Source organism: Apus apus, chromosome 19 (assembly GCF_020740795.1).
Source record: "Apus apus isolate bApuApu2 chromosome 19, bApuApu2.pri.cur, whole genome shotgun sequence".
Classification (NCBI taxonomy): Eukaryota; Metazoa; Chordata; class Aves; order Apodiformes; family Apodidae; genus Apus; species Apus apus.
In genome coordinates, this window is record NC_067300.1 from 11,507,705 (window position 1) to 11,651,883 (window position 144,179).

General features: G+C 45.7%; 1 protein-coding gene across 1 annotated transcript; it reads left to right on the plus strand.

The window, feature by feature from the left end:
- Window positions 1–25,135: 25,135 nt before the first annotated feature.
- Window positions 25,136–113,554, plus strand: LMX1B (LIM homeobox transcription factor 1 beta). The gene is made up of 8 exons (XM_051636901.1): window positions 25,136–25,624; window positions 25,962–26,148; window positions 105,029–105,261; window positions 108,761–108,939; window positions 109,898–109,975; window positions 110,380–110,446; window positions 111,237–111,398; window positions 112,425–113,554. The coding sequence occupies exons 1-8, from the start codon at window positions 25,486–25,488 to the stop codon at window positions 112,580–112,582; spliced, it is 1,203 nt and encodes a 400-aa protein (XP_051492861.1). The 5' UTR covers window positions 25,136–25,485; the 3' UTR covers window positions 112,583–113,554.
- The last annotated feature ends 30,625 nt before the right edge of the window (window positions 113,555–144,179 follow it).

Consider the following 144,179-nt stretch of genomic DNA (forward strand, 5'->3'; position numbering starts at 1 on the left):
CTAAAGTGTATGTTGTCTCTATATAATGGGCATGAAACAAAGGCATCCTAGAGATTCTTCCATCGATTCTTGCTAGAAAGGAGATGATGCTAGGCCTGCTGCACCACAGCAGAACATACACGTGTATATTTTCTAGACCAAAGTCCAAAACATCACCTGCTCCTGCATCAATTAGTTAATTAGATTTCATTACATACTGGCACAAGTTGTTCGATCTTTTCATATCCACAAACCAAACAATCAGGAAAGCATGTGGGCAGAGCAGCTCATCCCCTGGCATGCAAACTATGCATGTGGGGGAAGATGCAGAGGAAAAGGAAAAATGTTGGAATTTCCAGTGAGTGTGAGTCATGCTGCCCAGAGCACTCTTGCAGGATGGATGGTCTAATGAGGCACAGAGCAGGCAAGTTCAGCTTCTGGGGCTCACCCAGTCACCCTGTCCTCTTACCCGAACTTGGCTGCACATCAGCATTTGAGGCTGCATCATCAGGGTGCCCAAGGCAAAAAAAAATTGGGAGCTTTGCTCCTCTTATTTCCTGTTGTTCCCTGGGACTGTGCATTTCCTCTCTCCCCAGCTCCAAGGTCAGGTCATCTCGAGATCTGGGGTGGCTGAAGGACACAGTTCAGTCAGGTTGGGGCAGCATCATCAAACTCATTGAAGATGCTAACCTCTCTGCAGTTTGGCAAGACAAACTGTAGGCAAAGAAAGACAAACTTTCAAGCCTCAGAAGAAAATCACATTGGAAGCCTGAGAGCATCCTGCAGGCATGTGCATGGCAGGAGGCTGTGGGAGGGACCCCCATGGTCTCCAGCTATCCTGGGCAGGGTGGAAGGCAGCAGAGGAGCAGCCCAAAGCTTTTGCTGTCCCAGCTACCAGTTATCCCCTCAGCAATTTTCTTGATCCCTGTTGCTGCCTGCTGTACTGAGCAGCTTTTTCCTACAACGTAATTGTCTTCATCCTTCCTCCCGAGCCCTGAGCTTCAGGAACAGAGGAACAGTTTGAATTCAGCCAGGAGTTAATAGATACTCAAGCATCTCTTGCTGTTGACATGTTTCCAACCTGGAATAATTAGGAAGTATCAAGCATCTTGGAAAGCAGTTGACTCCCATTAGATTTCCAGCCTGATCTCTGAGCCAAAGGAATCAGATAAGATGTGGTGATGTTGGGGAATGCTTTATACAAGCCAGACCTGCCCTTCTTGTGTGCTGCACACATGAATGCATTACAAGCACTGATCTTTCAGTACACATCTCAATAAGTAGCCTCCGATGTATAAAGTAATTAAATCCCCTTCATCCCTGTTCAGTCTTTCCTGTGTTTCTCTTCTTTGTGCTAGTACCTCTCTACCTGAGCTGTCCATGTGCTGCAGCAGGCTGTGGCAGGCTGCTAAGTTGTTGCTGAGGTCATTTGCCAGATTCTGGATAACCTGGTGTCCAGCACACACCACATTCTCAGCTGCAAGGAGACCCTTGCTTGGTTCTGGTTAGATAGTGAGACCTGTTACACAGTCAGTACAAAGCTGGACACTCTGCAGGGTGGAAATGGGTTGTGCCTGAAGCTCCCTGAGCTTGGAACAGTCTCCTTTTCCTCCCTTGTGTCCATGCAGCCCAAGACACCCAAGTGCAGAGGCAGGTTCATCTCTCCTCCATCAGCTGCAGTGTAACCACCATGGTGTTCATACCTTTCAGGTCATGACAAGAAATACAAGTGTTTTGAGGTTTCTCTCTGTGTCACATACATAGGATATGCGTCGTGTAATTGTCCCCATGGTGCAAGTATTCAAGAGGAAATAAATAGTTTTAAAGGTGCATAATGTCTGGGAAGCATGCACTGTGCTGTGATCTCTGGGGAGCAGGTTGATTTCCTGAATGCAGTTTGAACCTACCACTTCTGACAGATCTCAGTGTTTCTCCAAGCCATTTGCCCATCAGTTACAGAACCCACTTCAAGCCTGAAATAAGGTTACCAATGTTTTCTAGTATTTTTTTATTAACCACCTCCACCATATTGTAATTTAAAGCACCTGTCCATTTAAATTTTCCTTCTGACCTACTAAATAACCCTGCATGATACATACAATGAAACTAATGGCTTTTGGATGATGTTGTTGAAAACTAGCTTATGAAAAGTGAGTTGAATGAACCACACTGCAGGAAATCCTTTTCATACCCCCTGGAAAACTGAGCTGGAACACCTTTCTGGTTCAACATACAGGGCTGAATTCTTAAAGAGTTATCACTCACTTTGCACTTGAAAAATGAGGACTGTTGTGTGATTTCTTAGCATTGTTGGTGTCACTGTGCAGCCCTTCCTGTGGCATTTTGTGAGAAATGCCAGAGGCTTTGCATGCCCAGGTGCACAGTAAAACCAAGTACACTTGCCTACTGAAGACAGAACCGTGCAAAGAGACTATCTGCTGCCTTCTGCTTCCTTTACTCTTATTCTTAGAAAAATAGAAATATCTGGGTTTTTTTCAAGGAGTAATAAGTGGATTTTCTTCTAGCTGCAGCAAAAACACTTCTGTGCTTTTACTCCAGTTACTGCTTTAGTATCTGTGAATCCATGAGCACAAGCTTGGCGAGGTCACAGAAGGGTGCTGGCAGTGCAGGGCACCAGGCAGAACGGGACAGTGCTGTGGTGCTCCAGGTGTTTTCAAAGGGGCTTTCCTGATGCTGGGAGTGCCAAACCGTGCGGGAGGTAGAATGACAGAGTGGTGCAGGAGCCTCCTCGGCGGGGCTGTGCAGAGGGGGGCCTTGGGCTTGGCAGGGGGGTCAGGCCCGGTTCCCGCAGCAGGCAGGGTGCTGGTGCCAGCAATGGGAGCCCTTCAGTTTGCCAAGGACTCTGCTGGATGGGGCCGGCACATCAGCCCTGGCCGGGAGAAACGGGGTGTTGCAGGCTGGTCCTCTTTCGGGTGTCACTGCGCGGGGACAGGAGCTGGGAACTGCTGGGGGTCTCAGGTGCTCGCGCCGCGATGGCTCCTCCCGGAGCCGCGGTTGGGGCCCGGTTCCCAGGGCCAGCATTCCTCCCCAGCTGCAGGCAGAGGGGCAGCTCCTCGCTCTCAGACGTATCGTGCAAATAAACTGTTACCGACGCGAGCTTTTGGCTGCGGTCCCGCAGCTGCCTCCCGGCTCTCCCGCAGCTTCCCCGCGGCAGCGGTCACCGCTCCGAGCTTGTGAAGCGCGGCGGGAGCTGCGGGGGGAGCCCGGTGCTGCCACCGCACAGGGCTGGGGAAAGCCCTGGCTCTTGACAACGGGAGGCAAGAACAAGTACTAGTGCGGAAAGGGACTTGTTTCCAGAGCGCTCTCCCTTCATTTTGTCATTGGACATTGCACTGGTGGTGGAGCCTTCAGAAATAAGTAATGCCAGAAGTGGGGTTTTCACTGAATATTTTTTAAACTAATTTCATTATGGAAAGTGTCAGTTCCAATTAGATTTTTATTATTTCCTTTAGAAAAAAAAGTCCTAAAACTTGTGATATGTTGAATCTTGATTAAAAATATCTTTTTAATTCATTATTTAGTTTAAGAAAAAATAATGGGTGTGTGCTGAAATTACCCTAACAAAGATCTTATTTTTGAATTGAAAAAAAAAAAAAGTGTTTTGACTGCATTCTCGCTGATTCTAAGTGCTATGCAGGACACATGCTGTAAAACAGCCTAGAATAGATTGAGACTTTACAGGTGGGTCACACAGATCAAGTGTCATCAGGTGTCATACACCTTTAGAGAAACTCAAAGGGTTTTTTCTTTTTCATTTGTTCATGCTTTTCACAGGGGAAATTTGACACAGGAAAAGTAGAGATTTGCCTTGTTCTGATGCTGAGGGTTTTCACTAGGGCAGAGAACCACACTGTGTGCATCTCACTGACTTGGCCACACCACTTTTCATCTCATTTTCTTACTGGGCTGCTGGTCTGTGCCCAGCAGCGCCACATGGAGCAGGAGCGAGCGGGGCATCGCTCTGGGAGCCAGGGGGTGCCAGTGTCCGGTTTCTCTGGCAAGTCTGTGCCGTGGACCTGCAGACACAGCAGCTGGGTAGCATGTCCCCACTGCCCACAAGTGAGCTCTGTCATCACTTCATCTAGGCAGACACCAGGTAGCATCTGCTACCACTGGGTTAGCACTCTGTGAGCTCAGGGATGGTCCCTGGCAGAGTGTCAGAGCCTGATGCTGCTAGAGAAAGTCTGTGACAGCTGGGACAGAGGGACTACAGTCATTGGAGTAGAGGGAGGCCCTGGAGTCTGGGGTTTGGTTATGTATGTAGAAGCTATTCTTAGTAACCGTGTAGGATAACACTATCCATAGTTAGTTACAGATTGAGGTTCTGTGGTGCTCTGTGGTATTGTCTGTGGATCATTAGTGACATCGACTTTTGCATTAAATGCAGCATGAAATACATGTAAATAAGCCACACGTTAAGCTGTCCATACACAGTACAGGAGAACAGCTAGAAAAAGGGCCTGAAGGAAAAACAATTAACATGAAAGCAGAGACTAGCCAGAAGAGACACCTAAAAGAAAATCTTGCTCTCAAAGAGAGCTGATGGGGCCATAAGGAACACCCATAAGGAGCAGGTTCCTGGCCTGTGGTCCCAACAGAAACCTGCTTGAGTTCAGCACTGTTCTGTGTGCAGACGATGCCTGGTAGACGCCCACATCCAGAATTGAGGTCACAAAAAGGGAGTTTGTTTTTTTGCAGAAATGCACCTCTCTTGATGGCTGGTCAGGCATCGTTAGCTACATCCTGGCAAGAGCTTGCCACAGGCCTCTGAGATTTGTCATAGTGAGTAAGAAAAAGATAGTTCAAGAGTTAGGTAATGATGTGCGCTGAGAATTGGAGACTGCAGAGATAAAAGGCAACTAGTAGCAAAGCAAAAAGACTGACACCACTTAAAAGGGCAGGAGAAGTAAAATGGCTAGACACATCATAGCCTTAATAGGAAACACATGAGAGATGTTGATCAGAGAATGCTGGCAAACAGATGAGGTCTCTGAAAAAAGAAAAAAAAAAAAGGAGGAAACAGAAAACAAGATGGAAAGATAAAATTTCAAAGCAAGCCCTAAATGGGTAGCAGTTCCAGCTAATAGGAAGACCCGTAGTGATTTTGCCAAGTAGTACACAGAGAAGCTGATGATCATTAACATCTTGATAAATTTATTGTCAGACAATTGGACCCTGTCAATTTCAATTCCTTCCAAGGCACTAGATGGGGTTTGGAACATGAGAAAAAGTAAGTTAATCCCTAAAACAACCAATCCTCCTTGCTTACATCTTCACATATAAAATATTCAGGAGTTAACAGTACGACAGGCACAAGAGCAGCCAGGGTCAAGCCTGTAGCCTCATCTCTTTCCCTCGTCCTCCCGGCATCTCCTGCGTCTCCCTCAGCAGTGCCCTCTGCCTCCTGGCACAGATGGGGAGCAACAGAGCAAGTCCCTGCTCTGCCCCACAGCTTCTTACCTACTGCACAGTGTCTAGGAAAAGCTCTGTTCAACACCCACCCTGTGAAAATGGAGAGAGGGAGGCTGCAGCAGCAGGTTCAGAGCAGTGAGCTGGAGGAGCATCCATAGGCCGCAGTGCTGCTGCAAAGAATTGCCTGCAGGGCCTGGGGAAAGATTCATGCTGGGGAGACACTGGATCTGTGTGTGTGCTGCTGCTGGCAGGGGCTTGTGCAGGGCAAAAGCTACATCTTTGCAAACGCAGCTCAGCAGGGAGGAGAGCCTCTCTCCTCCCAAGGAGCCCTATGGAGAGAAGAAAAATTGAATCTCAAACAGTCCTGTCTGCTCCTGCCACCACCTGGAGAGCCACTCCTGCATTTCCCGCATCACTTTTGGAAGGATTTGCAGGCTCTAAAACCATACTGAAGTTGTTCATGGGGTGGGGAGTCACTAACTTGTGACTCGCTGCCAGTGAGGCAGACAGCACAGAAATGTCCCTGTGAACGGAGGGTCCATGGGCTGCACAGGGGGCACAGCTGCAGCCCCGCGCTCCGCACCCAGGGGACGTGGCACCAAAGCAGCTCTCCAGGGAGGATTCACTCATTTGCTCTATGGAGCTTGGTATACCTTGATTTTTTTTTTTTAAAGTTAATTATTCATGCTTCACACCATGTTCTGCAGCGAGGCTCTGCCACATTCTTAAACTAAAAATAATCTTCTTACATTTTTAATCAGGCTTTGTTATGAATGGCAGATGCTTGAAACTGAAGTGAAAATCATCATCAGTTGTATTTATTGGCTAAATTCCTGCTACACTCAAAGCTTGAGAAAAATCAAACACATTTGACAGCTGGTAGAATGAAAGGAAAGGATAAATCTTACCCTGAAAACATAGACCATATTAACCATAAGCTGTTAAAGAAGCATCAGCCTTCACCCAGAATTCCATTATGGGGCCCTTGAGTGGCTGTGCCATTACCAGGGGAAGGGGAGGTTTGCTCATTGCCAGGTGCGCCGTGGTCCTTGTCAGCTCCGTCCGGGTGCTACGGTGGGAGCACGGCGGGGCGGGCAGGGGTCTGTGCCCCCCGGCAGAGCTGCCACTGGGCACTCAGGACTTGCGGTCTCACCTGAGCGAGGCCGGCGGCCTTGCAATGCTGGAGAGGCGGAGAGCCCTTGAGCTTCTCCTTAGTTTCTCATCTTGCAACAAGCTACGCTTGCTTACTGTAGATAAGTGCCTAAGGAACGTAACCACTTGGTGGCTTCAGGACCAGAGGTGTGTTGTGGGGCCCAGCCCAGCTGCACAGGTGCTGCCGGGTGCGGAGCGGGGGCAGCCGGGGCTGTGCGGGACGGGGGTGAGGGCAGGCGGGGCCGGGCAGTGCTGCGGGGCGGGGGGACATTCCGACCCCTGCGGCCCTTCAGTAAACAAGGGATGGTCGATATCTCTTCTATCAGGGCAGCAAGATGATTTCCCAGTAATTTAAGTAGAGAAAGATAAAGTTTCAGCTAGCTTGTTAACCTGATTGGTGAGCACCAATCAAGTGTCACATTTCACCCCCAAATAATTGGGGAATTATGATTTGCATTCACTCCTGCCTCATCTGAAGGTCTGAGGTCTGCTGGGTGTCCTACAGCATTTGAACAGCTGCTTTCAGGTACTGGTGACATGTTGTGTCCTTCAGAGTTGCTTGGGTCACTTACACCATCATGAGCAGACTTGGCAAGACGGCCCCTCCCTCCCACCTAGAGAGTCAGGATAGCCTCTGTGTTTGTTTCGTATCACAAGTAGCTATGTGACTGTATAAAACATTTGCTAACTTTCTGTTGATACATATTTTATGGGCTTGTATTGCTTGAGGACTGTCTGTCTGTGAAATACATTCCTAAGGAGAACACTGAATAAAAAAATGTCTGAAATAGCAGTGCATGGGTTACAGGAAAATCCCATTTTACTACCAGAGGTTTACAGATTATTATTTGGGTCTGTTTTCACTTGATTTCACACTATGCAGATTTATTAAGTTACAATTAAATATTGGGGTAAAATAAGTGCAAGTGATGCACTGTATTTATAACACAAGCTCTGTATCTATACAATTAGTATGTTGCATTTTAAGTATTATATTTATCTTTCTACTTAATGTAATCAAACCCTAATTCCAGCAACTTTCACAAATATCTGTCTACAAAAGGCAATAGAAGTGGCTGACCTTATCTAATTCGAGCATGAACTACAACTTTACACTAATAAGAAACAACCACAGCTTTTTGAAGTAGAAAATACTTGATTTACCCAAGTATTAGCACTTCTGAGCTTCAGATAGGATTAGAAGATGGAATGCCACTAAAAACCTAGGAAGGTAAGTAACCAAAGGGCATTTTTTGTGTTTCAAGCACACAAGAGGCCTCATGCCCTGAGATACACACATGCTGTGGTCCCTGTTCCTGGGACCTCATGGCAAGGATGGGCTTTGGTCTTTGATTTCCCATCAGCATCATCAGTCACAGACTGCTTCCCTTGGCCCAGCCTCCTCCCCATATCCCTCCTGTGCCTCCCCCAGCCCTGGCTCACTGCCCCATGGTGATATCTGAGCTCCTTTGCCTGAGTCCTTCACCCACCGAATCTCCAGCAGGAGCTGCAAGCAGATGTTCTCCGACACTGTGGTACATCAGCTTGGCCTCTGCTGCCATCAGCCCCTTCTAGTGCCAGCTAGGAAAATCCCCTCCTTCCCGATGGTCTCAGGAGCCCTTTGCAGGAAGCACATTCAGCAAAGCAGGGGGGAGAGTTGGTCCAGCACCTTACAGTTCTGATATTTAAGTTTGTGTTAGCAAAGGAAATTGGTCTTTGTGCCCCTGCCATGACCTGGAGCACTAAGCCCAGCAGCATCCTTCTTCCCAAACTTGCTTTCCTCTGGCTTAGGTCCTTTGCATCTTTGTCTTATGCATTCTCCCACCAAATTAATTTTGATCCCCCGTTTCCTTCCCTCCACACTTGCATGGAGCAGAGGGAGTGACCCCTCTTCTGCATCAACTTTCCAGCCTGCTCTATCAGCTCTGTGTCCACAGGGAGGGATGAGGCTCCTAGACCAGGGATGCGGTGAGTTGTGAAGCTGTGACAGGGACGCCTTGTCAGCTCCTCACTTCAAACCCCTAGAAGTTATCCGAAAACTCTGGCAGCTTTCTGAAGCCAGCAGTTTTCCCACATCTTTTTCTTCTATATATGTATTTCTCATGTTACTCAGTTTGCTTCTCAGTCATATTTAAGTCTCTGCAGCTACTAATAGTTTTGCTGGGGTTTCCTGCTTGGATGACACTCTCTTATTTGTGAGAGGCAGCACAGAAATAATTTTAAAGCCTTCATTTTAACTGTGCTTTTGCTTTTGCTCCCTTTGGGAGTCACACAAGTTGGATTGACCGTAATTAAACATCAGTATGGGCTAAGGTAGACTTCCTCTTCATCCTGTAACTGCTCCTCAGAGGTAGTAAGTTCATGCCTGATCCTGACAGGGATGTCTCTGCTGCTGCTTCCCCTCCAGACCCATGTAGCTGGAAAAGGCAGCGGAAGCTCTTTCTGGGCAGCACGCAAAGAAAATGCTGCCCTGGTTGCTCCTGAAAGCTTTGACTGGAGACTGGCTTTTGCCAGATGAAGGGAGATTAGACCAGAGGACAGAAAAACAACATTTTCAATCTTGAAAGCACATTTTGCCAGTTATGAAACGTATTAAAGCCACTAGCTAGAAGTGTAGCAGGGTGGATTTGCAGTGGGCACTGCCAGTGGGGCAGGCAGGGACACGAGGCTGTTCTGGCTCCATGTGGGCTGGGTGGGCGTGAGGCAGTTACCTCTCCCTCCCAGGCTCCTTTTGTTTGCAGTGGTGCTTTGCACAGAGCTATAGTGTAGACAATGTGTAAACTGTTGGGAAAGAAGAAAATGATTTGGGGTTGAGCGCTTTGTCTGAACTTTGTCCTTTTCTCAAGCAAAAGAAAATATTATTTCACCCTTTAAAGAGCCACACATAATAAGAGGCAAAATGTCAAGACCAATGTTGATATAAACCCCCAAGGAAAACAAACATCTATGTGGCTTCTCTAAAAGGTCTCACTTCCTCACCCCTCTCCCCTAGTTTAAACAGATTTAGTAACTGAGGAGGGAGGAGGGAGAGAGGGAGAGGGGGCTTCTCTGGTTGCTGCTGACGGTCCTCTTCATGGACCCAGCTCTACAGCATCCTGGGTGTCAGGGTTCAGCCCTGCATGCAGCACCTGGCAAGGTGGTCATGTCTTTTCCCTTGAGCCCTGCAGTGCCCTGGTGCTACTGGGGGCCTAGTTGTACATTGCATTTGTTCTATTGCTGGGGACAGGTTCAAGCTGTTCCAAAGCCATTCAGCAGTTAGCCTGAAATATGAAATTCCCAAGGACAATGCTGTTACCAGAAAGCACAGACACAGTAATTCCCACCCACAGCAGCAATAACTGTCACATGGTGCCACACAAAGTACAGAAATTAATAATTAAAAACCTTGAACAGGCCTTGGAAGAGCTGTGTTATTATGTGCATCAGAAACTGGATAAATCACAAGCAATTCAGAAGTATATTCCCAGGTTCACTCATAACCATCATGGTATTTGGAGTCCCCTTGGGAGCAATAAATGACAGAGAGTCCATATTATAAAAATAAACATGAACTTAAGTGGCAAAGATTCATTTAAACTGAAAGGGAAAAGACTTCACTACTTACACTATCAGTTTAACATAAGTAGAGCAAGTTTTACGTTGGAATGTGGGCCCAGTGCTAGGAGGAGGAGAGCACAGTGGGGGGAAATCACTGGCAATGTCTGCATCTCCTTGAAGCTATTTGCCCCTATAACCAGTATGGTTTTTTTCTAACTAAATTCTACAAAATAAGAGCCCTCAAAGTGCTGTTCCAAAGTGAAAAAGCAAAATGTAGCTGTTTGTGATCCCAACACTTTTATTCAACTTTGTCTTAAATGAGTGACTATGACCCCTCTATATATAACACTGGGAGATTATGATAAGTTTCATGGAATTCAGTGTTGCCTCTAAAGCCCCAGCCTCAGGAGCCCTTGGGCTATATGGGACTCCCAGCACTTACTTTAAAATGCAAGATTCCAGTCCTTGTGCTCACAGTTAAGAGACCAGGAGGCAAACTCTACCATTATTTATTGATCTTAATGGTTTTAAGCCACCTGAGTAGATTTTTAGGAGCCTTATTTTGCAGCTTTTTTCTGAATAAGGGTTTAACATTTTGCCCCCAAAAAAGCTTGTTAAGTTTAAATGACAACAGCTTTTCCTGTCTTTTTTTTTTCTTCTTCTTCCCCTGTCCTTTCTGTTCCTTTGGTAAAACCAAGCTTAGAACACCCTGCAGCACAGACCAACAAAATAACGATAATCACCAGGCCAAGTGGGAAATGCTGTCACCCATCTGATGGCAGGGGGGAGGCACAGCTTGGCTGGCTGGTTAGAATCTTGGCAAACTGGAGAAGGGACTTGGAAGAGCCAAGAGGCAGAGGGAATGCCAGTGCTTGTAAGCAGACCTGCCTCACAGCCTGGGAAAACTACCCAGAGGCTTGAGCTAACAAGCCTTTCCCTGACAAAGCACCTGGTGATTGCAGCCCACCCCATCCAGTGGGAACTCTGCCTGGGTGAGGGCTACCAAGTTTGGGCTCATAATGCACCCATCACCATTTCTGCCCACAAACGCCGCCTTTCCTCAGATCTTAACTGCATCTTGCCTCTGATGTTGGCTCCTCCTTACAGGCTCCATTTCAATTAGCTCCCCAAATAAATACAGTTCTGTTGTGTGGTCTCATGGTGGGTTATTGAACTGGCTCCAAAATACTTTTCACTAAGAAGCAGCAAACTTTCCTCTGGGTTATCGTACCCAGTAATTCACTTCACACTTCTGATGTAAAAACCCCGCAGGGTAAGCATACACAAGCACTTGTCTTTTGCTTGATAGCAGTTTTTTTCTAATCGCTTGAAGAATTAACCTTAAAATTATTATTGATGGAAGACCAGGCATGTCTGGTATGTGCAGCACAGCTCTGCAGCTACGTGCAATCTGCTGTAATATCAGTAGATGGAGCTAAGTGAGAAAAGAAAGATTTGAGTGTTTGAGTGTTTCTCCCACGGTGCAGGTTTAGCTCTTGATTTGACCCGATTAGGATAAAACTTCTCATTTAGTTTCTGATGTTTTGAAAGTAAAATAGGAACTAGTTATGTTTAGGTCTGCTAGCATGATACCCAGTGGAAAACTGGGTTTTCTCCAAGTAAAGACTTGGAGACAGGTTAACCTAAAGGATGAAGTGTACTGAGGAAGGAAAGGGTAGTTGTATTTTTCTGGGGAGAGATGAGGAGAGTAACCTGAGAGGGTGGCAGTAGGATTCTGAGCACTGAAATATTCATTCCTCCTCAGTGAGCCCTGGAAAGTTATTCAGCTGGGCATTAATTATCCATAGCATCTTGGAGACCATGCTCTTGCTGTGACAAGCCTGGGAGCAGTCAGCGAGCAGACTGTGGCAGTGGTGCCATCACCACTGCCCAGTGGGCACTGCTAGCTGTACCCACCCCAGGGCTCAGGGCTGGGGAAAGCCCAGCTGAGAGCTCAGCAGAACCAACAGGAGCATTGCCCCACCTTGTGCCAGGGGCCTTGTCTTGGCCCCAGGAACACAGGATGGGAGAGCAGAGGAGAGCAGCAGCACCCTCAGACCTCTGAGCAACTCACGGCAGTTGGTTCCAGATGTTGGTACTGGAGCTGCAATGGTAAAGAACAAAAGACATAGCATTAAACCCTCCCTACAATTCAGAGAAACTGAGAATATTCCTTTGTTTAGTGTCTTTTAATTATTTTTACCTCTTGCTGAATGTTGCTCTATGTAGATGCTGCTTATTTTGGAAGTTGCTGCATTCTAGTGGTCAGCAAACATATCTCAGCATGGTTGCAAGTTCTCTTGAATGTCATGTGTTGAAAGATGACAGAGAAAGTCAAGGTCTGGTTTAGTATGGTTACTTCTGTTTCTGCATTTGTTTTAGTTTCAACATCCAAAGTTTAAAACTTTACCAGGAATATTTTGCATGTAAAGAATAAGAAAAGAAAAACACCTTAATGTTATTCCAAACTTTCTCTGCTACTCCTTATCTTCCTCCCTTCCTGAGTCTGTGTCGGGAGTGACCAGGCCAGCGTGGCTCTGCAGGATGAAGTCTGAGGGCAGAGGCTGGCAGGCACGTCTCAGTTCTCATGCAACACGCTCTGTGCCTTTAGTGTGTGATCAATGGTACCAACAAATCTGAAAGGCATGGATCAGGTGTTTTAAAGAGACACAGAGTGCACAATCTACACAGCTAAATTAGTTATTAAAGCAGCATTTGGGTGGATATGCTGGGCCCTTTGCTGCAGGCGTTCTGCAGGGCAGCAGCAGGGAGCAGGGGCTGTGGGGAGCTGGCCCTGTCTTACTCCTCCAGGTGCGCTGGAGACCGTTGCAGAGTCAGAAATTAATAAGTAAGATCTTTTCATGCAAACAGCTAAAAATTCTGAAAATACTCAGTTTCTCTGAATGTTTTCAGAAGGTGAATAGAAATAGTAGAAGAGTGGTTTTAAAAAGCGCCGTAGAACTCCAGTCTTCTTTACAGTACATTACTACAAACAAATTATGCCTGTAGTGCTCAAATCTGTCAGTCAATGCAACTGGCAAACGGATGCTTTACAGTTGTAATTATCCAAATGTTCCACACTTAGCATATAAATATTAAATCCGCTTAAATAATGTTGTCAGGACTATTTGATTTCAACTGCATTGTATTGTTGTTAAATGAAAAACCCACTATATTTAAATTTATTCCCTTTGCAGTTCCATTGTTCAGCTTTATTTTGATTTCTTTTAAAAGAAAAAGAGAAAAGCACATTCATCCTATACAGTAAGATACAGCCAAAATAAATGCACATCAAATAAGTTTATTTAAACAGACATGCTCATAAAATGTTAACAAGACACCAAATAATTACAGGAAAAGGATAAAGTCCAACTCTGTATGGAGTCCAAAGGTCTGAGTTGTAGTTAAGACAGAGATAAAATAAAAAATGCATTGACAGTAGAGCACCAAGCCTTCTATCATCAGCGATGCATCCATTTTTTCAGGGCCAATAAACTTTAATGTGCTAGTGGAGTTGTATCCAAATCACATAAAGTGTCCTGCCATAAAACATGTAGAGTAGACTAAAATAGGGTTTACAGTTCAAAATATTATCCTATCACATAATTTTTCTCCACTTCCATTTTGACACGGGCTAAGTTGCTTACTGTGTTATGGTGCTTTAAATGTTACTGGTTCTGCTACAGAGGAAAAACACATCCTTACTACTTGCAAACGAATTATCCTAGTTTACCTAAACCAGGTTATGCTGATCACTTTAGGGCCCCCACAGGATTTCTCAGCAGGAAGGTGATGGGCCCTTTGCTATCTCCATCTGCCGTGGGAGGGTCTCAGTTACATGGGATGCTATCCCCAGCCCATGTAGGGAGAGAGCTGAGGTCTTGAGGAGTGGGTTTCTGCAGGATTATGCTGCTAGTGATGCCTTTCATCCCTGCACCTTGATACTGCTGGTTAGCAGTGCCATTTGTTCTGCTCCTCTCTTGTGCGTAGGGTACCCTAACATTAGTTTGGTGGAAGCTTAAGGGCCAAAGAGCTTCTTTGCATTTAAGGTCTCAGCTCTAAATAAATCGGTTTTTTTCTCTTTATTGCTATTTCCTGCTTATGGAAAGGGTTAAAACACTCTCTGAGTAGAGTCTCCTTCAGCTGTCCTCTCTGTGATATGCCTGGCAGAGCAGTGTCTAAGGAGAGGTGCTGGTGACCCCTGCTTGAGGATGAATGGGCATGTGAGGTTCCCAAGGCCAGAGTGTCCCTGCCAAAGCCGGGAGTGCTCTGGCAGCGCAGGCAGGGGCTGCCCTGTGGGTGCATGTGTCCCCAGAGGTTCTGGCTCCATATCAGGGTGTCTGACTCCTCTCTCCCTTTCTACTCAATCTGTATGGATGCTCAGTGGAGAGGAGTTTGGCTTTTCCCTGGGTTCAGGCACCTTCCAAGCAGTACTTTACCTCTGATGTTAAGAAAGCTATTTCTTCTGGCCACAACTAAAAACTTACAGATGTGACCAGAAGGTACCTTCTGCTTTAGCCACTAGGAATAAAAATAAAGGATGGTTTAAGATGCCATGCTTTTAAACTGCTTGTATGATATTTTTAATGCTAAATGGTAGATTTTTGACACCTTTGCTTAGTGATGCTGTAATCAGATGCCCTTCGTTGTTTGTTTTATCATTATTATTTAAATAAAGGACACACTCATCTTGTCTCTGCCTGCTGGAGACCTGCAGGTCTGAGCTGTGTCCTGCTAGAGAAATCCAGTTACCATTTTAATTTTCATTCCAAAATACAGATCTGACAGATATTCTTTGCACAGAATAGTGTCTGTAAATATTCTAGGTGTATTGGGGTTGTAAGATGGTGACCAGGATGTATATGTTGGCAGATGCTCTTTTTTAAGTATTTCACTGTAGTGAAACCAAGGCTGAAATCCAGCCTGTTTGGTTGTTTGTTTTTTGTTTGTTTTTTTTTTTTTTAAGATACCTATATGATTCTGTATCGTTTTAGAATATAAAAACAAGTTTTAAATTGTTTTCCCTGGGCACTGACAGGATTAGAACAGCAGTTTCAGAGGTGAAAGGCCTGTAATTAATATGGCATACCAATCAAATCCCATCAGTGAAACACATTTTGTTAATATTTGGTTTTTTACTATTAAACCATGTTATAAACATTTTAGCAGTTCACATCTGTCTCTCATAGAACAATTGTAATTGAAATTAAAATGCTTTTTTTCCAAGGTAATTATATTTTAGAAGCACACATTCTTGCTGGTGGACACATGAAGTTTTCAGCTGCATATCTCAGAGCACTGAAAACTCAGTTTAGCCACCAATAACAACAGTTTTGTATGTCTGTCACCTGCCAAAGGGAAACAAAATGTTACCCTGAAAATTCCTCTTCATCTTTACTGTTTTCTGCCTTTCATACATCCTGCCATCTGCCTCTTCCCTGCCTTTTCAGGCAGTTTCAGCCCATCTTTGCCCTGCCCAGTCCCTGATTCGGACTGACCTATCCATGCCCGTGGCAGACAGGATCATCTTCCCTTCCAGGAGCAGTGGGGTCCCAGGGTCAGCATATCTGTCCTCAGGTGATGGATCCAGAGATCTTTGGAACTAACAACAGTTTCTTCAGCAAGCAGTGGCTACTCTGGCAACAGAGATGCTTTAGGATTTCACAACAAAATATTAACACAGGACACAAAACATTTTTTTTGGCTAATTGAGCTTGAGAGTTCGAAGTCTTACAGGCTTCCCAACAGTCTTTCCCCATTTTAACAGCAGCGTTTTAATATCTTATCAATTTCTTCATATACCTTATTTTAATATATTTTACTAATTAACCACACCTTTTCTTAGCATCTATGATTGCAGCTACTTCTTCTCACACAAAACCAAGGAAAATAATCTCTAAAATAATATATATCTATCAGAAACAAAATTAGAAATATGGTGTACCATGTATGATGATAGCTTGAAAACAGCTAAGTGAGGTTTCCTGCTTTCCTTGTGCTCTGTTGTGAAATTCCTCCATGTGATAAAGGGACTCTGAACGTCTATGACCCCCTACTTCTATCACTTCACCAATTTCCACAGCCGAGGAGAGCAGGACGTGGGAGCCCCTTTAACGTGCCGTATTGGCCTCCTGAGTAATCTTATAACCTGTCATATAAAAACCGGTATAACAACACATCAACATACTCCGTCTTTCCCCGCTTTTATGAGCAATAGGGTTATTCCTTGATACCAGTAAAAATTAAGACCCAGGCGCTCGGGTGCTGTCGGTGTTTCAGAATCTGAGGTGTCCACTCCCGCAGATCCCGACTCTGCGGGCAGGAGCAGCCCGGGGGTCCGCACAGTCGGCCGGGGCTGCCAGGGGTCCCACACGGCCGGGAAGCGGCTCGGAGCCCGCAGACGGAGTGGGGAGAGGCCGACCCCCTCTTGCTTTTATTATTTCCCCTCTCTGAGCCGTGCTGAAGCGAAATGGGGGTCCTGAGTGGGGGCTGCGAGGGGGTGGGGGAGTGTGGCGGCGCTTGCCTGCGGTGGAGCTGGGCTTTCCCCCGGTGGAACAGCTCGGCTGCTCCAGTCCCTCCGCTGCGGCCAAAACCAGGACTGGAAATGTGGTTATCGATTAGTTTATATGACGGGCTTTTGGAGACTGTGTGGGTTTTTTGTTTGTTTGTGTCTTAAATCGGGCTTAAACAGTGCTACGGCTTGAACGGGAGTCGCGTCGAACTCTCGCTCCGTGTAGAACTGGCTGAACAAATCAGAATTTCTCCAATTAAGTTCGCTGCTTCAAAAGTATAAGACCATCAAGTGGGGGGCGGGTGAGTGGGATGGCAGGCTATCCCCCAAGCTTTCAGGTGACCGAGACTACAACCGAATGCATTCACGTCTGCAGGGATCCCATTGAAAACCAGACTTTGAAGTTCTCCGTCCACTGCTCCAATTACCTGCTTTATAGTCCCTTTCCACCCGGGTTCAAAGGGTTCCTCCAAATCTGGGGTAACTGCGCATGTTTCGATAAACGTTTATCGGATAACCAAACCGTTCTTGGGGAACATCTTTCCCCGTGTGTTAATCAAATATTGAACTACAGAAATATCCAGGGATATCTCTACCGGAAGAGCACACCCGAGGCTTGGGCTAGAAGCGGGCGACTCAGCTCCATTCCCCTCTGACTGATCTCCGATTTCCACGCGCGGAGGCACAAGATACCAAAACGTGCAACGGAGGCAAAACCGGACACCGCAACTCCAGCGAAAATGGTGCAGATCCCTCATTCTGACCAAAAAAAAAAAAAAAAAAAAAAAAAAGCTAAAATAATTAGGGGAGCAAATCTGTAGCGCGCGGAGGAGTGTCAAATGGGCTCATCTGTCATTGTCTAAATGAGGCTGAGGGTGAAAGTGTTTATTGTTGGTGATAACCTTTGAGCCCCGGGATCAGATTATTTCTTTAGGAAAACACCGTTAGAAGGGATTCTTCAACTCAATGCTAGAGCTGAGTTTATATAAACTTGCGTTCCGAGACAACTAGAAATAGTAAGCTTTGTGCTTATAAATATCGGGAGAAACATCCCCGCGTTCCCGCGCGCCTGCCGGTGTCCCGGCCGGGCCGCAGAGCGGGTGCGGCGGGCAAAGCCCCCGGTGCTGGCGCTCGGAGCCCTCCTGCCTCCCAGACCTCCCCGGGCCGCTCCAGGTCTCGTCTTGCCGGCACCCAGCGTGCCAGAGAGAAACGCAGACATGCCAGAGAAAGAGAGAGGACAAGAAGATGCTGCCAGAAAAGGCTGCAGCTTCGTGTGCATCTTCAGAGCGATCAGTTGGCACCAGGTGAGAACATGTCATGCTAGGGAATTACATCACGCACCCACTCTGCATTGACAAGCTGCCAGGCGTGTGTGTCCGGGAGCTGCAAAGCAGCAGCCTGTAAGCAGGATGGATCTGAGCCGAGCGAGGCAGGAGCGGCTCAGGGGCCGGGGGTTCTTGGTGGAGTGGGAGCCCGCCCAGACTCCCTCTTTTCGATATTCTCAGGGATTCTTTGGCGTTACTCCGCTTTCTGTGCGTCACGCACGCCTCGGCGTTTTGCCTCCCTCTCGTTATACCGCGTGTGCTCAGAGTTGCGAAGCAAATACTTCCACCCCTGCATTCTTTAATGACAGTGCAATAATCACTAATACAAACCAGAAAGGAGCGCTCCGCTCTTCCAGGCAGTGCTCAGATCAGCGAGGTTAGCAAATTATTTATTTGTGCGGTTTCTGCGATTTCCCCATTTTACGTGATCGTTTTCTGTTTACAAAGGCAGTTCGGGAGAGCCACAGCAGAAAAATCCCTTCAGATAATGTAACGCGACTACCTATCGGCTGCATTTTCTGCTATTAATGTATTTACATTAAAAAGCGATAGCGTCTCGCAGTCAAACCCCTCTGTTCCTTCTCGACAAACTCATTGTTTTTCGTGTCTCCCCTCAAGAAGCACCGGGCAGAGCAGCCGCGCCGGGGTGAGCGGGGCTCCTTTCTCCCCGCACCCTACGGGAACGAGCTCCAGCTGCGGGGGCGACCGGGGCTCCAGGGGCTGTAGGACCGCTTTGCCCTGGGGAGAGGGCTCCGCGCCGGCATCCCTCGCCCGCCGGGCCCCTCGGACTGGGCGCTTGCCCCCCTCGGCCTCCTGCCAGGACGGGACCAGCTGCGGCCCGGGCTCCCGTAGGAGAGGATGCCCCGGGGGGTCGAAGGGACCGGCCCGTCTCCCCGGGAGGGGGGGCCAGACAGGGCTCGCCGGCGGACCGGTGTCTGCGCGGTCCCCGCCAGTACTGGCTGCTTTCCACGGGCTGGGCCGTGACCCTGCCTCGTCCACGCAGTCGCACCGGCCCGCGGGACTCCGGGCGACTGGGAACGGTCTGCTGGGGAGAAGCATGACGCTCCGGGGGCCTCGGGGGCCGGCTCCGGAGCCACGCTGTCCGCGCGCTCCCCTCGCAAAGGGGAACGAAGCGCGGAGAGAGTCAAGGAAGGGCCGCGGGCACGGACGGGGACACTTGCGCCGCCGGCCGGGGCGGCCCCGGGAGCGCAGGATGGCGGAACCGCGAGGGGCCGAGGGGGCCGGTTTCGAGGGGCCCCGGCGATGTGGGGGAGGAAGGAGAGCGGCTTGGGGCGGCCGCCGTCTGCGCGCCTGTAGGCAAGGCGGAGGAAAGCGTTAATGGTAACGGAGAAGCTGTCCATCCCCAGGAGCAAACGATTTTTCGTTGTTGGATTTTGTTGTTTTCAGGTTTTTTTCTGAAAAACGATTTTTATTTAGTTTCCTCGATTAAATATATAGAAATGATCCTGCAGAGCGCCGGAAAAGCAGAGGAGAGGCTAGCTGACTCCTCTCCGACGGGAACGCGCTCCCGGCCCGGCGAGCGGCCCCGCCGCCCCCGGCAGCCGCACGAGAGCTCTCGCCGCCGCCCCGGCCCGAAGGCTGCAGCTCCGCTCGGCCCGGGCAGCTCTCCCGCACCGGGAGCCGGGGCTACTGCCGGGGGCGGTGGGATCCGCGAGTATCGGGTAGGACCGTGCTGTGCCGCGTCTCTCCCGCCGGTCCCCCCTGCCCGAAGAAAAAGGCCGAGGGCCCGGCCTAGGCCAGCCCAGAGGTCGGCGCTGGCCCGGTGTCCCCGCCCGGGCCGCCGCACGCACCTGCCAGTTCGCGGGAGAAAAAGCGGAAGGTTCGGGGTCGCCTCGTCCCTTCCCGTCCCTCTGATGCACCGCCCTGCTCACGCCTGTGCGGGATAGTCGGCTCTCCACGCGGGTCTCTGCGGTAGCGCGTCCCGCAGGCAGCGTCAGCCCCGGGACGAGCAGTGATGGGGCGCCGTCCGCGCCCCCGGGGCACCTGCCGTGTCACGGCGCGGGAGAGGCCACCGAGGCGAGCACGGCTTCGCCGCGCCGGCCCAGGCCGCTTCCCGGGAGCTGTGAGGCCCCACTAGGGAGGGGGTCCCGCAGGGACCGAGCAGGGGCGGGGGGGGGGGGGCGCGGCGCGGCGACCCCGCTGATGAAAGGCCGTGCTCGCAGGCGCTCTCCGCGCCGGCAGGTCCCCCTTGTCCCCCCCGCGGGTGCACATGTCAGAGTTCACAGACCTGGCTGCTGCCTTTACAACACTGAGCTGTAAAAGAGCGGATATTAAACCCGTATAATGGATCCAACTCCAAGGAGAGGTTAAATTTCCCAGTGAAACGAAGGTATTTGTCCTGAACTGGGTATAAGACCCCCCCAGCCCCTCGGGCTGGGAGACCCGCGGAGCCGTCAGAGTCTGACGGTAAACTCTGCCCCCCAGCCCTGCACCTGGGACCAGCTGCCGCGGGGACACATGTGTGCGCCACGCCGCTACCAGCGGGGCTCGGCCTGCCCCGGCCGCCCCGTCGAGTCCCGGCAGCGCCTGCCGCGCAGGGAACCCCAAGAGGGCGACTTAGCCTGGTGGGGCGGCGACCTGGTCGGGAACGAGAGGGCTCCGTTTTGGTCCCATCTGGACTCGGAGCCCGGAGTCTCGACACCGGCGGCCGCCACTGCTGTCCCGGGGCCGGGCGCGATGGCCGTTCCGCAGCGCGGCTGCGGCTGCTCTTTGCTCGGGACTGCGCTGGTAGCGCGGGCCGGGCTCGGGCTGAGCCAGGCGGCCAGGCAGCGGCAGAAGGGGCGGCCGGTATCGCAGCCAGCGCAGCCCACCCCGCGAGTACGGCTCTTTCGCGTTGTGCCCGGCGTCGGGAGAGCTGGTGGCCAGCGGCGAGAGGGAGGACAACGCGGAGCCGCGCCTGTCGCTGCGGGAGGGACCGGGCGGCCGAGCGGCCCCGATGGGACCTTGGTGCCGAGGCCCGTTCCGAGGGTCCCTCGTGGGGGTAAGGGGTTCGAGACCCCCAGTCGCTGAGGCCGCACGGTGAGGTGATCTGGCGGCAAATGGGGACGCGGAGCCCAGTCTGTCTGCCGCGCTGCCCTCAAAAATCTACTTAAGAAAGATGAAGGCGCATGCAAATGTGTGGCGCCTCCTTGCTTGTGCCTTTAATCATAGTAAATTGACTCTAGTTCCTCCAGGCCCCCCGAAAATGCACACAGCGCGCACCGCACCACAGCAGAGCTGGAACTCCCAGCGCGCCGCGCACTCACACGCGCACCCGCCGCCTTCCCCGGGGCTTTCTGGCTGCTCGGAGCGGCTCCGGCGCTCCGTGTGATCCAGCTTTCTCAGCAATTTTCTTACCCAAAAGCTGCCGTGAAGGGAACAGCGCGTCGAGATAGCATCAGGCTGCCTGTATCAAAGAGACCCTGCTTAATTAAAATACCCGCTCGGTGTTCGCCGCCTTCCGCGCGGCGCGGCTTCAGACCACGGTCTGCCGGTCCGCTCCCCCCAGGACGGCGCGGGGGTTCCCCGGCTCCCTGGGCGGGGGTCGGGCCCTTTGAAGGGCCGGGCTGGCACCGAGCGCCGCGGGCCCGGGGCGCAGACCCCGCCGGCTCCAGCCCACCCAGCACCGGCCGCGCCCCGCTTGGCACCGCCGCGGCCCCTGGCCCAGCCCCGGTCGGCCCGGTCCCCTGCTCCAGGCGGTTGCCGGGAGAGAACGGACCCTCCCCGGCCAGGGCGCAGCCAGTCCGGCGGACAGGCCGGTCCCCGGGGGGGCGATGCGAGGCGTGGGGAGGCTCCGCGTGGTTCACGGCAAGCGTGCGTTTGCGCTACTGAGCCACAGCCCGGTAATTTATTGTTATTGTTAATAGTAACTACACTTTGCAGCTCGCTTACATTTATTCTTCCGACGGAGGGAGAGCGGGCTGAATCAGTCATCGCCGAGCGCACCCGGTGGCGGCTCTTCCCGTGTAGGGGCCGCTCTGCCGAGGCTCCCGGCCGGCGAAGCCGGACGTTGTGGTTGCCCCGCGGCCGTCGGCGGGGAGGCACCTCGGGCGCCGCCAGGGGCTCGGGCTGCTGAGCCCTTCTGCGCAGCGCCCGGAACGACGGGGGAGATCCGCGGGTCGCCGACAGGGAGATTGCCCGAGGGGCACCGGTGGCCGCACCCGCGACAAGCTCAGCCGCGGTCCGCCGTGCAGCCGGGCCGATGCCCCCGCGCTTCCGGGGCAGCGATCCTTCGGCGTCGGCCGCTGTCGGGAGGTAAAGGCCGGGGCTTCGCAAGGCAGCGAGGCGCAGAGTCCAGCTGTGTGGGGAGAAATACAGGACACAGTGAGTCGGTACCCCCGAGGGTGCCCCGCCGCCGGGCTGCCGCAGACGGAGCTGGCGGCCGAGCAAGGCGAGGCGGGAAGTCGGTCCGCCCCTTCTAGGAACGGGCATCGCTGCCGACACCGGCGGGGCAGCACCGGGACGGCCAGTCCCGCCCGCCCCGAGCCGCTGCGCCGGCCGCTCGGCCCCGCGAACGCTTCTCTCTCCCCGGCTGACCCCGGCCCCGCCGCTGTGCCGCCGCGCGCCGGCAGGGGGCAGGCTGCGCCCAGCGCCCCGAGCGCCGGGTCGGGGTCAACCCAGCCGGGGGATTCGGCGGAGACGGACCCGGCCGGGCCCTGCGCGCTGCCGTTGCCGCCTTCCCCGGCCGGGGGGCACTCCCGCGCCCGCGGGTCTGGCAGCGCATCCCGTGGGGTCTCTACGGCTGCACCGCCCGCTGCGCACCAGCGCAGCACCCTGCGGAGCACCCCCCTAGGGCAGCCCCCGGGTCCACGCCCGCTGCAGACGGGGAGAGCGGGCGGTGCACGTCGATACGGCAGGGAGCCCGCCCGCCGGCAGCTGGGACGCAGAGAGCTCGGCTCGGGCGAGGGGATCCTCCGCTCTTGCTGCTGGGCGGCCCGGGGCCCCCGCACCAACAGCGAGCGGGTCGGTTCTGCCGTGCACACATCTGCGGACCCGGGCGGGGGGGTCTCGCCGCTCAGCCCCCGCAGCGCTCCCCGGAGCGCCTGGTGCACGTGGACTCTGCATTGAGCAGGACCGACGGACTAGAAGGGACCGGGCTCCTCGTCCCGACGGAGCGGCCCCGCCGCGGGAAGTGTCTGGGCGAGCCCAGCCGCGGAGGCTCCGCCGGCGGGCTCAGCCTCTGTTATTTATTCCGGTGCTTCATTCTTCCCTGCCTTGTTTAGGAAATGCAGAATTTGGACTGGCTGCATTTCTTGCTTAACTCTCGAAATTAAAACAAAACACCTCAAAACAAAAAGATTTGACTTGCAAATAAATAGAGTATTAGAACCAAGCCACGGGGAGGTGGGGTTGTGTTAGTCTTGGTTTGGTTCTATTTCTGTGATGGTTTTGTGCGTGGGTGTTTTAATTGTATTTTGTTTTTCGTTAAAAGCACTATATAAACCGAATATAACACCTCATCGAATTGTTCTCGGGGTAAGAGGCAGGGATAACAATTATCCAGTGCAGTGTTCGTACACACACACGGCAAGAAGCAACAAATCTTTGGTGTGATATTTGTGAGTAAAAAGCCCATGAACAAAGACTGAATTATTGCTGCGGGTGCGAGACTGGGAGGGTTCCCGTTCCGCTCTCGACTGTCCCACAGCGCAGCCTTGCTTCTTTTCCCTTCTTTTTTTCAATGCGAAGTTACAAAAACTGCTGCGGGAAAAGGGGCTCTAATTTTCCTCGCAATTGTAGAAGATAATTTGACGGAAGTGCTGTGTGATGGGGAACACTAAATCCTTATGCAAAAATAGGAAAGGAACATAAAAAATTAATGTGAGCGAGAAGCTTTTTCTTCACTGATTGAACTCTGAAATCGAAGCAGCTTTTATCTTGATCTCAAAATTAAATAATCATATATTATTTTTTCAGCATTAGCTATAAAGGTTTTCAGATTTGTACTGTCCAGAACAAAAACCAAATAAGCTCTATTACTGAAAACCCTTCCCAAAATATTTAACTAAAACATAATAACGAATTTCTTTCAGAGATGTTTCTATACGAAAACAGCATAAAAGGGCGGCTTTAGCTTAAGACCCAGAAAAAGAAGCATTAAGTAATTCAAGTTAACACTTGTCCTGCTTATTAAATATCAATATTTTCGGAGCATTGCAAAATAAACTCCCTTCGGCAGGGTCACAGCATATCACGGGTCACATTAAAAATCTCCGCACAGAATCCTTTCCGGATTTTTATTTCCTCAGATTTAGATTTTTAACGGTATCGGCAGAAAAACAAAAACGAAAGGAAAGCTCGAGATGTGGAAATTCAGGCGCTCTCCCTCTAGCACTGGGAGAGTGGTGGGTATCGCTTTTCTTATTTGTTTTGTTTCCTAAGACGGAATAAAAGAACGCAGCGTGTTCGAATGTGGCTGTTTCTGCACACGCACATTGTGTGCAAATACACGCACCGCGCACACCCGCGGCATCTCTCCGCGTTCCAACGCTTTAGCGATCAAACGCCCTAAAGGGCGGCACGGCCGAAGCTGCGAGGAGCGCGCGTGGGGCCGCTGCCGATCGCCCCTGGGCAGCCGCCGCGGGAAGGTCCCGCAGCCCCTAGGCAGCCGCTCAGCCTGGTCGCGGGGTCGCCGGACGCGCCCGCCGCTGCCCCGCCGAGCCCGCGGCCGCGCTGTCCCCGGGCAGCCCCCCCGTGACGGTGCGGAGCCGCCCGGCACGAAGGGCAGACGCGGCGCGACCCTGGCGCCCCGTCCCGCGTCCCCGCCGGCCGCCCCGAGGGCCGGTCTCTCCACCACCTGCCCGCGGCCCGGGAGGGACGCGCGCTGCTACCTACCCCGGGGCAGGGCCGGAGCCGGGAGCCGCCGTCGGACCGAGCGCGGAGCGGCCGCGGCCCTGCTCGCCGCGATCCTCGGCGGCCGCACTCGCTGTCCCTCGGCCCCGACCCGCAGTGCCGCTCGGCCGCCCCGGGATGCGCGAAGCCCGCCCGCCCCGGGCGCCGCAGCACTTCGGGGGCCGCGGGGGCCCGGCGGGGCCGGGGCACTATTTGACGTCGAGGAGACGGATCACCGCGGCGCAGCGATACGGCGCGCACCAATGGAGTTCAAATGTCAGCAAGTTTGAGGAGGGGTGAGGCGCCGGGGGGTGTGTTCCTCCGCCGCGGCCCCTGCTCTAAACGGCGCGGCTGCTCGGGCCGCCGCATGGCACATGGGCTGCGGAGCGCTGGGGAAGCCCCGCCGCCCCTCCCGGCCCCGCTCCGCCCGGCCCGGCCCCGGGAGGGCCCTCTGCGGAGGGCGTGGGGCTCCGGCGCTGCCGGCGAGCAGGTGACACCGCGGGTTGCCTTGCGCGGCATGTGCGCGCCCGCGTAGCGCGGACTGCCCCCATGGGCAGCGGCGCCAGCTCGTTCCTCTGCCCCCCGACTCTGGAAGCCCAGGCAGGAAACGCTCCTCATGTCTCCCAGATAAAAATAAAAGCGTCTCCCTCCTCCCGGCCGCGGAGCGTCCCCGCGCTCGGCCAGACGCGGGGCTGAACCGGCCCCGCCGCCCGCCCCATGGATATCGCAACAGGTCCCGAGTCCTTGGAAAGGTGCTTTACGCGGGGCCAGTCGGACTGCTCAAAGATGCTGGACGGTATTAAAATGGAAGACCACCCTCTGCGCTCGGGTCCGGCCACGCTAGGAGTGCTGCTGGGTGAGTTGCCGTTCGCTTCTCGGCTGCCCCAAGAGCCGGCCCCGCGCTCCGCTCGGTGCCCGGGGCTGCGGTCGATGCCCCGGGCTGCCCTCGGCGGGGCCGGGCCGGGCTGCGGCCGCCTTATCCCGCTCTGCCGGCGGGCGCCGAACTTTTCACAGAAGTTTGCGGGGTACGGGCTCCGTGGGACCGCCGAGCTCGCTGTCGCCGAGTTGCGGGACCAGGAGGGGGACTGCGTTGCCCGCCGACTGTCGCGGGGCTGGGAGCGGGGCTGGGGTCGAGTCGGGCCGGGGAAGCGGGACCGGGGCAGGCGCCTCACGCCGCTGTCTGCCGTTCGCAGGGTCGGACTGCCAGCACCAGGCTGTCTGCGAGGGCTGCCAGCGGCCCATCTCGGACCGGTTTCTGATGCGGGTGAACGAGTCCTCCTGGCACGAGGAATGCCTGCAGTGTGCGGCGTGTCAGCAAGCCCTCACCACCAGCTGCTACTTCCGGGACCGAAAGCTCTACTGCAAGCAGGACTACCAACAGTAAGAGCACAGAGCCCGGCGGAGCGGGGAGGCGCCGCGCCGGGGCCCGCGGCTGCATGGGGGGCGGCCCGGCCAGCGGGGTCCCCGCGGCGCGCTGGGGACGGGCGACCGCGGGCGAGACCGGAGAAGTTTTGAGCCGCAGCGCTGGTCCCGAGCAGGGACCTGCACCCGCCCGGGGCTCCGCAGCACTCGGGCCCGCCGCGGCCCAGGACCCTGCGGCGCCGTCGGAGCGGGCAGCGGCGGGGCGGCCCGTTGTGCCCGGCCCTGGCCCGCTCAGCTCGGCCCGCCGGGGCTGTCGCGGCCCGGGCAGCGCCGCGCTCGGAGCCGCCCCGCAGGGCCCTTCTGCCAGGGGTGAACCCTGTCCCGTCGCTGCCCCCAGCCCGGGAGCCCCGGGGAGCGACCCGCGGAGCGGCGCTGCCCGTGCCGCTGTGCGGCGACGGGGCCGGCGGTCGGAGCTCTCCTGCCGAAGCGGGGCTGCCGTCGGGTGCGGAGGATGCGCGGGCGGCCGCGGCGATGCCCGCGGGGCCCAGCCACACGGACTGGCGCCGGCCGAGCCTCCGCGGCCGGAGGAGGCCGGAGGAGCCCGGCGCTGGCTCCATCCCGTCCGTCCCGGGCGCTGCCCGCGCTTTATGTTATTTCGGCTTCATCCCCAAAGTCGGGCTTTGTCGGGAGTGACCCCCCACCGCGCCGCGTCCCTGCGCGGAGACGGAGCCCCTGCCCCGCGCCGGGTTTGTCCTCCCCTGCAGAAACCTACTTCATGCTTGTCACCGAAATTGAGGATCCCTTTTGTGCCGGGAGGGGGGGCGAACATGGGCACTTCAATCACTAGGACATAATATGGCTCTGCTAGAAGTCTGGCAACAAACAAAGAACAACAACTATTGGTTTGCATCAACTTTTGTCAGGCATTCAGCAGGCTTCCAAAAAGGCCTGAAGTGGCTTAGTGGCAACAATGTGCATTTCATAGCTACAGCATGAAAATCCATCTCCATGGAAACTGGTAGTAAATGCTAACATGACATGCTGAGTATAAATATTGTTAGGGTTATAACTCTTGTATAAATGGCCCAGATAAATGTCCCCCTGTTTAGGAATTACAACAAAACGTGTTATTTCATACTGCAGCCCTCACCAGCACGCTACCAGAGAGTCTGCCACGGGCTCGGGAGCTTCACATGAAAATAACCCGGAGCTGCCTCCGCTGGGATCCTGCCCGCGGGGCCGGGGCTGCAGCCGGAGCTGCATTTTCTCATACCCCGTGTAGGGAGCATGTCCCCGGTCTTTGTCTTTTACTGCTAAGTGAAATAAAACACTCCGTGGAAGCTTTAGTTGTAGATCAATGAAACTTCTGCCTCTGTAGGTAGTACTACCACAGATATTTTTATTACTTAGGAAAGAACTTAGTGTAGTCTTTAGGCTACCTGTAAAAGCATTATTTGGCAATGTAAGTATTTACTTTAATTACAAGCAAATGTATCCTCTAAGTCCCAACTTTAGTTTCTGTAAAATAAAGGATAACACTTCATGACTTAAAAAGTGAGATTGTAGACTATTGCTTTGTTAAAAACAAAAATACTTTTTTGACTGAGAATAGAAATGTCACCGGTTCAAAAATTTCTGTTTTATCAAAGGTGTCCAATTGTATAGGGGGGAAGTGGAGTAACCAGGCTGACGAGCAATAAAAAGATATCAACATGTTATCCTTTGTTGAATTCCAGCACCTAGTGTGACATTACATGGTGCCCTGCTGTGTGTGCCCCTAAGGACTGACAGCAGCAGCAGCCCTGGGACGGGGGGGACGACACGGTAAATCAAAATTTGTTTTCTCTGAAATTTTATTAGCCCCAAAGAGCAAACATGTGAAACTGTGCTGACATTGTGTGCTTTCACTGTCTTGCTGCCTTTTAGGCTTCTTGGAGAAAGACTATTTCATGATAGCTACAGGATAAAAATAGTTGTGCGTACATGCAAGCAATTCTCATGGGCTGTGTGATGCAGATGATCAGTTTTATCAGTAAGAGTGTGGAGGGAGGAGAGAAGCCACGAGCAAGTTGTGCAAGTCACCTCCAGAGTGCTGGTACAGCCGTCGTCCTGTGCTGTAACATCCTGGGATGTGAAATGCCTACGTGCTAAGGGAGCTCTGGAGCAATGAGATGGAACCATATTGGTACAGAGAGAGACCAGGATCAGTAAAATCAGATGCTTTTTATCCTGAGTCCCGCTTACAGATCTCTGGGGGGGAAATAAATAAATAAATAAAAAGATTACTTAAATATCTTAGTTACTGAAATTTGCTTTAAATAGATTTTTCTGTACATAGTAATGTAATTTAAAGGTCAGATTTCTCCAGAACTCCCAGGACTATAATCAAGTGCTGTGTGTATATCTTTGGAACACTGGTGTCTCGTCTTTCTAATGAAAGCAAGCTTCTGATGGGTCAGATATCAGACCTTAAACCTTTCACTGGGTCAGGAATGATTATTGCCCATCCTTGGATGAGGGCATTTCACATTAGGGGGAAGGGTGAAAACATTTTTTTCTTTTTTTTAAATAAAAATGTTAACTGTTTGAAGCTACCCCTATGCTTGGAATGTAGGAATAAATCCTGGGGGAGATGGATTAGTGGCCCAAGCACAGTGTGAAGTAGTCAGAGGTGCCTGATAAGTGTAATTTATCAAAAAAATATCATCAGTGCATCAGTGGGATTAGCATCTAAGCTGTACATGTATTTTGGACTCTTTTTATAAAGGCGATTTAACAAATTTTTGCACAAGTACATCTTGATCTTTGATTTAATGCTTTTACTTACTTTGCTGAAATGTAAGATTTTGAGGATCACAGGTACATTGGATTGCAAGGTTTTTAAGAGGAAACAATTAATAGTACAGTAGCACCAGGGACGCTGGCTCTCACAAGCCCAAGTCAAACAGAATCTCTTTTATTTTAATGAGAGCTTTGCTCAGATTGCAGGATTGTTACACATTTTGAGCCTTACACTTAATTATTCTTTTTCTTTAAAGTAAGTTTTCTTTCTGACAAACAGAAGCCTTCAGAATCAATGTTTATCAAAAATAGGAGGTTTGCGGTAGTTACATCCCGGTTCTTTGCTTAAATATATTTATTTATGTACCCCTCATAACAGTGCTTCCTGTTACAAAACATTAATAATTATAAACATTACATTTCATTCCCATTTGTTTGGGTTTTTTTGTTTTGTTATTGTGCTTTTCTGGATTGTTTTTATCTCACTACTCAGTGTTATGTAACAATTTGCCCTAGTTATTGCTGATATTAAAAATTCTGTGCTATGTTTCAGGTTACATATTTAATAGAAAGATTTCTAGAAAGATCTCTATTCCTATTCTAGCTTTGAAAATAAAGGCTGTAAAAGAGGTCATTTATTCAAGGTATAGGACAGCAGCAAGCACACTTGCTATTTCGTAATTTTTAATTCGTGTAAGTTTTGCTTAGGAGGGAAGAGAGAAATATTTACCTTTTTGTTACAGTCTTCAAAATCTGTCAGGCATTGTTTTAGCATTGCTACTGGATGCTGCTGAAAAAGACTTAGTGTCTATTTCTGGTATGTCTTTATATTGTTGTTCGTTTCGGAGTCCTTTCTTGTTGGTGACTGGGCTTATTTTTTACATACAATCAGCACGGGGCAGCAAGTACCTCGCAGGAAGGAAGGAAAATGCTGCACGGCCTCGTTGCTGCGCTCCCCCGATCTGGGAAATTCTTTCACAGGAGTGTAATTCTGAGCTGACGTTTCCCAGTGCAGTTGCATTTTATATTCAAAATAAGACAAAAGCTTCCTATTAGTAAGTGTCTCTTATTGTTGTGAATGTTATTTTTCTTGCAGTGCAGGCTGTGCTGTGGTGAGCAGAGGCTGTGCCTGTGGGCAGGACAGAGCTCCCAGGCTCTGCTGCATGCAGGGTGGGCAAGAACTGGTTGCTAACAGGAAAATTTTAAACTTATTTTCAGTTTTGCCTTTTTTTTTTTTTTTTCCTTTTAATTTTTTTTCTTTTTCACTGAGAAGCACCCACCATGTCATTAGATTCATGAGTGCAGTCTTGCATGGTCTGAGCTGGGTAAATGGTGTGGAGCAGTGGTGTCCCCTCCCTGGCGCGGGCCCCTCGCATGGGGCTGGCACTGGCCCTTGTGCCTGTGCCACTAGGGAACTGCAGAATACCTGATTGACGCTTAAGAGATGAGGAGTAGCCCAAGCACATGCCCAGGACATGGAGTCATGATTAAAGTTACGTCATTCCCTAAAAATGCTTTCAAAAATCACTGAAATACTCTGGCATTTTGCTGCAAATCCAACAGGCCCAGCGCTGCTGGCCACACCGGCCCGATTAAACGTTTTCCGCAGGATCAGCCTTTCGTAGCACCTCAAAGCAGCTCCCAAAGCAGCAGTGCTGAGGAAATGGGGCTGCTATTCCTGCTGGTGACATCAGCAGGGCTGCGGGATGGGGCAGTGCCCCCGGGATGGGGCAGAGCCCCCAAGGTCCCCTCATGCCAGCAGGAACAGTCTCGGCAGCGCTGGGGGCGGCTGCAGGCAGAGCATGGCCAGGGCTGCCCAGGAGTTAGGCTGAGAAATGCTCGCGGGGGTCTGGGCTGGGAGGGTTTGGGGAGACATTTTGATTTTCTGCTACAGTCACGGTAACCTTATCGAGCAGAATAATTGCAGTGGTGATCTGTGATTTGCACTAATCCACGGTAGAAAGTGATAGGATCTTCTTGCAATGTAGGCGATATTCAATTAGGTTAATAAGAAGATAATTTATAATACTTGACTGCTCACCTAAGAAAAAATACCTAATAAATATGAAATACACTGCAAAAATTTCTTTACTGAAATATGGAACAAGCAGGAACATTTTGTATTCTGTTTAGAAATCATGTCTTATTTTTTGGCCTAAAATTTTGAGCCACTTCAGAGGCTTATATCACACTTTTTCAACTATCAATAATATATTTTGATAAAATAGCTGGATTAGAGTGTCTCTTCCTAGGCTAATTATGTCGTTAGTGTATTTCATGGTAAATATATACCCCTCTCACTTGCTTCTGCCGTGGAGCAACCTATAAAGCACGGTGTGTCTTAAAATGCTCATTACTCTGGTGCACTTGAAAGGTGGATGCATATTTAGTAACAAGTATAGGCCGATTAATTTAGTCACATATTTGGGAAACAAAAGGAATATACGCTTCATAACTGCTGCGACTTTTATTTTTCATTGCAGACCAAGTTTGAATTTATACTAAATCTGCTACTTCTTGTTGTAACAGGAATTTATTTAATTTTATTTAATGTCTCCTTCTCTTGGAATGAGGAGTGTAGCAGATACAGTAGATGATGGGCTGAGATGCTGAGCTCCCGGCACACGGGGTGCGTGGGGCAGCCGGAGGTTCCCGTGCTGAGGGTCGGGGCCCTCCCGGGGTGCGGTGAAGCCCTCCTGGAAGCCCCACGCTGGGGCGCAGGGGCTGTGCTCGGGGCACCCCCTATCCACTGCTGACCTCCTCAGTGGGGCACCTGGGAGGAAGGAGAGGGACTAGTAAAATACTTCATTTTCCTTATCATTGCTTGGCCAAGAGCAGGCGAGTATATTTTCTGTCTGTTTGCTTTGCACGGTGCTCCTTGCACTGGTTGGTTTTTCTGGCACTGTAGGGACAACATGGTCTGTAAATACGACAGTAATATGTCATGATAATATTAGAAGGGGATTTTCTGCTGCTTGGGCTGGCTTGGACCATACCTCAAGTTGCATAAAATTCAAATTCACAAAAAGGCTGTGAATTTTAAACCACAGTGAGGTGGAAAAAGACCGTTACAGTAACCTCTGCAAAGAGTGTTCTAGGCCAAACAACATACTTGCAGAAAAAAACAGAAATAAATGCTTCTCTTTGCCTACAATTTTTTTGCCCATATGATATGTCATGTTATTGCTCAAGTGAGGTAAGAAAGCAAGCAAGTAAATAAATAGAACTGTGAAGTGAATTGTACAGTAATCCCCAGTAAAGGTAAACAAACCCGGGTATTGCTCTTGGATGGTTCAGTGTGGTAGAAAGGTTTTTTTGGCATGATTTGGGGATGATTGCATTACTCAAGAGGCAAAGATTGACTCATAATGAAATGACAGTTTCTTGTTCATTACAAAATATAAAAACTCTGCATTTGTTCTGAAACAAAGAATAAGGTTGGTTTTAAGTAACAAAGTGAAGTGAACCTTGGCAGCTAAGTCTCTAGCAGCCAAATAATGAAATTAGAGGAGAGACTTTGGATTTAGATGGGTGCAACTAAGAACAGAAATTTTCCTTTCTTTTAGTGAATTGCAATAAATCTATCAAGTGGGCAGGGAACGATTTTGAATATACACTCAGCAGACTGTGTAATTGTGTTATGCTGTATCTAATGCTGTGAATTAAATTTTATTTTTGTTTGATAAAAGAGTATTGCAGGTTTTTTTTTAGAAAGCAGAAGTGTTTTCTGAGTTAAGGTATTTTAAAAAATGTGTCAGGAGATAAGATTATTTTGCAGCAGTGAGAGCTTTAACAGCACTGGTAACATATGGAAGGAGGCACCGCTTTTCTGCATTAGTAACTAAGTGAAAAAAAAGTGAAAAACCTACTCTCTAATTTAAAATAAATGTAGAAAGTGAAGCTAGACTTCTGAGTTCACAAATAGACAGAATAAGAGAGCAAAAAATTACACTTGGAAGGTAAAATGAACTGACTTTTGGTTTTAAATGTAATGCTCTTTGGTGTTTATAACTGCATTCTATGTAGATCTAAATCTTGCACGCCTGGTTCAGGCAAATTATCCACTGTTTCTTGAAGCCACTTAAAGGCAACATAAAATTGAAGCAGATCTTTGACTTTTTTTTTTTTTTTTTCTTTTTGTAAATTCTAACCTTACATTTCCTTTATGTTCCTGGACTTGCTTTGGCTAGACTGATATTCCCCAAATGAAAGGTTGTCTCACTTTTATTTGACTTTTTTGGTATGTCTGCAGTTGCTCTGAGAGTATCTTGATGAAATTGCCCAAAGGCTGTAGCCGAGGCAGCCCTGGGTGCTGGGGGAGGCAGGAACAGGTTGTGCTTTGGGGGGAGGAGGGGATGAGGGCTTGTGTGCCCTGCACCTGAACCAGCCCTCTCACAACAGCCATTTGGTGAAATAGGCTCTGGCTGTTCCTGAAAAGATGACTGATAACAAGTATTCTCTCCTCTCATATGACCATCACATACACAGAACATCTGTGTTGCCGTTCCCTTTAGTGGATGCCAAAGATCCCTGACAAGTAGAAGGCACCGCGTGTGGCATATGATGCAGTTTTAATGCAGATTATGTAGAAGCAAAACCCTTAAAACAAAGTATCTCATATGCAACATTAAGTGTCCACTGTCTCGAGAAAGTAAACTGTTCAGGTCAGTATCACCAGGGGAACCCTGGATCTCTTACACCAGCTTTTCCAGCCCAGGATGAAATCTGTCCACCCGGCTCCCCCCGCGTGCCTCGCACCGCGGCGCCCCGGCAGAGCTGGGGTTTTTCACTCACCTTCAGAAATATTTGCCTGTGGGCAACTGAACGAGTAAACATTTGGGAGATTGTATTACAGTCAAGGAATCATTAATATGATTAATCCTAGTTTCTTATTTTGAAAATTCTAGAGATCTTCTTTATAGATACAGCAGAATTGATATGGCGGAAATTTATTAAATGCCCTTAAAATCAGCATAAACAATTACTAACTTATTTCTTGGGATTTTTATATGGGTTTATGGTCTGGTGCTCCTGTAACAAGCTAACATATTTACGGAGAACAATTTTTGTGGAGGTCATTTGCTTTGCTTCCAAAACATATTTTTTTTAATATGCACAAAATCTTCCTTTTAAAATATTGACTTGAACTTGTGAACATGCAATTCCTTTGACTTCAGTGAGAGCCATACTTGCTCATCAAAGGATAGGATTTGGCTCTTGATTTTACTGCAATCAGTGTATTATTTAACATTTACAAGAGTGCATGTGCACTCTCCCAGTTAGAACTAATGGAATTTATGTGCACATGCTGAGGCCCAAATCCTCCTGGTAGTTGTTAGGAAGTTTACTTTCATGTGTTTGTTGCTTTGTGTAACCTGAATCACCATTCACTGATTAAAACAAAAACAAAAACACAAACAAACAAACAAACAAAACAACAAAAAAATCCAACCAAAACAAAAAAATACAACAAAGAAAGAATAAGAGTCTACATCAGTGACAGTTTTTTGCAGTTGCTACCTGTATTATAGGTTATTATTATGATAAGAAGCAAACAAATTTGAAGTTGTAGAAGAAATGATTAATAGTGTTTTCAAGCGTTTCTGATTGCAGCCAGGGGTTACTCGTCGTTCTGTCAGACCAACAGAAACACCATTGCTTCTGACAGCAGTTCCTCCTCACAGACTGAGCCCCGTGTGCTCCTGGTGTGTCGGTGAGGGGCTCATCACAGTGCGTGGTGGGGATGGTGGGACGGGGGATGCTGGTGGCAGGGCTGGGCCTGCTTCTGCCACAGCAGAACTGGGGACACTGGGAGCTCTGCGGGACTGGACCCTTGGGCTGCAGCATCATACCTGCCAGAGCTCATTAGTAAGAAGGGTTACAGTTCTCATTAACATCCACTCCACAAACAGTTGATTTCAACCTGTGGGATCCTATCCCTTGACACAATCAGCTTGCCTACAGCGAGCATTTTTCTGTCACCTGATAGAGCTGTTCCTCCAGCTTCCCCATGGAAGCCGCTTCTCTGGTTTCTCATTTTCTCTCTTACATCACAACTTCAATCCAGTTTTATGAGGGGGGATGCGGGTGTGTTTGCTGAGGTTTCTTTTGATAATGCGTGTGAAATGAGACGAGTATTTAATTCTGTATCATACAGAGAGGTTTATTAGGACATCACAATAAAGCACTGTAGGAAACAGTGAAACTAACACAAAAAATGAAAACTAAAACACTTGAATGACTGCGGAAGAGCTGAGCTCCCTTAGGTTGAGGGAAACTTTGGTACAATAAGGTCCAGCTGTATGTGACAGTGTGGTAGCCCCAGTACTATTCATAAATATTGAGGATCTTCTGCAGACATCTCTTCGTAGTTGATCTGGGCTAAGCTACCTCCAGTGCAGCAGCTCTTCAGCTGTTTACTGTGTTGGTGCTCTGCGGGTGCTGCTCACGAGCTCCTGCGGGTCAAAGCCATGGGCTGGCTCTTCCTGGCAGTGGGGGGTGACGGGAGCTGGTGTGGGGGCCGAGCTGGGGTTCCCTGTGTGTATGGCTAGGGTCACACAGGTTGCCCCTTGCGGGGGGGTCTGTCTGAGCAGCTGAGGTTGGCACTTCGGACTTCAGGAGTGAAGGAGCCGGCTCTCCCTCCTCGTCCCCTGCCCCTCTATTAATAATAGTGGTTTGCAGACTGAATGTCCACACTGTGAAGGTCTGTATGTACATGCCGGTGTGAGTCAGTACCTGTCTGTTGTATTTTAGAGAGCAATCTTCAGATCAGCAGTGGGTGCCCGCGGAGGCCGCAGCACATTCCTCCTGCAGCCGTCAGCAGTGCCAGGATCACTCCCAGCACAGAGGGGCTGACACTGCCAGTTCACGAGCCCAACAGGGGCCTGAGCTGGCAAATCCCTGCTCCCAGGGCTCCCGTGAGTAATGCCGTTGAAGCTGATTTCCCTGGCGTGCAGTGGCTTGCAGTGCCATGCAAGGTCAGTGTGCTTACCTGACAGCAAGTGTCTAGAGAGCGCTCGGGGGAGCTGCTCACTGGAGTTGTTGGGGATGAGGCTCTTTGCAGACAGTGGAGCATTTGGAGTTGTCTTTGCATTTGGGTTTGGTATGGGTTTCATCTGATGACAAGCTGAGTTTCATGTGTGACCCTGTGGGTCAGTTTCCACTCTCACTAGAGTTGATGAGGAAGGTGTGGTGGAGCCCTGCATGAACATCAGTACCAACAGCTGGGCTTCAGAACCCTCTTTCCTTCATTAAGCATTTTGACAAAGCCACACGTGTGCTTCTTACTATGCTGATGGTTTTGTGGTCCTCTGTGAGCCACTTGGCTTCTCTGTGCTCATGATTGCACTGGGGAAATGCAAGTATTGCATCCCTTGACACAATCAGCTTGCCTGTAATGTCTAATCTAAATCTACCCTGCTCTAGTTTTATACCATTGCCTCTCATCCTATGGCTATAAGCCCTTCTCAAAAGCCCGTCCCCAGCTTTCCTGTAGGCCCCCTTCAGATGCTGGAAGGCCACTGTAAGGTCTCCCCAGAGCCTTCTCTCCAGGCTGAACAATCCCAGCTCTCTCAGCCTGCCTTTGTAGGAGAGGTGCTTCAGCCTCTGACTGCCTGGGGTTGGGTGAGGCAGCACCAGTCGCCTGGATTTTCACAGCCTATTTCTCTTTGATGGTCTAGGGAGGAAGAGCTCCCGTATTCTGGGCTTTGCTTTGCCCCAGGAGGGATGCCTTTCTTGTCAGTCAAACATGCTGAACCTCTGCAAGATGTAGATACTTTCTCAGTTTTAGTTATTTGTACACATGTGAGAAGTTATTTACTTCATTACTTCATTTTCCAACATTTTCCCAAGCTGGAAGGAAGCTCTCCACACCTTTTCCCATGCAAGCCGTGAGCAGGTGACAGTAGAATGCTATGGCCTTGTGCTGTTTGTGCTTATTGTAGCACTTGCACGAGCACTGCTGCTCCCAGCAGGTACTGCAGTGTTCTGTGTCAGCCTGTTTGTGTGTGTGGAATGAAAAGAAATACTCAGGTTTTTTACAGATGAGACACAGCGATGGGAGTACTTGTAGTAGTATAAAAGAGAGGTTATTGTTAAGAGCAATTTATGAAATGTTGCAAAAGAACAAACAGAGTAAAACTATTCGAGGGAATAAATGTAACATGAAATGTTGCAATGATACTATCTCTACTTGGTATCGTTGGTTTAACCTGCCAGGCTTGGTGGTTGGAGCTGCAACAAACAAGTGATTCAGCTGATGGGAGCAGAAAGCATTACAGCTGGCAGCTACTTTGTTAATGGAAGAACAGGCAGAATCCCACTGTTGGGAATCCCTGCTCCCCACTGCTCCCTGCTTGCTCCTGGCTGTCACAGCCCTGGCAGCAGCTGCCATCAGAGAGCATGTCATGGAGGAGACTGAGTTTGTATTTCAGTGGCAGCTTTCCATCATGTCCTGTGCTGGGTGCTTTGGGGGCACCTGTGTCTTTGTGGGATCCCAGGACTCGTGGGTGGGTGTCCTGAGACAGAGGGAGCAGGTGGTGCTCTGGGGTACAGAGACAGCTCTGGTAGCTTGGTCCTCAGGCTTGAGCTGCCTCAGCCTGGCTACCCATGCCTGGGCCAGTTCCCCAGCATGGTTTTGTGGGTGTGGAATAAATTAGTCTTGATGGCGCCTGCATTAATTTTATGTGGGAGAATCCCCAGAGATTCCAGGGCAATTACAGGGAGAGCAGCCTTGCCCAGCATGGCGTCAGCCCCATCCAGGCGCTACTCCCCACGGAGGAGGTGGGAGGACTCAGCAAAGCAGCACTGGTACTCCAGCTTTGCCCACTCCCTGTGGCCACCCCCACCGCACCCCCCACAGCATCTCCTGCTGCATCCCTTCCCACATCCCTCCCCACGTCCCTCACCCATCCCTCCCATGGTCCATGGTCCCACAAGCGGCCGTGTTCCCCGGCTGGCCCTGGGTGGTGGGACTGAGCACTGGGCAGTAGCAGGGCTTGCTGTGCTGATCCATCTCTTGCGGAAATGTTGGAACACAAGTCCAAGGCAAGCAAGCGGTCTTCATTTCATACATGTCCTATGAATATTGGTTGTCTAGCATAATTGAAGCCTGTTCCATTTGTGGCTTTTTTCTTACTTAAAAATTCAGCTCATATTTTGGCAGGGGTTTGTCTGAGCATGTAGCGGATACATTCAATGACAAGAGCTATAACATTCAATTTGTTGGATGCCACAATTAAACCTCAGCTTTTTCACCCAGCCATCTGAAAGCCAATTGCAAGTTGTCACTCAAGCAAGAATACATACAAGCAAGGGCAGTGCATAGCCCCGGATCCTAACAGTGTGATTTTCATCACCTTACCAATCTTTGGGGAGTCTTCAGCTTCCATCTGGAAGTACCTTCAACCCTTTCCAGCTACGGATCTTGAAATAGCTAGAACAGAGAGAAAACCAAAATTACATGGAGTTTATTGCCATTTCAGAAGGAAAAAAGTGTTTGAAAAAGTTTATTCAGGAAGCCAGGGGAAGTTAAGTGGGAGACATTTGCCATTTCATCAGTCTGTTGGTGATAGCCATTCATGTCATAAATGGCTTGTGTCATTTGATGCCAAAAATAACACAATTTTCCTCCCCAAAGGCCTATAGGGTTTTTTTTGCAATAAATGTTTATTTGTTAATAATATACTTTAAACAGCCCAGTCTTGACCTCAAGTCTCCAAAAGAATCCATCTTCTCTCTGAAAAATCCTACAAAGTTTGTGTAATTTTTTCTGGGAAGGTGTAATTGATGGCGCAGTGAAGGGTAGTGTGTTTGCTTTAACTACTGCAGCTGCGTGGATTAACTGTTTATAAGGGCCTACTGTGCTTTGAATGGCTACTTTCTTAGATTTCAAGCTTTAGTTGACAGCACTTCCTAATGGTTTCTTGGATTTGCTTAAGTTCGATCAGTAAAAATAAATTGCTGCCCTTAGCTCACCCATTGTTCTTTCCTCAGTGCTGCTTTGAAAGCTGCTAAATGTTCATGTGTAGGAGTTGGGCTCCACTGATGAGCCTGCGTGGCATGGCCATGCACGTGGGAATGGCCAGGACAACCGCCTTAAGGAGCTGAGGGGAGGGCTGATCTTGTTCTACACCTCGTGTTGAATTGAGAAAAAAAAAGTAAGATAAATTTGGGTGCATAGCAAATAACTTGTATGCAAATATTTTTGACAGGCTTTCTCAGTTTAGTAATTGGAGTCTCTAAAGACTGACACAGAACTGGCAGGTATGAAATATGTGTGATTAAATATTTGAAAACATAATAAAGGATTTTGTAAATACACATAATATAGAAACTGTTGTTTTGAAAGAAAATAATAAGTCAGGTTATTAATTTATAATATGTTGCACTGTTTTGAAATTGCCTTCCCAAAAGCTGGAGTTAGATTTCCACTGGTAAGGTGTTTGTGGAATGCCAGTGACATGTGATCAGCAGCCCAGTAATGTAAGGACTGTCTTTTCACTGAATCACCAACTATACTGATCTAACCAATCTTAAGTCATGTTCTTCAGCTGCTTTTGTTCTGCTATCAACCCTCTGATCCACCTCTTGTATGATTTTTCATGCATACTTTCACTAAAAAAGCAAAGTATTAAGACATTTGTCAGAAGTTTTTTGTTAGTCCTTAAATGGAAATGTGGTTTTCTTGTAGAACTCTAGAGGAGTTATTTTCTTTAAGATCATCTGAGTTTCAGGAGAGAATTACGTGTTTAATTTCTCATAGCATTTCAGCTTAAAGTGCTAGTTTGCTCTCAGTCAGACAGGCACTTGGATAAAGTAAGGAACAGTGTGTGTTAAATGAATGGAATTCATTTTTTCTTTAAACATTTCACATTCACAAGTTATTTGGATAATAGGCACACTCAGGTATTTTGCGTAAAACTTATTTTAGTGGGACTGCATGTCATTAAATGGCACTAGTAATTTACCAAGAATATGTTTGTAGTTTATTAATTGTGACAATTATATGATGCTTTAAAAATACATTTTTTGAGAAGTGTGGCTTCGAGCTTGGGCTGTCATTCTGCATTAACAAAGTGGTTCATTTTACTCCGTCTCTTCAGTAGCTATTTGCAGGGTAAAATTCCATGCACAACTAGTGGAGGAACTGGGGGCTGTAGGGTGACTAAACTGTGTGGCAAGTGCTCATTTGCTGTGACTCCTCTCTTGTGCTGGCAAAGGTTTGGCTAATCTGTGTGCCAGTGTGGGTGACAACTTCCCCTCCCTGTCCGTCTGGCGGCTGCGCGTGGTGCCGGCGGTGGCTCAGAGTGGTGGCTGGTGGCTTGGGAAGGCAGGGGACCATGGGTGGGAACATTCCATGTTTGCTGGGGCCATGCCTAAGGGTCAGGGCAAATGCACCGTGTAGGCTGCTTGCCTCGTGTCCAGGGACTGCGGAGCTGCAGCCACCTCCTCTGCACCAGGGCCTGGGGGTTCTGGTGGGACAGGGTCCTCTGTCCTGCCCTCCCCAGAGGGCAGCGCTGCGCCAACCTCTCCTGTGCCGCTCAAGCCTTGCTCTGGGCACAGAGAGCTCTGTGCTGCTGGGGCTCCTCCACTCACAGTGGCCTGGGTGGCACAGGCTGCATCCTGACCTGCTCCTGCAGGTCCCTGTTGCTGCAGTGGGCAAGAGGGGGGGATGCTGAGCCTCCCGACTTGTCCCTCTGGGCTCTGATGGTTTCTCCTGATTCATTCCTGGCCGTGTATGGTGATTCATGCCATCAGCATCAGATGCCTGTTGTGTGAAACTTAAAAGAAATTATCTGAAATTGGCTGAAAGTGAAACAGTCACATTGCTAAGGTTAACTGGGATTTGCTTCTGTAAGAGGATATCAAAAGTCTCCCTTTGTTGCACAGAGCCTGAGCTTTACCATTTTTTTATTCTTTTTGTCAGCTTACTTTGGAATTAAAGCAACTGATATAACATTTAACTTCATCCTTTTGCATGAGCACTCCTGTTAATTAATTCAGTACCTCTTTTGACCTTCTGTTTAAAACATCACAACTGATGGTGTTTCCGCACAGTGCCCTCCTTCAGCATCCTTAGCTGTTCCTGCATTATGAGCATGGCTGTAGTGTAGCTGGTTTGCATCTGTGCGCTGTTATATTCTTGTAATAGCTAACATTAACAAAGTCAAATGGACAAATGAACAAGAGAAAGAGAAGAAAAGCAAAGGAGCAATTAAATGTAACTTTTCATCATGAAAAGGATTTCACTGGTTTATCTTCTAATAAGATTATGTCACCAACACAAGTACCTAGGAGCCCTTGATTGACAGCCTCCTGTACTTTTATCAGGCAGTGTGACACTAAACCTCAGGGCCTTTGTCTGATAGAGTGAGCTCACGGAAACTTGCCGTCCTAATCCCCTTATTCATGTCAAGCACAGAAAAGAAGTCCTGATCAGATGGCACCTTACAACAGTGTCACCTCCACCCCCTCGTTGCTGGATGGACATGGGCCATCTCCTGCTTTGTTGGCTGGCTGTGCTGCCAGAGCAGAGCTGCTGCTGTGCATTCCCAGCCCCGTCCCAAGCCCTGGGAGCTGGGGCTGTCCCGGGGCTTCCACTGCCCTGTGTGACGTGCACTTGCTGTCCCGCTGCCACCCAGGGGGAGCTGTGCACGTGGGGCAGAAAAATCCCAGGGAGATGGTGATGGTAGGAGGGTTCACAGGCTAACTTTATTGTGTGGATTTTCCTTTTATTTTTCTAAAGAAAGTAAGGCCTTCAAAGGAAATATTTCCTTTTGCGTCATGTATGTAAGACCACACAGTGAAATATATCACTGAGCTTCTTCAGACTTTCCATCCAGAAAAAGGAGTAAGTGGAACTAAAAAAACCTGTCTCCTCAGAAGCACAAAATGCAAAATACTGTTGTTGCTCAGTGGCAATTGTTATTGGGTGTAATACTTCTTGGAGTTCAGAGCTAAGTTTTAGGTCCTCCTCAAAGTGTGGGTACCTACAGAATTCACTCCTAAGTGTTGCAGAAGTCAGCAATTCATCCAAGTGGCTGGTATTATAAGTTTCATATCTCCAGCCCTTTCTTAGTTGTAGGAATTCCTTTGTGCGTATCCCTGCGGTAACCTATTTCAACCAAAGGTTCCCTGTGGTGCTTTATTTACTTGTCCAACTGTTTGGAAGTCTGTTAGTCTAAAGATCAGATGCTCTGAAACAAATCTTATTACTTTAACCAGCTCTGCAAATTCTTCTTTCTCCATTTTTATTGACTTCTCTTCAGCTAGAACTAATACACATGCAGCAGGTGGGCAAGTATGTCTCTCAAAGTTTAGCCTCTCAGATTTAACATGAGAAACAATAAATCTTTTTGTTTTCCTTGGAAAATGTGGGAAACCACAGGTATTTGAAGAGTTGCCTTCTCGGTGCATTTGTGAAATTTATACTGGTTTCTGTAATTTTTGAAACAGAAGTCTAGGAAATTTTTAAAGAATGCTGCATTCTGAGGGATAGACTTCTTTCTCTTGTGTGAAGTATTTTTTCAAGTTGTAATCTAAAGCAAGGGAATGGGAAATTTTAAAGACTTATTTCTTTCATGCAGCCTGGCACTACTGGTAGAGATACTGCGTAAAACTTCCTTCAGCTCATCTGCTCCAAGCCGGTTCAGTCAGCACTACTCACCAGTCCTCGTTTCAGAAGGCGTGTCCAGCTCCTCTATATTTTTCATCTCTATGCACATTTTTAAAGTAATTTGAGATGTTAAAAGTCAGTGCTAATTAAACATTTTAAGAAATTATCTTTCAGGAATTCCCCTTTCTCCTCCCTGTCCCCCCGCCCAGTCTCCTGGCAACCTGGTGCTCCCCAGTTTGAGCACCCGTCTCATCTTTGGGAGATGCTTGTGTCTCTTGTGGCACTTTCCTCCAGCAGATCTCAAAGTCCTTTGCAAAGTGACCTGCCAGGGTTTCTGCAGGTCAGGGCCTGTCCCCGGTGTGCTCATCCCTGGGACACACCAGTTCTTCCCATGTCTTCTGAGGAGCAAGCTGCACCAGGATTCAGGATGGGTAAGTTCTGTCTGGGATGTGCAGTTTGCTGCTGCTTTGCCTGGATTTGTTTTTCCAGCATGAGCAGCAGTGGCTGGTAGCCATGGCAAGGTAGCAGCTTTCCTCTACCAGAACATGTTTGCTTTAAGCACACAGCTCAGGATCAGTTGTCAGGTGTCAGTTTGGCAGCAGTCTCTGCAGCAAGGACAGGGCTGGAGGTAGAGAGCTGAACACAGCGTTCAATACCCAGCTCCTCACTGAGGCTGCTGAAGTAGTCTATAAAATGTCTGTAAACTTTTAAGGTCAATTCACTAGTAGGTGAATTGTGACAGACAGCGTGACGTGAGGTTGTGCTCGGGGAAGGCAGGAGCAGGAGTGTTGCGATGAATGTGCAGAAGGAGGCTCTGTGTATTTCAGGAGAAGTGCACTTGGGGATCCCACTAATCTCATGGGTTTAACGTTGTGAAACCTGGGGGCTCTGCCCCCCTGGGCTGGTGGGTCTGAGGCAATAGGTGGCGAGTGGTGGTGTCTCTGCAGGGTCCCCTCAGTGACAACCAATGGGTCTGTTTTCAGAAGGACGTAGGCAATGCAGCACGTTCTGCATCTCCCAGAGGCAACCAAACCCTGTCACACAGCATGCCCCAAAGCTGTGCACAACAGCTCCTCTTGACACGTCCTGCCCTTCTCTGAGCAAGAGGGTCAGCAAACGGGAAACAACCTTCCACCCACGGTGAGACTGGGTTGCTGTTTCTGTGTTAGTAGAGCTCAATACTAAAGCATTCTCATTGAAAGAAAAATAACTTTTGTTTGTACCAAAAAAAAAAAAAAGAAAGAAAAAACAAAAAAGAAAAAACCTTTGGGGATTGAATTTCAGAGCCTCCCTGCCTTCCTCTCAGCCCCCTCCCAAGGCTGGAATGATTTGTGTGCAAGGGCCTATGACCCAGGGAGGCATTGAACAGTGAAGAAGGGAAACATTTGGAGTTCAGAGGGACAGTGGGTCTTGATGACCAGCGAAAGACAATGCAGATGTTTCAGATCATGTGGTCTGTGGTGATGACGAGAAAATGCCCCCAACAGCCTCTGGGCTGAGTTCTTCTTTGCAGCCCTTTTTTCTGTTCCTTGTTGTAGTGATGCTGTATCTCACAGGATTAAGTTTTTAGGATCTGGCATGGAACAATCTCTGTGCTTATTGTATTTGGTAGCTCTGAAAATTAGGGTGGGATTTGAATTTCTCCCAGGGGAGTCTGTTCCAAGCTCTGCCCTGTGAGTGTTGGCGGTGGCATGAGTACCAGACCGGCAGTGGCCCGTGGCAGGGGCTGTCTGCAGAGGAGCAGAGCCAGAGGAGCAATACTTACTGGACAAGAGTCCAACAATAACTACATGTCCCATTGCCTTGTCTGATATAAACAGAGATTTCCTGGAAAGAGGACAGATTCTGGGACAAGGAAAGAAAAATATTGGCAGAGAGGAGAAGGAGGAGACATTGTTCAGGATGGTAATTCAGCAGTATGTCTGCAGGGTGCTGGTGGCAGTGGCAAGGCTCTGCCTGGTACCTGCCTATCTCCTGGGCATCTCAGTGCCATGAACCCTGTGGATGGGAGCTCTGAGACCCAGCCCCAGCGCATGGGTTTAAACCCACATTGCAGCCAGGACAAGGCATCTCTCAGCACCAAGGCTGCTGGGCCAGAGTCGTATGGGTTTCACACCCTCCAGCATTATGTGCATAATGTACAGACAAGCAGCAGGAGAACAGCATGGGCTGTGGAGCCCAAGTTGGGGAAACAGCCCCCGATTGTATCTGGTTTAAAGCTTTAACACAGGAACAGCAGCCAGCAGTCCTGCTGTGCCTGGGCACACGCAGGTCTCCCTCAGCAAACCCTCTCCATGCCCAGGCCCCTGTGCAGGGCTCTGCTCCCTGGCCGTGCAGGGCTGAAGGATGGCTCCTGGCCCTGGTCCCCTGGCCCATGGCCTCAGTCCCAGGCAGGAGGATGCCCAGGAGGTACCCTGCTGGGGGACTGCCTGAGGCTGTGGGGAAAAGGCCCCATCCCAGCATCAGGGCTGGGCTCAGGCTTGCTGCAGCCCCTGCTGCACGAGCAAACCCCCAAATTGCAGGTCAGCAGGGAGGAGAATGGAGACAGATTTTAAAATGCTGTTTGCTTAAAAAAAAAATTTGTTGGCTTAAGGAAGTGCAGAGGCCATGCAAGGTCTTCCGTGCATCTCGCTGGGAGGAGGAAGGCTCCCCACATCTACTGCAGGATTGGGTGAAGAAGGGGCTCCTCAGTGTTGGCTGGAGATGCATCACTTTTTCTGATCCTGATCTGAACTTGATCCTGCCCAGGCAGAGGCGGCAGCAGTGGGTTTGCATCATGGCACCTCTGTGAGGGGGACGCTGGCTGGAGCCATTCTGTGGATGCTGCCAAGCTGGAGCCTGGCAGAAGAGTGAGAATTTCCTAACTGTGACAAACGCCTGCCTGAAAAAAATGTGTCTTTATTTACCAGGGGTGTGTTCAATTAGCCAGTGTCTTGAAAAAGTTGTCTCGTCCCTCTGACAGTCCCCCCTGCAATTTGAACCATCTCTTCTCAGAAAATTGCTAGAAAATGTTTTGCTTTAAAAATATTTAGGAACCCCATATTTCTGGTGCCCCACTTTGCAGCCCAGGTTTTCCTTCTGCTGCTGCTGCATGCTGACATGGGAACTTCCCTTCTTGGCTGCTCACTCTACTCAGAGAGCCTCATGCCTGAAGCCTTTCATTGCCTTTTATATCTGCTGGTAAGTTACTGTTTTCTTGTCAGGTATAGCTAAAAAAAAAAATGGAAACCAGAACACAGCCCCAGATAACCTCTATCATGAGGGGTTATAATTAAGAAACTGCTTGCCTGATCTGTCCTGATTTTGGAAAAAAGTGACTACCACCTCAGCAATATTTCTCACCAGTGAGGACACAACTCTGGCTTTTGATTTTGGCATTCGGAGTTGGGCTAATAATGGAAACTGGGCATGGCCTTTATTATGATTATGGTTGAAAGAGCATTATTAAGGGCACAGCTGAAGTTTTGTAAGCATATGCTGGAACATACACTTAAAATATTGAAAGTTTTCAATAACAATTGTGTTTAGAAAGAAATACTCTTGGTTTTCCTTTTCTGGACTGTTCTGTGTGAAGCCAAATGATCACTGCTCCAAGGATGCTGCCTTTCTGCAGTACTAAGTTTGGGGTTTTAGACAGAAGAGAAGCAAACTGCCTACTTTAAAATGGTGCTGAGCTAGCAACAATGCTTCAGAGTCCAAAACAGCTTCACGAAGTACCATCTCTGGTAATCAGCTGATTTTTTTAGGTCATATGTAAATTAAGAGCACATCTGCTTTCCATATGTCCCACATACACAGCTTACATATGTTTTTGGATGTATTATCTTAATAATATTTATTGGCCAAAGCAAAAAAAAAATGAAGTTTTTAATATTTTTGGATTCATAATATTATAAAACCAACAACTATAAAGCAAATGAATCATGTACTACACTCCAGTTACAGTGTACAATTACAATGTGTATTTAAGGGCTATATTTCTTAGCTGGAACAAAATGTATAGGCAACAATGCTATCTCTCCTGTATTTTTGTCTAACAGAGATCTAAAGAAAAATTAATTACACTTCTTTGACTGATTGTTACTCTGCTGAAGTATGGTTCTAATCCTTATTAACATTCTCTAAAGTCATGCATGAAATATGACTTTTGCACCACACTCTGTGGCATATGTTTTCTCTTTCCAGTATATTTTTCAAACTATCTTCAACCCTCACTGCTGTTCATTATTTTAAGATAGGTTTTAAGTTTGCCACAGTCTCAAAACTGATCCAGTACAGAGCGTTGCAAGGGAAAAAAATGACACATCATTCTGCTCATGAACACAAATTGCTTCTGATTATTTAGCTTTGAATGTTCTTCTCATACTGTTTTTATTAAAAGCCTCAGTATATTTACTCTTGATAGTGTCTTCAATTAAGTTAAAAAGAGTCCCTTTTCTATAGCAGTATGTAAAGAAAATAGTTGTTATAACCGCAGAATTACCGAAAAAACCTGGTTCTAGTAAAGTACTACTTCAGTTCAACAACCACAGCACGAAGTTTGCTGTTTTCTTGTAAACTTTCCAACCATTAGATAAACAGTGTCTGTATCTTCACAGAGAAAGAAGCACCCTCTCTTTGTTTAAGGACAGTTGTTTCCCTGCAGCCCTCTGGAAAATATGTCCTCCATTAATCCGTTTATCAATATGGAAAACTAACTCACTTGGATCTAGAATTACTCTTTGACCAGTGGTGAGTAGGTCCTCGCTCCTGGACCAATTTTGGTAACAAATTGCTGAAGGGCGTAGGCAGAGGGCTCTGGTTCTGTTCATTTCCCTCCTTGTGAGCGCAGTTAATTTAAGCTGTGACAAGGGGAAGGAAAGTTGTTACAAGTGGGATCCTGTGACTTCAGCACACATTGCACACAGCCAGGAATGTTTTCCTTTTCCTTTTATAAAGTAGTGATTTAAGAAAACGGTCTAAGTTTAGCTGTTTCTGGAGCTTCTCCTCTACTGGCTTCACAATAACTGATTTTTCTTTTGAAAACATTGTCTTTTAGTGCTGTGATGTCACAGCCTAATACTGTACAAAGGCGTGACTGGACTAAACATGTCAGGAACATGTCAGTAACTTTCCATAAATTATTCAGCCTCTTTGGGAAAACCCCTAATTATGTGTTAACTCATTTTCTACTTCAGAGAAGTTTTGTCTTGAACTTCAGAGTCCAATTGCTGGGGAGCTTTTATTTATTTATTTATTTATTTATTTAAAATTATATTTTTGGGTTACTGTATTTCTGCTTAAAATTCTTTGTGTGTGAGGTCTGACAAAGAACTGCAAGGGTCTGTCAGAAATGGGGTGGCAAAAATCAAAGAATGGACTAGAGCAAGGGAGTTGACTTTTAACTCCTTTAGAAGAGCCCTGGAAGCGCAGGATGTGAAGGTCTCTGCAGAGCCGCGCTCCTTCCTGCGCCAAGAGCCACGCCGTGCCTCCCAAACGAGGCTGTAAAGCTGCTCGTGCTTTGAAGGCAATGGGGTATGGAGGGAAGGACTGTTTGAAACATGTCACTTTGAACTGTGCTGGAGGGTCCCCAGGAGCTGGCCACCGCCGTCCGCCCTGTTCCCTCAGAGGTCTGGTTCCAGGCTGCGAGCCCTGGAGCCAGCCCCATCGTCTGGCCAGGTGGCCCCACTGTGAGATGTCAGGCTGATAAGTGAAAGTAGAGAGTTTCGAGTGAAGATCAAGAGTTTACTGCTTGAACTGCATCTCTTGCTATGTGTAACAGTTCAAGATGGTAACCAAAGGGTTTTCCTGCCTGCAGAGACAGATGCTGCCTTTTCAAAATGTTGCTTTACATTTGAAGCCTCAGCATATGCTGTAATAAAGGCCATCCTGAAACTTCAATGAGTTGCATCATGAGGAAATTCGGAGAGGAAGGAGCTTTAGGTGGATCTACAGAATCTTTTATGAACTAATACTCTATACAAAAAAAAGGGACTATCAAATAAGGGTCAGTCATGGCTTGGGATTGGGGGTGTTCTGTCTTTCAGCTACACTGGCATTCCTGCCAACATGCCCGGGTAGGGAAACTGCTGGGACATTGCTAAGACACCCACGTTTCAGTGCTGTGGAGGAAAAAAACCCACCAAAATCTTGATCCTACCTTTCCTACCTAAGATGCATCATTCCTATCAGATGATGTGCAGAAGTTATGGAGGTACAGGGAAATGCCACATTTGGCCATTTGCTGTACCAAGAAGTGGGAAATACTCTTCCCCTGGGTGCAAGTCTGTGTTGTGCATCTTTATGGATGTTGGTGTTACAGGGACCCAGCAGACAGGTGTGAGCTCTGCTGCCGTGCCTCAGCTTCACTGCAGTTTTCTCTGTCTTTCTCCTATCTTTGCTCTTCCAGACAAGTCAAAGACTTGCAGCAGAGGCATGGATGTTATCCTGGCTCCCTCCCTGAGGGGTGTTAGGGCAGAGCTCACTGTGTCTTCTGAGCAGGGAAGGGTGAGGAACATTTCCCTTGAATTTTTATTTTAAATCTGTTGTTTTCAAGATGCTTTTGCATAACCTTTCTGAAACAGCCTGGCAATTAAGTTTTACTTGTAGACATGTTTGTGAAAAACAAAACAAACTCTTGTTTATCCTTCCAAATAAATCTCACAATGTGCATATAGAAGTGCTGTGGTGGTTGGGAACTAAAGTTGTCCACAGCAATGCATGGATGCAGTGTGCTGGGACTTCTGGTGGATAATAAACAGTGCAAATGCTGGGGTTAGAGTACAGAAAATGTGCAGAGAAAGACACAGAGTAATTCTGTTAAGGACGGAAGGGTACAAAGGGGGATGTTTACTCTGATTACCCATAATGAATAAATAGAGAACTTTCTGACCTGCAGAAGGGGTTTAATTGACAGATATGCTCTTTGGTTTTAGTGATCTGCTCTGCAACAATTTTGAGTGGAGGAAAGCCTGTGAATTTCTGTTTGGTTTTATACTGACAGTAGGGAGCAGTGCTAAGCTGGCTGCCAGCTAGACTCGCATGGGCTGGAATGAATTCATGCTTAAAAACGCAAGAATTTTTAAAAGAAAATATTTTGTGCCTGGTATTTGAGTTCAGTTTTTGTTATGCTGGGATTTTGTAGAGGTTAGATTTGTAATTTCACATTTTTACAGCCCAGTTTTTTTCTCACAGCAGTGTAAATCTACAATACTTTCACTGAAGCAGGGCAAAGCCAGTGTGAAGTTTATGTAACTTTATCTCACTCAGACCTGCCAGCAAAGGGCTGTCACAGGAGTGTGAACTCTCAAGCCCCCAATAAAGCTGCTGTTATTAAGTATAAATACAGAGTAACTTTTAATAGCTATAATTAACATGTGTGGTTGTTTTATATTAACAGAAACTGGTTTTGTGTTTCCATTTTGAAGGCAAAGGATTTACTTGATTCACTTGGAGAACATAAAAAGTGTGAGTGTCTGTGAAGGCAGGAGCAGGGCAGATGCTCAGATGATGATGAGACAAGGCACACGGGCGCTGATGCCACACGACCTCGTCCAGCCTCAGCGGGTTTGTGACTCAGGGACTTCCAGGGCAGGGAGCAAATCTTTAGAGACTTGAGTCTGAACTGTTTCAATATTTAAATATTTATTCTAAAGATTAGGTTCAAATGCCTTTTTCCATCTTATTCTCGTGAAGAATGTGCATGCAGGCAATAGTCAGGGTGGGTCTATTACTGATATAAATAATGTAAAGAAACTGAGCTGGCATCCCAGATGTTGTTCTGTTGCTCCAGCACAGGACTGAGGGGATGGGGCAGCTTGGGTGGTGGCACAGCCCTCGCCAGCCCACGTCGGGGTGATGGGGCTTGTCCTTGTCACCCTGCCCACTGCTGCAGCAGAGCAGCTACAGCCCAGCCTCTGCCCAAGGTGGAGAGCCTGGCTGCAGTGAACACCGAGCCAAAGGTGTCAGGAGGGTCTCAGAGGCAGTGTGTCCAGCAGCGTGTCCTATGGGACCTGCAAGATGAGGGGCTGCTCCCCTGGCCTGGCCCACCTGGTCTGTGATGTAACTGTTGGTGGTTGGTGCGAAGGCAGTGTCACCTTGGCAGAGGAAGCGTTGATGTGCTGCGTGTTGTGAGATGGCACATGCACACAGTCTTGCGCTTGGGAACAGATGCCCACAGTGGAGAAGGAATAGTAGCAAGGTGTAGAGCTCTTCAGGAGGGCTGAGGGCATGAGGTTGCAAGGAGTGACTGGGCAGGCTGCCCCTGTGTGATCTGGGGGGGACTCTCCACTTGCCTCTGGGACTGCTCCCAGATGTGGGTCTTGTGGATGCTTCAGTCCCAGGGAAAACAACTGCTGTGCACGTGTGAACCTGCCAGGCTGATCCCTGCACGATACTGAGCACGAAGGCATTCCTGAGGCTTCCTTGGGACAGGCTGAGTGTCAACCAGCATCTGTCAGCACTTCCCAAGCTGTTTTACCCCCTGTCCCACTTCCAGGTGAACTTGACTCTTACACCCCCACTTTTCTCAGCCTGGGCACAGTGCCGTGCTGACTGGGCTGTTCAGCTCCAGGAGCGAATCCAAAGCCCCCAAGCATTCCTGCATCCTTTCAGGAGGGAGTGCCCACAGTTTGAAAGTATTGGCATGTGTGGATGATACTGGTGCCGTGGCCTGCAGAGCTCCTGGAAGGTGTTAATCCTGCTGGTGCTGGTGCATCACCAACAGCCTGTTGGGAGAGGTGCTGGTGAGGTGAGCAGGGGATGTCCCCCAGCCTCATTGTCTGAATGTGTGTGCTGGTGTCAGTGGGAGCAGCAGGCAGGACCCTGGCTGGGGACACTGGGGCTGTATCAGTGCAGCTCTACTGCTGCACCCCATGACACCCCTGCTGCTCTCTCTCTGACTCTGGCCCCAGCACTTGCTGCTGCAGTGGCTGTGGCTCAGGGCATTTGGAGCTCTAAGGTGCATAGTTCTCTCACCCTTGTGATGTTTACAGTTAAGTGTCTCAGCCTTTGAGGTCTGCAGACCCAAATGTGTTCTAGCTGTGTGTAAGCACTACGACTGACACCTGTCACCTGCTGTTGGCTCCCCCATGTCCTTCCCACAAGCAGAGGTAGGGCTGCTCTGTGTCCTCTTCTGATGAGGTTCTCAGTGGCCACACATTGAAAAGAGGCAAAACTGGGGAAAGGTGTGTAATGAGAAAACGAGGGTTCAGCTGGTTCTTTTTGCTACAGGAGGTCATGAGGTTGGTTCACTGAGAAAGTTATTTCTTCTTCCCTCTCTCTTGGTCATTGACATCATCACTGTCTATCCATGTGTGACATGACCTGGCTATTGGCTGACTGTGAACTGTCAGCATCTGAGAACTGGGCTCCTCTGGATGAACATGCACTAAGTTTCTAACTTAACTAGCCTATTTTTTTTCAAGCCATCACTTGTACTCTATATACAGAAGCAACTAATGTTTGCGTGTAACACATACAAAAAATGTCAGAGAAGGAGCTTATCTTTGCAGGGACTTTCAGCAAGAGATTCAGTATCATTACTGCATTTTGGAATCATCCTGGAGAAAAAGATCTAACCCATTGTATTCCTCCTCCCTGAGACTCTGCTCCTTTTCTCCCAGGTGAGGGCTGTAGCTTCCAGGTGAGGGTTGTAGCCCCTCGTTATTAGCTTCACATGCTGCTGCTCACCAGGAGTTTGAAAAGGGTTGACTTGGGCTCTGGGGTGTTTCCTGGTTGATGTGCTGGGCTTCAGGACTAGGGTGGCTGGAGGCACAAGAGTAGGGCTGCTCTTCAGGGTGCCCTAGCCTTCTGGGTAAATGAGTATGCTCAACTGTAAAAGTGTAGAGAAGTTATTTTTGTGATCAAGTTGCACACATTTCTTAGAGCCTGTGGGCTAGGAGTTGTTTGGCTGCTGTGGTAATGAGGTGGATCACCTGTCCAGACAGCAAGAGGCAGAGAGCGTCCTCCACGCTGCTGCAGGGGCAGGGGTGGGTTCCACAGCAGCACTGAGGATACAAGCAGGACCAGAGGAGGAGAAGAGCCACAGGAAGGAGCTGAACTTCAGCCTGCGTGTGGTGAAACCTCCCAGGAGAATGAGTCTGCAGCATTTGCTACAGTTGCAGAGAAGGTACCTGTGAATTTCTTGCTGAATCCTTTAGTCTCTGGTGGTCTGTAAATAAGCATAAAATGCATGTTAGTTTTGGCTCAGGTTTCTATTCTCAGATGAATGAATTTGAATGAACTTGTCTTATCTGTGGAATCTCTCTTGGAACTGATGTTTGCAGAGAAGATAAATGTGCTGCTGCCTGCCTGCTTGTCCTGACTTAATCTCTGATGCAGTGAGCAGTGTCCTAGGGGAATTAGGGGAGCTAGAAGTGAGCCTGGGGTGTCAGGCTGCCAGGCCCTGGTGATGCGACCTGTATCAGCTTTTCCATCAATGATAAGGCTGTGAATTGCATGTTAGCTGGAGAGCGTCATGGTTGCAATGTTTTCCAACATGTTTTTTGATAGGAGGCATTATGCTTTGGTGTCTTGTTATCACAGCATCCAAGTGAAGATGTGTACTGGAAAAAATAATTCTCCATTTGGGTGTAGGGCAGGCCAGGGTCCTTGGCTAGTGCAGCACACGCTACTAGGGAAGGCTGCCTTTAGATGGTGATGGTTTTCAGGTTAGTTTTAGCAAATGTTAAACCAGCTTGAGGTTGACTGGACTCTCTTTCCAATTTCCTGCACAAATGTCTGTTTCCAAGAGCTTCTGAAAATCCAAAGAGTGCCTGCTGTACACTCCCAATGTCAGTAAGTTACATTTGTAAAATGTAAACCACAAAGAACCTATTGGAACTTTCTCATAATAGGAGTCCTTAATGCATGGATTCAAACTTTGTTAGTATCAGTGTCATTAGAAGGATACAACACAAGCAACATAATTTCAGAATTTCATTGTCCTATAAATTAAATTGCTTAAACATATTTTAGACTAAGGATTCATTCAAGGTGGAAATAAAATGAACTGAAGATGACGGAGGGGTGAGCAATGAGCAGTCCCTATAGGCCAAATCTCAGTAGGAGAAAACACTTAAAGTTTCTTTAGTGCTGGCAGGTTCAAAAGTCAGGGCTGGTTTCAATTAGCCTGGGAGAGTCTCAGTGATAAACAATTCCTGTGGTCTTGAAGCAAAGGGGCTAGCTGCATGCAGCCATTCTAACTACTTGAGCTGGCCCTATTCCCTCTGCTTTGGGAGTAACTGTCTCTTTGAATGAAGTATTTGTCATCGTTTGTATACGAATTCTTCTGAGTTTTTGAGAGCAAGGAAAATACAAAGTTTTCTGGTTAAGGCATTTTTGGTCTGAAAATCCCCCAGGGTATCAGCTTAAAATATGCATGACGATTGTGCGATTTATTTTCTTTAAGGGGCTGGAAAATGTGAGTGTGTGCAGATGTGTTTGTGTGCACATGTGTGCAAGGCCGTGCGATCGCCCTGCAGGACAGGCCCGTGGGAATGCTGGGCAGCAAAGACCCGCGGGTGGGCAGGGCTGCAGGCAGCTGGGTCCTGCCCCCTCTGGAAACCCTGATTGCTTCTGCCATAGGATTGCAAGGGAGGGGACAGGAATTTCAGGTCATTCCAGCTGTGTGTGTGGCATAGGAGCCTGTTCAAGGCTCCTGGAGCATCTCCACGTTCTGTGGTTTTGCGGCCCGACAAAGCCCATTGTTGCAGGCCTGGCGGAGGCTGCGGCTGCGATGCCGCGTCGCGCTGCTGCTCACGGTTCCAGTGCTGGGAAAACACTTCCATGTCTTGTACATTATGTAGGGGTAAAGTGAGAAGCTGGAATTGGAAATGCTATATCTCTTATTCAAAAAGGTCATATCCTTGGTGCATGGTGCTACCTAGGCAGTAGTGAGGGGATAGTTCATCTGATCCCTGCCTTGACCCTCACTCAGAACTCACACCAGTCACTTCTTTCCAGGCCTATCAAGCCTGTGGTGACTGGATGTGCCTTTGCCTCTGTAATTTATTTTTCAGGTGACCAGAACAGCTTTCTTGAAAAGTAAAACTAAAATCATCAACAATATTTCTGTGTTCAAATACTAAAGTCCAGAAAATAACACAAACAATAGCCTGTAGTATCTTGATGGATTTTTTTTTTAATGTGTTTTGGAGATAGCTGTTATTCTTGTAGGCTTGGAAAGTCTGAAGTCACAAGAAATACTGCTACTTCATGATCTTGAACTCCTATCTTTAAACTTAATTACTGTTAAAAATTTATAGTAACATACTTAGGGATAGGTTGGAGGATTAGGTATAATAATTATAGACAACCATATGCTCTTACTCTGTAAAACTTTTATTTCTAGCCAAGATGCTAAGAAGCATAAGCTTGCCTTTTCCATTTGAAAAGGAGGTGCTAGTGTTTTCCCATAATATGGCCGGTACAGTAGAACCTATTCAGATGGATCTTGGTGAAAGAAAGAAATTTTTTACAAGTATGGTTCCTGTGCAACAAAACAAACTGCACAGGATAGTTCAATAAGCCCCCTTAAATCATGCACAGTACAAATCCTTTAGAGCAGGAGGATCTATTTTTATCATGAGAGTTTCCATAGCAAAAGCTGATTTAACTCCTTAGGGTAAAGTTCATGACAGTGCATGTCTCTGTGAAAGATCAAACTCCCTCAAACACATGGATGAGGGATCTTGCATTTGGAGTGCAGAGCAGATGTCCATACACAAACATCCAGACATGCACTGAGAAACTTCTTTGTGGCTGTGACAATTCCTGCCCCAGCAGTGGCGGAGGGCAGGGAGCTGTGCTGAGCAAATGCTCTGGTAGTTCAGCTGCCACCAAAAAAACCTTTAAACCTTTCCACTCTGCTTTTCAGAGCAGAAGGCCTTGCATGAGACAGCTTAGAAACTTTGTTCTTTGGGGGTGAAACGACTCCAGTGTCACAGCTGAGCAGTGTCTCTGAGCCGTGTCAGGATGGCTGCGTCACCAGAGAACAGGAAGGTCTGTCCCTGCTGGGGCCAGGAGGGGTGTGGGGTCTCCCGTGTGCACTGCCTGGCTCCCTGGGGGAGCTTGGGCTGCCCCAACTTTTTCTAGAACAGCCTTTGCCTGTTCAGGAGAATATATCCATGGCCACAGGACCCAGTTCTGCTCTCAGCCAGACATGTCCAGCCTCTGTGCCCAGCAGCACGTGCACTTTCTGCTTTGCAGGAATTTGCACTGTGAGAAGGGTCTCTCCTAGAGGAGGACGTGGCCTGTCTCCATGGCAATGGAGGTGATGTTACAGGTACAACGCCATGTTTTCACAGTGGCAGCAGGTGGGTTGGGGGAAAACAAGCTCCTCGTGGTTAACTGAAGAGAGTTGTTGCAGCAAGCAGCTGTAAAGAGTGGTTTAGTGTAGGACTTCTGTGCCATCCCCAACAAATGATGGATGTGTTGAACTGGGACTTGTGATACCTGAGTCTTGTTGCCGAATCCATCACAGACTAGGGCTGTGTGCAAGGGAGTGGCAGGATTATTTGGCTGGCAGGTATGATTTACAGGGTGCAAACTGAAGCAATTAGGTTCACAGGGATGTAAATCAGTCAGGATTTGTCCTTCTCTGATCCGTGGCTGGCTCTCCTCGCTGGGTGTGGCCAGAGGTTGCTGCTGCCCCTGGGCCTTGGTGCCCCTGGCTCAGCTGAGGGGGGGGTCTGGTTGAGCAACCCCTTGTGCTAGCAGTGACTGATTTGGCAAGGGTCTGCCAGTTTTTGAGAGATTCTGGAGCTAATTTTCTTCCAGCAGAGCCAGGAGAAGCCTCAGTGGCTACCACAGTAAAAGGGACATGTCAAGGTGAGCTGTGGCACTGCCACAACATCAGAGTTACTGAAAGATGATTGGTAAAAGAATCTGACCCAGAAATTCTTGTTTCAGGTGTTAGATTCTTTTCTTCATAGTTTTAACACACGTGCTGCCAATGCACAACAAAAATAGATATTTGCATTTAAAATATTTGCTTGAACTCCAAAACTTGAAAAAAAAGAAAAACACTGGGTAGCTTTGTAAACAAATTCAAAGTTTCTTATTGGATAAATACTATAGCAATATAAAAGTTAAAAGATAATACCTCCAGACTGCTTCTTGCATCTCTCATTAAAGTAGGGTTTGGTTCTAAACCTTTTTGGATTGACCTGCTAGTGAATATTATCTTTAGTCTGACGAAATTCTCTGGGGAGTTCTGGAGCTGACTTCCATGATCTGCAATCAAGCAGGATTTCCCCTGAATTGTAGGTTGTAATAGTCAGCGTGGACTACATTCATTTAAAAATACACAGAATTAATTCAAACATCAAAATCGACTCATCGTGTGTAGATAAGAATTCAAAGCAATATGCAAGCTCTGCTATTAAAATGGCTCGGGGTGTCAGTGTTGAGTTGTTGAGAGTGTATAAATCATATGTATGTGTGATTCTCGGGCTAGTACCTGGGGATTTGCTTGATATGATTATACACACTGCTCTGCTCACTTACTTCATTTCATGTCTGCCTCAGGAGCGACCTCAGGAGGCGTTTACGTTGATTATTTCCCTCACAACAGCCAACACAGTTCAAATAAAGCAGACTATGCATAATTAAAGGCATCATTGCTTTCTCACTCAAAATAGTAATGGGGCAGTGGATCTAATTTCCTACTTAACACAGGCTGTGCTTATTAACTATTCCTATGATTATTGTTTACTAAACTCATTTTAATAATGGCCTGTTGTATGTGGGTTTTTTTCTTCTTGAAGACCCAAGCTGTTCTGCACATCCTGTAAGAGTACAACAGGGCAAACAGCTGCTCTAGAAAGGGCTTGTGCCCAGCACTGCAAAAGATGGGACATCCAACTGGAGCTGGGTGAGCCCTCAGCTGCAGACTCACACTGCAGGCTAGGGTTGATGCTGTGCTGCAAAATATGCACCAATAAAAACTGTTGTGTGTAGAGGAGTCAAAAAGATGGGGGAGGAATAAGGAAAAAAACAAAGTAGTTGCTATGTTAGAGTCATGCAGGGTGGCCCTGCTGCACCTGGCCCTTCAGGAAGCCAGCTGGGCCACTGGCTCTGGCACAGCTGGGCTGGGGGCTGTTCTGTGGGGCCATCAGCACCCCGAAGAGCTGTTCAGGGCTGTAGGAGCTCCCTGGGTGCTGTGCTGGGGGCACTGCACTGTCAGCACAGCCAGCACCATCCCTGTGAGCCTGCTCATGTGGTGGACAGCTGTGGTTTCCTGACAATGTGGTGGTTAGTGTAGAAGACGCCCACTTTCAAAGCCAGCCTTGTATCTGCTTTTCCTGTGGGAGAAGTTTTTAGCACTGCCCCTAGACTCTGGCTTGCATGCTTCAGAGGGCTGTTATGTTCTTATTTCATTAGCATAATAAAATCTGCACCTCCCAGTTAATTCCCCTGAGAATTGAAGCAAAAAAAAAAAAAAGGCAGCTCTTACACAGACAGCACTTGTGCCACTGAAAGAGAAAGCTGGCTGCTGAGGGCACCAAGAGCAGCTGATCCAGCCTGATGTTGGGCAGAAGCATGTTTGCTCTGAGCCTTGATGCAGACACTGTGCCCTTGCAGCAGGAAATATGCAGGGCTCCTGTTCAGGCGAGACCTGCATGTGGTGTCAGGCCCTAAATTATCAGCTCTTGAGAAATAAATTTAGAAAGTTAAGACATTTTGTAAACTTGTTTTATCATCTGGAGGAATTGCTAACCCAGGAATCCTTTGTGAAACTAAAAATCTGGGCAAGTCCTTGAGGCGTTTGCCTGGCTCCAGTGCTGCTCTGGTGGGATTTGTCACCTGCACTGAGGCGTTCAGTCCTCAGCCCGTGTAAGGGCAGAGCAGGAATTGGGTCTGAGCTCCTCTGGTCAAGTGGAACACTTTGTATAAATAGACAAAAAATAAAAAGCCCCATATCAGTTAGCCTCATATTCTTAACTTGAGCAAACTGAGTTAAAACAAAAGCTAGTGATTGTTAGAAATAACTGAACAAACTTCTGTGAAACAAGTCACAAACTCATTTCACTCATTTAACATGGGATGTTAAATATCTGACAAACTTCTGGTTAGCTTTAGCAAAGACCAATGACAAGTGGGTTATTGCCATTGTAAATTGTATCTAACAGTTTAATAGTTGTAATACCTGGTATGTTCTTTTTAATAATATGTGTCTGGAGTGTTGCAGAACAGAGAAAGCATCTGGATCTATGGCAGCTGAGGTAGAAAGTTGTTTTTCTGTTTACAATATGACCCTCTGCTCATAATAATGTTCTTTAAGTGTTCTTTAAGAACTTTATTAAAGTTCTTTAAGTGTCTTGTGAGTGCATAGACTGTATGTTTAGTGTGTGAGAAAGGTCTATTTTTGTGTATGAAAGTTCCAATCTTAAAAAAATCCAGTAGAATCTTAAATGAGAAAACAAATGCAGTAACCAAACCTGTGCTGTTTCCTGTGGAAAAGCTGTCAGCTGGCAGGATGGCTCTGAGGGCTGTCACAGCCTCGCCAACTGGGCTGGCTGGAGCCTTTCTGTGCCACAAGTGCCCTACAGAGAGGGCTACAGTGACTTTAACTTTACCACACTGTGCATATATGCCTACTTGGGCTCTCAATTCAGTGGTTTGTGTGTGAATGTATCTGCATGTGTGTAGGTGAGTGGAAAGGGATGGTAGGTGTGGCCATATCATTCCAGAATTCTGTTTGAAGACTCAGACTGATTACTTCTTTTACAGGCAAGATATGTTAGCTTTAGCTGATAGATCATGGGGAGGTGGTAAACGGGACTTTGCAGAGCTCTTTGTCCTGGTTCTGCTGTTTCTCTGTGTGAGGTCACTTTTGGAATAGGTGGAAGGAATTACACTTTTCTTCATCTGGAGAGCAAAATATATAGGTTTTAAAGGGAAGGCTGGTGCTTTTAGGCACAGCTTGAGCATGCCAGGGTGGACCTGCAGGACATGTCAGAAAAGGCACATGAGATCACAAAGAATCAGCTAAAAATGAGCTATCAATGAAATAAACTTAAAACTTGCTGAATAGCCGCAGTGTGCTCTGCCTCAGGTGTGGTTTCAGTTCAGCAGTCCTGAGCCAGCAGCACACAGCTTTCCTGTAGCAGACCCTGCCCTTGGGGGCTCAGCAGTCCCTGCCGATGGCCCCGGGCAGGTGTCCCAGACTGAGTCCCTGTGTGCCCCTTGCCTCAGGGCACCCCTTAGGACACAGCACTTTCTGCTCCCTCTCTGGGGTGGAGAGAGGACAACTTGCTGCAGACCTTCCCTTTGTAAATCCCTTGGCTTGTCATGAATCCCGCTTCTACCCAGCCCATACATGATGCAGAGCTGAGAGCAAAAACATTAAAACAAAGTAAACTAATTTTTGTGTTGGGAATGCTTTGCTCCCACCTCCTCCCCTTCCTGTCCAGGTCTTCAGAAGTATCCTGTTGCAAAATGCAGGGCTCTGTTAGGATCAGGAGGACCAAACCTGTTCTCTGTTGCCCATTCAAGAAGGTAGCTTAGTGGAGGGTCCTGGGAAGGGATTTAGGGCTGGCTGAGGAGCATGTCCAGGGTACACCCTGATATGGGAGAAGTCATGGGTGCTGCATAGGCTGCAGTGCCCAGGCAGCCAGCAGAGCCTGAGGGACTGGTACAGTCTGGGACAAAGAAAGTCAGAGCTGAGAAACCATCTTCATCCCTGTGAAACTCTATCAGAGGCTTCAAGCAGTTCTCCTGTAAATGAGATATTTGGGGAGTAGACGTAGCCATGGGTGTTTCAGTGAAAACTGGAAATGTCAGGGGATTTATCAAAGCAAGTGGCCTCCTCTAGCCAAACTTTACCCCAGCTAGCTGCCAGGGCTCAGTCTTGCCAGATTTCTTCCTCTTGCTTCAGAAGGGAACAAGCTAGAGATATTTTTAATCACAAACAAATGTTTGAGAAATTTATGGGCTGGGGGAGAAAAGCCCCTGTGTCATCTCTGTCTGGACAGGCAGGAGGGAGCTAGTGAGCCCCAGTTCCAGACTGGGATAAATTCTTCCATTATTATACGTGATTCCACTGGACAATTATCCTCCAGTAAAGGGCCTGGAGAGGCAGTTACACAAATGCTGACACCTGCATTACTGATTTAATGCAATAATTCAAGAAAACACTTCGTGGTTGGAAGGTAGAAGAGGTCTGTGGCTGTCACCCCCAGGTCCCTTCACAGGATGGAGCCACACCAGCTGATGTCGGCAGGGTACACAACTGGTGCAGGTGCTGCTGGCCAGTGGTGCTTCAGCTCAGTGGGATTGTCCACAGCTATTTTGGGCTGGTTTTGTGTGTCCTCTACTCAGGAAAAGCTGATGTACCTTTTGAAGTGGTTTACAGCAGTTCTACATGCTTGGGCTGCTGTGGGATGTTGTTCTCTAGGTGGCTGGCTGATTGTGGCAGACTTTGTCAATATGGAGTATTTCTTGCAACCCAGTGGAAGTGCTACTTTGTTTTACTGGTCATCAGATGTGTGCACCTCACAGCTGAGGTGCAGAGAAACCTTGGCTGACTTCTTAAAAGCGCGTTTATTGGACAAAGTTTAAGACGTGTCCTGTCAATCCTTGCACTTTCACTACGCAGTTGACCAGAGTATGATGTTTGCCTAAAATTTTAGGACAAACAGTATCAGCAGTATCTACCTTAGGGAACTGCTCATATAGAGATGTAGTTATTGAGTCTGTGATCTGCTCAGACCTGAGATTATTCCTGGGATCAAACAAGTGGAATTGACTCATAATAATAAAGGTCCCAGCAGGCCTAAATAGAAATTGGTTTTCTCAGATTCTTGATTTGTGTTGATGTTAAATACAATCACTGACACATTTGTGTCTGCAGATGTTGACACAGTGCTGTGTGCTTCACAGTGCTTCACAGTGGTGAAGACCTAGAGAGTGAGCAGTCCGCTGCTCTGCTTGCAGCCACGCTGCTTTGTGCTATCCTAGTTCTCCAGCTCACAAAAGAAAAAATAACTGAGATTTGTCTTGTCTTGGGCTGACAGTATAGCCAAGTGATTGCCAGTCCAATTTGGCAGTTTTTAATCATTTTATCTCTGTTCTCTTCTCTCTGGGGAGACAGTCAGTGTTTAGCAGTCTGCTCAGAAAGACCTTGGGGCTAGTTTCAGCGGCAGTGGCTCAGAGCTCCGATTATTAGCTCTGCTCTTAGGAGCACACTGCGATCTTTCCCAAGGGAGTGGTGTGAAAAATTAACACAGGCTTAGAGCAGCAGTGCAGCAGCAAGCTATGTAACTGTAATTACTCCATTGATATTCCTCACACAATAACACTGTCATCAGTCATTTACATAAACTTTTTCTCCATGAAGAGGGAATGGCTGCTTATAACCCTATTGGGTGCTTCCAGAGCATGCATTATACATTTTATTTGTTCTAATTTCAGACTCGAGGCCTGTAGGAACAGAGGGAGGAAATGTGCAGTCCTTTTCGTTGTTTTTTCTGTTGCAGCAGTAAGTGTGCACTCCGCACACACAAGCGTGCAAGCAGGCAAAAATGTATCTCCATGAGATAGTGGGAACCATTTCCAGGATTTGAGATGTCCACATAATTTTAAGAAATGTGCCAGTGTATTTTAAATATTTTAGGCAATTTGGTACCCAAACTCTGTCCCAAGTCCCAGTCTCTGACTGTTTTGGTTAGGCCACATTAACAAGAAGCAAGTACTGTCCTGCTTGCAGAGCTCCTTGGTACATACTGGCTTTTCTTAGATTTCTTGTTCTTCTACAAGCACGTGGCATGGCTCTGTGCCCTCTGCCTGTATCAGGCTCTCCTGTGGCTCCATTCATGTCACCATGACCACAAGGAATGGCTGCTTAAGCTACAGACCTCCTCTTCCTGGCAGCAGCTACTGCAAGAGAGTAACTAGAAATAAGTGGTTAATAAAATTCAATATTAGCACCGTGTCTTCTGCCAGGGACACTCATTCCCTTTGTGTCCCTTTTACAGGGTAAAAGCCAGAGCTCCATAAAGCAAAGGGACTTTACTGTCTGCCCAGCTGGGAGCTGTGTGAGCAGCTTCCTGGTGGCTGCTAGGGCACGGGCTGAGGAGGGGGCTCCTCTCCTTCCTCAGGGTGTGTGGGGTGACAGCATCACCCACCCTGGAGGAGGGTGAGGGAGGGGGAGGCTCTTGGGGCTCAGCTCCTCAGGAGAGCACCCACTTGGGGACAAGTTGTCTGTGTCCTCATCGGAGGAGCCTTAAACTTTGGTAGATATTACACTTCCTCTAATTAAAGTCTTTGAAGCCAGATATTCCTGGGGCCAAGGCTAATAATGTATTCAGAAGAATAATAACCCTGTCTGAGCTGCAGCGTGTTTATTGATGTGCCAGTACCTGCCGGCGCTGCCGTGTCCTGCAGTGTCCCGGGTCACTGTCACAGGCAGAGCCCTCAGCACTGCAGCAGGACACATCTAGTGGGGAAAAAGGCGCATGATAGTAAAATTTCAGTTGCTGAATATTTAATGAAGCCTGCAGTGTTTATTTGGTTAGCCTGTCGATTTTTATCGTTCTGTCAATAGCTTCTCATATGTGGCATGGTGATGATCTTTAGCAGCCTGTCCCCTGGGAGCCAAAGCACTAAATGCAATTATGGATTTTATACTGCAATGTGTTTGATATTTCCACTGATCTAATTTGCAGTCTGGTAGTTTATTGTTTGGCATTTTAATGGCGTTCAAATGCTATGGAAAATTTGATTTCTCTTTATAATTCAGCCTAACATCATTAATGCTGGTAGCCGAATGGCATGGATTTTAGAGGGCTAAATATATAGGAAAATAATTTTTTAAATATGGACCAAAACAATCAGAGTTTTAACTAAAAGGAAAACCATGTTCTATTTTTTTCACATTTTCTCTGTGTCACTTTTCATTAAACATTAAGATTACTTTGAGGAAATGGTGAAACAAATGCTAGACATTGCCAAACGAAATACAAATGCAATATGGCTTCTGTTGGAGGCTTCACTGTAGAGCTCAAAGATCCTCAGGAGTCTTTTGAGAGAGAAACAGAATGAGAACAATCCATTAAAAATTCTTATCGGGGTGTTTCTTCTGTTCCAGAGCACTTTTGCTTGATAATTAATCCTCCATCTATTTTTTTTTTCCTCTGATGTAGCTGGCAGAAGCCCTGAGCCAACCACTTCCTCAGATGCATCTATTTCACTAAAAACAAAACCCCAAGATCAAAACCAACAACAACAACAAAACCCCATCCCCAAGCCACAGATTAGTAGAAGACCTTGAATCTTGGATTGGGGCTGTTGGCACAAAGAAGGGGCACACAGAACTGCATGGGGTAGGTGGCTTGGGGGAGTTAATAGTGGTGTTATTTTACACATCTACAACACTTTTATTGTGCAGTAACTCATGAGTTATGGGTCCTCTGCAATTGCAAAATAAATCCTTTAATTAACCACCTAGTCAGAAACAATTTAACCTCCTCAGTGTATCTCATAAACTACATTAGCCCCAGATTTATTTAGAATAGTGTTGTGCAAGCATGATCTATTTACATTAAGTGTGTGCTCTTTGTTGTGTTGACTATACTGGGGCAAGGAAACACAGGTCTATTTCATATGGTTTCATCCATGGCTTTGAATGATTTTACCGAGTGTTTCTCAAATGGAAGCAAATGCATTTCTCTACTGAGAGTTACATGAAAGCAAGCAGGATGGTAACTATTTCATGCCTTGCTGCTTGTTAAGGACTATTTCACAGCAGCAGTGTTGGAGAGGAGCCTTTCTCTCCTTGTACGTTTGGTGGAATCAAACTGCATGGCATGTTGACGAGCAAGGATTCTTTCTCAAACGCTGAACAGTTTGTTTCTGTCTTTCAGCAGAGGTGTGAACACAAGGCCAGTCGGTGTAATAAATCTTACAGGCTGCCAGAAATAGAACATGCCTTGTGGTTTATGAGTTTAGGAACATTAAAGAGTTTCAAGAGAGTTCCTCTTTTAATGTAACCAAGTAGAAAAGCCGACAAAAATAAGAAGTCATAAAGGAAGCTGAACAAGGTGCCAAGAGCACTAATGAATGGTTACAGAACAATCAGCTTTGTGTTTCACAAGATGTTTCAGCAGTTATGTTGGGCTGATGGACCAGTTTGCTTTTTGAATGAGATTTGCACCTGCCCACAGATTGTCAGTGCCTCTTTGCAGGGTGGTGGTGGGGATGCTCCTGGCAGCAGCAAACACTGATTACATTTGGAACTTCTCAATTCTTTCTCTCAGATAAATTTTTCTTAAAAAAAAAAAAAGTTTTTCTCTGAACTTAAGAACAACAGCAATCATGTAGAGGAGAAACTGTTAACTGTCCCATTGCCTTCCATGGGGCAAAAGGTATTCTCAGGGTCCTCTTTTAGTCCTATTCTGATACCCAGCACAGCTGGGTCACAGCAAATAGGGTGTTTGGTTTGCTAGTGCCACCAGGGGTTGTTATGGAGGTCACCTGGAGCCAGAAAAATCCTCTGAAAAACTGCATTTCAGGAAGATTGGTCAGGGATCAGACAGGATTTGGTAATTGGCAGTGATTATTCTCTGGGTATCTTGGCCTTCAGCAGAGCAGTGGTAGGAGCTCAGCAGGGTGCTGGGGATGGGGGGCTGCTGGGGAAACTTGTGTCCTGGTTAGTTATTTCTCTGTTGGTTTCTGGTGCCTGTCATCCAAAGTGACCCTTATTTTGAGAGCTGCCAGCCTGACCCTCATGCAGCAAGAATCACGGGCTCAACTGGGAGCCCATCTTGTGGAGGGAGGGGAGAGCTGGAGGTGACACACCAGGTGGTCACAGCCCCGCTGCTATGGAAAAACAAAGCATTTGAAGAACACTTGGCAATACACAGACTGTGCAGTGGCAATAGGAAAATTTCCCTGGAAATAGACCAGAACATCACACAACTGTTACCTCCAGCAAGTAAAAAACTTCCTGGATTATTTTAGCTCTGGCTTGTGATGTTTTCAGATGATGTTTTTGTTTGTAGGAATGAAAGCTAACAGTCTTATCACAAAATTGTTGAGAAACCTAGTTAGCAGGAATTAAAAAAATAAAAGCCACCAAGTTGTGGAGTGTGGCAGGCTAATGACATAAGGCCTGGCCCTCCAAGTCATCTGTTAGCAGATGATGGATGAATGTGCACCTCACTCTGTGCCACTAGCCTTCCTCCTTTCTTGAATATCTGTCAAGATGTTAAGTGGACGACTGCAATCAGCAGTGAAATAAGACCTGTGTAATCTGATGTTCCACTTAGAAAAGAAAACAAAATTCCTACCACCTAATACGAGACTACACCAGTCAACACAGAAAGGCCTTTCAAGCAGGCTAGGTATCTGATAAAATCTTTACACCTCATTATCATTTGTAATTTAGAGATATGGGTACAGCTGTATCTACAAACAGTGCATGATGACATTTCCAGGGTTATTTATCTGTGGCTCTTTGCAGTGAACAGCTCTTCATATGGGTACTGTTATATTACTTTTAATGCGTTATTTTATTCAAACTTTACTTCCCTGAGAAGGCTGCCTGTAAAAAATGTCCCTTCACTAAAATTTATGTTAAGATTAACACAAAAAGCAGCCTTCTAGTTCTCTGCAGTGGAAGTTTGGTTTTGGTTAATTTAGTGAAGTTTTCTGGATGGTGACAAGAAATAGAGAACTTGCTGTCTTCAGGTGCAGAGAAGTTCTGCATCTTAGTGAGAAAATAAATATGAATGTTAACTGAAGTGCAGTGTGGGTAAATATCTAGGACAGGATAGCCTAGAAACAACATCAAGCTTTGGTGCTGTTTAATCCAAACCTTACTAGTTGCTTTCACCCACGTAGTTTGGATTACAGAGGATATTAGCAGATGCAATTGAATGCATGGCAGTTTGCTATGAGAAGGCAATCAGCTGTGTAAGCACCTTTGCTTCTGCAGTGTTAGAACAGAGGTTTGCAGGATGGTTGTTGGGGCTGGAGAAAGTGCACCTAGAGGATTAACTCCACACTTCAGCAGAAGACACTCTGAAGCTGAAATGTTTGAATAGTTTGGTCCTGACCAAAACATACTCTTGATGACTTGATGGTGCCAGACCAGCTTTTATGTTTGGTTGCTCCTGTGCCGGCTTTGTGGGATACTGTGGAGGGACTATGGATCCAGACCTCCAGGTGATTCCTGTCTCCATGGCTCCCCATCAATTGCAGGGGTAGCATCAGAATACACATTGTCCACAAAATTAGATACTTGTGTACTAAGGAGCATCTCAGTGTGGGCACCAGGCGAGGGAAAGTCCTGGACACCCTGGCAGTGTCCATGTCTTTGAGGTTCATTAAGTGGCTCCCAAACAGCTGCCAAGTTGGCTGTGGCCCTTGTGTGCTCAGCAAAGAGATCTTTCTCTCTTGCTGTAAATCCAGAGGGACGTATCCTGCAGTTACCAGGCAGGTTCCCCTGTAGCTGAAGTCAGACCGAGTTTGGCTGCAACAGAGGGCACAGATGCCCCAGCAGCTTGTGCAGAGGGTGCTGAGCACTAGGGTATGGGGATGTGTTTTGAAAAACCACATGTAGTTTGATGTATGAAGTTTAATATAATGTTGAGAAACACTCCAGTGACAAAAATATAACCATAATTTCTAATAATAATAAAATTTTAAGTGGGACAGACCTCCCTGTCTGAGATGAGAACTCTCCTTTTTTCAAGCTGTCTTTACAGCATCTTGTTCCTCTACTCTCCCCCTGTGAGCTGACTGATCTTAGGATTATAGTTGTAAATAAAAAGGGGAGATTGCAGAACATTTTATGCAGTTTTTCCTTGCCAAAAACATTGATTCCAACCTGACTCAAGTGCAAGAAATCAAGCAGCAATAAAAATTATGATGACTGTTGTTACTGTTAGCAGTGTTATGTGATTCAAAAAGGTAAGATCTTAAGGAATAAAGACCCCAATAGCCATGCAGTGTTTCTCATTTCCTTTCAAGCTGCAGATCCTCCCAAAATGTCCATGTCCTCTCTGGAGAGGCTCAGCCAGGTGCAGTCCCCGAGCACTGACCTTGACCCTTCGTGATACACTTCAGTGGAGTCCTGGCCTGTCGTGCATTTTGCCTTATCACTTGTGCTCTGAGTGCTGTGTTTTTAAAAAGCCATGACTGAGCTGCTCCAGTTTGTTTCTTGAAAGCCAAGAGTGCTGCTTATGGTGTAAAATAGGGTTAGAGGATCTGTAACTTTCTTTTTCCCACAAAAATTAGTATGGTTGTCTTAAGACATTTGTTGTACAGCTCTTCCCTGTGGACATGCCAATAACTTGCTGTCTTCCTTGTATAACTGGAAGAGACAAGTAGAGCTCTAAATGTAACTGAAAATAGTGATTGAAATATGTGTTGCATTTGTTATATAAAGAGTTCTTGACCCCATAGTTATTTAAGCAGTTCTAATTATTATTTTTATTATTTTTGGACAGTTTCACCAATAAAAAGAATAGGAGAGAAGACTGTTGAAAGAGAACAAGTAAGAAGGAAAAGGATGGAGGGTTGGAGCAAGGAGAGGGTACAGGTTAGAGAGGTGTAGGTAGGTACTTAATGTAGATGTAAACTGGGCACTGATGCTGTAACTCACTGAGGGGCTGGGACTGACGGGGCTGCAGTCCTGGGAAGGAAGACTAGTTCTGTTGCACTGGAAAGCTTATGGTGGGTCACTACTGTTTTGATACTGGTCTCCCTGCCCAGCCTGACGTTTAAAGTCTCAAATTCTTCAGCTTTCTGGGCTGAATGAGGCCTGTGCACCATTTCAGGCAACACACTACAATGTACCATGAAGCTGCTTAATGCTGTAGAAAATTGCTAATGCAACAAGACAGAACCCCTTGAAAAATCAGCTAACACATCATTGTGCCTTCCTGGGTCTGTTCTGACCCTGTTCACAAGAGCTTCACTTCCCACAGAGCAGCTGGAGCTCAGAGGCTCTGCTGGGATGTTGCTTGTGGCTGCCCCTCGGCACTGCCTGCCTTGGCAGCAGGAGGGAATGCTAAAATGCTTCTCTTAGTCACTCAATAAAATGATTGCAACTCTCCAGCAAAGATCAGGCTAGGGCCCTGGTCAGGAGAACCAAGAGAAAAAAGACTGAGGGATCTTCATTGTCCCTGTTGTCCACATTGCCTGCTCTTCTGCAGGGGCTGTTGGTGAGGGAGGGTCACCAGCAGAGCCTGCTGTCAGCCTGTTCTCCTGCAGGAGGGACTTGGTCTTTCAGTCGGTGCTGAGGGGGTCACCTGAGCTGCAGCTGGAGCAGAAACACTTTATTTACCTCATGGCAGATGATGCAGTTTCATGTTGGGTTGGCAATAACCCTGGGCCCTGCAGCATCGTGCCAACTGGGGCACAGGCTCCTTGTCCTTGAGTGGCAAGGTGTATGTCAGGTAGCAAAAGGAAAGCCAGTTTCTGTCACTTCTCCTGTTATTTGTATTGTGGCAATTTCTGAGGGACCTGTCTAGATCCTGGTTAGGTGCTGTCCTGATAAGAGCTTTGACACAGAGCCTTAAACACCTAATGGCTCCAAGTCTCTCTGCTTTTGTAAAATTCAGGCAAAAAATGTGTCCCTGGTTTAGCAATGAGAAGATGGTAGAATGCACATCACATCAGGCCATGAAAATTAGATTAATGAAGGTTACTGAGTAAAGGAACTATATATGTAAATGCAAAAAAAAACCCCACCAGATAGAAGCCACAAAAGCACAGTCAGTATGTGCACAAATATGTTCCCAGCAAATTACAGAATTTAATACTTTTTGGAAGAATAGAAGTTCATTGAGACAGGTCAGCATTTCTGTGGGTGACAGCAAAGTTAGAGCAGCAGAAACACCAGCTGTGGTGCTTCCATATGTGTTTTTTATCTATCTGATAAACTACCTGAGCAGGAATATCTGGGTGACGGACAACCCAGAGAAACAGAGGAGAGGAGGTAAGATGCATGGCTGCAGCTCCATTGCTGCCCTGGCTACAGAAGGAACATAAAAATACTCACGCCATTGTGACATGAGATGCATTTCTAGAGAAGTGTGGAGGGGCTCCACATCATTGAAAGTCAGGCAACATAAAAGGTGCTTGGGCCTTTCTGAAAGGAGGGGGGAGCTTGTGGTTGTGTTGATAGACTTAAGCCCCTTCCAGCCTCTCTGCAGCTGGGTAAATCTCCCTAGGATTGGGCTGGCTAACAGAAATATTGGCATTCCTCAGTGCTGGGTGAGTGAGTACAACTGATTCATTTCTTTGCTCTGCAGAGTAATTCTAAGCAGCTTCTTTTAAACTGAAAGGATCAAAGTCCCCAAATGAGAATGTGGTGAACTTGATACTTCTCCACAAGCCCAATAGGCATGGACAATATACATTCTGTAACCAAAACCTTTTGGGGTTTGTGTAATACAATACCCTTTCTGTAACCCCCACCCTTTCCTCCATCCTTGTGACCCTGCTGCAGCTAAGGGACTGGACAGTAGAAAAACATGTCAAGCATGAAAAGCAGCAACTTGAGGGCAAACATGACCCCTCCACTGCTAGTTACTGAACTTCTGAAAGTACGTCAAGCAAGCAGAATCAGCTAAAAAGGGAGGCCGGGGACACCTCATGTTGTGCAAGATGGGAGGTTAGGTCTTTGCTCTTTAGAACTAAAGTGTTTTGTTTTAATCATGGGGAGATCTGCTGGCTTGGCACTGTGTGAAATAGATTTAGAAATCCTGAGGAAGGAGGAATTTCTCAAAACAGTAAGGAAAACAAAAGTCAGCAACAGGGAAAAATTGGCCAGCATTTTTACAACAGGAAATGTGGAGGATACTGAAAAGAGAAAATTAATGACACTAGGAGTATGATCCTGTTAGCTGTTATTGTTGACATCTCATCATTTCCAGACTAAAATGCCAGCTAAGGCCATGTTTCACTTGACACTAACTTAGGTCATCTTTGCCTTGCCCAGAGAAAAAGAAACATCAAGCAAGAGATCGAAACTCTAATAAAAATGGAGCACATCATGAGAAACTCTTTGCTCTTGGAATCAGAGCAGCAACCACAACATGGCTGCTGCAAAGACTCTGTTGATTGCAGCAAATATTTTGCTGCATTTTATTTTCTGAGTTAGAATAAATGTTTCGTTTTGAGCAGTAGAAAATGCTAGCTATACCTATTTTAAACACAAGTGTAATGTTTTATAGCCCATAGAGGGATAATTACAAAGTACAAAATCACAGATTTTATAGCAGATTTTCCCAGGAGTGCAGTTAGGAAAACGGTATGTGTCATGTAGCCAATTTAGATAATGATTCTGATAAAGATAAACTGAATTGTTTATAATAAGTAATTGGGTCTACAAAGGCCCAAATGACACAGATGAGTACACAAGCTGAGAGGCGCAGGAACCATAGCCCTGGATCTGCTGCATTAGCTCCTGCTTCCCATCCCTCCTGCCAGATTTTGTTGTGCTTGGATCTGATGCTGGGGCCAATCTTTGTAATGCACATAACTTTCTCAGAAATAGCAAAGATTCAAAACAGTTTTCAGTTGGAGATTCCAAGGTGGTGGCTCTTGTGTCTGTGCTGGGAGGAGCTGTGCTTAGGGGAGGCAAAGCAGCCGATTCCTGCTTGGCAGTTGAACTGGGAGAGACCCCCGAAAACCTGAAAATGGGAAAGAAAAGGCCTAGCTTCCTTGCTTCTAAAGAAGTCTCAGGGCTTGGTCAGAGCTGAACCATGAAGAATACTGGCCTGGTAAATATACAGCAGCACTTTACCACAGGCAGGAGATTACTTGTTGAGTAGATTATCTCTCCTGAGATAACACAAAATCCTTCAGACTCGAGTGGAGCATCTTGCCTAGCCTATTAGTAGATGACAAGATGCAGTTTGGGCCCAGTAAGCCTCTATCAATCACAAGATGAAGTAAAGCCCTAATTAACATTTAATTGCTGCCTTCAGCTTGAGCTGCCCTTCTTCACAGCTTTCTGCATCCATTTGAGATTAGGTTGCGCTGAAATGAGAACTGTAAAGGGCCTGGCAAAGGTGTGAAATTCCCTGGGTAACTGAATTAATGGCAGAGTGTTCCTGCTGCTGGGGGGGTTCTGCTCTCCGAAGACAGAATGAGTGAGGGCAAAGGGACATAATGGGGAATTGGCAGCGATAGCTCTCAGCCAGTTGTTCACGAAAAGAATGACACAGAACAGGCTGCTTTGGCCAAACTGGAGGGAAATAAAGGAAATACCACTCACACACATTTGATTTCATGCTAATTTTGTGGAATTATGTCATGAACTATTTTGCTGAATAAAAGAGTAGTATGTCCATGTAGGCCTGTGCAGTTGAGTATGAGCTGCAGAATATGAGCATTGGTAACTGTAGTTTCTTTTCTATGTTATTTCTCTAGGGCATTTTGAAATTGATCAACATACAGGTTTGGGGTATTCAGGATTTGGTTTGGTTTAATTTTTAAGTGTTGTTGATCTGTTTTCATATGCTCTGTATGGCAGGTGTGTTTTCTAAGTAAATTGGAGAAGCAGAACAGTGTTTCTCATGATGAAACTCTCACAGCAGCCCTGACACAGACATTAATCATTAAGACACTTGTCTACACTATGTAACTTTGCAACATCAAATCCAGTTTCAAACATAATTACAGGCCGTTAGTGCCTGACACATGGAATTTAATAACAGAGTAAATATTGTGGTAATCTTTGGAAATGCATAAATAAATAGATAAATACAAAAAATAGAGTTGTCTGGCTTTAAAAATGAACTCTTAAAACTGGTATTGCCTGAGAAGCAGGCATAGTTGGAACTGGTCACTTAGCCTCTGTAGATGAAAGACTATGAATCCATTATTTTACTAGTCTGCTTGGCAAGCAAGCACTGCTCTTCCTGAGCAGGTATTGCACAGTACGTTTGCAGTGTCCTGTAACAAGGTGAGCTGTACAAACTTAGTATCTGGGAGCATAGGGCCAGCCCTTCCATGGTGCTTGGATTCCAGGAGGTAAATATTGGGAAGTCTTATGAGTATTTACAGAAAATTAGCATTAATAGCTTGATAGAGTTTTAAGGCATACATCTTTTCATTTAAAATAAAAAAAAAAACCAAATCCTGAGTATGCCCAACAATGTAGCTGGAATTCCTTTGTCCTGACACTTCTTCATTTTAATTTGTTTAAAACACTTTGTAGTGACAGTGCTCAGTGCTTTGTACACACATTCATTTATCCACTTAATGTCAAGGAGTCCTCCTTGTCGCTGCCTCAAGACTCCACTACTCTGACTTGCACAGTTTACAAGCCTCTCCTTGGTGATCACAGAACAGTGGCTGGTGGAGATTTGTCACTTCAGTTGGATGTGCTTGGTGATGAGCAGATGTCTTTAAAGCAGCAGTGTCTGGGCTGGAGGCTGGTGGTTGGGTGGTCTGGGGCAGAGCTGTACCCCATGGGCTCTGGAGGGTGGTGTGGCAGTGAGCTGGGAAACAGCTGAGCATCCTCTGAGAGCATCCTTCTCATGCACTCACTTCAGCAAGCAGATACTCCTTTCTCTCCAGGAGTGCAGAGGGTTGGGCTGCTGTGCCGGGGGCTGGACTTGTGTGGGAGCACCTTCCCTCCAGAGCCTGCAGTGCCCAGAACACCAGCATCTGGCTCAGCTGAAGACTCTCTGGGGTTTTCCTGATGCTGTTTGACTTTCTGGAAGTTACCTTCCACCCTGGTTTCATTAGCTTTGCCCCTTTCAGAGTTCATTGCCAATGTGCCCTGGCCAGTGTGCCTGGCGGGCTGTGAGGGGAAGGGTGCTTGTTTGCAGGGACTGGGGCTCTGTAATTACCTGTGGATAGGGAGAGAGCTACAAGTTATAAAAAAGGTTTTTGTCCTTTTTAGACTGAGCTGTTTACTAGACTTGGGAGTTGTGTAAATTTCAGGTAGACAAACTAGATTAATATTTTAGGAATATTTAGGAAAATTTTAGGACTTTAGGTAAAAAAAGGGATTAATTCTAGCTTTAGCTGCACATTTCGAACTTACATAATATATTGTGGTTTGGTATGAATATAAACCATGTGGCATAGATCCTCACTATTAATTCAGAAGACATCGGTCTTTTAAATGCCCATTTTATTTTAATAACCAACATTCCTTAAAAGATTATACCATAGATTTAAAAATTAATCATAAAGGGGGAGTAAGAGACAAGTTGTGAAAGAAGGTGATTTCACATGCTGGTTTGCTGATGCTTCAGGGCTTCATCTGGTGGTTGTCAGCCCTCCAGCAGCCTGGGCACTGGGAGGTGCAGGGCTGTGCTGAGCACCCAGGTGCTGAACTGCAGCTCAGGGACTGGCACAAAGGGACTTTGGAGTCTCTCTGAGTTTAAAACGATGGGTCTGTGTCTAGTGTGAAAGCCAAAGAATAACAAACATTACGAGCTAATTGACTGATGGGCTAGATTTTGTACTCATTTTCACTTTGGTTCTGGTGGGGAAAATAGCACTTAAGTGTAAGAGCAAAATGTGATTAGAAATGTAGCTTTGTTTTGCAACTACTATGATGTAAAACAGAAAATGGGGGTTTTATCTGTCTAGCTATCTGTCTATTGCTCCATCCATTCAGATTTTTTAGTATTGCTTATTTCTCAAGAATTCTAATGGAAATTTTTCTTAACTCAATTTTTTGTTTCATCAAAAGTAATTTATTTCACTTGGAGCCTGATTTGCTTACATCATCATCAACAACTTCTCATACTTTTCCTAAATAATATAACTAGACCATAATGGTGAATAAGGAGTTTACATTCCCAACGGAAAGAATACATCTGTGGAGATGAGTTTCATTAAACTGTTAACTGAAACAGTGACTTCTAAAATTGATTCCATCTTTAGTCAGTATAGTCAGTGCTCTCCTGAAAACTGTATTTATGAAGCATTATTTAAGATAAGCAAAAAACATAAAATGAGGCCTCCTCACCCTCTGTTTTTTGTCTCTGGGTCAACATCTCAACCTCTTGATTAGATTTGGAACCTACTAATTAGATATAATTCATTACCTGCAAAAATGAGATCAGAAATCAAGAGCCGCTTTTCAAAATAAGGCGATCTTTCCCCTCATCCATCATGGCTATAAGTAACCAATTTAAAGTCAGACAAATGCATAACCAGCATTATTACCTTGTCATAACTAGTTAGGGAGAAAGACCTGGAATAAGCTGGCATTATAAATGGTTTTTATCACATTATTTTGCAGTTATTTGTCAGCCACTTTTTGCTTAAGATAAATGTAGAACAATAATCAGATTCTAAAACTGAACCATGGATGAGACTTTGTTAATTGCAAAACCAATTCTACCAACAGAACTGTCTGTACTGGGGCACAGTTTGTAAATTTCCTTATGGAGAAATTGTACTTAGCATTTCTCTGTTAGGACTTGAAGGTCTAATAAGCTGAAAAATAAGAAAGGGGGTCCCCTCCTTCCGAAGGCTCTCGGCAGTCAGTGGCACTGCTCCTGTCCCTGTAGGGCCACTGAGCCAAGTGACCGGGAGGAGTTCTTCAGCTCTTGGTTGCTCTTGATGTCTACTGATCATAACCCACTCCATCGTGTAGGGAGAGGAGGCTGGAGAGATGCTCCTGCTGTGAGTGGCTTCTCAGGAAGTGCAGACAGGTTCCCAGGGCTGGAGTCTTGGTAATCACAAATGTCAGTGCTGTGCTTTCTCTAATAGAAAGAAGAATATGATTAAATCCTAATTGCTGCAAGATTTTTTTTACAACAGCTTCAGAGAGTGACCAATGTCTGCAGCTCTCACCACAGTGCATTTCTGGAGGACCACGTTCCCATCCTCCCTGGAGAGGAGGCAGGGGAGGGTGTGAGCCCCAGGAGCACACTGGGAGCTGCAGTGCCACCCTCTCCCAAGCAGCTGTGATTTCTCCTATAACTTGAGTTAATCAGGATTTAAATTTGTGTTTTAAAGAGGCTTACTGAAGGGAACATAAGGGTGAGGTTCTAACAGTATAAAGCCCAAACAACTTTCTCAACTGTACTTGCACTTAGACAAGGAGTGACTTCAAATTTAAACAGGATGAGGCCATGAATTATTCAAATCTTTTAAAGACCATTGAAAACCACTCTTAAAATTTGGAGATTTCAAATGTAGAGGAAGCTTTCTTCAAGTGTGAGGCCAGAAGACCCAAAGCATTGGGTTGTCTTTCCATGGGGTGAGATGGTGAGCTCGGGAGGGGGGAGCTTCATGAAGGACTAGTGTTTTCCTTGTTAGGGTACAGTTGCCTTCACACATCTTTTCGTCTGACAATACTCTGGGTTTTATTTAAATGTAAAAGGTGAAAGTTTTAAAAGCAAGAGAATTACTACAGTGTGGTTGTGGTGAAGGAGAACACCTTATTCTGGTGTGTAAGGATGCAGTTTTTCAACTGTGGTGAATGCAACAGAAGGCACAAAGTCAGCTAAATCCAGGTTTTTAATTGCACTTCTTTCCCCCCATGCCCATAGGCAGGTAAGGACAATAGCTTGATTTTGATCTCAACTGCAGCACAAATAAGATTTCAGCTGAAGATATTTACTAAATTATTGACCTTATTTAGTATTTTCACTGAAAAACAACTTTGTGATTTATGTGCCATTAGCAGAGTGCCATGTAGTAGGTGCATCTTACTACAGGAAAAAAATACTTAAGGAATATTTACTGTTTGGGGTTCCTTTTGATTTTCATAAAGCCACGTCTACCTGAGAGTGTTAATATAATTGCAACTTAAAGGAAAATGCAGCAGGAATAGCAACACTTGCAAATTACACTCAAAGCTTAATCCATCACTAGGCAAGGAAGAGAGGGTTTATTTCCAATTTTTTTAATTTCCATGAAAATTGTCTGCCTTCTGTCAGCCTGTGAGTAACAGCACACTAGACAGATTCATTGAATTTGCTGTAGAGGTGACTGTCAACATTCAGCCTTCCATCCTGCCCCAGCCTTGAGGAACACAACAAAAGCAGAGGTGATTCCAGTTGGATCCTGCTCTCTGTAGCCTGTCCCTGGCTCCTGCCTGCAGCGCTGCTCAGCGTGCATTTGTTTCCAAATAAATACATTCTGAAAGGCAAAGAAATAGTTCCACCTGATTTTTGCATTCCAGGTTCACTGTAAAGGGTTGATCAAACGGCAGGATTAAGACAAGTTTCCTTTTTTTTTCTGGTTAATGCAGTTTAGGTGGTGGTAGCATGAAAAGACTTGACAAACTGTTAACATTAATGTACTGAGCATAATGAACACCACCCATTCAGCACATGGTGCTTGTCTGCTTATTGGGGAATTTAACTCACTTTAATTGCAGTGTTACTTATGTGATGGAGATGCAGCCTCAGAGGGATCATTTGAGGACGAATAATGTATTTGTCTAAAATTAAAAAAAAAGACAAACACCCAAACCAAACAGCTAGCAGATATTACAATTGCCTGTAATAAATTATAGCTTAATAATTATTATCTAGATAGTACTTGGCTTAAGGTTAAAAAAGAGGCACTTCTGGAAAATAGGATCAAAGCTTGCCTGGAGCACAGCCGTGGGGATTGTCTTTTGCAAGTGACTCTGGTGGCGAGGCATTGGCTGGAGCACCTGGGAATAAACGGAGTCTGCTGGGAGGAGAAAGTGTCTACCCTCGGGGCATGTCAGTGGAAATAGAAGGTGACAATGAGCCCGAGGCCTGCTTGGCCATATCACATGGGTCTCCTGATTCTATTGAAGGGATCGCACAGCAACCTGCCCTCTGAGCAAATCTGACACCTGGGAGGTTTTCTGTGCAAGTGGGAGGTGCGGGACCTTTAGCCTCTAGCACAGAGCTGGTGCCGTAGGCGGTGGGACGCTGGTGGTGTTAGAACCTCCTTATGTCTGTCATTTGTACCCTGAACATTGAATATCTTCCTCATTATTCATCCTACCACACTAGAAACAGCTGGTCTTCAAGGGAAATTACCTAATGAATCAACAATAAGGCTATTGTGTGGGCGTGACATTTCTGATAATAAATTATTGCTTTCAGGAGGCTGACCACACTTGTCAGGGTTTTGTGAGTTACAAATTCAGCTGCCTTGTCTGGCGCTGTTTTACATAACTGACAGTGTAAAACCTTGGCGTCTGACTGTTAGTTATTTCCTCAACTTCCAGATCTGTATCATAACATTTCTTTCTTAATTTGTTCAGAATAATCTTTGGGCATTTCCTACCTGTAGTTTGAAATTATATTAGTTTTGAATTTTTTATCTTTATTGTGTCATGTCTGTCTTAAAATTAAATACGAATTTGAGTATTTTTTTACCAGAAATGTGAACAGGCTATAAATGTAAGGATAATTTTTTTTTATTATTTCACTTAGATAAATTATGTGTTTGCATATTTCCTGTATGCTTACATTTGAGGGAGTAGTTTTCCAGAAACACATGGCATGGAGAAATATCTAAATATTCCCTTCCTAGCTAGGATTTAATTAGGAATTAGAGTGCTTAGCTCAAATTAAATATGCTTCAAGTATTATTATTTTAAAGCATGCTGCTTTTTTTTCACTTGTGTTATTTGCCTTTTACTTTGTGTATACAGACATGTGACTAGTTAGTAAAAACAAGTCTTTGCTGCCTCTTAGCTAACTGTAAATGATACTGAAGTTCAGTGAGTATCTGCAACAAATCGTATGCTTTATCTCTGTGGAATTCTGTGGAACCAGTTCTTTAGCTTTTAATACTGTAAGTCTTTTCATAAGTAGCCAACAAGCAGAAAAGGACAGCACTTTTGTTTTTTGCCAGATTTCTTGGGGGCGAAATGCATACTTGCAAACACGACTGAAGCAGGCTAAGGTAAGTCAAGCTGGAAAGGAAGTCGGTATTCTTATGCAAGTAGTTGTGGAAGTTAAAATGGGATCTAAGGCAGAGAATACGTGTTCTAGCAGGTACACTGGCTTTCAGGCACTCCCAGTAACTATTGTTATACTCATTTCTTTGCACAGGTAGTTGGTATCTAATGTCTGGACAGTGCTGCTGCTTCTGCTTTGTACAGAATATGTTCTGCATTTCACTCAGTAGGGCATCTGAAGGTGTGTTCTATAAGGCTCGCTCTCACTCAAGCACTGGTAATTTTTTTTAAAGTAACAATTCAGATTTTCAGCAGGAAGGAAACTTACAAAAACCTAGTGTGTCTAGGAGGTATCTTCTGACGCTTCTGAGAGCTAGGAAACCAGCTTTCCTCAGTTTTACCAGAGTGCTCTGAACTGGCCTCATGTCCGCATGGTACCAGGATCCCTCCAGGGTTTTCAAGGAAGGCCAGTTGTAAATGGAGCAAACTGAATAATTATTGCCCCCAACTTCCTTAACCCAAAAGGTCCTCAGAGAACTTATGAAGTAAAACATCCTCCAGGAGCATCACACAATTTTGGACACACTTCAAAGAGGTGCCTGGAGGCAGGATCCTCTGCCAGAGCACTGCATGGGTCCCCTGCTGACCCTGCTGCTGCGGGCTCTGCAGTCTGCCTTCTCAAGTCTTCCAAAATTTCTGTTCCTTTCATGTGTTGTGCCCCACGTGAGGCTCCCCTGGATGCCCTGAGCACTGGACATCAGGGCAAACACAGGTAGCCTTGCCAGCAGCCATGCCGTCCTCATGGGGGAGTCCAAACCAGTGGAAAATCAGCAGCCTCTGCCTTTTTCTGCTCCTTGTTTTCTAGCCTGCCCCAGCCTTGGCCAGGGACCTGCTGCCATGGCCTGCAGGTGGCTCCTGGGCCATGGCCCTTGCCTGGGGCAGCTGGTGGCAGGGTGGGTGGTGGCAGTGCTGGTCTGTCCCCAATGCCAGCAGTTTGCAAGCAGGCTGCCCAGTCATAAACCCCTGCTCAGTCCTGCCAGGCTGCTTGGCAGGCAACAGCCAAATGGGCAGAGAAACCTGAGAGATACTGCCACCTTTAAACACAGTATCCTAGTATCTTGGCATCAGTTAATTAATTGTGTGTTTTAAGTGTGCTGATGGTGATGAGTTAGCAGTAGACTAACTGGTTAAGTGTGGATGTGTTCTGTTTATAGAACAGTAGCTGTAACCGGGGCTGGGTGTGCTGGGCAGTTGAAGGCCTGGGCAGGAACAGCTCTGCAGCCTGAGCTGGCTGTCCCACTGCTCTTGGAGGGGGCTTTGTGCTGCCTTTCCCACCTCTTCCCTCCTGCCCTGGAGGAGGACTTGTCTCCTGTCCCTTCTGGGGGTGTTGCAGCTGCTCATGGGCCCCAGGGGCAGGTGTGTGTGTAACCCCCAGGGGCTGCACAGCCCCCAGTGTCTGCAGCCAGCACCGGAGCTCAGCGCCCTGTGCAGGGCACCAGGAGCAGCTCCAATGTGCTGCAAACACCTGCTTTGGTCTGGCTGAATCATCACTAACTGATCAGGGCCCAGTGTTTCAGTGAGCACCATTCAGTAAAGATGAAGAGATAAGGTGACTGAAAAAATACGTGGAAAAATAATTGTTTAAACATGTAGCAAAAGACTGATCCTGTACAATTTTAGGGTTGGATCATGTTAAACCCAGAAAATCTAGCTGGATGACAGTAATAATCAGGGTCCTCTGGAACCTTGAAATTTTTATCCAAATTAATGTAATTTCCGGGGGTCTGTTATTGAAAGCAAGTGCCTACTGTGCTCTTTACTTTTTCAGATAATGGAAATTCAGCTGAAACAAACAAAGGTGTAGAATTGGTGTCCCTCTGTCATTTAGCTTTCCCTACCAGTCTTCTGATAAAGACATGTTGTATTCAGCAGCATACAGACTTAACAGCAAATCTGTCTACAAAATCTGGCCTTGCAGCGTAAGGCCTGTTGAGTTTCCATGGCAATGGCAACAAATTCCTCCCCAGCTCTTCAAAGTGAAAGACATATTTGTTTTGCTTGTGCAACTTTGTAGCACAAAAGCTCTCTCTCTTTTTCCGCGTAACACCTGCTAATCTGCACTTGGTCCCTTTGAAGCCTCCTGCTGATCAGAAATTCAAATACATTTTTGCATGCTAATCTGAGTGGTAATCTAGAGTTTGTGTCTTTCATGTTCTGTCTGTGAAAACAGTGTGTTTTTTATAAATCACCAAAAACGTTGCCTCTGATGGCTCTCCATGGAAGGATGAGCCGATAGGGAAATCAGGCTGCTGACAGCCTGGATGTGGATTCTCTCAAGGTGCAGCGCAGCTTGGACAGAGCTCTCGGATCAGGGCTCTTTAACCAAACATTTGCTCTTTGTGAAAAGGAGGAGAAAGGAGAGAGGGCAGAGAAAACAGGGAGAAAGGCTTTCACGTGGTGCTGGTGAGCACCCGCAGGCTGTGGTGTGGCAGGGCTGGTGGGGCAGCCTGGGCAACTTCACCTGCCATTTCACACCCTGTTCCCCTATGTCGGCCCAACAAAGGAGCAAGCATGGCTGTAAAGCCAAACAAATGTGCACTTGCTGCAGTGATTTTTCTGGTCATCTGATGAAACTCCAGGCAGCCCCAGTGCTGAATTCACAGCCTGTGCTCCCCGGCAGCCGAGGCGGCTGCAGCCGGTGCCGCAGTCCTGGGTGGACGCTGCACCCAGCGTGGATGTTGGAGCCATGCAGGGTCCCCCCTGCCCCTCTGGTGCCAGTGTGTGTGATGAAGCTGCCCAGGCTGCCCTTTCTCATCCCCCCCAAGAGCCCCGTTCCTCAATGCTGAAGTATGCACGGGGGGTCCCAAAGCTGCCAAGGGTCCTGCTGCTGCCCCTGCCTGGGGTGATCTGCCTGCCAGAGGGGCTGGAGGATCTGATGCCCTGGTTGTCTGTAGCTGGGGATGTGGCCGTAGTGCTTCATGGATACTCGGAGGGATCTTTGCATCAGTCATAAAGGATTCTAATGGTTTGCCCTTGTGGTGCTGCTGTGTCCACCATTTATCTGTGTCTGCCAAAGCACACTGGAACCCCTTGTCCCACATCTATTGCAGCCCCCAAACTGTTGTCAGTTCCCTTCCCAGTGGTACTTTGTCCAGTGAGAACCTCTGTTGGCAGTCCTGCATCAGCTGCAGGCATGCTTACAAGCTGTGCTGTGTCACTGCAGTGCTCCTTTGTGCTTCAGAGTTTTAAAACAGAAGGGTTTGCGTTTTACTGCAGCTTGGACATAGGTAAACCTCTATGGCATAGTTATTTTAAATGAGCTAGTCCTTACAGAGCTTTACCTTGTTTAAAATGATCAGGTTTTCCCCGCTACTTAAAAAAACACAAAAAACCTTTGTGCTTAATTTCTTCTCTATATATCCATGGATTTATTAGTTTTTTCCTCTTGGACCAGATTAACAGCTTACCCACTTCTGAGAGATGCACCATATCCAGTACTTGCTGGCAGTGCAGGAAGCCATCCAGCCACCTCCATGCCAGAGCTGCAGGCTGAGGAACTGACTCCCTCCATCTATAGAGCAGGATCAGGCTCCCTGGGAATGCTGTGCATGGTGCCCAGGGATTTCTACCTGTGAGTTGATAATGTCCTGAATTTTATAAAATATTAACTTTCAGAAAAATCTTCATATATGAAAGTTCGTAGTGCTTTTCAGGGGGGAGTGCATATTCACTGTTTCATGCAGGATCACTAGCAAAGCGTTTGAAAGAGGCTTTTCTGTTCATCTGCTATTTCACTGCTATTCAGACTCTGCAAATTCTTTTCCTTTCTTTAGGGAGTCTGAGTGTGCAAGGAGGGCTATGGTTTCTGCAAGCAGAAAATACAACTATGGAATATAAACATGGCAATAATTTCTTTAGGCCTCGTGTTCCGTCAGGCATGTTGAACAGTTGGCAAAGGTATGGGGAAGTTCTAGTGCTATACAACAGCTCCAGATAAGATGCTTTTCTGCCTGGCTCAGCTGCAGGATCCACATGCTCAGGCACTGGAGAGGTCCATCCTGTTGGCTTTCCCGGCAGGGTGAGCCTCCACCTTTGAAGTCACGTGCCCACAGCTTGTGGAGCTGACTAATACGTCAACATCAGTAATTTACCAAGGGGGGAGTTAAAGAAAGCCGCAGCATAAATCTTGATCTGGCTTTATTCTTTTACTTTAGATTATATGTCTTTAAAGGAAAAATGCTGACAACATGCTTGCTCACAAAAGCCTTTTGAGCCAATGCCAAGAGTTTGTTCAAAACTGGTAAAAAGTAAGAGCTGGGATCTGAGAGCAGCACTGAATCTTCAAGTTCCTTGCTTTATTTTAATTTTCCAGCAGCTGAGGACATGTTCAGTTTGCCTGCTGCCTTTTGCTTTGACGCGTAGGTCAGGGTGTGCTTTTGTCCTTTGGAACGGGCAAACTCTGGTGTCTGACTGGTGAGGATCTGCTGGAGTTGGTGTGTTTGCTTTCTCTGTATCTGTTACTCTTCAGTCTGGTGAGTGTGACTTTAGAACAATATTATTTGGACTGAACTAGTGCAGCCAGGCAACAAGGGGCCTTGTGCCTCTGGGAAGAGCTTTTCCCCTCCATGGAGAGCAGCTTCATGAATGGTAACATCTGCAGACCAAAATGCCTGCAAAGCTCCCTGTGCCCTTGCAGGCAGGGCCAAGGTTCATGCCATAGTAACCAGTGCAACCAAAGCAACAGCTGCCTCACCTTAAACATCCTTCTATGTGGCACAAATCCTCTGGTTTCTGTGAACTCTCATCTGGTGATGGGGTCTTGCTGCAGTAATACTGTTGGGCTTGTTTAGTGTTTGAGACACGAGGTCCTGGCGGCTAACTCTGAGTCATCATCAAGATTTCAAGCCACAGGGAGTAGTTTTTTGATGAGGATTGTGCCTGGCTAAGGGGAGCTGACCCTATGTGTTTTTCTCCTCTCTGTAGCAATCTTGATGCCTCCTCTAATATACTGGACAGTGACCACCTGTGTCTGGCAGCAGCTATTCATAATTTTGTTAGAGGTCCCCTGCAAGGAAATGCAGTCTAATAACTGCAGGTATTGAGGTGGCTTTCCACCTGCAGAGAGAAGCACCGTTGGAAGGGTAGATGGAGGGACTGCTCCTGCTCCCTCCAGAGCCCCAGAAAGGACATGGGCTTCTCTGCATTTGCACGTGGTGACTGATTCACCTGTGTTACTGTACAAAGTATGAACAGCAGCTTATTGACCTCTACAAACATTTCCTAATAGTGACTATGCTCCCTGTGAAATGCAGACAGCTCAGGGCCTGGAATTATTGGGAGTTTAGGACATGAATCCCAGGGAATCTCCTGCCTGAATCTCCTCCCTCTCCAAGCCAGGGGAGGCCCGGCAGTGAACGTGCTGTTCTCAGGGGGCAGGTGTCCTGCTCCAGAGCTGTGTTCCTTGCTTTCTCCTATGCCAACTGCCCCTCCAGCTTGTACTTCCAGCTACCTCCCATGTATCTAGAAGATGTGATATGTTCATCTCCACTGAAGCTGATGGGTCCTGAGTATCGTGTCCAAATATTCATATATTAATTAAAAAAAAAGTAGAATAAGGTATTCCTAACCTTTTTTATTATTAATACATTGATGTATATGAAATGGCTGCATCCCCAAAACTGTAGCAGTGATAAGAACATGCCTTTTATTGCTTCTTGGGCTGTATCATGCACTAGTGTTACAGCCATTCTCCCCAAGAGAATGCAGTAAAAGTTCCTTTAAAACCTCAGGGGCTTTTGTGATCTTCTCACTTGCTATTTATAGCTGATTAAGGCTCAATGATGTGATATAATGATAGTTCCTGCCATGCTGTATTGATCCCAGTGGGAACGAAGGGCATTCGGCACCTTGCATGATCAGACCCTTCACATCCATGTCTTGCTGCTCATTACAGAATACGAGCAGTAAAACCGAGCACTCCTAGATTTTCTTATTCAGGCTCATTTCGAGCTCCGGCTCAGACTGGAGATTTGCTGAGTAAATAGTCTCAACAATAATCTCAGCCTGATTCCAACTAATTAAATCCTGTACAAACATCCCTCTCTGGGCCAATATAGCGAAAGACAACAAAAACACAGAAAACCAGACATAGCTTTCCTCCAGATTTTGCTCGGCCCTTTAATCCTGTATCTTTTGAAAGATAGTAACGTCCATAAGATGAGAGGTCAGCCTTCCTGCCCTCAGCATCAAGCAGTGGAATTTTTCAATAATGAACAGCTGGGTCACCAGCGACACAAAAGCTGCTGTAATATCCTGTAGGCTTACGGGGCACAACAGAAATCCCAAAGCAAATCATGATGTACACAGAAAAGGGACCGTCCTTTTCTATTAAGGAGGCCACTTCAAACCAGTCTCGACACCACCTTTTCTCCAGCTTTTCGGAGGCAAGATTATCCCCTGCGTATATTTAATCACGCATTGGGGGGTGGCTTTGATTGCCTTTTTAGAGTCAGGGAAGTTAAAGAACATAGTTTGAAGGCTCTTATTATCAGTGCTCTATCTGTGTGCTCTCTGCCAAGATGTGTTTACAAACAACCATTCAGATGAGGGAGAACAGTAACCCTGCACTGGGCCCAAAGCTGGATTTTGCACCAGTTTGACTAAATTGATTGTATGACCCCAGGCTCCAAGTAAGCGTGGTGAGAACTTGTAGGGAGGGGGAAGTAGGGGGGTGTTGCATTTGTGTTTTAATTTTTATGAAACCCTATGGAATTCGTGGCCTTTTCCAGAAAAAGTTACCTTGTAGGGTTTTTCCTAAGTACCCAGTTAAGCAAAAAGTAAACCAGGGTAACATGACAAATAAAATAAATACTATAAAAACTTTGTAATGCATCACAAAAGTCAGCCTGAGATGTATGCAAGATATGTTAGAGATTCCTGATTAAAAGCAGTTTGTGTCAAGGAAGTTACCACTTGCAACATGTAGAACATCTGACAGTGATTAAATGGAGCTAGCTATTAGATTTTCCTAAAGAAACAATAGTTAAACATATCTCCACAAGTATGAAACACTTTATGTACTGTATCTGGTACACCTCATTTAAATTGACTTAGATGGAACAGACACACTAAGTCTAACTAGTAGGTTATTAAGAATATAAACCTGGTGCCCAAGAATTTACAATCAGTTATATGGGAGGTATCCTGACTTTCCTCCTTTTCCCAGGGCTTTCATTTACTAAGCATATGCTGTAAAGATGTCACATTTACAGCAAGGGACATGTTTAGGATGTTTCTTACAAACAGTTTTAAGTTACATACCTGTACCAAATGCATTTTGCTATTCTGTAATGTGCTGTATAGAAAGTCTGCCATCAAGAAAATGTGTGTTAAAGGCAGAATGTATGTGTTGAGAAGAACACATTTGTAATTTTTTTTTTTTAAGTTTTGCTCATTGGAATTTGTGAATTTTGGGTAGAAAAATGACAATTTTTTTTTCTACAGAGTGACAAGCTTTTCAGCTCTGTTAAGCCACTTAGAGGTTTGAGAAATATGGTTTAAATTAAGCATATCATAATTCTGGTGGGTAACAAAAAGAAGAGGTTGGAGATTCATCCAGCCTGCAGTATTTGGTAGTTACAAATAAACTGTGTGCTATGAGTAATAATAATTTTCCCTAAATTTCCTAAGAAATACCTTCTTCTTTCATTGGCTTGTGGATCAGGAGGTGTATTTAGGTGGTTACTGCAGGGCTGTACTTGCACTTCAGTGCTCTAGTTCGTGTCTGTACATTGCAGGGGAGGAACAGGCAAGTCAGAAAACTTTGAGTTCAGCATTTCAATCTGCCTTTAATTATGAATTTCACTATTATTTTGTGAGATGAGTGGGCAGAATCGCACCAGTAAACAGCTACAGTGGTGTAAGTCCAATCAAAATCACTGTTTCAGACTGAGGAAATCTTAAACAGTGATCAGGCCTCTTTTCTCTATGTCACTTATATATAAGGTTTTAAAAAATATTTATGCTTCCTTTGACAGCTGAAGGAGGTCTGCTTTCCAGGCTGGCTTTTAGAGCCCTAACCTATCTCTCTCTCTTTATCTGTACAGGGTCAAGTCAGGAATTGCATTCAGCTCCTCCAGAGCAGAAGAATGCTGAGGGTCAGTGTTTAGTAGGTGGGAAATCATGTGAGCAGTCCTCTGGGGGGCTAAGAGCTAATTTATGGTTCAGTCCAAACTTCTCTAATTTGCATAATGCCAAGTCTAATAAAATAGTAACGAGTAGCTTATCTCACTTGCAGATAATTTAAGACAGACAAAAATTAAATTGGAAATTATTGTTTAAAAAATAGGAGAGAAAAGTTGAAGACAATGTCTTGAGCGTAGGAGACTTCATTTGCTACTTTTTACTCTTTTTTTCAGATCGAAAAAATTGTTAGCTGAGTTACTGCCAGGTAAAAGTCTGCCTTATGCACAAGGCTGGACAGAGTTTGATATTTTTCATGGGAATCACAAAACCACTGGAATTCCAAGGGCTGATGTGGGTCAGTCGGTGGATGGACTTAGAGGATGTGGCATGTATGCTTCATGGGGTGGCAGTAACAGTCATGCTATAAGAAATGACAGCTTTAAAGGTAGTTGTTTTCTTGCAGTTGGATTCGGTTGAAATTAATAGGGCTTGAAGCCTTGCCAGGAGTTTGCTCTTAACCAAGAGATCATTACTGCAATTAGGTGATAGTTTTGACTGATATGTTCTGTGAAATGTCAAATACTGAAGTGTGTGTGGGAGCCCCAGTAGCGATGGGGCTACAGGACACTTCTGGACTCAGTGTTCAGCTCCAGGTACATTTATCCCATCCTATTCCTGCCATATGGGAGCTGATGGCTGAAGTCAGCTTTCATAACAAGGGAGCAAAACACAGGAGCCAAGGCCTGTGTCTGCAGGCAGGGGAGCAGCCAAACTGGGTCCTGTGCCAGGGAGGGCAGGGGCTGGCACCACGGCTCCTCCAGCCCTTCCCCAGCTCCAGGGCACCTGCCTCACTCGCCTCCTGCTCCCACAGCACCCGTCTTCCTGCAGGCAGGGCCAGGTGAGGTCAGCGCTCTGTTGTGGTCATTGCAGAGGATGCAGCTCGCTGTGCTGGGCAGGGGGCAGCAAGTGGCTGCCATGAGTGGAGTGACTTGGGAAAGCCAGGCAAAGGGGGGGAGTGTGGGGAGCAGGGGCAGATCCTGCAGGAGCCTCCTGGTGCTGTATGGATGTAACACAGCTGGAAAGGTGAGGGGACACAGTGGTGGAATGAGAACGTATGGTGTGAGGATAAGGAGTTAGGATTTCTTCTGAATGAGTTAGAAAGCAGAAATTTAAAAAGGTCACACCTTTACACTTGTGCCTGCCTGGGGTGTGCCAGAGGGTCTGTACATAAAGAGCAGTAAAGAAATTTCTTCCATGAGCAGTTAATGGCAGAGGTGCAGGTGATCCCTGCTCTCTAGCAGAGGTTCTGTTGGTGCTGTGGGCCGGGAGCTCCCTGCTGCAGAGTGTCCCCATCACAGAACTCCAACAGGGCTGTGTCACAAGTTAATGTGACACACACACCAGTATCTCAGGGTTTAGAGATCTGTGCAGTCTGCAGAAGTGCACAACTGAACACACTATGGACCTGTATGTCTGATACCTATACAGATAATCTAATATTTGATACAATACAAAGGTCTTGTTTCTCCTCCTGAACAGACCAAAATTATACTTCCCTGTTTATTCCCTCTCAATATTTCCTAATGTGGGATTGTAAGTCCCTGCTGTATAGGTGCTCTCTTCTCTCCTCATGCAGCCATCATCACCCTCGGCAGGGCACTCTGAAGGCTTCTCCTGCAGTATCTCATCTGTGTAGGTTTTTCTCTGACACAAAAACAGAACCCATCCCTGTCTTCCTCCTGTCTACCTCCCTTAAGCAAATATCAACAGCAAGGGCATTGCTGCTTCATGAACAGAACCTGCCTTTCTCCCCAAAGGGAGAAAACAGAAGCAAAACATCCACCACCGTTCCAACCAAGCAAACCCCCAAAACCAACCCATACACCTGTTTTCTCTGCTTTGCAATCTTGCCTTTCTCAGTGCAATGCAGGCACAGCAGGGCAGAAGTGTTCCAGCTTCCATGTACAGACACTGCCCAATTCAGCGCTGGGGCCATCTCCCTGCTCCAGAGAGTGTATTTAATGCTGGGAAGGAGAACATGTCAGTTGTGCAAGATCAATTCTGCATCCCTGTGTCACTGCAGAAGCCAATCCAGTTGCTTTGCATCTTTCTGCTTTTACAGGTCAACCCTAGTCTTTATTAAAAGTTGATTTAACCAAATCAGGAGCAGAGCCTTATCCAGAAAGTAGCTGAAAGTTACTGACAAGCTTTTATTAATTTTTCATGAACTGACAAGTGATAGAATCTTAAGGTTGATTGTAATCTGGCATGCACCAGCTTCAGACTGCAAATGCACAGGCTTGAGCTGAGCTGCTTGCATCTTCATGACACCTGGATCAGGTATGTCTTGAAGTCCAGCTTCATTATAAGATAAACAATGGTGTGAATGTTCAACAAGTAATGGTTGGATGTTCTTTATCCAAAAGAAACCATATAAAACACTCCTTCCAAGGAGACATTAAACAAAATCAGTCTTTTGGAGGGGTAGGGGGAGGCTGAAGCTGCAAGCTGTGATCAGGTGATAGATATTTCTGTTAGAAAATAATACCTTCCTCTGATTTCCTGAGAGGTTGAATATAAAGCATAAAACAAGGGACAGTGATGAAATCCAGAAGAATTACCTCTGTGTATTCTGCTGGAAGAAAGTAAACAAGTCCCAGTGTGTTGCCCAGGTACAGCAGGCACTGTTTGGACAGCTGCATTGCCCGGTGAAAGGGGCTTGACAGCACCTTGGTGATGGTAATGCTGGTTTCATATAAGACTCATATAAAATTGTACATCTCTATAGAGAGAGCTGTGTTAATAAACCCTACACAGCAGAGAAGCTGGATTTTCTGATGCATACCAACCACTAATGTAAAACATGCTCCAGTGAGAATTCCTTGAAAAACTGCATTTACTGCTGCAATAATAATAAAAGGTCACCTTGGATCACATTTGCAAAAGGTCAGACACTGGTGGAGATAACAGCCTGTGCACACAGAGCAAAAGTTGGTAGGTTCATTGTAGTTCCATGTGCAGCCACAGCTGAAAACCAAACCAGGCTTAGACATGGAAAGAAATTTCTTCCATTTTGAATGATTCTGTGGTGAGAAAGGTATTATCCATGTAGTAACAAATGTCTCTGTGTCTGGTAAAAACAGTCCAAAAAGTCTGAAGTATTTTTAAATGCATCATTGTGCTGAGCTGCTCTTGTATTTCCGTGCACTGGGATGAACGTGTGTCCCCAGAGGGGTTGCTCTAGCAGGGTTTCATGGAACAGCTTGTTTGATATGGCAGGGCACAAGGTATCTAATGCAAAATGTTTGTATGCAAGCTTTCCAGCTTGACATCTGTCATGTGAATCTTGTAGGCATGGGGAATTGTTATCCTTGATCTGGTGGGAAGTTTTTGCTATGAAATGGAGTTCAGTGCAGCAGATTCTGAGTTCTCTAAAGTCATTTCTGTGGGAATTTGGGAAACGCCTCCCCACAAGTTGCTGCTCTCTTCTCCAGCCCCCCTGGAGCCCCACCAATAGCTGACAAACCTCAAGCACAAGGATAAAGAGGTTTGTACTGAATACTGCCTCTCCAGCTGTTCTCATTCAGATGTGCTAAAAATGCTGCAAGTTTTTTCTCAATGTTGTGGCTTTTTGCCTTAAATAAAATATATTTCCTGGAGAGGTCCCCATAATTGAAATGGTCCCAGCAGGAATTAGCATTTCTGTATGCATAAGCTGTATCAGGCCCAGCAGAGGCAATGAGGAGAGGGCTTGTGTGACTTAGGATCCCATCTAAGAAGCTCCAAGTCATCTTCACCATCTTGCAGTCCAGCCTCTCCAGTTCTATAAATTATGTGATCTACTCTTAGGTAGTTCAGGGGAAGTTAATGCAGTTGTGATGGATTTATGTTGTTTAGAATTATTCTGCTGGTGATATTTATTTGTGACAGGGGATGGTCCAGAGATGCTTTAATGATGTTTGTAATGTGTAAATGAAGGTCTTTGCCTAATGAACTTATATTCCATCATTACCAAAGTGCACGTTTTTTCCATGTTATCTGGTGTTGGTTAGAAGACACAATAAATGTGATTTATTTGTGAAAAAGAAACATTAGGATGCATCACAGACGACTCCCAAATGCTTCAGTGAAAGAAGGAAGCATATATTCATGGCTGGAGTCTGCCCTTAAATCTGATCACATTCTCTGTCGGCCCCTAATTCCATCACTGTGACCCTGGTGCTATCAGGTGTAATATAAAGCAGCAACTGACAGTGGTTACTGCAGCTGCCCGGGACCTGACAGGGTTTTACTGCGTACACAGGAGCATTCGGTTCCATTTATTGTGAGTCTCTGAAGGATGCAGAGTGATCAGCGTTCCTGGAAATGAATGGTCTTTTCATGTTGCTGATTTCATTTCTGGGGATGGCCACAGCGCTCCCGAAACCCAGGGATTAATAGTCCTGGCTGGATGTGAGTGGAGTGCAGCCAGCACTTCGCACGCTGACGCTTGAATCAGACACTGAAAATAAAGCGTGGGACCTGGAAAGAGCTTTCCAAATATTTGTCAGAGAACTACCAGTGAAACTCGGTGCTATTCCTATTTCTAGGCTGCCAGCAATATCTAGTAAATTTTCCCAGAGAATCACGGCTGTCCACGCCGTGGCTTCGGCATTGCTCTTTCTTAACCCCCTTCTGCTGAAGATTTACCTTTGCCTCTGGGGCAGCGGGATGTTGCTAAGCAAAGCGGAGCAGCGCTGGCTCCGGCACGCTGCGGGCACTGGCGCTGCTAGGCAGACACTTCAAACAAGCCTCGGGGGCTGCGGTGCCGACCAGGGCTACCTCTGGCATCCAGTTAATTTTTTTTGTACAAAATGCAGCAGAGGCTCCAAGGAGGCACGGCCAAACAGTGAGCGTGGGGGTTGAAGCAGTGAAAAGGGGGCTCTTTGTCTGAGCGCCGCGGCAGGAGCAGCGACCAGCGGTGCCGGTGCCGCCCGCCCTGCTCGGCCCGCGCGGCCCCGCGCACCGGCGGTGGCACCGCAGCCGCGGGACACGGCCCAGGCGGGTCTGGCACCAGCGCGGGGTGGGTGCCTGCAGGGAATGGCTCCTGGTCCAGACTTGCCCTCTCACACGGTCCTGTTGCCACACAGGTTTTGTGCCCTTCTGTTGGAAATGGGAGCGGGTATTGACAGAGATCAGCTTCACCATCTCCACTTCACAAGGTGTCTAGATGGAATATTGATAGATTTGGGCCTCGGAGTGACTAATTAGCATGCAGGATCCCTCAAAAGAGTTAACATGGGATCTTTTTAATTGTCAGAAGAGTTTCAGGCTATTAGTGTTGGCATATTCTTCAATAATCTGTTTTATTTTTACCTGCTGGGAGCTTAATTAAAAAACAAAGAGGCTCAATTTAAAGCCCATTACTATGCTAATTTTGTAAGAACTGGGCGGTGATTAAGAAGCTTTAAAAAGAGGAGTTTAGTTTGCTCTAGGGAATGGGTTGGAGGCAGGTTTTATTTCGTTTCATTAGCTAGCTACAATTATTTATAAACTAAATGGAAATGATATTAAAGAGTAATGAAAAAAAACAGCATCTATGTATTATTGAACAGCAGAACTTTTTTTAATTTAGCATCGAAGTGTGCAGAGCCTTTATTACTGCAGCTTGCAGTTAACACAGCTAAATGCAGTTGTTAAATATAAGAGGCTTTTAAAATATGCCCATAAATACAGAGCTGTCTGGTTTGCTTTTCCTGTAGATCACTAGAGTAAGTTTTATAAAGATATCAGTGTGACAATAAAGATGAACTACTGTCTCTTTTAAAAAAGATTTTATGAGGTTTTATGTAGGAAAATTTCTTAACAGAATAAATAGCGAATACTCATTTTTTTGTCCTATGAATGTAACGTACAATCTAGCAATGCCACAAACTTTCTACTCTTATACAAGGCCAAAGGAACACGTGCAGTTCCAGCAGTGTGAGGTATACCTGGGAGGAGTGGCTGCCCTGATGGATGTTCAGAAGCTGAACACCAGGCAGGGGCTGGTGCAGCAAGGGCTGGAGATGTTTGTGTTCGTGGTCTTTGTGAGGGCAGGACAGCCTGGCTTCTGGTCTGGGCAGTGGGAGGATGGAGCTGTGGGTCCAGATATGGCACGGGACAGGGAGAGGCTGGCAAGAGTCCAGGATAGGGTTCCAAGCCTGGGCAACAATTTTGAACTGAATCCCCAAAACAAGGGTAACTGTGATATCTGTGAGGATGTGAGTGGGGAGATGTGCCCTGTATCTGCCAGAGAAACTGGTAGAACTGGTGTCTATCTTTGAGCCAAGGGAGGACAAGGAGGTGCTGAGCTTGTGTCTGGAGGAGCCACGTCTCTGGTGGCACCAGGGCCTTCTACAGAAATGAAACTTCCCTATAAAATATATAGCTGTTCCAGTTTGTGTGGCATGAATGAGGTCTGGTTAGCCTGGCCCACCCAGTAGCTCTGTTAATTTAGTGTTTGGATTCACCCTGAGACAGTTGCTCTGGTCTTGTAAAGCAGCACAGGCTCCGTGACCCTGTGTCCAGTGCTGCTGCTGCGTGCTGAAACCCTTCCTACCACGGCTTGTTTTGGGATGGTGAGTGGGAGGAAGCCTGGACCAATGGCCAGATGTTGGTGTCTGCCAGGCAGAGGCTCTGATGAGGAGGAGAAGTGGCTGGAAAGCCAGCAGCTGCCACCAGCCACCACCACCAGCCACCCTCATGGGCTGCTTAGAGCTGCTGCTGTTTAGCCTCTGTAAGGGTCCATCTCTGGCTGCAGCATGAAGCTGTGAGGTTGAACAGGCTTTCCAGAGTATCTTTGCTCCCATAAAAGAAGACATTAAAGTGTGATGTGAACAAGCAGGGATATGTAAGAAACCCACACCATTTGTGTATTTATTTGCCTGAGAACTAATATCCAAAGAAACAGCAGGACTTCTGCTGTCAGTGTCTTCTGTGTGGACCCTGGAGCCATCTAGACTGTGTCAAACTAAAGCTCACCGTGCTATTCTCACAGTCACATTGGGGAGAAAATCCTAATGCTGCAAGTCTGCTGTTTCTCTGGGTAAACCCAGGGCACAGAGCTGCCTCTTGAAATAAGTCATGCAGTAGAATAGCTTAAAATCCTCTTTTGGTTCTAAAGACAAACCGGGCTATCCAGGATCCCCGAGGTCTTAAATGTCCCTTGGCCTTCTTTTGACCCTGTATACACCTTACATTCTTCCTTTAATGATTGACACTCAGTGGGTATGTGCCTTGGGGCATACTGAGGTTGTAGCTGCTTCTTCATCAAAGCATCTGTTTACAGCTGGTTTGAGTTGGATGCCAATAAACAGTATTCTTTTTGTCTCAAAATAAAAAGCAGCTTAAGTCCCTAATGATAAGGATTTTGTGCTTTGTAGACGAAAAATTCAGCTAGGTTGGGACAGCCAGTCACTCAGCAAGTCAGAGTACTTTATACTTCCAGCTAAACCGCTTTTATCTCCTCAAGTGAGTGGGCTATAGATTCTTATCATTGTGGCAGAAGTGATGAGGGTAACATCTTTAGTTGGAAATCATTGGCAACATGTGGAGAGAGCTTAAGATGTTGTCACACTTTAACTTGGTCCTAATCTGTTCAAAGGCAGTTCATACTTCCTAACTGCGCCAGCAGGTAGTGAGAGAGAGTCAAAGACCATCAGGGTAAAACAGCTCATACTTTTAACAGCTCATGCTTTTCTTTGGAGAGTTTATGACTTTCATAACATGTGTACGAAGGAACTGCAGCAGTAACTGTTACTGTCTAAATGAAGAGCTTATGTTCACCCAACCATATTTCATTAACTTGTACACCCAAGCTTCTACATTTCCTGCCTGATTGGTGCAGCGCTAGAAGGAAATCTTTAGTATTTTAATGCCTATTGTCAGTGAAATGAGAACAAGAGAAATGCACAGATGAGCTGTGTCCATACCAACCATGGGTCCCGTGCCGTGGTGTCACCTCAGCTGGTCACAGCGTGGCCACTGCCAGCTGGATTGTGACACGTATTGAGGTGGGATCCAAAAAAGGAATAGTTTTCCTTCCAACAGCAAATTGAGACACTGCTAATGATGCTTTAATGTTGATGCTGGGGAGTCTTTGAGGGAGTAGTAGAAAAAGATTTAGGGCTGAACTCTCAGTGGACTGAAGAGGTTTTAGAATTTTCTCACCTGGGAAGGAGGACTCCATCCTGGCCCTGGTGTGTCAGAGTTCATTTCACTTACCTGAAGCAAAATCTAACACCACTTCTCCTCCTTTGTTTATCTTTAGCAGATGTTCTTAAGAACCTCAGAATTACTGTTGAGCAAACATTCTATTTCAGCATTTTTTTGGGGGGAAAAAAAAAAAAAAAAAGTTCTTTGTCAGCTTTGTAGCTCTGTACAGTGAGAGCAGGATTTCTTTTTTTCCAGACATACTCCACAGAGCTCCTAATTTTTCAAAGCACGGTACCCTCAGGAATACCATGGGATATCTCTGTGCTTTTATAGAACAATTCAAAGCCATACACTTTTTCTCACCAAAAGTAAGGAATGCTGTACTGATATGGTGGGGATTTTGTGCACTTTGTCAGCCATTCTATTTTTTTCTGTGTGTATAATATATATACATAACCAAAACTTAAGTAGTATTTTCCAGCTTTGACCTACTTACAAGTTTTCATTTAATTAAAAAAAGAATCTGAAAAAGTTAATAAAATGTTTAGACAAACCTTTCAGTCTTGTGAGCTTAAGGAAATAATCCTCTTTGCATGCCTAATAATGTTGTTGGTGTCTAATGGGATTTCATTTTCACACATGTGGAAGTGTCTTGTGTGATACGTGTTTAACTGCTGGGATAACTTAAAACCTGTGCGAGTGTTCCAGGCAGAAGAAGGATCTGGCCATGCTTTAGGGCCTTGCTTATTGATAAAACTTTGGGTTTAGAGAGCCTAGTTTACCAAAGCCTGAGCGCAAACACAGATGCTGATAGCTAAGTCTTTAGGACTCTGTCACCATATTTGGCCTTATAGGAGCTAGATTTGGGTAGTTCTATGTTCATCTAAAAATTCAGTTTATAGAGCAACTACAGAAACTGACCATACTAGAATAACTAGGCTGGTCTGTTTATTAACATAAAAAAATAATGAATCAGATGTTTGGAGTCTACAAAAAAGCCTGTATTAAGAGAGCTATTTATTTTCCATTGTAATATTAATAAATAATTGACATTATGTTAATAAGAGTGACTCCACATTACAAGAATAAATTACCATTCATAGATGTTGCAGGACACACCTTCAGTTGCATGAGTTTTTGGGTTTTGGTTTGGATTATTTTTAGTGTTCATTTTCAGTGGTCCTTTGTACAGAGTTTCTCCCCAAGACTCTGTGCCTCTGTCTTACCAGAAGGATAAAGTTTGTGAAAGTAGGAGGGTAAAGAGAAACTACACGAGATGATTGAGGGGGAAAAAAATGTCACCTGTTAAAAGGTGAGGGTAATAGAGCATGATTTAGAGCAGAATATAGCAGGGACTTTTGTGAGAGAAACAGCAACTTTCCATGCTTGTATGGTGATTCTTGGGTTAAATTGCTATCTTTGAGTTCTGAACTTGGAAAGGTATTAAAGTGGAATTAAACCTTTACACAATCCAGCTCTTGTGTCATTCAGGATTTTTTTGGGTTCTGTTTAATTGTACATCACAGCAGGGTTCTGAGTGACTGGTGCTCTAAAGAAATGAGGGGTAGGGTTAAATCTGCAGCCCACTGCTCTCTGCTAATCCTTCTTGTTCCTTGAAGAAGGATTTACTTTTGCTGCCAGCTTGTGAAAGACTTTCCTCCTCCCGAAGAGATTGTTGTGGCTTTCCTGGGGAGGTGTGGTTGCTATAGCAGGGAGTCACGCCTGGGTATTCTCTCAAACCCCACTAAGAATGGGCCAAAAAAGAGCCGAAGAAGAGTAAAACTGGGGATTAAAAAATGGAACAATGGGAGACAGGAAGATAGGAGTGGGAACAAATGGGAATTACAGCACAAAAAATAATGCAAAGTGACAAAAAGAGGAAATAGAAAAATAATAGCTGACAATCTGGCTGAAAAGAGAAACACTACAAAAGAACAATTTATTTTCAACAGGCTAAGAAAATAAAAAGGCATCTGGGAAATAAAAGACAGGCCTGTGTTGAGGGCTTTTTTGGTTCTTACTGTATTGCAAACATATATGCAGCAAGTACACAAAACTTTCTCCAGACCCTCTTCTCAGTTCCACCTCTGCTGCAATCTGTTTATTCTTGGGTTTTAAACCGTGTGTTTACTTATTTGTTGGTAAATGATATTTCTCATTGTGTCTCTTCCTAGGGACTAAATGCATGGTAATTTGGGGCTTTTCATATAAAATATTGACATGCAGATCAATAACAGAAGAAAAGATTTAACTCTGTTCAAATTCTGTTCTTGAATGTTTTTCAAAGAAGTAACTGCCTCCCAGAAAATGCCAGTGGGCACTTGCTTTTGCTGCTGCTTACTGGAGAGAGATTCTTGAGGTCTTACCATGGCAATGCCCCGACACAAGTACCTGGTTCTGCCCCTGCCAGAGCGGGGCATGCCTGCCTGCTCACCTCAGTCAGCTCATCACTAGATCAGAAAGAGCTTACCCTGAGGATTTTTAGCTGCTGAATTTTGCTCCTAAAATGGCTTGGTCTGCAAATCAAATGCAGCCTAATTTTGCAATGATCCAAACATTTCATCTCAGTGAAAGAAGTGGAAATTTTAATTCAGTTTCAAGTTTGTCACGTTACAAATACAATTTAAAAAGAAGCCAGTCCCACCCATATCTAACAGCAAATCTCTCTGAATGCTTTTCCTGCACCCTACTGCTTTATATATAGGAGATACAGAGAGATGTAGCAGATGAAACATTTTGTTTATGAAGTGTCTATGTTTTGTTTTATTTCACACGTTTTTGCAATATAGATAACAGATTACACCACAGAGCTTTCATTGCCTTGTGCTATAAAGATACTATAAAGCCTTTCCGGGTATTAATAATAGATTGTGTTGATGAGTTTGGAGAAGCTGGCAATAGACCCCCCACTGTAAAGACATTAACACCACAGGACTAAGGTATCTTTCCCTTGCAAATCAGTTGCTAAATTGGCTGTGCTGATGGGTTTGGGCACAAGCTCTTGTACAGCATCAGTGCAGCAGGCACAGGAAGTTATTTTGTTTTATACTGGCAAATAACATTTCTTCCTCTTAATGGTCTTAGTTGAGAGGAAAGGCCCTGTGTAAATTCTTTCCTTAAGTCATTCTTGCCAGCCTAGAAATAACTTAGAAATTACATTCGAATTGCTTTGACACATGATTATTTTTTTCTGTAAAAGTGAAGGCTGGGGCAGTGAATCACCACCAGCACAATTTCCCGGCTCATAGGGCCTTTAGGGTGAATTTTCATATAAAAATTATATTAGAAGAATTTCCCTGTGTTGTTGGCGATGTAAATTCAAAGGCAACTGTAAATTCAGTATGCCACTTAGTGAACAAGAAGGATAAGACATCTTATCAGAATAGTGAATATTCAGCACACTGGAGATGAGTGGCCCTGGCCCGGAGCCGGGCTGGGGCTGTGCAATGAGGTCCCCTCTCCAGGCAGGGATGAGGTTAACAGGTAGGAAATAGAGGTGGATTTAGTTTAATATACCTGAATAAAAATCCAAAGAACGAAAAAGGAAAAAAAGTTGGTTTTCAGTCCTGCCCTTGCTCAGCAGAGTCGCAGCAGAAGCACAAACTCCCCAGCACATACTGAGCTTTTACAGCACTTGGGTGTAGTTTGGAGCAATACAAAAAGCACAACAGCAAAAGCCTATTTACCCTGTTTTAAACTTGTAGACAAAAATAACATTATTTCCCAAATGTTTGCACTGCCTAAAAATACCATTCTAACAAAATCATCATCTTTTGTTAATCCATTAGGCTTCGTAATTGCAGCCCTGGCTTTATCAATTCAATTGGCGCCCTTAACTTTTATAACAGTTTCTATTCTACAGAACAGATTAGGAGAAAATTGCAGCCATAATCTGTACAGTGCAATTGCCGTGCTATAAAGAGGAATGGGAGTAGCTGAGAAGAGCAATTGGATTCCCAAAGGTGGAGCACAGTAGAGCAATATCAGTGACTTTGTAAATGAAAAATTGTTTTAATTCCCTTCTAACAGCAATAATTCGATTCTTCATAAATTTTTCCATCAAAGTGTTGTAAGGAAAAAAATGCTATAAAATAGAACTACATGGCAGTGATGGAAGACTGTTGAACAAAGTGGTCAATTAGGAAATGAAAATTAAGCAAAGAGAAGAATCCATTCTGTTACATTCTGCTTGAAGCAAGAAACTACGTTTTATGTTTTGTTTTATAGTTAAGGAAGATGTAACTTTTTGGCCATTCTGGCCCCACTTGAGCAGGTTACATCAGGATGACAGCTTTGAGCTCTGTCTTTATGCATGTCAGGGAATTCATTCGCTGGGTCTTTTCTGTTTGTCTCAGCATTGTGGTTCTGACCCTGGAGCCACCACTGCATGGAGCTTTGGGGTGGCCAGTGAACACTGGGTCTGCGGGTTGGGGACTGGGTGGCTGCGGAGTCCTGTGCCAGGTGGTCTGAGGACCCCTTGAGAAGGTGACAGGCAGGGTCCTGAGCTCTGCTCAGGAGGGCATGTCAGCTTGCTGTCCCCAGATGGCTTTTTTTTTACTTTGATGAAAATATGTAAAGAGAGAAAATGAATGTGGGGCAGGAGACTTTTTGGCAGTTCTCATTTCTGTTGCAGTAGAGGCCAGCAGTGGTGGTCCGGCCAGGAACACCGCATGGCAGAGGCACACACAGCCCCACCATCCCTGCCACTGATGGGAAGTAGAGTCTAAAAATTAATCAAATCCTGCTCCAGTTGGGATAAATGGGACTTTTTATTCTAGTGGGAAGGAAATAAATGGTAATATTTTTGTGGATATGGATTTGTGACACAACTTATCATCTCTGTATGGCCATCCTGTGATGGGCCTGGAGCCCATCTTTGGTGGGCAGAGTGGTTACATGAGGTTGGTTTGGGGGTCTGACTTTGGTGGGCAGAGCAGTGACATGAAGTTCTGGCTCTGACGGTGTCCATGGTCAAACTCCCACCAGCTTCAGAGCAAGATTTCACTTAGGGTGAACATACGGTCTCTATTTTATGTTAGGTGGCCTTTGTGTGGCAGTACAGCACTTCTGGTGACAATACAGGTAAAATGTTCATGGGAAGGAAAAGTAGCTCTGTCCTGAGATGTGCCATGTTTCCGTCTGTGAATCCAAACACGCACTGAAGCTTGGTTCTAATGACAAGCTTTCACCAGTAGTTAATGTTCTTACTGCAGAATCAGTGGAGAGAGGGTTAATAAATATTTTTTTCAGTTCTCCCTAAAGAAGAAAAAGGTTTCTTTGTTTCAGTTTCTCTCTAAATATTGTATTTTTTTTCTAGAAACTTTTAATTTTTGCACATGTTTTATTACTACTCAGTGAAAGGGAACTAGCTTTCTTTTACTGAAGTTTCAGCTATGAAATTGGCTTTAATAAACTATGGAATTATTTTTTCTGCAGGGAAAGTATTTAAGATGGATTGTTTCTTTTTTTAGGGTTTCTTTTTTTCAAATAATAAAATTATAATATTTCTGTTTTGCTTTAGTGCATTTGAGATGTTTTGAATGTTCAGAATTCAGTGTAACCAAGCAACAGTTTTTCTTTTTTATAAGCACCCATGAGCTGTAAGATGCTACAAAAATGTTTAAGTCCTATGCTGGAAAAAAACCCTATGCAGAGTGTGTTCCCCACTCTGTCATCTAAGGAAGATGGAAGTGTCAAAATTTCTCCCAAAGAACAAGTAGCAGATGTCATTAATTAATAATTTGATTTCTTTTCTTACTAAAACTCAGTTGTTTGAAAAGCATTATATATTTTACTTCAGCTCTAACATATTTGGTAATATGTGAGTACCAAGCAAACTCCCAGCTGGCTACATAGGCACAGCAGGGATGTCACATACAGGCTGTAATCAGCAAGGAAAGTGCCAGAGCTAGAGACTAACTACAACATTTACAAAAGCTTGTGACCACCATCTTTGTATATTTATTAAATAAAGAAGAACCAGCTATCTGCTGTGGTTTCATGGAACACATAATGTCAGAGTAACAAAAAGGAAAATGATTTAATGTCTCCGATAGGTAGACAGCAGCATCTGCCTTCTTGCATATATCAAGCACAGCTTAATAACTTCCTATTTACAGCTTCACGACAGAGGCCCAGTAAATAAACAACCTGACTGAATTAGTCTATTTTTATACCTCTGTCCTGTGTAACAAACCTCTTGAACCACACTTAGTATGAACAGCAAATTTTGCACTACACATGGAGATCTCTCAGCACAGATTAAATTAGTTATAATAAAGCAATTAAAATCTGTTTGCCCACAGACAGGAGGAAATGAAGGACCTGTGTGAGCAACAGAAAGGTAAAAGGGGTGGGTTGTCAGGACATCAGAAGAGTAAACAGCAGACCCGTGATTCTCAGGAGCATAGCAGGGTCAAACTTACTGCAAGGTAACTGTGCAAGAGCTAATAAATCAGTAGTACGTATTAAACACCAGATGGTTGTGCCCATGCAGGAAGGCACAAGAGATCATGTAACTGTGGTTGTTTCTAAGGGTTACTGATTCAGCCTGACTTCACAGGGATATCCTAACAAATAAAATCTTTATGGCCTCTTCCGCTGGTGAACATTTTCATCTACTGTTTAAAGACAGGAGCGCATGTCTTAGCTTTTTCATTGCCCCTAATATATATGCAAAATTAATTTGGTAAGTTCACCCAGTTTAGGCTGGTGAAGTTTTTTTACTATCTAGTACTGTAAAGTTGCTTCACAGTGATTATTAAAATACTCAGATGGACAGACAGGCCATTGTTCCAAGCTTGAGCTCAGCTGAATCCCCCAAGTGTTTTGGGCATAGAGGCAAACACACTTAAAACTCCTAAACCTATTGAGTTGTCTTTCAGAATTGTCCAGGCAACAGAATTTATTTATAAAACTCTTGCAATCGTTGATTCAAAACAAGGTTTTCTTGTTCTGCTTTTCTCCTTTGTCCTCTTTGAACAATTTTCTTTGGAATGTTTTCGTTGTGCTTAGGAGTCCGAGATTTCCTGGGGCTTCTAATAAAGGCATTTGATTTCCACTCTCTGCATACTTTAACAAGTCCAAGGATTTTGAGGTTTGACTTAAGAGAGCTGGATATAATCAGCCATGGGGGTAAAAAGTTAGAGTTATGCAAATTATTTGTAAAATGTATAGAAAACAAAAGAGGTATTTCTTTAAATGTGACTGGTGTGGGACAGTCTTTGTCTTGGCACAGAGTATCTGCATGCTCCCCTTCAAATTTATGACTCTGATGGAAACCTGTAAAGGGGTGATCTGTAAAGTATTCCTGCTATCCTACACTTCTCAACAGGTTTATTACCATTCATTTAATAAAATGAACAGTCTAATGAGCAGTGGTTTAGATCACAGATATCAAAGTCTGGTCATTTGTCAAGATTAGTTTCCTGTTGTGAGATTGCTGTGTGCAAAAAAAAAAAGTGCATAACCTTGGGTTACTCTCTGGAAGCTGAAAAAATACCTATAAACACTTTAAGATTGATTTAGTGAAGATTTTATAATCTCAGAATTAAATCCTGCACAGTGCAGCGTGTGTGTGTTTGTGTAAGTGTGTGTTACAATGCAGGGAGCACTCGAGTGTGGGATTTTCTTATGTTGACAATGGAGAGATTAAGGATACGAAGCCCGTGTGCTATTGCCAGACCAATTTAATATTAATTTGAATAAGTTAATACCACATTGATGACACTGTAATTCACTGTAACTGCCTTTGGAAACACGGCTGTGAAAGCACCATCTGTCTGGAAATAGTCAATTGCCAATGAATAACAAAATATTTTCTATGTATGTGTTAGAGCTTTTTTATTTTGAAGAAAGAAAAAACACAAAACCAAACCAAAACGCAAACGCTCGAGTAAAGCCGCCCGAGAGCGAAGGTGCTGCTCGGTAGATACTGCACGGGACGAGGCTCCGGAGCAAGGTGCTTGTTTTTTGTCCGGTTCGCAGGGCCCGGGGCTCTGTGCTCTCCTACCGCTCCGCGCCGGGGCTGCCCGCGCTGCCCGCGCGCAGGTTCCGCGGGGCAGGTCCCGCCGCAGCGGCCCCTTCTCCAGCGCCACGACCCCGCGCTCGGGGTCTGTGGGGGCCGGGGTGTCCGGGGGGGCTGTCGGGGCCGGCTCCCCGAGGAGCCCCGCCGGGGTTTGACGGGCGGCGTGACCGCGGTGCGGGTTTCTCGGCGTTGGTGCGGGCAGGGCGCGGTGCCCGCAGCGGCCGCATCGCGGGCGCTTCCTGGAGATTCGTTTTTAGTGTTTCTCAGCCCAGCAGCACTGAGGTGAAACACAAGCGAAGGCAGGAGAAACTGCAGAAGCGGTGTCAGTGTCCACGTTTCTTGGTCTGGCGGCAACATCTGCAGCCTCGGGGCTGGTGCCGCCCGTGGGGTCCGTCCCATCCCTCCTGGTACCCGCTGGCTGCATCTGACTGAAGCTGCAGGAGATGCCTTCACGCTAAATTTGCTAAGCTTGGGAGCCTTCAGGTGTGCTCCATCATAGTAACAGTTCACAGACAAACGATGCAAGCTTCATTGAACTGAGTCAAATAGGTTTAAGCAGTTAAACAGAAACAACTTTATAAGTGCTTAAAATCAGTTTTATCTTTTTTTCCATTTGTGTTTTAATCTTTTCAAATATGTTATTGTTTATAGATAGAAATATTTTCTGCTTATGAATTCGCTAGCTAAAACGTTGTCATATTTTTGTGATGTTTACTAGTCAGAACATAAAATAATTGTTTTCTGTTAAAGTTTGCATCTAACAGAAGAAAATCCTTGCAGACAAACCCATTAGCCTGCAGGGGCTATGGTTTCTGCATGGTGTCAGTTTCCCCTTAATAGATTTAATTAATTGTGTACCCAAAAAAGAGCCACCCAGTCCACCTTGCATGGCTGTGCCCTTGTGGCTGTGGTTGTGCAAAGGTGCCCCGAGCCAGTAAGGTTCACAGTGCAGATCTTTTATTGGATCAAAAGAGATGGGGAGAAGCCTCAAGTTCTTGGGCACTCAGCCTTTCTTTGGATGCTGTAAGCAAATGTATTTATATTTTTTTTCCCTCCTGCCCATTCTGTGGCACCATCCTTTGCTGAGGAGCCAGTAACTGCCATTTTGCTGTGCTTCTCAGCTCATACAAAATGGAGGCTTTGGAGGAATCGGTAACTACCGCAGCCTCTGCCTTCTAGAACCAAAGATTATCAGCCTTTATAAAAAAGGGGATAATTTTGAGGCTGAAAAAATGAATCAGCATACCTTATCCTAAAAGGCGGAATCTCCTTTTTTTCTGGTGGGCACTTGGGTGCAGTTTTGTTTGTTTCGTTGCTGAAATGTAAATATCAATGCACCTTGCACTTTGATATATTGCCATAAAGACACTGAATTTCAAATCACCAAGCCCACTGTGTCATACAGGGATGTAACTCAGCTATTCATCTTTATTTGAAGCAGCCCTCTTTCTAAAAGCTCACTTAGGGAGATTCCCAGTTGCTATTAGAAAAGCAAAATAAAATTAATCTAAATAATTCTCACTTTATCTTAGAAAATTAATGATGGATGAAAGAGGGGGTTTATAAAGGCTTAATAAGAACTAGTCTGGAATATGGTGTATATTCTAGAACCTGTGATTATATAGTGGTAATTTAGCAGATTGTATCACTGCCTATATCTGCCAAAGGACGTTTCACACAATTTAAAATGCACAGTACTCCCTTCAGAGACAGGTTGTTCTGGAATAACTCAACATCCAAAGAAAAGCCATTTTATTTCACTCCTCTCTTTATCAATGGCATGTGTGCGACTGCATGTGTGTATGTTGTCTTCTCAGCAATAGCACTAAGTTTTCATGCTTGTTTCTGTGTCCATTTATCAGCCTCCTCAGACAGACAATGCCAAAAATGGAAAGTCATGCAATCTATTCAGAATATGGTTTAAGAGTTGGAACTAGAGAGCCTGTATCATACAGAGTGTGAACTGGCCCTGCCTCTGAAAAGTGAATTAAAATAAATTAGGTTTTGAACGAGTCATCCAAACTCTGAGAGATCCTTTTTGTTTCTCTTTTGAACAGGAACAAAACAGAGAGATAAGGATAAATCTTAGTGGTTTTTATCCAGCAAAGGTGATTTGGGAATCTCTAGACCAAAGGGATTGAGATTTGAATAAATTGCATGCCTGTGATGTTTCCAAGACTAGGGATGCAAGTCTCCCAGTGTGTGAAAGCATCAGCCAAGCTGATCTGTAGTTAAATTAAATAAATTGCTGTATTTAAATCCATGCAATGTATGATCTGATGTTCCCTTTGACTGTACTGCCTCTCTCTGACAGGCTGTTTGCTGCAAAGTGCAGTGGCTGCATGGAGAAGATTGCCCCGACAGAATTCGTGATGAGAGCCCTGGAGTGTGTTTACCACTTGAGCTGCTTCTGCTGCTGCGTGTGTGAGCGACAGCTGAGGAAAGGGGATGAATTTGTTCTCAAGGAAGGGCAATTGCTCTGCAAAAGTGACTATGAAAAAGAGAAAGACTTGTTGAGCTCTGTCAGCCCAGACGACTCAGACTCAGGTGAGCTTTCCCCACAACTGCTCCGACTGGAAAAGCCGCAAGGTTTGTACAGCTTTCTTATAGAAAAGCGTATCCATTTGCACATCCACTTGATCCATGTGCAGATGCCACCCATGCAAATTAGCAGGCACAGCTAAAAAAAAAAATCCCTAGTTGCAGACTGTTCTCCCTAACTTGACTTAACTTGCTGCTTAGTGCAGGACAAAAACTTTGTTTTAATACTTTTTCTGTAAGATCACAAAATGTGATTCCAGCTGGCTTCAGTCACCTCAGGCCCCATTTGAAGTGTGCTGCTTTCCATAGGCATCTTCCATCCATTTAACCTGTTTTCCAGGGAGTCTACTGCACATACGCTTTCAGCACTGAGCTAGGAAAATGGGCTAAGTAGCAATAAGATTTTGAAGAGTTAATCACAAATGGTAAGTTTAAGAAAAACTACAACACAGAAGTACTGAGGGGAATCTGAAAGAAACCAAGGAATAGGTTTGTGCTCTAGCAATAGCCTGTGCTGGCTGGGAAGGCAGACTCTCTCCTCTGGCAGTGCAGGCAAGGGGGCTCACAGAAATAAAAATACAAAGCAGTAACTCAGTTGAGGAGTTTAGGAGGGTCTGTTTCTGCATGTTTTCAATCCAGGTACAATGGTTGGCTCTGCTGACCACCATTCTGAGTTCTGGCAGTATGTCTCTTCTGTGCTACTGAGGCTCTAGTTTCTGGTCATCTCTGTTGTTACTTGCTGTTTTTAGTCTGAGCCTTGTCCTGGTGTCAGCCCAGGAACCAATCTATGTTTTAACCCAAGGATAGCTGCACGGGGGTGTGTGTGTTATGTATGGTGAGAAGTTAGGCATGCAAAGTTTGCCTCTTACAGGCCTCCAGGCATGTCCTTGAGGTCCTGTGCTGTTCCTGATGAATGCAAATGGCTTAGGATCAAGGAAAGACAGGCTGGATAATGCACTACTTCTAGTCTGCAGTGTGACCTCTCTCTTCAGGGGGACCTGAAGGGGTATGAACAGTATGATTGCAAGTCTCTGCACCACTTGGCCTAGGAGTTAAGGCAGAGGGACACCATACTGTGACCAGAGCTGCCTTCTCCTGAAGACAAGTGAAGACAGGGCAGCTGATGGGTGTCTTCCCAGAGTGTGATGGAGAGACAGATACTTTCTTTCCTCCACCCATCTCCTAGGGGAGGTTCTAAAAGAGAGTGAGCAAAAACCTGCTTACTGTTCGTCCAGGGCTGGGAACACAGTACTGCCCAGGAAAAATAGTTCCCACACTGGAGTGGGGTTGTCCAGCCCAAATCCAGGCGATCTAGGGGTGGTTACATTGAGCACTGGCTCCCCAGCAGTTCTAGGACAGATAGGATGCTTCCTTCTTGTGCTGTATGCACCCAAGGAGACTGGAACCCTTCTGCTGCCAGTGTGCCCTGGCTGATCCCAGGACTGTAGACTGTACCAGACTGCTGCTAGCCATCATAATTGCATGCTTGTTTCCCAAGAAAATGTCTAAGAAAATCAACAATTACCATTCCATTAAGCGTACAAATGACATGAATGTTTGCCTCTGGTTTATGGGAAAATGCATTATTCCAATTTAGCTAGGAGCAGTAATTATCCTTAATCTCTAATCTGAGAGTCATGTTCTCCACATTGCTGAAATTTATGTTTTTGTGTCAGGAATGCTGCAAGACAAAGGTCCCTGCTGACTCAGCAGGACATGTGGGACCGGGGCCTTTCCTGGAGCAGCCAAGTGTTATTTATTGCCATGCTGTACCTGCAGGACCTTGAGTGCTCTGCTCTGTAAACCTCACATCACAGGGTTTGGGCTCCTTGTGAATTTGCCCAAGGCATTTCCTACTTGCCCTTCAGCATGTCATTCTCATGGCCAGGTTCAGTATCCTGGTGGCCACCCACCTGTCTCCAGACAAACCCACTCAGACAAGCTCCGTCGGGGCCATCCCTCGCCACAGCGATGGGCACAGGGATCTTCCTTTCCTCCTTTTCCTCTCCTCCTCCTCTCCTCCTCGCAGGCACTGCTGTTTGCCAGCCTGTGAGAGCTGCCCTGGGCACGGGTGGGCTCTTCAGGACCAGAGTTGCTGTGTTGTGATCAGCAGAAAGCTGCCACAGCTGCACAAAACAATCTGGCTTCCAATTTTATTTCCCCTTGACACAAGGGGTAGTTTCTTACTCCTGGAGATGCTTTTTTTCCTCATTAGTCTGTGTTAGCCAAACCCAAACCTGAAAAACAAGTTGACAAATTAAATGGGATGTTTTGTCTCCCACTGAAACAAAACTGAAAACACAGCTCTCCCAGATGCCTGTCGGAGAGCAAATGATTTCATATAGCCCCGGCTGAGAATGTGTAATTCTCCAATCAAATATTTATCCACTGGACACAAAAGTAACTCTCCAATGAGCAATATTAATCCTCACAAACCTTTCCTTAGAAATGGCATACTGGAAAGTTAATGTCATGGTTATTAAAATGACTGAACTTCTCTTTAATCATTAGGCAAAAGATGCTTATTAAAGTAAAAGGTGATTAGATTGCTAGGTATGTAATAATCAGACCCTAAAATGAATTAAAGCCTAATTTGTTAATTCCCCAAACATCATCTTTGAGTTTATAAAAATTGTAATGTGTTTCTTTATGCTGAAGTCCCTATAAAAGTGTATTAATGTTTTCTGGAAGAGAAATAAGTAATCTGGTAAAATATGCTGAATTGAAAAGGTGTTTTTCACAAAAAAAAAATTGTACTTACTCTTCAACCTTTGCCACTGAGATTAAGATTTCCAAGTACAATATACTAACACACGTAGCATCACCAGACTTTACAAATGTTTAGAATTTAACTATTGAAAATATTTGGTTTACACAAGCACATGTATATTTTTCTATGTTTACCAAGAAAGAGAAATCTGTGTGTGCACATACAGACACATTGAAATACACAGAGAAAGAGAGCTGATGTTTTCTGTGGGATGCAGAAATGAGATGGCAAAGATTGTATTTAAGATTGTTTCTAGAGCTTCAAAATATTGAGAACATTATCTGGAATCTGCACTATACTTAGCTAAACAGACTTGGATATTGTTGTGATATTTGCATTTACACTGTGCTGCTGCCACATCTGTGCTCTGGGAGGGGATGTGTGTCGGTTGGGGCAGTGGCAGCAGGTGAGCTCAGGGAACCAAGTGGTGTGAGGAAGTCTCTCTGTGCCCAATTCCTGGAAGTACTGAAGCATATTCTGATTTTCCAGCCCCTGATCAGTCCCATGCCCTCAATAAAAATTAAACACATTCTTACGCTCTTGGAGCAGTTGATTTAGGCAGTGCAGAGAAATCTAAGTCTCTTCCTGCCTCCAGTTGCTATTCAGGTAAGCGTGGGATAATAGTTGAACCTGTTGACCAGTTTGGCAGCTGAAGAGCAGTTCTTAAACACCCTGTTACTTTGGTGGAACAAGGACAATTTTATATCCTGTTTTGTCTGTTTTTTCCTACACCAGTTAAAAGCGATGATGAAGATGGAGATGTTAAGCCCACCAAAGGCCAAGTTACCCAAGGAAAAGGAAGTGATGATGGGAAGGACCCAAGAAGACCCAAACGGCCAAGGACAATACTTACCACACAGCAGAGACGAGCATTCAAAGCATCCTTTGAAGTGTCTTCCAAGCCCTGTAGGAAGGTAGGTGCTTAATCAGGAACCTGAAGTCAGCTCTGACAGCAGGTCATGGGTGATAGGGCAGCAGGTGCTCTGGGGTGAGTGCAGGAACCAGGCCAGCGTGTGGCCACGCTCACCCCAGTGCCATCTCAGCTGAGGACCAGCTCACTGCTCTTTCTGGGTGCTCCTTCCAGTGTGTAGAGCAGCTCCCTGTCTGATTCCTGCTGAACAGCAATATTTGGTGGTTCTAAACCATGAAGTAGTCTTAGACTATCAGAGCCCAGGTAAACAAGTGGCTTTTGCCCTTCTCCATCCCACCCCAGAGGGAGTCACTGTACAGGGAGGTGGGTGCTTGGCTTTGGTCCCACTGTGTTTCCTTCAGTCTGGCTTTTTTATGAAACTGAACCCTGCTGTTAACTTGCGTGGAGCAGCCAGGGAAAAGTACAGCATATTGCTGCACTGACAAAGCTGCTCAGTCTTTGTGGAAGGCAGCCCAGGTAACTGCTTACCCTAAGTGGAATGGGGGGGGAAGAAAAAGCCAAGTTGCATCCTGAAAGCTGTTGGTTTTGCAAAAAGCTATGATCTCCTGCTAGCATACAAAAGGTGTCTTTTGGAACAGTGCAATGTGCCTTCTTCACATTTTTAAGTATGAAATTGTATCTCAATGCTACGAAAATTGTTCCTAGCCAAATTTGTTATCTGCTTTGCATAGAACTGTTTTATGGGTAAAATAAAAATAATTAAATGACTTAGTGTCATTTTGCACAGCTCAGACTATTTGTTCAGTTCTTACAAAACTTGTAGCAACATGAAGGACAGAACTTGGAACAAACTATGCAAAAATATGGGGAATTTTTAAAATAAATTCTGTAACTTCAGTTTTTGTTTTAAGTACAGACATATTCCTCCTAACATGACTGATGAGGTTTTTTTTTTTTTAAAAAAAAAATTGAATGGCATCATTAAGTGTTTTTTTCTGTAGGTCAGAGAAACACTAGCAGCTGAAACAGGACTCAGTGTGCGGGTTGTCCAGGTCTGGTTTCAAAACCAAAGAGCAAAGGTAGGTTGTTTGTCAGTTTCTCAAAAGTAATACACAAATTGTTGTCCAACCTAGATAGATTTTCCCCTCCTCATAGATGTAGGACATACCAGAGATCCCAGTGACTGAACTGTTTATATTTCGCACGCACTGCTGTCTGCATCCACACAAGAAATGCAACTTTCCAACACAGACACTAAGTTCATGTGCTCAGAGCAATATGAAGTTGCAAGTAAAAATTTTGCATGCAAATATGAATTGGAAACTGAAATGTTTAAATTAGAAATGAAGCTGAATCCACAGTGATGTGTGCATGAATATAAATGTTCTGCATTAATTGGTTCAATGTTTGCAGAGTTTTGTAAGGAAACAAAGTTGTTGCATGCAGAGCCATGAGATTGTTCTGTTTTTCCTGTTTTATTCAGATGAAAAAACTAGCACGAAGGCATCAGCAGCAGCAGGAGCAGCAGAACTCGCAGCGACTGGGGCAAGGTAGGGCATTTGTGATGAAGGCAGAGAAAAGGAAGAGAAATCTGTGTGATTTCTTGAAGTGCCATTCCCACACAGTGTCAGTACAGCCAAACAGGTGTGCACAGGTCTGTAGGTATTGTGTGCCATCGACCAGGAAAGCACACAGAGGTGCTGTGTCCGAGAGCCCACCCCAGGTTATCCCAGAGTTCCACGTGGCCAGACCTGGAGGTGCTTACACAGGAGCTGTTATTCCTTTTCTAGAAGAAATGTGCAGTACAGAGGTGCTTTCCAAGAGGCTCACTCCTGGAAAGGTAGATCTTCCAGTTTGTTTTCCCCTGAAGAACGGGGCCAGACTCAGCTGGGCACCTGCAGGTTGCCTGCAGGAGCATCTGCATCCGTGCTGCAGCTCAGGCACAGGGACCCCTCCTGGGCAGGAGCTGCAGCAGGGCTTGCCCTGCTTCTCCATGGATGCTCTGGAGGTTCCCCAACTTCCCAGGCCTTGCAGGCTCAAATCCTCCTCTTTCCATAGAGCCAGAACAACTGGTACCAACAGAAGTATGTGACCACAAGGGCCATGTTAGTCACAGGACAAACTTTGGTAAGATCCAGTGCAGCACCCAGGAGCTCCAGAAATGGTCTAGTCAGAAATAACAAATCTTTCAACTTACTGCTCAGGGCTGTATCCCAGCCAAAGTTTGGAAGGCTCCTGTGAATGGCAGGACACACGTAGCTGTGTTCCTCTGCGCTCAGGTCCAGTGTTGCTTCTGGTGCTGTTCCCAGCAGTGACCATGTTCTCCTGTTTGCTTTGCAGAAGTGATGTCCAACCGGATGGAAGGGATGATGACATCTTACACACCACTCGCACCACCACAGCAGCAGATTGTAGCAATGGATCAGAGCAGTTATGGCACAGACCCATTTCAGCAGGGTCTTACCCCTCCACAAATGCCAGGCGACCACATGAACCCCTATGGTAAGGCATGCATCCTTCTGCCGCAGCAGGAATAGCAGGGTTCTATGCTCAGTCACTCACCGCAGGGTCAGTAAAGTTACTTGCTTTTATAATTTTTTGGGGATTCTTTTCCAGGAAATTTGTACCAGTCAGTCTTGTGTGTTTATTTTCATGTACACATAATGTGTTAGAAGGGAGTTCATCCCAGGCTCTGAACATCCTTCATAACTATTTCACAGTATAATTCTGATAAATTATAAGCTAAGCTGCATCACCTCTCCAGCTCCACTTTTTTAAACCATTGTCCAAGACATTTAAAAATAAACAGTACCAAATGCTAGCTCCCTCATAAGTTTTTACTTTTTCTTAGAAGATTTGGGGAAAAAGTGCCTTGAAGAGTGGTCTAATAAAGAGAAGCACTCTATTCATTGCAAAATGGATAAGCACCTGTCTAAGATCCCATCAGATGGGATGCGTGGATCTGTTCAAGGACAGTTCTTGAGCTGCTACCAGATATGTCACCACAGGACATTTCTCCTGTGTAATTTTATTCTCTGCCCAAAATCAAGATGGTTTGCTTTCACAATTTCTTGACCACACACATCAAGTGAATAGCTACACCAAATGCATCGCAGCATTAAATGCCTAGTAGTTGATTCTAGACAATTGCGCTGTGGCAGTTAAATAAAATGTAAGAGGATTTCTCAGACTGTGATTATTGGCCTTGCTGTGGCCCACAAGGGCCTGTTACATCAGACTTGTTTCTGCTGCCCAGGAGCACCCGCCACCGTGCTCACGTTGTCAGCCAAGACTCTTGTGCTGTGGACTGAAGTATAAATTAAATCCTGGCAGATTTGTGTGGCACTGCTGTGAGCTGGTTGCTAGTCTTCCTCTTTGTAGGTAAGACCCTTAGAGCAGGATGACTCTTTTGTGTGAAAACGAGAGCAGGAGTGTTCCCTTTGCTGCAGGGTGTGCATACAAGCACCAGTGTGTACTGTGTCCTCTGGCTGACCAGAATCCAGCTTAACATATACGTTTCATTTGCAGGAAACGACTCCATTTTTCATGATATCGACAGTGATACCTCTTTAACTAGCTTGAGCGACTGTTTTCTTGCCTCTTCTGAAGTTAACTCCATGCAGGCTAGAGTAGGAAACCCCATTGACAGGCTGTACTCTATGCAGAGCTCCTATTTCGCCTCATGAAAATAAAAGAAAACAAACAGCCGGCATGTATTTAGCCAGTGACTTTTTCCAGTGCAGACTCTACAGCCATATGTTGCCCAGCTCTTCCTTCACAGTGACTCCCGCTGCCTCTGGACTGCAAAGAGCATTTTTAGGAAGACTGATCTGTGTGCATTATATGTGTATGTATGTGTATATATATTAATACCTACATACATACATATATATTGTCTAACAAATCGCACCCACCAGTCCCATACCCTTGATTCCCAGTTTGCACCAGACCACGAGACAAGCACGGAAGGAACAGAAGACCCTGCTCTTCAGCAGCCTTTGGTTTGGTTTGGTTTGGTTTGAGCTCATCGTAAAGGAAATGGATTTTTGCGGAAAGCTAGACCTTTTCCTGCTTCCTCTCTTCCTTTCTTTTGGATGTTTAAACTTTTTTTTTTAAAGCCACTGATACTGACATCAGTCAACCATATGACAAATAAATCAAAGAAACTGGAGATTCCTCCCTTTTCTTACTGCATGATTCATACTATGTTGTGGATAAATTGCCATTTGAACTGTGAGAAGTTAATGTAAATGTGACGTTCAACATTTGTTTCCTTTCTACACTTCTTCTGCATAACCTAGATCTGCTCATTAGTTTATAGCCCTTATGCATAAGATACTGAGGAAACTGGTTACAGTAATATTTGTGGAGAAAGCCAGTGATTTCTTAATAAGAAAGGTCTATGACCCTGGAGAGGAGATGCATGTTAGGGACAGAGGCATTTAGGTTAGTATTGATCTTTAGTTAAAACTAAAGGTGCTTACAAGGCAGAGTTTTATTTAATTTTATTTTTTTTAAGTGTGAGATTAAAACATTTACATTTGTTTGTAAGTATTGCAGTGCCAGATTTCAAGTCTAGACCATGATTGGCAAATGTGTTGTTCATTCTGTTCTGTTTATTTATGTTTTGCATGAGGCATAAATGTGCTATGCTCCATTGTCCATCTGAAATAATTAAGAACTCCTTTAGTTCATTATCTCGCCTCAGCAAGAAGCTATGATATACAGTTATAGCCTGAACCATCAGAAGTCCTGAAATGTGCACCAACTGGAAAAAAAAAGGTATGAAAGAGATCACAATGGGAAGTTTAGGTATCTTGAGCTGAAGTCTAACCCAAGTCCTGCAAGTTTCACACTGATGGGATGCCTGCGTTTAGAGTAAATGCTCCAACTAACCTATTAGTGCAAATGTAAGGAGAACAAGTACACAAATTGAAGGGAATGTCCCAGCTGAAGCCGGAATGTCCCAGCTGAAGCCTGAATGCCTCAGATTGCTGAAGTTTGAGCATATGTTGTATAGGTTTATGTAGGGCATAAAATATCAGAAATAATAGTAGTATAGTTATAAATATTGCCTGGTGATAATTATAATGTGGAGAGGCAGACAAGTATGGTCATGGCTCTTAGTGGAGAAAAATTCATGGGGAAAATTTGCCAGAGTAATATCAATAATTATAGGGTGTGTTCAAAATAGAGCTCGTGGGGAAAGATTGGCAGGATAGGCACTTTCTTAAATAAATACCTTTAATATATTGACCATAATAGCTGAAAACAAGTCCAAAGCATTTGTTAATCCAACTCTTCCAGACTGAGGACTGGTTTCAGGCCAGTGCTACAGAGTCTTCATGGGACTCGGCACCTTCTTCAGGAGCCTGGGACTCCGGGGGCTCCTGTTGTGGGGGGAGGCTGGAATGGGGTCCCCACAGCCTCAGCATCCCCTGGGACACCTTAGCAGAGGGAGGGCTCCTGCTGGGGAGCCCTGTGGGCAGCTGCCCCCTTTGCTGACTGAGAAAGGTCTGTCCTGTGACCTGGAGGAGTGGATGGCAAGGATCCAGGGATAGGGCCAAGGGAAGAAGTAAAACCACATTCCCCCCCAGCATGGAAATGTGGACCAAGCGTGTTGCAGGTTTCTTGAGGCAGCAGTTTTCTCCACAAGATCGCTGTGTACGTTTTCACTCTGTGGAGGTGAGGAGAGCACTGGGGGAGGAGCAGATGTGTGGGCAGTGCAGGAGCGCTAAGCACAGGCCAAGGCGACCCCTCTGCGGGGAGATCCTGTCTGCCCCCCACGGCCCTGCCCGCGAGGGCACCGGGGGCTCTGCGGGGACACTGGGGACACCCCCTCCCTGCAGGTCCCTCCCTCCACAGCAGCTGTGCCCAGGGAGAGGAGTCTGTCCCACCTCTGTACTTTTGCTAGTGACCATCCTCTTCGACAGGGATGTGGATTTTCAGTGGAAGGTTGTGAACCCCTGGATATGTTTTGAAATTGGAAGAATTTTATTTTCTTACCCATCCCCTTGAATTATTTTTTCTTATCAAATAACAATTTCTTTTCTCTCTGCATGATAGCAAACATCTATAAAGAACTCAGGTGATCCTCACTGCTTGCAGGGCAGCAGGCAAGCACGTTTCATGTGGCACGTTACAAACATTTGTCACCGCCAGTCTCAATGAATTTGTCATCTTTTCCTTCCCACCCTTCTGTGCTACTTTAGAGTCATAGACAGCATCTTCACCATCTCAAACATACCAGGTTTATAGACTGTACACGTAGGTACAACCTTGTTTCACCCCTCATTACTGGCAGGATTAAAATGACATTTTTAGTGTTTACAGGGACTTGCATGAGAACTATAATGTGACCTACAGTTTGCAGAACTGCCTTGTCCCAACTCTACCTCTGCTTCTGGGCTGGATGTTGAAAAAACAATCCATTTCCAAGGAAATAATCAGATATCCCATTTTATAGCTGATGTAACCATAATATTTTGCCTATTTTTTTTAATTACTGTCTTTTTTTTTTTTTTCATTGCTTGTACTTACCATTTCCTCTTCCCTTGGTGTGTTGTATGATGATGCCTTAGCTGTTCCCCATATTCTGCCATCTCTGGTGCCACGTGCACGATACAGTCAAGCCCTCTGGTGTAATGTTTCCCATGCTGCTGTGGGTTGCTGCTGGTCAAGGGAAGGAACGCATAGCCAATGATTTCCAGTGGATCCCTTATATCTGGCAAAGGCCAAAGTTCATTAAAGCAAAATAAATGTCACTTTTTTTTGTGGAATGAATTATCCTACTGGAGTGTGATCATTGTGGTTTTAACCTGGGACCTGCAGTAAAAGATTATATAGCAACCTCTGACCTTTTTGATTTCTGCTTTACTCTTCTTTCGTCAAGGGAAATGTCACTGATCAGGTAAAAGTAAAATGTTTAATGGGCCATATCACAGTAATATCTTACACTGAGTCAAATTGATAAACTCTTGCCAAAATTCTTAGCATCTGGCACTTCAACGGAAACCACAAACAATGATTGCACATGGGAGCTTGAAGGCTAGAGGTCACGACAGCAATTTATTACATGCACCTTACAGTGATCATTTTCCCTATGCTATTAACCCCTCTCCCACATAAACGTATCTAGTGAGCTCTGCACGGTGCGTCAGTCGTGTTGTCTTGGTTAAACAAGGATTACATGTTAAGCTGAAGTGGTGACAAGATGCAATTAAGTAAAATATGATTGATGAGATTTTGGTGTCCTCTCAATAATGTTAAAAAATATGATTGTGAGGTCAGGATGAATATGCTAGGTACTTGCTTCCTCAGGGGTCTGGTGTGCAGTTCCCAGCACTGCCGTGGTGGGACACGGAGGTTTCCTGGTGCTGGGCAGTGGTGGCTGGCACCCATGCTGGGAAGCAGCACCTTCCCCTTACACAGCTGGCTGCTGAGTAGACAATTCTCACCATACATGGCTATTCTCAGCCTTCCGTTTCCCACAGCACTGGGGATTGAACCCTGGGCTGTAAGCAGTTAGGGGCTGGTGGTCAATGTGTTTCACAGTCATGACATGGCAGACAATTATGCTGCTGTAAGGGAAGTGTGGTAGTTGTGGCTGGTAAGAGTGAAGCACAATCCTTGGCAGTTTTATCTCCTTTTCTTCTTTTAAACTGTCATCAAAGCACCCAGGTCACTTGGCTTAGTTGCTGCTGACCATGCCTGAGATGTGACTCATGTGAGTCTCTCGATGGCTGCCGAGTGGATGTTCAGACCAACCCTGCACAAGTGTTGCCAGTTCCTGGAGGGATCAGCAGCAACTCGGCCACCCCGCTGCATGTCACGGTTTGGGGAAGGTCCTTCATGCCAGCAAACCTTCCAGGGATGATGTGAACCCACTTACCTCTTCCTACTGTGCTCAGGACTCTCCGTTCCAGTTTCCTTAAGGATCAGAAGTGTATCCTGAGCCACCGGCCCAGGTGCCCCAGGGAACCTGGCTCCATGATGCTCCCAGAGATCCTGCAAGCTGGGGCTTGTGAGAGCACTTTGGACTGTGTCATAATAATTCTGGTTATCCTCAAAAGTTGCTAGAAATTACCAGCAGAATCCAGGAGGAGGTGACGGGTTCTTACAAGCCTGGAGCTTGGTCACAACAGTTAGAGGACAGCAAGGCTGCCGAAGCACATCAAAGCCATGGGAGCTGGACCCACAGTGCCCAAAGTCTTAAGTGCTCAGGGTGGTGCTTCACGCCGCCCCAAGCCCAGACACATGGACACTCCCTGTGTGTGCGGGTCCATCTGCAGCCCCTCCTGGCCCTGGTGGGTCAGGAGAACTGACCTGCAGCCGCAGCAGGGTGCAGGGCTCTGGCCATACCCACCCTGAGGGCTGGGATGCCCAAGAGCTTTTGGCTTTGGTGGGATTTAATCACAGCCTTGCTCATTTGAGGCTGATCTGAATAAACAGACACATTTGCCCTCCTCGAGCTGCAGCCCAGGTCCCCTCGGCTCTACACCCCTGTTCTGCTCAGCAGTGACTGTGAAGGAACTGCCACATACTTTGCATTGGAACTCTGTTTTTAAGTGAACACCCTATTTTTTAGCTGTGTATGGCTGTATTGTATATTTATATATTCTGTATTTATGTTATCAAAATGTAGTATTTTGTAGCTGTCTGTTATAATTTGTTTAACTTGTAAAAAAAAAATAGGACTATGCTCTCTCATACTTAACCAGCTGCCTCTCACCCTAGATTCTCTGCTCCTTTTCCTCTGTGTTGGTGACAAACCACCATAATGTATGTAGATTTGATTATTTTATTATTTTCTTTAATTTAATTACATGTTATTGTTAAATTATTTATTAGTGTTTTTAAATTTCATTTCACTGCATTTTTTTGTTTTTCCTGCCACCATTGCCTGGCACCCAAGATACATGAATGTCTCATACATTATGCTCCTTCCCATGTGCGTGCGTGCACACACACACACACACACTCTCTCTCTCTAAAAAAAAAAAACAAAAAACAACACCCCAGGAAAAAGAAAAATAAGAAAGGTTACACTCAGTACATTTGTAAATAAAACCAACCTGTAAACAAAGCAGGAGTTCCTTTCAGTGTGCAGTCCTTTCTTTGCTTTTGCAGCACGTTGTGCACTGGGGAGGCACGGCTGCTCTCCTAGGCAGCAGGACCCAGGACTGTGGCAGCTGAGCACGGGTCTCCTCTGCTTGGTGCTGTGGAATGGTGGCCCAGGCTGCTGTGAGTGCCCTTCTTCCGAGGGGACACAGCAAGGGCCATGTCAGGGTCTCCTTTCACGCTGTTCTTTGGCCTTTGCAGGTTGAGAGCTCCTCTGCAGGGATGGTCTTTTACATATGGTCTCAGCCTTTTTCATGAACTAGTTTAGGACAGGAGACATCTGTAGGAGCCAGACCAGCCACGTGGACAGAGCAGCCAGGACCAAGGTATGTGTGGGGCAGCTGCTTCTTGTTGCTGGCAGCACCAGGAGGGTCCCTCTGAAGGACACGGATATGGCTGAAATGGAAAATTTCTGACTAAAACCTGCTAGGTTTTCAGCTGCCACTGTGAGAAAAGAACATTTTCTGAAAGAGATGTTACTTAAAGAGAAGCAAAGGAGAGCAAATGCAGGTGTGGAAAGTGAAGCAGCTCCAGAACTAGGCAGCTAGCCAAGCTGGACCAATGTTTTTAACCACTTTTTCTCTGCTTCAGTGACAGAGCCATGTGGTTATTACCTTACCAATGCCATTTGTCCTTGCGTGAAAAGCCAGCAGAACTACTGACCTGGAGAGCAGCAGAAGAAGAGGTGCAGAGCTGCAGGGAAGGAAATGGCTGGTCCATTTTTCTGGCCCCTGAGCTGGGCTTTGCTCCCCAGGCTGGGGAATCCCTTGGGACACGGCGCCAACCCACAGCACTGGCACGGGAGCCACTCTGCTGGTCCCTGCCACAAGGGATCAGCTGGGAAAACAGAGGGATCATATCCATGTCTGGGCTCAGAAAAGCCTCTCTGCTGCCAGGTGTTCCTGGGTGTGCAGGGATGGAGCTGGTGTCACAGCCCTGACCAAGGGCCACGTCCCCGTGGTCCCCAAGTGCCTGGGGCTGTCCTCACATGGTCAGCAGGTCTACATGGGATGGGCAGTGGCAGGAACAGAGCCAGCAGCTCCCAAGAGGGCCCAGAGGGTCACAGCTCGTGTGTGCAGGGCTCAAGACTCCCATGAGCTGAACAGGCTCCTGCTGAGGCTGCACTATTTCCAGAGACTCAAGGGCTGCAGAGCTGCCTGGGGTGAAAAGGGCCTGGGGTCAGGGCCAGGATGATGAGGGGCTGCGGGTGGGCAGCAACAGCACAGGTACGGACCAGCGTGGGCTGATGGGGCAGGAGCCCTGGCAACACAGCATGTGGTGGCTGCAACTTCAGAGGTCCAACAGGCACTTTTCCTGGGGCAAAAAATCATGCAAGAGGAGCCACAAGTTAAAAGAGACAAATGTGTCTAAGCTTTATCAATGGATTATATTCATCTAGTAATAGGAAATCTGAGACTAATATAAAATGATCGATACATGCCAGTGTCTCTTGGGCCATGTAAACATGAACACGAACTTCAGCCCGGGTTTGATCTGGTTACTCATTGCCATTCCCCAGGTCCAGAGACACTGCATTTCTTTTCTGTGCCTTAGGCGTGAAGTCACAATTTCTGTTTGTTTGGTTGGTTTTTTTAAAAATGAAAAACCAGAGCACACAGTTTTACAGCCAGCCCGATACCACCAAAGGGGCAGCCCCATTTCTGAACCCCCCTGGCTGCCAGTCACAGCATTCCAGCTTGTCCTTTGCAGCCAGTTCCTCTGGCTGAACAAGCACTCCATTAAGGACCAAAATGACAGTGTTTTCCCCTGTAACAGCTGCTTTCTAAGCTTGCACTCTAAGCACAAGACTGCAAGTGTCAAAGAGAGAAAGGGAATGCACAGGGCGCTGGGGCTGGGGTCCTAAGTGCTGTTTCCCACTGCCAGGCACAGCTTTTCCAGGGTGATGTGGTGCACTCCTGGTGCAGGATGCCAGGGAACACACCCCTTCCCACACACCACACCCCCCCGCCCCGGGTTGCCCACTGCAGTTTGCACCTCATGTGTGCAACATCCTGCAGGGCACAATGCATTAGGACTTGGGCGCTCAACGGCATAGTAAAAATCAGTCACAAGTGTTTAAAACTTTTCCCCCACTATTTAGTTCCTAATGATATGCACGTAACTGCTGAGCACAATCTCTTTTAAAGCTCCCACCAAGGTAAGGGAGGATACAGAGCCCTGAGTTTGACCTGACAGACTGATCAATAAAGCATCTTTGTTCCCAGTTGGCACCTTCTTTCCCTTCTGCTGTCCAGCTCCAAATTGCATCATCCTGTCTCCCTCATTCTTGTTATTGGTGGAATGTCACTAAGGAAAAATGAATTGCCATTAGCGATTGGTTTCACCTAAGTCAGAGTTAGCTACTCAAATATTCATGCTCTCCGTGCATCTAATATTTATGAAGGAAAAATTACAGAGTTGCCCATAGCCATTTCTGAGTCTCCCAAAAAAGAGGTGAAAGGGATCAGCAAAAAAAAGGAAAAAAAAGAAAAAGAAAAAGAAAAAGATTAATACATTTGGGGCTTGGTGTTCTGCATTGTTTGTGCTGTGTTTCTCTTTGGTGTCAGTGAGACAGAATGAAGACTGATTTATATGCCACAGCTGTAGCAAACAAAAGAAGAAGCGACCAGAGAAATGGCTAGAGGTAAAAATGCCGGTGCAAAGGGCTAAAGGCCTGCACCTGGGTACTGCTTCCCATGCATCCTACCCTGCTTGGAGCACCTTGTAAAATCAGATTATCTGCTGGACACAGGAGTTCAAACAGCCCTTCAAAAGATTTGTCTTAATAATTGCTGCCTTATCTTACCTTCTGTTTTTTTTATCAGCCAAACTGCCGCTGGGAGGCAGATCCTGAGGATAAGGTGCTGTCACTCTTAATTATTATTACCTCTTATAATGAAAACACATTTGTTCATCCTTCTGTGCACTTGGAAATGGTGTAACTAATGAATGTCTCGTGTTTTATCAATATTTTTAATAACATAAAAGAAACATTGTGAGTATGGCCCCAATGTATAAAATTATTGTACATTAAATGATATTAAATAAATAGCACCCTTGCTTCTCATGTATTTGTATTCAAATATAAACCGATTAGTAAGAATGAAACAAATTTTTACATTCTCAGAAAACGTTTCTTTCCTGAAAACCAAATTTTGCTGTTTAGCTGCTGTGGGGCTATTTTCTGTTACAGAAGGAACATGGTAATTAGCACTAGAACCAGCAGGTACATTCTGAAATGAGAGGGATGACAGAGCATGCTATTTCTTTGTTTACTTATGATGGGAAAATAAAGCAATTTTCTTTGAAAGCCCTCTAATGAATCTGGCTTGTAGTATTTATCAAAGCAACAGCCAGCATTCACATTCTCACACTGTTATTTTTCTTAAACTTTGAAAAAGCAATATAACTTACTCAGCTTAAGTGAAAGCACACCATTTGCTGTACCTGTGGAAGCCTCCAATTCAGCAATGATTTGCAGGGCTCCGTCTCCTTGTCCACAGCTCCTGCCGTGGATCTGACTGTTCCCACTGGTGGTGGCTGGGTTGGACTGGCTCGTCATGGCCCCATGCTGAGTCCCAGGGCTTTGGCTTGGCTTCTGCTGCAGATCACAGGCTCTTTGAGCATCACACAGTGAGCGAGACATAATATTAGCCACGACCAGAGCAGAGGAAAGAAAATAATACTGAGTGGAGAATTATGTAAAACACAACATTAATTAGAGCAATGCACATTTTACTGGCTCTTGATAGAGTATTTGTTCTTCTCCACCCTCTGGATTTACAGTAACAGATAGTCTTTTGACCTTTAGTTAATAGGAGGGCATTGCATTCTCTATTCTTTAGCCAAAAGAGGGAATGAGTCATATTTTGTTGTATGCCTTTTGGATGTTTTACCCACAAGGCGCTATGCAAGGGACTAACACATCTGCTTGCTCAGAAACCTTCCTGCCCACCACACCACTGATTGGTGATGGTGAACACGAGATCATTCCTAGCAACAGATAATGAGGGTCTGATTAGACCCTGGCATAGTCAGAAGATGTTCAAAGGAAAACAGATTTTGGAAGACAGGCAGATAAAAGCAATGCTTTTACAACAAGCATTTAATAGCTGATACCAAGAGTGCTAGGCTGGAGCTGCGAGCAGAGCCCAGCTCCAGTGTTCAAACCACTCACAAGGCCTGTCAGTGACAAACAGATTTTTCTCATTGTCTTGTGCTTCTGTGTACCTCCTCTTGAAAAAAATAATAAATCAATCAATCTTTGTATACTCTGATATTTTACTCCTAAAAAGGCTTAATCTGAATTCAAGAGGTTTTGTCAGAGTTGAGCCATCTTCCATACAGATTACTGCAGAAAAGGATAAGGTGCTGAAGCGTTCTTACAACTTCCTACCCCAGGTGCAGTGTGAGTGCGCTCGCTGTGCACTGCAGTGAGGATGAGGTCACAGCCCTTAATGCTGTTCTAAGGAAGATGTTTCACAAGGCAGCAGTCTGTTATTAAAAAGAGGAACATGGGATATGAAACGCTGCACACACAGAGGGCAGCTCCCCACCACACCTCCCTTGTCACCAACCCAGGTTAATCAGGCTTGCTTAATTTGTTCCTTTGTTCAACTGGTAACAAATGAACTGGTGTCCAGCTGAAGACGATGAGCTCCCCCTTATCAGATTACCAGGGATCTCTCCCAGCTGAGGCATTCCCTCACACCTGTGTTGTCAGATTAAAGCTGATAAGGAGCTGCTGATAAGCAGTGCAGAGGTGCTCTCTCTGAGCTGTCTGCATTCCCTTCATCTTTCTTTACACCTTACTGCTATGCAAGAACCTTTTGCTTTAGGACTGAGAGGAGATACCAGGTAATTATACTCCCAGTAGCAATAGTCCTTCATGCAGGATACAACAATAGAAACTTGCTTACTGAAGCAGGCAAAATATATGTGACCAAAAAAAATTAATGACAAAGACCTAGATAACCTAATCTATTTTTTCATTAATACAAAGAGGGAGAAGCCCCAAGGTCTGTATGCTAGGTAGAAAGAAGCAAAGTGTGTTTGAAGGCAGGTTGCTAACAGGTGAACAGCTCAGGGATACACAGACTAGCTTCAAGAGCGATGCAGCCCAGGTCTGGAGCTTTCTCCCAAACAGGGCATTTCTGCTTGGTTTCCTACCTTCTGTATCAGGTGATTGGAACAGAAACCTGGCACCAATATTCTATCATTGTAGTTCATCTGCTTGTCTAACTTCCAAGAGCAAGTCAAAGAACAGGTCTCAGCAGCTTCATGACTGGTTCTGCCTCCTGCTTGGCTCTTCTTGGGGGAACCAGCAGGTACTGATCCAGTTCACTCCACTCAGCTGCACAAGTGGTGTTACATGTCCTGTTCTTAAAAATACTCCTTTTCTCACAGATGTGTTATTAGTTAGTTTTAAAAATGCCTAGAAAGGGAAAATGTGTGAAGTGGCCCTGCTTGGCTGTACAGGGCTGCAGCTCACAGGATCACAGCTTGGCATGAGAGGACCAACTGCCCCAAGTTCCAGGTAAATCTGTATTTCAACTGCATTTCTGGGAGACTAATGCATTTTAATGACACTTGAAGCAGAAATTACCTCTTTTTTTCACTTTTCTAATCTCTGAAACTTCTGTGAGGCCTTTCAAGCATGGAAGGTTCCTGTAAGACAACTAGAACATACATGAAAAAGAACAGACTTTTGAAATCAAATCTCCTTTTCTTAAAATAGAGGTAGTGCTAGGCTGTTGACAGTAGGTCTCTGAAGATTTTCAATATACTTTTTATTCCATGGCTCTGGCACCACATAGGAAATTAATTCAGTGACAATATTTTCATTAGATTATAACCCAAGTTCTCAATCTTAGGCACATTTGTATGCTTGTAATACATTCTAATTACTTGTAAAGAATAAGTCTGTGTGCTGGTTGGTTTATTGAATATATTAAATTAATGAATAAATAAATTTTTCTCCATGCTGGGAATGCCACTTGATGTCAAAGCTTGCCACAGAAGGACCCAGAAATGCACTCATTTGGTATGATTTGTATTGTAGGGAGACTTTCTGTTTCACAAAAGTGACAAGTGAAAAAAGCACTTTTTTCTCCCCTAGATAACAGAATTCAAGTTACTGCCTAAACAATAGCAATCAAAGGTGTGAAGAGTATTTTTTTGTCTCTTTTTTTTTTTTTTCCCCCCTCATTATGAATTTAGTCAAGAGAATTAGTCTTTCTGTCTGAGCTCAAACCTCACATGGTTTCTTTAGGATGGAGCTCTCAGGACATTCACTCACTCACTCTTGCACTTCTGTGTATTTCTAAGTTATGCAGAGTAGAAAGGAAATAGCAGACACATTAAAGTGATGATACTAGTGGAAAGAAGTGTCAGATTTTAGTATTGTTAAGTATCTGCCCATATTATGGGGTTTTTCTGTTTATCTTGTCACATTTCAGTAAAATGAATACTATTTTTAGCCTGCAACAAAGTAGTCAAAGCAAGGATTTTTCTCAAAAGATGAGAAATGCACTGTTTTTCAAGAGAGCTGTTGAATTTTCATGACAGAAGAGACAAGCTTCTCTGTTTCCTCAATGTAGAACTGTAAGAGGCTCATCTTGCTCCGCCTTCTTCATTGGTTTGTTCGGTAATGTGTTGCCTCCTGAGTTTTCCTTTCACTGAATTATTTTCTTCTTTGGCCCATAAGACAAAAGAGTGCAGGTCTTGGCATGCAAGGCAGCTGAGCTGATGTCTGGCAGCAGCACCAGCACTTTCCCTGCAGCAGCAGCTCTGAGAGTGCCCTGCTGTGGGGAAATGCTCCTCAGTTCTCAGAACCACTGCATCCCCTCCAACTGACAAATTGCCTTCCAAAGTGCTGCTGGTTCCAGGTCCCTTCCTGGCAGTGGGATCCCGTGGCATCAAGAGTGATGTCTTCAGAAGTGCTTACCAAGAACATGGAGAAGAGCACAAGGGAATTGGCATAGGCAAGACCGTTCCTGTTGTCTAAGTGAGACTTCAAGAGGTGAAAGCAAGCAGGGTGCTGGTGCTGGAGAGCTGTTGGATCAGGCAAGGAGCTTGACGGCAAGCAAGAAAATGTCTCTTCCAGCCTGCTGAAATAAGGATCAGTGGAACAAGATGATGTGTTTTTTGGTGCTATTCGGGCTGTAATGTTTTGTTAGAGAACTGTTCACCCATGTGAAATGCATAACCCTGTCAACCTGCCAAGTGAAACTTTGGGTGATCGGCTGCCTAAGTGCTGGTAGCACAGGATAAAGCTGCCTTTGGCTACTTTCAATTACACGCCCAATTCTTTTAAGACTTCTGAATATTTGGGAAAGGAGAATATGCAGAACTTGTTTGTTTACATCAGATTTGTGCTGTGTTTTCAGGTTTCTCAATGGCTTTGGAGCATGTGAGCACAACCCTAGCCCTTCCCTTTCCACATACCTGGCAAGGTTGTCAATACAGCAAGTGAATCCTCTCCAGGAGAAAGGAGCTGTGTCAGGCTGATGGTGTGCAGGGTTTCATCATTCCAACAAAGTGGGAACTGGAGCAGAAACAGACATTAAACAGTGAATGCTTCGCAAAGCAAAGTGTCAGATCCTGGTGCTGCAGCGATGACTCAGGCAGCCCCAGGGGCCGTTGCTAGTGTCTGGGCTGGCCTGGGGAAAGTGTTGTAACCAAGGGCAGATCTCAGCCTTTCATCTTGCAGGCACTGCTGGAAGTGTGGCCAAGCACTGCTGGGCCAGAGTGCTCGGCAGAGCAGATGAGAAGTGAAGTTTGTCTCTCAGACGTCTGAGGGTTCACAAGCCTCTGAGTTGTCCCCTGGGCAGCAGCTCTGCTGTGGGGCTTGTCAGTACCTCCATAGCCTGCACCCATCACCAGGAGCCTTGCCAGAAGGCTCTAACCATCTCGCCTTCTTCAGAACATAAATATTTTTGTGGATCTGGATGCTTTCAGGATGGCTTGCCTGTGCAGGTATCTTTTTTTCCATGAGTGGCTGTGAGTGAGGTCTTTTGGATGAGGAGCTCACTGAAGTTGACAGCTTAGTTCCTTTGAATTTCTGCACAGCTCTCTGTTCTGCACCAGGGTGGTGCTGAGCCTGCCCCAATTAGCTCAAATTACCATACCTACAAAAAACACAAATTCATTCTCATGGTACCTGGCTTATCTCTACATAGAGCTACTGCAAAGATGTGCCCCTGAGGGCATCACTGTACATTTCTGGACCTTCATTCACACATTCAAACTGTTACTCAAACTTGCACACCAAACCTATTACCACTTTCAGCAATTTTCAGCTTCCATTGAAGAATGCCGAACCTTTTTCTTTTCTAATCTGCTTGGAACAGGCAGCAGCTTTCATATATTTGAAGGGACACACTGAAGAGGTCCATCCTCCAGACAGCCACTACTTCACCAGTCGGAACTGTTCTGCCCTGTGACAAACCCACCCAGATTTGCCAGTCCTTGCTTTTACAGATACTGCTTTTCCCAACATTATCCTACTTACTCTCTCCTGAAGGAACCATTCCCCAGAGGTAAGGAAGGCTGTGCTGTTCCTGCTAGCACTGCTAATGAAGCAATGCCTGAATTACCTCTCACGAGTTTCTGAAGTCTGGAGCTGGTACCTACAAGTCTGGAATACTTGTGTTTCTGTACCAAAAGCAACAATTACACCACAGGAAGCAAAACAAACCTCCACAGTCTAAGTAGATAAAAACCAACAGGTTTGATCAAAGCAATGGAATAGTATTTTATCAATCATCATCATTTTGCTTTGCCAAACTTTACCTTGTAACACTGGAGGAAAATAGATTTTTTATTCTAGTGAAAAATCTGACAGACTGGAATGAAAAGATAACTTTCCAAAGATTGGGGGAAAAGCCTTAACTAATTTTGAACCAAATGCATATATGAGTGATTACAAATGAAAATACAATGGTAATATCACTTGTAATATAATAGAAAAGTTAATACAAATTTTACCTGACATATTTCTATGTAAACATTTTTTTATTTCTGAAGCACAATTAAGAATATCTGAGTATGACCAATTTTCCCTCCAAAGCTTTTCTTGCAAAACTATGGTATGTTTCAGATACCTGTCCTGATGTTCCTGTCCCTTTTCTGCCTTGCAGTCATATCTAAAGTAGTCTCCTTGCTTCATTCTGGTGACATAAAGGTTAAGTGATGAGCATCATACCTGAGGTGTGCAGAGGTGACTACCATATCCTGTCTGACAGCAGCAGGTTGAGGAGAACCTGGCTTTGAACAATGCAGAATGTAGCTGATTCGGAATCTAGGATAGACATTGCACTCAACAAGAAGATGGGTGAGATAAACAGATGCAAGGTGCGTGTGTTCATACAGTGAGAAGTGGTTTCCCAGGTAAAGTGTTCTGGGCAAACCTGTCCCATGCTCCACCTGTAGGACATGATGGAGGCAGCAGAGCCCCTGCTGCGCAGCTTAGAGAGGAAATGCCTGTGGTTAAAGAAAGGCCAGTGCTCTTGGGGAGCAGCAGCATTGACAGCAGAATCCACTGTGTTCCTCTGAGAAAAACTTCCTACTATTTTTGCCAGATGCCCAACTTACATCCTGTATGGCAAGAAGCTGCTGCTCACAGACTGGCATTGACATGGCAGATAAGAACACAGCCACTGCTCCTGGCAGCATTTCAAGGCAAGATTTTCACAAGGATTAACTGTTCTTGAACAATTTCTCCAATATATGAGGTACAAATACTCTTTTCTTCCCAATGAGATGTGCAGGTCTTTCTTGTACAAACACTGTGGCCAGCAAAAGGAAAGTTTTGCCCTCGAGTTATGCAGAATGCCATCAAGGACGTGGTGGTGGTGGATCCTCTGGGTGCTGCTGGAGGGCAGGACTCTGCTCTGCAGGCCAACCTTCTCCCCAGCATTTCAGTCCTGCAGAGTAAAAATCATTGGCACACTCCTGTCCTTCCACAGCTTGGCTTTTCTGTGAGTTCATTCTCCCACTAATTAGTTTGGAAGAGTTCAGGGCAAGTCGTTTCCTTCCTGGTGCAGGAATAGGAAAGAATATTTATGGCAGCATGCAGGCTCCGTCTCAAGCAAACTTGGATGGTCCCTCCAGTCAAGACCCACTTACCAAAGAGAGGAGAAGCAGCGTGAATTTGTAGAGAAGGTTTTGTTTAACAGGGAAAGCAAAGTTTGGAGAGCCAAGGTTGTACTAGAGACACCACTGCTTTCATATGGTGACTTCTGGTATCACTTTTCAGCCTGTAAACTCCCTTTGCCTTTCTTCAATGCATCTTCCCCTTCCCTCACACACTGTCCTTCAGCTTTTCTTTTTTGTGTCTCCTGGGAGAAGGGATGTTACTGACCTGCCCTTCTGCTCACTTGCAGCCTGCAGCTCCACAGCTCTCAGCCTGACAGCTCTGTCAGCCTCACCCATGCTGGAAAACTCAAATTCAGGCAAATGCTTTTGCAGGTAATCACAGACACTAACTCTTGCCTGTTCTCAGTATCACGAAGAAACCAAAGGGTTTGGACTTGAGTGCTCCCTAAGCATACCTATACTCAGGAAGCAAATATGTACCAGAGATCTTGCTCTTCTCTAAGGAACTAGCAGCCATAACTGAACATGTCCCAGGCTCACAATCAGTGTTGGTGATGCTCTGTCAGGAAATCAACTGAGGTTTCTTTCCTCTTAATTAAAAAGACTGATGGTGACATCTGTGGTGGCAAGGAAAGGAGGCAGCAACCCCCAAACCAAAAGTCCAGCCTGGTAGTGATGGTTTTTTGTCATCAATACCTCAATTTTGCATTAGACTTTTGTCCCCTGGCTTGTGCTCCTAAGAATATATATAAACTTCACATATGCACTCCTTTCTATCAGAGATTTTCATGAAGAGCTGCCATAAATAAGCTGATACAAATCTTTAAATTTTTCTTGTAATTTGACTTCATCTTGATTTGGGTATCAAAGCTCTAACACATCAAAGCAAATACAGGTAAGCCTGGCTCTTGTTCAAATGTCAGAAAACAGCATGTCTCCAGGATAACTCATCTTAGGGGCATCAGGCTCATGCCTCAAAATGGATGTTCTGACTTGCTGTATGATCTGGCCATTAAGTTCTCAACATAATTCACAACATCTGATGAAGTTGCTTGCGTTATTTTTGCAATGCTGTTGGTAAGAACAGCCTTGGGCTTCTCTGCCCTGCTGGGTGCAGTACCTCTGGCAATGGGTGGCTTCCAAAATCCCACCCTGATCAGACCATACTCGAGCTATGTTCTTCACACAACTCATCCACTACTGCATTAGGGTTTGATCTCAGGTGCCACAAAACCCAACACCAAACCTCCCCTCCTCCCCTGCCACTCTCAGAATCCTCAGAACAGAACAATAAAAGAAATCTGCTATGCCAAAAAAATTGCCTGTGGCCTGCCATGTTCCTTCTGCTCTCGACCTGAGCATCCAGGCAGCGTGACCTGTGCCCAGGACTGTCCTCTGGGTCTAGTCACCCTCTTACATCAGGGGTGCCACTGAACTCCCCAGTCTGCCCAGCCAGTCCCTTATTGGGGTGGGCTCATTCTGCAGTTGCTACAGCAATGTTGTCTGTTATGATCAAGGTCTACAGGATTTTTAATGTAATCACCATGCAAAAGCTGAAAGAACTGTTCTGGGAAGGATTAGTTGAGTTTCAGGGAATTGAATTTGAAACACATTTTTAATTGATATGCAGCAGTATTTTGGCACATAGATCAGAGAAGCCCTCTAGAAATCCTAGACCAGGCCAGTGGGTGATCCACCATTTCAGCACTGTGATCAGTAATTTTATCCTCAAACAATCTTAGTTAGGGACACTCCCAACATCTATCTCACAAATTACCTATGGAGTCACATCCCCCGCAGCACTGGTAGGATATTGTATCATGCATCTTTTTTAGCTTATGACTGGAAAAGATAAGATCTGAAAAGAATTTGGTGGTGAGGTAGGTGATGAAATTCTGCTGCTGTGTTTGAATACATCAGGCAAGAATTGTTTTGAGTCCTGAATATGTATTTGAATACCAAAGGCTTCTAGGTAAGCCTCTGTTGTGGAGAGAGTGCAATCATTGATATGCAGATAGAACACAATGACTATCAATAATCCAATGGCATCTGAAAAATCAGGAAACACATTATTACAAAACAGTAAATGGACTAAGAGCCATTCATACCTTTAACATTAGATGCCCGAGAAGGTGATGTTGCCTGTGTTGTCTCAAGTTTTCTTTGTGTGCATATGTAAATACAACTTCAGTGATCTCTTTAAAGATGCTTATCAGCCTCTGATGCTCTTTGCACTGAAAGTATGAAAACAGTTATTCAGCAGAAGGGAAAAGGGGGAAGCAGATCACTGCAGTTTTGACCTTTCTCCGGCTCCTTGGCTATCATCTTATCTTGCCCCCTCCCTGGAAGTGTTCAAGGGCAGATCAGACTGGGCTTTGGGCAACCTGATCTAGTGGGAGGTGTCCCTGCCCATGCAGGGGAGTTGGAAATAGATGATCTTTAAGGTCCCTTCCAACCCAAACCATTCTATGATTCTATGATCTGGAAAAGTGCATATTTTTATTTAACCCACAGCACTGGGCATTGTCCCTTAGGTGTTCAGTGGAGGTGTGAACCCAGACAGCTTCTCAGATTGATGTGCAGAATAAATTAAATCTAGCCACCACATATGATAAACTGTGGGAAAGATAGGAAGATGCTGGGATGCTTTCAGTAGCAGTCTACTTCATCGAAAAATTAGGATACTGTGCAGTGATTTCCTGCAAGGCCCAGCAGGTCAAACTGTGAGGAAGCAGACAACAAGGTTAGGTCCTAACAAGACAGGCATAGCTGACACTGCCAGCTCTCTCTTGCAGAGGCACAAGTGGGTAGAAAATGGACGTGCTAGGATCTGCCTGCTGGCTCCCAAGCTGGGAGAAAGGTAACCACAAAAATACAGAAGCAAAGAGTGGAAAAAATGACCCTGTACTGTTCATGCACCTACATCAAACACATCGGGGAAGCAAAGTTCCAACACCGGAAACCTGGGAATGCTGTTCTCCGATCACTGATTCTGGCACTGCTCTGTTGGCAGCTGAGTCAGAGCTGCTTGTTCACTCCTGCATGGAGAGCACCTGCCAGGGCCAGGAGGAACAGCAGATTATCTTGACATCTCACACCAGGCAGCCTCTTCTCTGACCATGGACCAGGGCTTTGCTTTGTGGAAAGGATCCTGCCTGAGGAAGTCCTGCAGTGGGGCAGCACAGCTAGTACAACTGCTCTGCTCCTGTGTTCCCTCCGAAGCAAGTGGATTTGGGGCTCATGTCTGAAATGGTCCTTTCTCCTCCCTTTTATGTCACCATGCATCTATATTTCTAAGCAGGGGCATTATCCCTTCTTCCGTTTTACCCTTCAATAAAGCAAAACAAACAAAGAGGTATCAAGCCCCTGAACATCAATGGGAGAATACACACATGTTCTTGTGCTGTCCGAACTACAGCCCTGACATCCTGAGGTGCCACTAGCACAGCGCCCCTATTGTCCTGGCTACCCCAGCTGAGCCCACAGGAATAGCCCAGGGGCGGGGGAGAGGAGGATCAGCTGTGGGCCTGATCCCAGCTGCATCCAACCAGCTTTGTTACAGGCAACAAAGAGCAAAAGAAAAGACTTTTGTCCTTTATTGCAAGAGCAACCAACCTCCATCTCATTGGCAGGGGTGACGATTAACCGGAGAGGATTCATTTATTGTTTGGCACTTGAGATCTCCCAGCAGTAGTCCACTCCAGCCTGTTAAAATAATGGGCGGTGTCTTGTTTTTGTAAATGACTCAGTCTGGCTTTGTCTCTTTCTGTGCCAGACTGCACAGCCTGGAAGAGCTGGTTGGCAGTGGTGGAGAGATCTCACTGAGAGATGGCTACGGAAAAAAGATAGAGAAAATGTGTGAAAAAAATTGCCACGACAGGCTGAGGAGTGAAGTGAGGTCTCCTTCCAGTGAACCTGGAATAAGCTAACAGTGCTGGGTTGACAAGCATTTCACAAGAGCTCCAGCACCCCATCTATAACATCCCTTTCTGGGAGGACAGGCAACATAGGCTACTTATGCTAGGACCTATAGCCTGGAGTGAGTTTTCTGGAAGAACTCCTGACCCCTGCAAAAGGGCATAACATGAGAGCAAAAACAACACCGCTGCAGCAGGCTGAGCACTTTCCTGTAAGACCGAGAACTTCCCACTGGCTCAGCTGGGGAAGAATGAATCCCATTCAGGGATGGAGGCTCCTACCATGGAGGCTGCCACCAGACACCCCTTCCTGATGCTAATCCTATTCTTCTGCTGCGGATCAAGTAATTTTTATGTGAGTATGTTTCCTTGGCTAAAGAAAAAAGATATTTAACCACAACAAACCTGCTGCCAGCAAATGTCAATCTTAGCTTCTTGAGTCTATATTACAAGCACCAGCTACCAATTTCTGACTGTCATTTACTTTTTATTGCAGAGGTACCTCCCACATTGACACAGATCTCCTGACAGGGCCGGCGCTTTGCCATCCTCCTGAAAGCAAGCATGTGCTGTCCTCCAAGACATGAAAGAAACTTAATTAGGTTCAGTGCTAGAAGGCACCAACAGCAATGTTTAAAATACTCTCTTTCAGCACTTGTTTGGGAGTGCAGGAAAATTCTCCTCCCAAATAAATACTTTCATTAATTCAGAGAGTAGGGAAATACAGCCCTGTAAGATTTAAGCTTTGTTTAGTTACCAGCCTGCCCCTACTCCAGACACTTAAAAACCCCTCCACGTTCAGGTCACTCAATCATTGCAATGGAGGCTGGAGCTAGACAGCATCCTCACTGCACCCTGTCAAACCAGTGAAGAAAGGTAAGAGCACCGCACCACCTTATTAAGCAAAGCTTTGAAATATGCTCTAAAAAATCTTTTTCTGCAACACTTCCAGCAAACTAAATGTTCTGTTTTGTCATTAGTTTTTCTTAAATTAAGCTAGTAAAAACTGTCTGACCAATGGCCTGGACCTGACCTTCCACAGCAGTAGACAACAGCCCCAAATGTGGATTTATTGCCCTGGTATCAACCCCTTGGCTACCACCACCCACCAGTGAGTCCCCATGCCTGGCCTCAGGCAACACCATAGGAGTTGGTCATTTCTAAACTGCCTGAGCCGCACAGCCCAGGAGCATCCACCCATGGCTGTTCTGAGGGGAGGGGGATATTCCTGCGCTGTGCACAGACAGGGAATCTGAGTAGCTCCAACTCACTGCCAGCTCCCAGAACAAACTGTATCTCATCATACACGTCTGATCATTATCCATTTGATTGAACCACTGCTGAGAAGTGCAATTACTATTGCTTATCCTTGAAAATATCATGGTTTGTTCCATCATCCATTTCCTCCACAATTCTGCTTTGAATTTTTTCATGAAAATTTTTCATTTTTCAATAGCTCTTTAATCTCTAACCTCCTGATTAGCAGCTCATAGTTTGAAAATACTACAGTGAAGCAAAGCTGATAATGAAAATAGAAAAATACAGCCCTATTACTGCCACTCTTTACTAAGGCTCTGGCTGCTTCTCCCTGTTTCTGGTAAAGATCTAGAAAAGATAAAGAGCAAGGTAGTTCCAGTCAGGTTAAATTCAGTTGGGAGCACTGAAAACGATGAGGACACCAAAAAGAAGCTGGAACCAAGAAGTTAGAAGGAGAGCTTCTGGAAGTCTATCCCTGTAAAAGGGTTCCCTTGTCTTTCTTGTCTTGGAAGCAACTATCATGGAAGCAAGGAAAAGCAAGCAACATGAAAGTTTCTACCACAAAACCCTGTTATCACCTTTTATTCTTAAGAAAAAAAATTATTTGCAGCTCAGTTTAATTCCAAGGGATCCTGAATTTCTCGTTTGTTTTTCAGGACTAGCTTTCTTGGGTTCTCTCCTTTTCCCTTATTATCCTTGGGCAGCTTCTTATTTTGATATTGAAACATCATCTTAGCCCAAAGTTCCTTGTGAGATACTCCAGGATCTCTCTGTCTTCCTGTTTCTATTCCTTGTTGCCTCTTGAACTTAGTCTCTTGCATAGAGAGGATGGAAACAGCACAGACAGTAGAGAGAGAAAAGCAGGTAGGGGAGCAGCAAGGAGGAAAGTTTATTTTTAGAGCAGTTCAGGTGATAACAGTCTCTATTCTGACCTTGCAAGCTCAAGGCAGCCAAACCTCCTTCCAACACCTGCATGCCCTAGACAGTCGCTGATTTCAGAAAGATGCTTTTTGAGGGTGACAGTCAAAGAGAAAAAAATTTAAATTGACTTTGAAAGAGGTGGCTGAGTGATTAGTAACTCAGATTCAGGGCTCCTGATGCTGTGTGACTTCTGGTAATTTATTTACCTCTTCTTCACCTTATAGATGCACTTCAGATCAGCACTGTGAGTAGAGTCTATGCTCTCTTCACATGAGAGTTGTTACAGTTAATTGGATTACTACATTCCATACTTGCCATTGTTTCAGCAGTACAGATCCCATCCACGTTAGGACTCATTCACCTGGTGGCATTACTAAACTTAAGAAATCGCTGTTAGAGTCTGTATTAGTTATTAGCTCGTTTCCATTCTCGGCTGAACAGAGTGGAAGGGGTGCCCAGGGCAGCACATCCCGACTCGTGCCAGGAAGGTGCAGCCGCTCCTCGGCTCCCAGCAGAGCTGGGATTTGCCCACAGACCCATCCCACTCCCACCAGTGGGTCTCAGTTTCCCAGAGCTTGCTGGCTCTGAGAGGGTTCCCTGCTCACCAGGCACCACCCCGTGGCAGTCCCTGCTCTTTCCTGTTGCCAAGAAAAACAGTGTTTCACCAACTCTCTGAATTTTGTTTTATTTTTGCTCTGAGTGTCCTCGGCACACTCATCAGTTCAAGCCTTCGAATGAGCTGAAAATGAGTTACAGATGGGCACTGAGCACAACAGAATGCTACTATTTTTCAAGACCCTTTATGTACATGTCTGACACCCAAAATGCAAAACATAGCAACAGCTGGCAAGAGACAGCCAGTCTCCACTGCTCCATTAAAAAATGGAATAAAAAATGCATCAGTAGAATTAGATACATGTACTTATATCTAATTTTTAGAAAACAAGTCTTGAAAGGGAAGATGCCAAGTGCAGAACCAAATCACCCAGCAGAGCTGAACGGCTGGGTCAACAGCACCCACTGCAGCACAAACACTCAGGGATGTGTCCTCCTGGCTTCCCTCAGGTCCCTGCTGCCCTGGGCACCTTGCAGCCATACCCAAAGGCAGTGGTGAATCGCGTCTCACCACCAATCAGCACCACAGAGACCCATGCCTCCATGCCCTGAGTACTGTCACCTCCCCCTAGGGATGTTGCTCCAGGGTTCCCGCAGCAGGTGGCACAGCCAGCACTGCCTGAAGCACACGCACCTGTGGATGTGGTGACATGGCTGAGGGAGATGAAGGATCTGCCTGCACCACCCAGCACCTCCCTCTCCACCTCCCCTCCTCAGGAAGCTGGAGAGGGCCGTGAGGTTACCTGCAGTAAGGTTCAGTATCTTCCACTGAAAAAGATTAAAAAAAAAAAAAAAAGAAAAATACAGGAAATCAAAAGGAGAATTAAATTACATAACCTAGGTTTCAATTGCGAGAGGGCTTCACAGCCCTGAGGTGTGCTCAACCTCTGTCTCTACTACTACACATGTATTTCAAAGAAACACTATTGAAGTAGCCCATTCTCTGCCGTTCCAACAGACAGTTGTGGATTCCGCTGCACATTCAAATGAAAGCAAACATTAGAGCATCCATCACTGACAGGCCTGAATGTTGGACCCATAGTAAGTCAACAGGACCATCCCAAGGAGGCACCTCCTAGAGCTGCTGCTTCTGACAGTCCTGGCATGTCCTAATATCTGAACTGGCTTTTGAAGAATTCAAAGGATTTTCTTCCTTCTGTGCCCATGTCTTGCTCACGTCTCTTTTAAAGTGATTCCTCAAACCAACATACTGGGTTGGTATCAGAATTTAAAGAACTATAACCAAGATGAGAGTCTGGGTGAAGCACATAAGCTTGGGTAAATTCATGCAGCAGTCCTGTATGCATGGAACAAATACACAGGATTCTGTTTTATGCAGCTGCAGATAGTAAAGTGGAGATAGCAGCCCAGCAAAGAGATTTTGCAGCTTGTCTTTTCCATAACACTTTGTTAAATACATTATTGCTTCATCATCGCTTGTGGTTTGTTTTGGCAAGCCCACAACATCACATTTCTCAAAGTCTTCTGTACCTTAATAAATCCAAGCACATTTGGATCAGAGAAGGGAAGAAACTAGATGCATTGTGCACAACTGGTAACAGTTTCCTGCCACGCCTGATTAACAGAGTAAAAACAAAACTCTGCTTCTGCTGGAAGAGGTCCCATCCAAGGTATAGGTTGTGTAAATTGCCCTTAAGGAAGAGAGGAAAAAGGACGCTTGCTTTGGGGAACTGTTGTGGGGGGTTTTTAAGGTGGTTTTTTTGTGTTTTTTTTTCAACAGTTTAATTTTCCTATGAGGGAGGAGAGGAGGGAATCCTGCCAAGCAGGACTGGGACACTGGCTCCACTACCATATTTCCTGCCAGCACAATTCTTCTGGAAGCAGCAGTGGATATCCCAGTGTGCGTGCCTTGGACATTCTCTGGGCAGAGCCCACGGGCTGTGCACCATGTGGTGCAGAGGTATAAAGGATGGGTGGTAAGACATGGAGTTTAGAGCTGGGGGAACTACCTCTTTACCAGTCTAAACATAACTGTAGACAGGACCACCCCCACCTCCTACCCCCTTCATTTCATCATGCTTGGTTAAATTATGTCATTAAGCCCAGTCACTCAATTGCCCCCATTTATGTGCCAGCCACTGCCTCTGCTCTGTACACACATTTCAAATAAAAACTGTTCGAGTTGAAGTAGCCAATTCTCTGTTTTTCCCTATTTTTAAAACAGAGGGGGGAAAAAAATAATTCATGCAGCAGGTTACTTTTCATTCATTCTGGCACCTACTCCTTATTATAATGCTCTTAAAATAGTACATTGGAAAAACACCTTGTAAGTCTTGCAGTGTATAGCTAGTGTTGATGACAGCAATTGGCAACCGTCATTTTGCACAAGGCTGCCATCCTCTCTCCTTAGTATCTGTAAGTATTTCCTATATATTGCCTACCAAGGCAGCTTCAGTTTGCCATCACTATCGGAGCCAAATACAGACAGAGGAATTGGTACTCTCACGTACCTTTGTAACTTCTCAATTGAGTTAAAAGGTGCACTTGAAAATCCAAGAAAGTTAGTGGCTTCCTACAGATTTCCTTTGCTACAGTCCAACTACTGCCCCTATAGCTCTTCATTGTGGAGTCATTTTAAGATGCCCACAGAAACTGCTGCTGTGCTCATGAATATGCAAGGTTTCTTCCTCCAGCTGTTAACCAGCACACAAACACTGCCTATGAGATGATCACCAGCACAGTTGTCCCATCTCAAGTATGACTGCTGACTGCAGCAGCGTAGGTTGTTCCCTAAAACTAGGTGCTAGATGATTCCTGGACACTCCTAGCAGCCACACTCAGCTCACTGGTAAAGGCACCTGTCCCAGTATGACAGGTGAGAAGGGATTGCAGACTGTACTGCAGAGGTGGGAATGCAGAACATGTGTAGTTAATACACAATTAATGAAAGAAAAGAAGGAAATAAGAACCCTATTCTGTTTCTAACCAGGATGGACATACAATAACCTCAAACTATTTCCATAGCACTCCAACAGGTTTCCTTACTGCTCTTCCCATGGCACATTTCAGAATGGAGCTGTATAAAAAGAGGAATATGAAGCAGGACAGAGACATTCCCACAGATTGTTTCAGTTTGGGAAGATGCTGCTTTGTGATCACATCAGGAGCTGAACTGTGGCAGAGAAATGAGCAGTATTGTAGTCACATGCATAAAGTTTTGTGAAGTCTTCAACGTATGTGCCTTGTCAGAATTTACAATAATTTAGGGTGCTTATTATTCCTTCAGGCATGGAACTCATAAATATTACTCAGTGTTATTTGTCATTGGCTTCTCTGTCATGCATAAAGTAAAATTAAATACTTATCTCTATATCATTAATGTATTAAACAGTAGGATTTATGGGGTTTGAGATCTTACTTGCTCTGAGAACATTAACTTCCTGATGAAAGATCTAAATGCAAATAGAGGGAACGCCAAAATACCCTGGAACATAATTAAGGATACCAAGGTGTGAAGAAGCCCCAGGCATAGGAATGTGCAGATTTCTTATTTCCACGTCCACGGTGGGCTAGTTTTCTTTGTTCCACATTTCTACCCACTGTCCCTGTGTGCCACCTTGTTTCTTTGTAACTGAATGTCAGGTGAAGAAAATCCAAGTGCATTGCTCTATGGATTATCAAAAAGTGTTCCTGGCTTAAAACATATATTTTTGCTCTTTGTACTGGGAAACAGTAATTCAGTAGTGTCTGGAAGATGAAAAAAAAATCATAGATTACTCTTCCCATATGAAGAAAAATTCCCTTGATAGCTTTATTTGATTTGTTAGTATTATTGCTACTCAGGGATTCCTTCAAACATGCATTAATAGGAACAACTTTTAAACACATCCGTGTTTCTGCAGCATGATAGAAATGCTTTCTGTACTGCTGTATAGCTCTAAATAAATCAACACGCTATTTTGTCCACCTAGGACAGAATAATCACCAGGTATTCAACCTGTTCCCATCTCAGCAAACACAGATAGATAATGTAAACATTTGAGACACAAGAGATTAAAAAAATTAAAGAAGTACCTTCTAATGAGTAACTTTCGTCAAAAAGCCACAGAGAGGTTGTTTCCACACCATTCATGTACTTCTGTAAACTCATCCCTGTTTGTCACCCTTCCTGGCATGTCTGACAGTCCTGAAGTCCCTCTTCTCGTTCTCTCTCCAGCCAAGGCCAAGCTATGTCCCAACAGCAAAGTTGGTGGCTGCTCTAAAACACAGAAATTACCGGCATTGTAACATCTTGGATCTCATCCTAAGGACTACAATAGGGATTTTTTTCAGAAGACATTTTCTACTCTACCTTGTTGTAGTTGGTTTAAATGTCCTTAATGATATACTCCACCCTTTGCTTATGAGGCTTTCTCACAGCCCAGCAGAGTTTACTGCCAACCCCAAGGTTTGCCATTATTCATTCCTTCCATCATTACTGCTTTTACAATCCTAGGTAATTCCTCTCCCACTTATGTGTAGGCTGTAAAGTCTCATCTCTGAGGCCAACTAACTTCTCATCTCCCTCTTGGCCCATTTTTATTTTTTTTTATTCTTGCTAATTTTTGTAATACTTTCCATTTATACACAATAAAGTAATTGTATCAATCACTCTCTGAAAAAAATCAATTTAATGAGTTCAAACTTCACACCAATTGTTGAAAAACCTGAACTGATCCTCCCCACAGTGCGAAGCAGAGAACAGCAATGCAGGTGTTCCACTGCCACTGTTCATGTCCTGCCCCGCTTTCTCTCATGCCATAAGGCCTTTTCCACTTCTGCTCACCTAAATTTACTTGACAATATTGCATTCTGTAAGGACTGGGTCTCTAAAGCCAGGGACCCGCGTTGCATCACGGCCTTTTAACCTCAGCTTCCTCCATGGCCCAGACACACCACTTGGCAGCTGGGAGGGAGGATGTGCATCAGTCCCTAGTAAGAGAAATACCAAAACAGACATGCTAGAGCTGAGCAAAGGACTGCCAGACTTGGTGCCCTCCTGCATGAGGGAGCAGCAACCAGCTACCACCCAGCATAATCCACTCGCCAGATGGACACACTTCCCTTTGTTTGTCCTGCTGGAAGGAGCTTTCACAGGGGTTACTGCGCGGTGCTGGAGTTGGTTCATCTGACTGTCAGAGGGACTCGAAAACTCTGCCCACGTATTGATTTAAACTATGCTAGCTCTGACTTCAAAACAGTGACTGTTCCCACACAGCTCATCTCTCTCAACTCTCTCCAGATGACATTATCACTGTGTTCAGGACAACCTCTTTAACCAACCCAGTCTCTGCTCAGAGATGCCTCCAGAGATCACTGAACATGCAGCACCACCAAACCAAGCTGCGCTGCCACTCCGAGCCTGACCTAGGACAGGCTGCATTGACAACCTTGTGATCAGCAAAATGCCTCCCTCAAAACCTCACTGAAGACCTCACTCTTATCTGTGGAGTTTATGCAGATCAACTTATTGACAAGTCAAATTGTCCTCCCGGTCCAGGCTTTTGTTGTAGGTGCCTGTGATGTGGACTGATTTTTTGAGGAAAGCAGGACATAGCTGGCAGATTACTTCAGCTCTGGTTGTTCTCTCTTATTTTCTAGGTTTAGGAAAAACAGCCATATTTTCTGTGGTTACTTGAACTGTGCATAGATTAAGGATTTTTACTATACATTAATAACTAAAAGAACAGTGGTATATTCATATGACAGGAGTCACAGAACTTTTTGAAAACTAAAGAATCGTGAAAAATTAAATAATCTGCTATTTGTTTGGAGATTGCTTTATAAACTCCACCAATGTGATTTTTAGTATAGCAGCCTTCTCTTTTAAGGAGGTCTTTTCTCATTCCATGCATTACGGATGTTTAATTGAAAGGTTACACACAGGGTCATCAACAAGGCTCACGATGCCTCTAGCCTTACAATACACTCCACTTCAAAGGGATTGGCTGCATTCCTGAGCCTTGTACCAATAAGCACTAATAACACTGAAAAATGAAAACTGAAACAGATGTCTCCAATAGCATTGATTCTTATTAGTTGCTCACAGCTATCCTCACACCTCCGGGCACAGCGGGGCAGGGCGCGCGGCTGCAGCTGCCCAGTAATGCCGCTGGAATGCTCCCTGCACTGCTGCTCACTGCACCCGTGACAGACTGTCTCCATCATAATCTTAAGAAAACTTCTTTAAAATGTCATTTAAAAATGTATCAACTATGTAAACTCTTAGTTAATGAGGACAGGATTTGATAGTAACATGTATTTCTTAAAATCAACTGTGAAAAAAGTGATCGAATGTATGAGAAAGACTGAACTGAACTGCACCTTCATCTGTGCTTTGCTGCAGATTCTAAACCTGTTATGACCACCCAGAAAGAGTTTAGGGCAGCTCTGTGGAAAAATAATGGAAGAATGGTGATTAATAGGTTAAAAAAAAAAAAGTGTTGTGCATGCTACTATGCAAAGAAAAGCAGCAAAGAAATAGACTTATGCAACCTATTCAGTGAACAAATATGAAACTGAGCTGGTGTAACCCAGTGAGTATCTATACCCTTGTGCACAAAAACAAAGCCTAAAATACATACTAATTTGGGTTTGCAGAGTTTCCTTGTCTGCCTGGTTTTCTAATACATTTTTCCTCTTGGACCTCATCTTTCTGCTTAGAAAGATGGGCAGCCATGACAGACATGTAACAATCTAGAGGGAACAGAGTTTAACCTCATTTAACAACTGGGCAACAGAAGCTGCTGCTGCTGAAGGAGATCATATTTGCATCTGAAAGTTGGTAGTGCGAGAACAACCTTCAAAGTGGATCAGTAATCATGTGTCAGCAGGAAAGGAAGAGCTAATGCAGAGGTGCCGGGAGGGATGCCATGAGCAGAGCCTGAGAACTCACAAAGGTACCAGGAGCTAATACTTTCCTATTGCTGGCAGAGCTCTGTATGTTTACCACTGAGTCCAGGTTTGAGCAGCTGGGGTTGCAGTAACTGCATATTGAGGCCCAAGTGTCCTGTCTTCGCAGAAGGACCAGGGGATGGCTGTATTTTGCTGTGGATCTCTTAGGAACTAGATCCACTGTCAAAGTGATCTGTGCAAAGATATTGCCTAAAATTACATGAAGCATCCCCCCTGTCCTGCATCTCTCTTCCCTGAAAATCTCCACGTATCTCTGGACATTTTATACTTTTGAAATATTAAGTCCAGCCTAATCCTGCATCTGAAGGTAATCCTGAAAGTCACCTTTGGTCCTCAAAGCAACAGAGCAAAACTAGGAAAGAAAGGCAACTGTTTGTCCTGTGGCACTGAGCTTGAAAATGCAGAGCTGTACCGAAGTATCATCCCTGTAACGGTCCAGATTCTCTGAAAGTCATGTGATTTAGTCACACTGTGGAAGAAAAAGGAGCCTGGTGTGATACGCCTGCAGAAACTTCCACCATGTTCAGAAGGTTTCCAGACAAGGTGGAGCTCCTGACTGTCTGTCTTGGCCAACAACTGTCCACTTCAACCACTGCATGATCTTCAAGGCATGTCTCTGTTCACTGTCCACTTCAGCATGTTATTTAGGGCACTGAACAAACCCAGCAGCTCTCCCTAGAAAGCACGTTCTGACACAAGGACATTCAGTGCAATCAGAAGATGCTGAGCTCTGCCACTGATGGGGATTTTCTCTATGCGTGCTCTGCCTGTCCCCTCAGCTGCGCATTCTCCCCTTAGAAGAAGAATGCTATCACACCACATACCGTGTAACCAGACCAACTGTAAAAGTCACTTCTGGAATATTAAGAATGGGCCTGCAATGCCTGCACAGGTCTACAGGGATTGTTCTGCTTGCTGGAGGGGAGGCGTTCGTGGCATTTATTGTACGCTGCACCACACAGAACACATAATTTGACTTTTCAGAGAATACCCCTGAAGGGAAACATCCTTCAAATGGCAGAAAAGGGAGGAGACATTTTCCATGGAGGTTGTGCTCCAATGACAGGCTCAGATACATCAAAACAATCAAAAACATTACTGCAAGAATTTTCCTACTGCTTGATATTCACTGTTGTGCAGATCAAGAAAGGGAAAGTATGTCCATCTGCAGCTACAAATACATTGTAGCTGCATTTCAACTGTGAACATTTCTTTTTATCTTCAGGGGGAAAAACAGGTTTTGTGTTGGTAGGTGTCCTTAGAAATGTGATCTCATTGTTCCCACAGGTTTTACCAGTGGCTTCCAGTTCCATACACAGAAACCTTTCTGCCTTCTGACTGAGTCCAAGTGAGAATTCACAGCTCAGAGATGTAGAAAATGAGTGTCCTGCCCGAGCTGGGGTCAGAAAGGAACTCTGGTATCTTGCATGGCTCCCAGCTCCCCTCTGCTTGGGAACCGCTTAGTGCAGTCGGTAAGGACAATCCAACTGGCCCTGAAGCACACTGAGCACTACCAGCTGATTCTGTTTCCTTTTAGCTGCCAGTCCAAAATATTTTCTGTCAGTAAAGGCTTCACAGTGAGGTGGATCCAGATGCTTCATCCAGATGATGCATAAAATTCAGGAAATTCAAATACACATCTGGTTACTAAAAAAGCAGTAATAAAAGCAGATTTTTTTATTAATAAAGACTCCTTTTTCCTTGATTAATATAAAGGTTGCTGGTGCAGGCAGCATCTAGATTCTTGATCTTGGAGTCACCCACTCCCCACAGCACAGACTGAAGTCCATATGGGTATCCACAATCCATTGGATTGTTAACAGAGAATAATCCATTTGTAAGTAACAAGTGCAGTATCACTCAACTCATTGGATGGAGCTCAAGGTAGACAGATTTAGGACTTAAAGAGATGTAAGAAAAGTTGCAAGGACTTGTAAAACATGTCTGCTGGTTCTTGGCTTCAGCCATCTCCACTTCTGTCTGTAAAATCCATTCCACAAGCTCTGTATTGGGTTATATCCCAAATGAGATTATTTTACACACAACTAGATTTAATTTGCAGTGAGGGGAACACCTTGGTTTGTTTTATGTTCACATGCCTGTTTAATTGGGCTTCTGATTATTTAATGTCACTGCTGCAGAGGTAGCTTTTATGAGGCACAAAAGAAAATTTAATGAAAATTATTCACAAGCCCAACTTCGGACTAGTAAAACCAAGAGTTTAATGTAAGAGGCAAAGTCCCCATCTGGTACTTCTCTTTGAAAAGAACAGCCCACATGAAGGATTTATTGTGACATTACAATGCTTGATGTCAAATAATCTAGCCAGAGGAACAATATTGCCCTAAAGAGGGCCATCAGGCCGTGTGTGACATGGGTATTTGAAAGGATTAACTACACTTAAATCAATATGGGCAATGAAAACAGAAATAACCAATCT

What these genes read in the sequence shown, in the direction of transcription:
- LMX1B (XM_051636901.1), top strand. Translation starts at nt 25,486, where the DNA reads ATGGATATCGCAACAGGTCCCGAGTCCTTGGAAAGGTGCTTTACGCGG. An exon ending in CTTCCAAGCCCTGTAGGAAG is followed by an intron (nt 108,940 to 109,897) that starts GTAGGTGCTTAA and finishes TTTTTTCTGTAG; the next exon opens with GTCAGAGAAACACTAGCAGC. An exon ending in CTCGCAGCGACTGGGGCAAG is followed by an intron (nt 110,447 to 111,236) that starts GTAGGGCATTTG and finishes TTTGCTTTGCAG; the next exon opens with AAGTGATGTCCAACCGGATG.